This window comes from Erpetoichthys calabaricus, chromosome 10 (genome assembly GCF_900747795.2).
Source record: "Erpetoichthys calabaricus chromosome 10, fErpCal1.3, whole genome shotgun sequence".
In the NCBI taxonomy this organism is placed as follows: domain Eukaryota; kingdom Metazoa; phylum Chordata; class Cladistia; order Polypteriformes; family Polypteridae; genus Erpetoichthys; species Erpetoichthys calabaricus.
Genome location: NC_041403.2, coordinates 140,522,028 through 140,666,206, shown reverse-complemented (window position 1 = coordinate 140,666,206; position 144,179 = coordinate 140,522,028). Strand labels below are relative to the sequence as shown.

General features: G+C 39.3%; 3 protein-coding genes and 1 non-coding gene across 6 annotated transcripts; 3 read left to right on the top strand and 1 right to left on the bottom strand.

Moving 5' to 3' along the window:
* The first annotated feature begins 3,555 nt into the window (after positions 1-3,555).
* rem1 (RAS (RAD and GEM)-like GTP-binding 1) lies at positions 3,556-18,983 on the top strand. The gene is made up of 4 exons (XM_028811982.2): positions 3,556-4,367; positions 11,262-11,344; positions 16,824-17,031; positions 17,353-18,983. Exons 1-4 carry the CDS (start codon positions 4,037-4,039, stop codon positions 17,628-17,630), a joined length of 900 nt encoding a protein of 299 aa, XP_028667815.1. The 5' UTR covers positions 3,556-4,036; the 3' UTR covers positions 17,631-18,983.
* A 26,070-nt stretch (positions 18,984-45,053) lies between these two features.
* rbm39a (RNA binding motif protein 39a) lies at positions 45,054-97,438 on the top strand. 2 transcript variants are annotated; one of them, XM_028811981.2, is made up of 17 exons: positions 45,054-45,348; positions 47,220-47,283; positions 49,613-49,662; positions 65,800-65,997; positions 67,341-67,406; positions 67,498-67,551; positions 67,637-67,754; positions 77,483-77,635; positions 79,197-79,334; positions 80,906-80,971; positions 81,046-81,250; positions 81,416-81,502; positions 89,349-89,381; positions 91,267-91,381; positions 91,576-91,681; positions 91,760-91,838; positions 96,578-97,438. In XM_028811981.2, the coding sequence occupies exons 2-17, from the start codon at positions 47,233-47,235 to the stop codon at positions 96,676-96,678; spliced, it is 1,620 nt and encodes a 539-aa protein (XP_028667814.2). In that variant the 5' UTR covers positions 45,054-45,348; positions 47,220-47,232; the 3' UTR covers positions 96,679-97,438. The 2 variants fall into 2 exon arrangements, with proteins under 2 accessions (XP_028667814.2, XP_051789148.1); XM_051933188.1 differs by having other exon boundaries at positions 45,055-45,348; positions 67,501-67,551.
* A 15,665-nt stretch (positions 97,439-113,103) lies between these two features.
* Positions 113,104-137,078, bottom strand: LOC114659470 (deoxynucleotidyltransferase terminal-interacting protein 1). 2 transcript variants are annotated; one of them, XM_028811979.2, is made up of 13 exons: positions 136,871-137,078; positions 130,531-130,601; positions 123,018-123,114; positions 122,722-122,820; positions 122,526-122,594; positions 122,226-122,282; positions 121,483-121,544; positions 121,305-121,350; positions 121,163-121,221; positions 121,024-121,084; positions 120,654-120,725; positions 117,553-117,608; positions 113,104-117,448 (listed from the first exon to the last, which is right to left on the bottom strand). In XM_028811979.2, exons 1-13 carry the CDS (start codon positions 136,949-136,951, stop codon positions 117,340-117,342), a joined length of 939 nt encoding a protein of 312 aa, XP_028667812.1. In that variant the 5' UTR covers positions 136,952-137,078; the 3' UTR covers positions 113,104-117,339. The 2 variants fall into 2 exon arrangements, with proteins under 2 accessions (XP_028667812.1, XP_028667813.1); XM_028811980.2 differs by lacking the exon at positions 122,226-122,282.
* A 354-nt stretch (positions 137,079-137,432) lies between these two features.
* Positions 137,433-137,505, top strand: trnat-ugu (transfer RNA threonine (anticodon UGU)). The gene has a single exon. It is a non-coding gene; the product is annotated as a tRNA-Thr (tRNA).
* Positions 137,506-144,179: the final 6,674 nt, after the last annotated feature.

Genomic DNA, 144,179 nt, shown 5'->3' with positions numbered 1-144,179 from the left:
TTTATATCACTGTATCTGAGTGGGGAATCACAGCAGCAGCTGATCGGAAAGAGAATTATCGGTACACAGCATGAAGCAGACACTACCTCAGTCACGTAAAAACGCGTCAAAGCCTTTCCTGTACGGACCTCGCATTTCAGGAACAGTTTCATCCCAAGAACTATAAACGCACTCAATTAAGTGTTCCTTGTAGAACTGTTTGTACTTATAAGTACAATTACCCCACTGTAAACTTGCACTACAGTTATATTGCACAACCTGCGCCACTTTATAAAGTGTATATGATGATGATATCATTTTTAAGATGAAATGCAGCAAAATATGTTGCTTATAGTATACAGATAAAACTTTAACTTCATTTAAATGATCAGTATTGTTAATAATTAAACATGTGAGGGCACGGTGCTGCAGCGCTAGCTAGTTCACGGATAGCTCCTGCCTTGCGCTGTATTATTGCTGGTGCTGACGCGACACTGGAAGGATAAACGGATAGAATAATTAAACATGTACTATGAAGATATTTCAATGTTCCTTAAAAGTTTTGAAGAATTGGCGTTCTAAGCTTACAGATGGCTTAATGTCTATTACAGAGCTGATTGTGTGGCAATTGGGTATTTGGAGAAAGAAAAGTAAGGACAGGAATTGGAGGTTAGTACGTTTGAAAGAGACAGTACTTCTGTAATAAATTATTTCATCGAAGGTCACGCATGGCGTAGCAAGCCTCTTGCGTGAGATATGAACAATCACTGCGCCACCGTATTCCCATGTTTAATAACATGCTTTCATTCCTATCATCATGAAAAAGATATCACGTATACATCTCAGTATTTTAATTATTCAGAGAGCTGTAATATCACGAATGTAATGGATTCTGTGTCCTGTCGGAGAAAGAGAAGGAACGGAAGCACATAGTGATTCACACACATAGAGCACATAGAAGATCAAACACAGAACAAAGCATTTAACGTGCTACTTTAGTTACGATGGGATTTGAGAAACTAGTAAAATAAACGATTTTAAGATGAAGTTTATGATGTTCTACTTTAATGACAAAATAAACTACGTGATTAAAGTGGAAATTTCGAGATTAAAGTTGACATTTCCTGCTTTTTTCCCACTGTGTGCCTATTTTTTTCTCTGTACCCTAATAAGCTTTCATATGACACTCAGACGGTCCGCTACGAGTCACCTTTTCACGCCAACTTTGATATGTGACAACTTCTTTTTTATTTCGGGCACTGAGTGCGACTTTGTGAACTTGAGCTTTCGAGTTTCTCCGACACTATGTCACTCAATCAACTTTCTTTTGTTGATTATACTACTATTTAAACCAACAAATAGTACGTTTTTCCTTTGCCTCCTCTTGGTATTCGCTGAAATTCTTATATTTTCCCCCGTGCTTTTCCCATTGTCTTTTCACAGAAGGCTATTTATATCGATTTGCATATTCAAAGAGGCATATTTCTGGGAGGAGTTGGGGCGAGACAGAAGGCGCGTGCACGTGCGTTACTTTTCACGCTGATTGGGATTTATTTAGTGGAAGAACGTGAAAGTTTGCGTACGCACAGATTCTTGCATCTGGATTTTTCTGTGTGTACGCACATTCCCGGTTTTGTGCTTACGCCATGTTATAGTGTGAGTTCTACGCACGGCGTTATACATGAGGCCCCAGGTTACTGTAGGTGATTCAAAATATAACAACATGTCTGATGTGCAACCTAGCTGAGGGAGGCACATCACTCTGCTTTTCAGATCACTACAGTGGCTTCCTGTAATGGCATTTGCATTAAATTCAAATCTTTGATACTTTCCTACAGATTAGTCAACATGTCAGCGCCTGTGTGTATGTAGACAACGGTGAGTTCCTATGCTTCTTCTCAGCTGCTCAGGCCTGCTGGTGAACTGAGTCTGCCGTCAAATCTCAGTTCATGTATAGTTGCTAGCTGATGAAACAAATTACCTACCTTCATTAGAACTCAGTGACATTGCTGGATTAGGCAGTGTATAGGAGAATCAAAGGCTTTAGTCCCTGATCTATTGCACCCTGTCCCTAACCTTTTTTCAGGAGTGTACAAGAATAATATCATAAAGCCTCTAATCTTTTATTCTGCCCATTTTGTTTCCACCCTGATCATAGCGCAAAAGGACATGGAGAAATCCCTCCAGTCTTCAATTTTTTTTTCTGAGAAAAATCAAAGAGGGGATAGGGCCCTGATCTCTCAATACTGTATGTATAAGAAGCATTTGAAGACTGTTGTTTAATGAACTGCTGCCTAATGGATGATGTCTTGTTGAGATTTTTGTAACATGATTGTAACTAGCATGTATTTTGTTCTCAGCCAAAAATGATACCTGAACATATTTACCATCCACAGACTCAAGGATTTATCCCAGCTCTGCAGACCCCTGATAAGACTCCCCCTCACTACCACCCTAAAGATATGTTAAATTAAAGTATACTGATTAAACAAACATCAATGTTTCTTTTCACTTATAGGACATCAACACAAACTTAGAGCTTCAATAGAGGATTGTTGTGTAGTGGTTAAGGCTTTGGACTTCAGACCCTGAGGTTGAAGGTGCGCAACTTATAATGTGCAACCATGAGTAAGGCACTTCACCTGCCTGTGCTCCAACTGGAAAGCAACAGAAGAAATGTTGTATAAGTCACCTTGGATAAAGGCTCCTGCCAAATAATAATAATATACCAGCTGAGCATATAACATAATTCACACTACAATAATATACTTTGGGTTCAGCTTCCAAGACTGGTTTACTTGTCAATGAGGTCCCCTGACCTTTGGGACCTTGCGGGATCGATGTATGAACAGACTTCGAATGTTGCTGCTGGCTTGAAGGTAGAAAGCAGAGGCTCCTCTGAGCAGAATGAGGATGCCCACAGCATGAAAACTACGCAATCAAGTCTTCCAGAATGCGCACGTTATGAAGCTTTAGTTAAACTGGAAAACATCAGTCTATGACCAGCAGGGACCAAGCTGAGTACATACCGTCCCTTTAAAAGGATCAGAAACTTGGCACGTAGTCGTCCATGAAGAGAACTGCTAGTGTCTTCTCGTTTTGCTTATCTTTCAGGGGGTGTGCAGATTTAAATTCAGAAAAGATTCAAACGGTCTATCCATCCTGTTACGCACGAAACTACGAGTTTTCAAGTCGGCTCTAACTTCGCAGAGATGCATTACTGAAATCAGTCCTTTTTGTTTTCCTAGTCAAGACTGGAGGAGTTATGTTTTTTCTGATATTTAAAATTATTTTTGGATAAATCTAATTTAAACGTTGCTCTCCAAATGAGGAATCGGTGCGAATAATGCTTAAAAGTAAGAATTTGGAACCGATCTGAATTAACGCGAAATATGTAACCATATCGTAAATGATCAAAACCATATTAAAAAAAAGTTACAAAACGGACAGATAGGCAGCCATTTTAAACATAACTGAATTAGTTTAAACTAAATCTTACAAAGATCGACTAATATATGCCTATCATAAGCTAGCTGAGACAATTTGCTTTACAAAAAAAAGTACCAATTCAAATCGAGCTGGACCGAAAACAAAAAGCATTTAATGTCCCAATCCGTTTAACAAGTGAGGGTCAAGCTTAAGAGTCGGAGCTCCTGCGAGTCCCCGAAGGGGGGCACCTTTGTGCTGTCAGTGTCCTTTCGGGAGGACAGGGAGACGCGAAGCTGCTCCGCTTGTGACGAGAGATTGCCAGACTCGACGCTGCGGGCAGGAGTGCGAAGATTAAATTTTTAAAAGTGTTTTGGAACTTTGTGAACGGTTGCCATGGCTGCGGGAGCGTATCGTTACAGAGAACTGGCTACCTGATACCCGTCCTGTTCTGCACCTAATACGAGAACTGTCCCCAAGTGGACAGTACTCTCCGCCTGGCGTCTGGGCGAGCTGGAACTGTCAGCAGTACTTTGCTCCGAACAGGGGAGTCTCGGATGGACGATTCCATATACACCGATTCTTTATTTTGTAATATTATCTAACAGCTGAAGTTTACTGGATAGCCGCGATGACTCTCAACACGCAGAGAGACACCAAAGAGACTCTGCGACGGAGGGCTAGCACACCCCTCCCCGTCGGTCACCAGCCTAGCCCTTTGGACAGAGATCTCCCTCCGAACTTCAACCATCCAAACCTTGGACATTCTGCGTCCTACCACCAGGGAGACACGACACCGCAGCCTCGGGGGAGCTGGTCTTCTGACTCGGCCGAGTCCGACACTTCGGAGGCGGACTGCCTTTATCGGGTGGTCCTGCTAGGGGACCCGGGAGTAGGCAAGTCCAGCCTAGCTAACATTTTTGCGGGAATACAAGAAAAAGACTCCAGTGACCATCTCGGAGGTAGGTGGTAATCGTCATAATAGATGGGTTGCATTTAAGCTGACCAAGTGAACATTCGTATATCTCTAGTGAATGAGAAGGCGAGTGAAATAATGGAGACGTTTGTGCTACAAAGAGAAAGTCAGAAGAGGCGATCGTGGAAATCAATCCTTATTTAATATAGTGTCTTCCACAGTGTAGGTCACCACGGGGTTGTTTTAAATGCACAAATAACAGAAGCTAAAGTGCAATGCGCGACTTTTCAAATTCATGACAAATCACAGAAACACGGAGAAAACTTGCTTACAGAAATGAACTTGAAGTAGCGTACGTAGGAGCTGAGTTAGAGCAGGACTGGCTAGAAGTCGACATGAACCTGTTCAGCGTTCAGAAATACAATAAGCACGGGGATATCCCATCTTAAACGCAAGAATGCAAAAGATTTCATTTAATTTTTTCACATGCAGGACTTTAGTTTTCAGCTTTTTAGTAAAGCTGCGATCTCCCAGCTACTCAGCAAACAATCTTTTGCATTCTATTGGAAGCTTTAGCACACAACTATAGGAAGGCATGCAGAATCAGCGAGGGTAAAAATTAAGGACTGATAGTAAAATATTCAGTTTGTTTTTATGTGACAATAAAAACTATTCTGAATGGCCAAATTGGTGCCTGTCCTAAAATATGTAATAGCACATTAAGTACAGCATTTACAAGGGCTTCTATTAAAACTGCCATTAAGATTATAATTCCTGGAGGTGTTTCGCATCATTCATTTTAAGAACCTTCAAAAAAGTTTAAAGATGAGTAGCTCATATTGAAGCAATAATGTCTGTTTAAATCCTTCCTTTCCTTCCGTTTTTCGACCTACATTTGAAAACATGGAATCGAACGCTCATTGCAGGCAAGAGCAGATAGTCAATAACTGAATAAGTGCTGATTGTGCCCTCAAGCCTGTCAACTTGGTTATTTTCTTCTTTCCTTATTGCTCAAGTGGTTATGCTTATGCTATTTGTATATTAGTAAATTCTGTAGGATGTCAAAGTGGGGAATCATTTGGATTGTAAACCCTGGGTGTGCTGGTTCGATTACGTCTACTCCATTTACTTGCATTGTGACACTGGGCATGAACTTGGCATTGCTCACATTGCACCAATATGGATGGAATTTTTGTCTCTTTTTGACCTTTAAGTCACTTTAGTTAACATAAAGTTTAACCACCACTGCTACTCTCTTTAGCTTGATTGTGAACAGATATGCCACCGTAACACAGTGACCTAATTCCAGAATTGCTTAACATGCTGCTATAGTGTATTCTTAAAATGGACACTCGATTAAACCCAAAACATCTCCTGGTAACATCTGACTTTGCTTCACGTCAACAATATCCTGATATTTTGATCCTTGCTGACATGTATTGCCACATTTGGGTTTGGATATCTATCATCTGACAGGAGCTACCTCAGCTACAAAGTAGCCACCATTAAATGGCAGAAAACACAAACAAATACACTTACTCATATGGAGCCAGTTTAGAATTTGCAGTCTTTAGGAAGAAAAATCTGTGAAAATTGTCTGTTGGTAGAGGGTTTTAGGAGGGTGGTGGTACAATACTTTCAAAAGCTGCACTCCTTAAACTCATATGTTTGTTAAACTGAGGTTTTACAAAAATGACTAACCAACTGTTTCCATGGTTCTGCATATGGAACACTGGCCTGTTAAGTGACTTGTTCAGAGTAATAGTTTCAGCCAGTGGGGCTTGAACTGGAATCTGATGGTTTTACGATCCAACACAACAGCAATAAGGCCACATTGTGCTCAAGGGATGAAAAGTATGGATTAAATGTCTACATGGATTACATTTGTTTCTAAAAATGTTACTGGTCCCCTTTCTGTAGGATGCAATAACTCCATGTAACCCTGAAAGAGGGCTCACCCTGGCTGTTTGTGACTTACATAGGAAGTGGGCTAACCTAGACACTGTAATACAATATTTACATCGAGTACTGGGCATTTAGTAATACTCTCCATTAACACTACTTCATTCAGTAATTACGGCCGCCTATTGTTGACATGAGTGCTTGTAGTCGATGGGGTTGGGAGATGTTATAGAGGGGCACAGTCTTCTTTGTCATTTTCATTTTATGGGCGACAAGGCACTTTCATTCCTATCATAAGCAATGCCACTCATCTGTGCTCCTGAAGGCACATCACTCCATGATAGATGGGAGAGCATTTTACTCATTTAAGACGGACACTACCACTCTGCTTACACTAAATCCCATGAATGTAACAGACACAGCTTTTAAAAGATGTCAAACTTCTGTTAGAAACAGGCGCTTTTATTCTGCGGGACAAAGAGATTTCAGGATGCCTACTTCCACTAATAGAATAATCTTTAGCTTTAGAATAAGTAAGATTTAATGTAGTGAGACTGAAAACATGAGTGATGTGGTTAATCACAAAAGGCAAACTTCAAAAAACTGCTAAATGCTTATTTAATTAATGTAAACAAAATATACTCAATCAAATAACAAAATTAGTAGAGTTAATACATTAAGAGAACAAGAGTCTAAGGCAGGAATAATAAAAAACAACAAATTAAATAAAAAACGAAAGGAACTTGGGAAGGAAATACCTTTAAACAGGTCTTAACAAAGTTAAAATGAAATCCAGTCACAAAGTCTTACAAATGGAATTAAAGATAAAAAGCTAAAAATCTTTAAGTTAATTAACTAATTGAATTCAGAGCACTACATATGAACATAAGCCAAAAACTAAAAAGCAAATCTAAACAAACACTAAAGCCAGAAATTAGACAAGGAATACATTTAAAAACTGCAGTGGGTTGGCACCCTGCCCGGGATTGGTTCCCTGCCTTGTGCCCTGTGTTGGCTGGGATTGGCTCCAGCAGACCCCCGTGACCCTGTGTTCGGATTCAGCGGGTTGGAAAATGGATGGATGGATGGATGGATACATTTAAAAATCAAAATGAGCCAAATTAATCTTTAATGCTATTTTAAAAGAGCTGCTCTGAGCACAGACACTAATAAACTATGTACTGCCACAAGAGAGTCAGAAAACCCAAATAAAGCCCTCAGGTTCAACTGCCCCTCACGGCAGGACAAGGGAATGGAGTGAGGTCAGATGTTAGACCCTTGCCATGTAAGGCCATGACATTGGATGTGTGTGGTCTACATCTTTTTGCCTTATTGGAGATGTAACTATTTATTTTCTATTATTATCATTTATTTATTGGCTTACCAACCAACCCACCCATATCTGACCCCGCCATCCTTCACCCGGCTGCAAAGATGACCCTAAAAGCAGCTGACCCACTAGTCTTAATGCATAATGAAGGCCCGTCTATATAAACACATCATGTAACAACTGGTAAGGGACAAGGAAAAAAGGAAATCACAAAATTAAAACATAAACTTCACTTTGTGATCTTTGTTACTTTGGTTTACCTTTCACCTTCATCCATATGCACTGGTATTGAACTACGGGGTGTCATATGGGGTAAATAGTATTTTCCCATTTTGGCTGACCTTTTATATTATTGTCCTAACAAGGAGAGCTTGCAATTTAATGAGAAAACAGAACTGTTATAAACTGTAAAGGATACAAGGTGCTTAATGTATCTGAATCTGTTCTACACCATTGAATCATTATTGAAAACACTGGTCAGTAATGAAACTTCTGGACACAGATTGCTGAATAGACAGATCCAGTATCGGTTATTTGACAGCACAAATAGGTATGTTAACATATAATTTATGCTATGATAATAGTCCTTGTTATTTTGAAAATGACCAGGTCAATGACCTTGGCCAAATATATCCCGAAGCTGCTCATGCTGTGGCTGTAATGGAAAACTAACTGTTTTCATCCTGAGGGAGTAGAAGCCAGAAATGCTGAGATGGAAAAAGTGATGTCTAGGATATGAAGAGCTTTACAGAAGTAAACTAGAGGATGTCAAAGAAACAGACAGGGGTCCTAACGCTAACATCTTCTTGGAAGTACCTTTAAACCTCCTCTATGCTAGTGGGAATACATGAAGGAAGAACTAAGTTAAGACACACTCAAGGACAGACAAGAGGTCTGAGAAACTAGAAAAGAGAAATGAGCAACAAATTTTAGACTTCTAAAATATAGCAATCAAGGTCTATAAACAAAACAAAAAGTGCATACTCTAACCGATATTAATTAGTCCTAACTCTTGTTACAAAATACATAGATTTTCAGTTAGAGAATTCCCAAAATAGCACACCGGGTGTCTTAAATGGCTTGAGTGTGATCCAGCATCAGGCCCACTGACTGGTAATGGGCATTGCAGCAATATAAAAGTTGGTTAATAATAATAATAATAATGTTGGTTGCAATAATAAGGGAAAAAAATCTCAGAAAATGTGATGATGTGGCTGTCACAAAGTAAAATATTTTGTAGCCATAAAACCACAAAATAGGAAAATAAATTGTTTACGGCAAAACAGTTCACACTAGCAGCAAGCAACAAAGCTGTTTAATTGTTATGGACTGGGAAATGAAAGGCTTCCTTTAGGAAAAAAACAAGAGAAATGTCTGTGAGCAGGCTGATGTCAAATACAGAGAAACATTAAAACACCAATCACCCACATTTAGAAACAGAAAACAAAAGTCATTGTGTGAAGTCACAGTCAAGAGTGAATCCCTAGTATAATAGTTTTTTTCCCTCAACACCCTAACACCACAAGTTGGTTTGACTGTAATTGATCTAAAGCGGTGATTCCCAACGTGGGGGGCAATTTGATTTTTTAGGGGGGCAATTCGAGAATTTAGGTACGTTAAACAATTTATAAAATGAAAAACAGAAATTCACTGTTAAAAATGATAGAAAAAAATAAACAAATAATTTTTATTTTTATTTTTTACAGAGACATTTATATATTTATATAAACACAGAAGGGATGGTGAAGAACCCTTTAATTATTTATGATTTTACAACCGGCTTGGGTTCTTCTACTTAGAAATCGTTTTTACCATTAAAATAATATGAATTGTAACAATGATTATAAAATTTTGCAATATAACAAAAATATAAAATGATCAAAATATTACAGAAAAAGCTGTCATTAAAGTTATTTTATATTTATGAATATCACGTCTTTTATTATATGTTTTCAAAACTGTATTTGCTGTATTTCAATATTACTTCATATTATATATTTTTTTAACAATTTGTTAGTGATTTCTTTGTCAGTACTTTAACTATCCTTTCCCTCTTTTGTTTCCATGTTCTTTGGAAGCTTCTTTAGACCAAATTAATGACATTATGGACTTCCTCCAAGTGAGTAGGAGTTCACTTTTTGAATAGGTAACAATAATAAGAATAAGGTATATGTTACAGTGGGGGACATCATGATTTTAGAGAGGCCTAGGTGAGGCATGGCCAAAAAAAGGTTGGGAACCACTGATCTAAAGCTAAGATTCCAGCTCTTTGGTGTGCTTGCAGGACTCACAAAATTCAAAAGATGCTTCAATTTCAAAAACTAGGCCTCTAATCTGTAATAAGGGCTTAGAAACACAAAGTAGATTTGTAGCTACAACCTCAAAAGGGTCCAAACCTATATACTTTAAAAAGGGAGAGAGGAACTCTGAAACTGTTATCCCAAAGAACAAAAACAGGGTTTCTTAATGATAAAGTTCCAATAGATAAAAAGTTTAATGGCTCAATTAAAAAAAAGAATTGAAGTTTGAAATAAATAAATACCTAGAGCAGACAATCCAGAAACCAGAATATTAAAACAAGTCAGGCAATGAACAAGAGGAAAAGTTCATGCGTCAGTAACAGTACTGAAGCATATCAGATCCAACACAGCTGGAGCATTAGGGGGCTCCACCCTCTTTGGCTCAAAATATACAAAATAAGGACAATAAATAAAATAATACATATAAAATGCAAAATAATTAATGGATAAGATAATACTAATTACAGAATTATACAATATAAAAACAACGTAAACAAAAACATCTACTATATAATAAAATGTTAAGGTCTGTGTGTCCAGTCCTCAGAATAATCTTAGTGGTCAGTTTGGCTTTAGTGATGTGACGAAAGAGGAACTGCAAGTGTGAGATGCACGAGGAGCAATAAACGTGTGTGAGGCTTGCTGAGAGCGTCGTCTTTAAAGACAGCATCGACGAGAAAGGGGCCTGACAAATAATAAAATAGTGCTATTATGAGACACATGCTTTACAGAAATGTGCTCAAGAGAGGGAGTGCTGATGAAATGGCATTCACACACACACAAACACACACACACACACGAATACGTAAGAAAGGCGCTGAAGGTACACATAGGGCAAGAGATAGCAAATATTTTTTAACTATTCTACTACCTCTCTCCAACAGATACCATGTCTAGTATTTAAGGACACAAAACACACAAGAATTAATAAAAAAGAATTTACATTAATAAAATTAATAAAAATAAAGAATTTACATAAATGAAGAGTGAAGAAACTAAAAGATCAAAAGATTACAACTACTGCTTACTGCCATTTGAAATGAAGAGGGGGGTCATAATGACATCACATGTAATATGAGTGATCACGTGACTAGCAACAAATGTGAAAATCCATAAAAAATACGTCTGTGCTCGTCAAGAAAACCAAACAAAATGTCATCTCTGGGATTAAATCTGATCTTCAAGATGGTGATGTGATAAAATTAGTAGACATAAAAACTGAAATAGCAATATAAATAGGACTTACAGTATGTGCATAGGTACATAGATTCCTCAGTCTGATGTTGAAGCAGTTATTAGGAATAGGTCGTGTTGACGATGAAGCACTTTTTTGCACCAACTACTGTCTCTCCACCTTCCTCAATTGTTTCTGACTATGAACTAACCCCTTGTCATCTCTTCTTTTCAGAAGACACTTATGAGCGGACACTCACGGTGGATGGAGAAGAGACAACACTGATTGTGATGGATACGTGGGAGGCCGAGAAGCAGGTATCTACGATGGACATGGGCTAGAGCTACTGCCTGACTATTCGGCCTACAGATTCAAGTGTTCCTGTGATCTTTTCAGAAGTCCACTTGCTCAGATAGTGAAAAACAGCGCCATGCTTAAGAATGAAAAAGAGAAAAGCTTTCATGAGAAGGAAACCACAGCCATCGGGAGTTAGCATTGATCTTTTGGAACCGTGCTCTTTTGGGCAGAGAATAGTAGAAGAGGTCCCATGTCATTTTCTGTGATGTTGCCTTTGATCACTGATAATCACACCTCTTTTCACTGTAGAACATCGAAGGCACCATGACTGACTACAATTTTATAATTTTTACCTCTGATCACAGTCAGTTACTTGTAGAAGGGAGTCCAGCACTTATATTCAGTGATTTTACAGATGATTCCTAAGAGCTAGATACTTTTTGGTTGTGTATTGTTAATAGGAACTCCAATCTCACATTTTGTTATTTAGTCATGAATACTGATAGCCCTACTTCCTTGAGTCACATACTTTTAAAGGAGAGGTTACATTCACATTTTGTGATTTAATTAATAACTTCCAATGGAATTTTTGTTCAGAATTTACATCTTATATTTCGTGATTTCAACAGTGATATCTAAAAGCCACATTCTTTTGGCTATGAATTTTTATGCACATCTCACTCTTTTACTTCATGATTTCATTAATGTTGTAACAAATGTGTTGTATAGTACAATGGCAGGAGGGAAATTTAAAAAAACAGGCCTGAGCCAAAAAGAGATTGAGAAAAGGACATGATCTGGGGCCTAGCCAAGGGTCAGAATACTGTGAGGACATATTTAAGTCAAACGTCAAATCCCAATGCACAAAGCAAAGAAATGATGCCAAAAAGGCAACCAGAAGTCCTAATAATATACCATGCCAATCAGCTAAATTCATAGGCTTGCTGTTTCTTTTTTGTTGTTTCTTTAAGGAAACCCCAAGCTAGGATGCTACGTTAAAGATGTTTATAGAGTCAGGACAGTGACATCACAGGTAATAAATCATGTGACAAGCCACAGAGCTTGTTTCTATAAACAAGCACTCCTAATTACCGCTACAAAATGGTGCTACCCAATAATAATGAAATATTCCTTGCAATACATGACTCACAGTCTTTATGGATGTACTGTGAGAGCCACATCTTTTGACTGTACACATTTGATGAGGACTCCGTCCTTGCTTTTATAATTTCATCAGAGACTGCTGAAAAGTACACTAGTTTTGGCTCCACTCCTACCCTTACTGATTGTGAAATATTGAAATGGATCCTGCTGTCATGTTTTATGATTTTGCAATGACTGCTGACAGCAATGCCCTTATCGTCTGTGAACTTTGGATGTTAATCCCGTTCTTGATTTTTTCTGATCTTCCGATCTTGTAGAGAATCACTATACATTGAGTATTGAGTAGTCAGTGGGTTTCGTTAGTTCTTTGACAACTCCAATTAGGCACACCACTTTTGGCTGTTCATTATTTATTTGAACCCCACACTTGTATGTCATGATTTAATCAGTGATTGCAGATAGCCCCACACATTCAGACTGAATTATTGATGGGGGACTCCTTTTTGCATTTCATGATTTCATTTCATAATGAGTAAGTGCAGACTAGCACATCCTGTTATTCATGTCATTCCATGATGGATCCAACCTTCTTATATGAGAAGGCAAGTGCACAAACCATTTCTAATTCCTGACACTTGGGTAAAGTAGATACAGCCCTACTTGTGTACTAAAGAGAAGAGGATGGCAGATGATTTAAGGAATTAGAAGAGGGAGAGAGAATTAGGTAAAAAAAAAAACGGCATTGGTCATAACTAGGAGTCCAAGAATATTTATAAGCAAGGCCCAGGATGTAAAACAAGAAACGTGGTCAAGAGTGAGAGGATCAGTAATTAAACGTTCACATAACCAGAGGCTGGACATAAGACAAAAATTACAATCAGTACCTAAAAAGAAATTCTAATCAGAGATGCTTTGAAGAAATTAAATTAACAGCAGAGTTTTAAGTTGAATCCACTAGCTTAGACAAACCGAAAAGCCTTAGAGGCTAATCTTTATAGCCGTTGACCTATACTGTCACACCATCCATAACCCTTGATGTCACTAATAACCACAAAGCAACTGTAAACACCAAAGTCCCAAAGTGGCAGTGCCTGTAGAAGAAACTGCATAAATAACAAAAAAATAACTAATATAAGTAAAGATGCATTGTGTGTTATTTCTGAAGGAAATAGTAAATTTAAGGAAAAGACCTGGAAATGAGACATACAGCAGTCAAAAATAGGGAAGATAAACCGTACTTTAATTCGAAACAAAAACTAGACACGAGAAATGAAGCTGAAAAATGCAGCTAAAAGGTCGTTGACTAAATACATGCAAACCAAAAGAAAACACAACAAAATCTTTTAAGAATTTATCTGTCAAACTCATTTAAAGATTGACTGCCTTGGATGACATTTTAATTCCTTTCTGTAATTGATGCTGGGGTTGTAACTTCCTAAGCTATGCCCCTCAGTAACCTGAATTGTGTCGTAATTAGCTCTGAGGCTAGGGATCTGCACTGGCAATCGGAAAGGTTGCCGGTTCGAATCCCGTAAATGCCAACAGGGACTCTGCTCTGTTGGGCCGCCAATAGGGACTCTGCTCTGTTGAGCCCTTAACCTGCAATTGCTGAGCGCTTTGAGTAGTGAGAAAAAGCGCTATATAAATGCAAAGAATTATTATTATTATAAAAATACATGAACGGAGCTTCCTAGACTGGTAATAAATGTCATCTAATAAACACCATCAAAATAATTCTAACATTGTGAAAAATAATTCTGATCACAAAACATACATGAGAATTGGATTTCTTACCCTGAAATACCCCAAATTTAAAGTTTAAAGGATTAAAACAGCTCATAACACTTTAGCTTAAGTACTGCAAAAATTCTTCTATTACTAATTTTCTGTTATGTAAAAAGACCTTAACAAAGGTTTCTTTTGGTTTTCATTACACTTATAAACATCAGTAAACAGGTTCTTCATCCCTGTGCAGTATGGCATATTGATATGATAGCAAAATCTTATTAATATGAAGGATTCACAGGTCTTACACTAGATATTGAATATCAAGAGAACTGTGCATCTGTTAAGCCACCTCAGACACTCCAAAGTGATGTTTTGTTAGGAGGTCCAATTGCAGAGTTGAATAAACACTTCACTGATGCTCTGTAAGTGTTATGAAGACTTTGGTAAGATATTGTTACATAATGGTAAACAAGTGATAGATACATTTTTGTAGCACCTGTTACCAAGTAGCTCAAAGACAAGTAAATAAAAATGAAATTCAACACAGACTCATGACATTTTGGAACAAAAAATAAGTGTCACCATTGGATTCCTGGGTCTCTTTATGTATTCTTCCCCTATCACAGATTCTTAACTCTTTTAAGGACATCTCGTATCATCTATATACAGATGATTTACAGCTTTATTTTTCATTTAAGCCTAATCAAATTAATACTTTGGTCACTTTGGTTGATTGTCTGTCTCAGGTTAACGACTGGCTCAATAGTAATTACCTGCAGTTGAATTCAGGAAACACTGAGGTACTAATTGTTGCTCCTCCTGTTCTTCATTCTGAGATCAGTTTAAAATTATCTTCTGTCTTTCCTGTTATTAAGTCGAGTCTATGTAACCTTGGGGTTATTTTTGACCAGTCCCTGACACTTGATGAATATGTAAAGTCAGTCAGCCGTTCGCGTTTCTTTCATTTAAGAAATCTCTCAAAACTAAGAAATGTTGTTTCAAAATCAAAATTGGAGATTCTTGTTCATTCTGTTATTTCCTCACAGCTTGATTACTGTAATGCTCTCTTTACAGTTTTGAGCAAGTCCTCTCTCTCACGCCTTCAGTTAGTTCAAAATGCAGCTGCCAGGCTCCTAACTCACGCTAGCCGGAGTGATCATATCACCCCCATTTTGCACACACTGCACTGGCTCCCAGTGTTTTATAGAATTCATTTTAAAGTTTTGGTACTTCCTTTTAGAGCTTTTCATGGACAAGCTCCCGAGTACCTAACCAGCCTGCTCCAACGCCATACAGCTTGCCGGACTCTAAGATCTGGGCAACATGGCCTTCTCGTTGTCCCACACACTCCGCTAAAACCCGTGGGGATTGTGCCTTTCAGTCTGTGGCACCAAGACTATGGAATAGCCTGCCTTGTGGTCTGTGTGGAGTCAAGTCTGTTGATTCTTTTAAAAAACAACTAAAAACATTTCTTTTTAAACAAGCTTTTAATCAGTTCTGAATAGTTCCAGTTTGTTTATTTATTGTTTTTATTGTTTTTGTTTATGTTTTGTTTTAACTGTTGTATTTGTACTGTATTTGCTGTTCAGCGCTCTGTGACCTTTTGTCTGTGAAGGGCGGTATATAAATAAACTACTACTACTACTACTATATCTGTTACACTGCCATGTTCAGTGGTTCTTTTGAGCCATAAGAGAAGTTGGTGCCAGACCCCTCTCTATATTGCATGGTCAAAGAGGAGCAATGGAACATAGAATGGTGTGATTAGCCTGACTTCCCATCACCAATGAAGAAAGACTGTCAATTTTAATTATCAATAGCTATTGCTTTAGCCTCTCATTAGAAATGGCAAAAGCCAATGAATTAAAAGAAAAGTTAAAAAGCTATTAATAAAGAATGAATGAAAGGCCTGGTAACTAGGCCGGTGATTTTCTTAATGTCTTAGTGTCGCTTCACTCGCCAACCCCTTTCCTTCCCCGCCAGCATTACGTGCCGTTGTGAAGAGTGTGGCTGAATGCACCCCAAGGAGATGCGGCTGCTCCTCCGAAACCCCTCTGAAACGGTGATACATTGAGAAACAAACACAGTTTTTGTTTTACCTCCTCTTTGCTCGATCAGCTGCTGGCTTGCTCCCTTCTCCCCTAGACATCCTCAAACACTATTCGATCTCTTTTCGCTGTTCCGTTATTTCACCAAATAATATTTTCCATTTGTTTGCAGTAATGCAATCTTTACTCTTCTTTTTTTTTGAGACTTTCGAATTTTCCTACTTCCATTATCTCTAACCTGCCCTGCATGTGTATCACGGGACTTGCTTCCAAAGGTTGTAAGTATGACGTGACTTGTCCGTCTTGAAGGACGTGCCTCTGTCTCTCTTCAAAAGATAATGTCTCGTTGCAAGTTTTTTTTTTTATAATTGCGAGATAGTCCAGGGCATTCTCGGTGAAAGACATAGAAGACCTTAACAATCAACATTCATCTAAGCATTCATGATCCAAGGACTCCAAAGATCATGGCAAGCATGTATCTAATCTCTCATAACAGACTCCCAGTTTGAAACTAGGGTCCATTTCTCTGACCTCGTTCTTAGCTCTGATAATTACAGTCTTCTGAGTACCAGGATTTTCTCAGTGCCACCTTATACTATAAGTAAGTCTCTGTTTCCAGGAGGAAGATGAGAACTGGGTACAGGAGTACTGCATGCAGGTGGGGAATGCCTATGCGATCGTGTACTCGATTACAGATCGCTCCAGCTTTGACAGTGCTTCAGAACTGCGCATCCAACTGAGGAGGACACGACAGGCTGAGAACATTCCCATCATACTGGTTGGCAACAAGAGTGACCTAGTGCGCTGTCGGGAAGTGTCCGTGGAGGGTGAGTGCTTCCCATGAGTCCTTCTTCTGTTTTGTCTGTATTCGACATGTACAGTAAACTGTCATTATTAACACTTTTCCATTGTACTGTGCAATGAACAGCTGTCAATGGACAAGCATAACTCAACAGTGTGGCGCAGAAGCTCCTTAGTGTCCATGTGTTGATGGGTATTTTTCTATACTGCCCACTATGTCTGTGACACTTTGTTCAGCCATCATTGACTCCTTTACCCAGCTCTATGTTTGTTTGATGCTATCACAAAGGAGTTATCTTGTCCACTTTTCTTTCCCATGTGCTCACCCTGACCATTGCTCTTTGCAGAGGGCCGTGCCTGTGCCGTAGTGTTTGACTGCAAATTCATTGAGACGTCTGCCTCGCTGCACCACAACGTCCAAGAACTCTTTGAGGGCATAGTCCGACAGATTCGCCTGCGGAGGGACAGTAAAGAGACCAATGAGCGGAGGATGTCCATTTACAAACGCAAGGAGAGCGTCACCAAGAAAGCCCGCAGATTTCTTGACAAAATAGTGGCCAAGAACAACAAAAAAATGGCCTTGAAGGTGCGTTCCAAGTCCTGCCATGACCTTTCTGTGATGTGAAGAATGGGAATGCCCTTTGGGAGTGCAAATTATCTTTGTTTCTATGGCCATGTAATGGACCTTATGGTGCCCTCTACAGGGTGGTTGCATTCTCTTCCAGATGATTCCTTAACTACCCCATCACCACCAACAAGCCTCCTCCATTTGAATTCATCTAGAGACCTTGGAGATAACCCTGCTTATGTCATCATGGAAGGATCAACCATGGCTACCCAGAGATGCACCTCGGAGCCTGAGAAGTCATTCATTTTATAATCTGTGCTGTTAAATCGCCATCATTGATGGCTAAAGCTGGATATTTGGATTCAGCTGTTGTTCTCTGGCTTAGGGGGGCTATTTTTATTTGTCTTACACAGAGGCTATTGTCCTATATGTACTGCAGCTTACTTTGCTGTCACATGGAATGCCACTGGTCTAGGCAGCTGTTCCACTGCTACAAGAGGCAGGTGAAATGCTTTAGATCATTTATGTCACGGGTGGAGGAAAGTCATTCTTTGGGTCTTCTCTCACATTGTAGTATTTTGGCAGGAGGGTCTGATCTGGAAGGCGTGTGCAAAAACTTTTATTTTATGCAATGCCTTCTATAGTAAGCACCATTCCAAGGCGCTTTATAAGTACGACTGTTTACATTTATGCATAATTTTTTTTTTGTTGAAGCAGAGGCAGTATAAGTGAGTCAAATGCTAAGTGTATGGCTGAGACTGAATTGGTAACCTTGTGGTGTACAGTCTTCTGCCTTAGCCAACAAGCCACACTTCCTACCTAGATATAGACGTAGTGGGAGTCAGCTCAGAGTATTCCATTGGCCTCTCTTTCTCCTTCTCTCTTGTTTAGCATTAACAGTAAGATAGCCACTTCAATCCAGCATGGACAATCTCAGGTCAGGGTGGCATTTCATTCATTATTCCTCTTGAGTACTCTGGGATAACTTCAGACAAAATTAAGAAGCCAGACTTGTACTGATCCAGTTAAAACTGGCTTCAGCGTAGTAACACAAACGCCTGTCATGTCGGTCTTGTGCCCCTATGTATGTACTACAACACCTGATGTGCTTGGCACAGCTTAGGCCAGAGACCATACAGTGCCATTGTGCTGTCCACGCCCTGGAGTCTGGATGAATGTAAAATGTTATAGAATTGTTTTCTGATGATTTCTTTAGATTTTGTATCTAATTCATTTTTAAAAAAATACTTGGGCACAAAATGTAAATCTCTGAATAAGTCGCCAGCTTCAGCATTATGCCTTTTTATGTGCTAGTTGGCATTAAACTTGGTTGTGTAACATCAATATTGGCCTCTGGAATTTCAGGATTTAAATAAATAAAAAAAAATAATTCCTTACTTGACTTAGACTTGCCCATCTGTGGCTAAAGTGTTCCAGTTTGCTTTCTGCTAGTAAATATTGCGAAGAAGCTGATGGGCAGTCCTACTCAGTAGCTCAGCTGTCTTATGCCCACTAGACATGGAAAACTAACTGACTTCTGTAATTTATTTTTAAAAATGACAGTCCTCATGAGCGAAAGAAAAGGGCATATTCACTGAGGCGTTGTGCAATTCAGTACTAGGTGAACCACCTGAGCTTCTTCTCAGTTACAGGGTGAACACTATTGCCACATTTATGTGTCAGTATAGGTCCTATATTCCAGATTTGACCTTTTTCTCACTAATTCCGCCCCTCTTCCCAGCTGGCTTTTACTTAGTATCGTGGGGCCAAATGAGAATGTACGTCTGGGAACAACTTGTTAAAACGTTGGTAGTGAAAAGCAGAGAAATCTGCCACTACAGAGGCTATGCACTTAGGGCTTCTTCCCAAAACACCCACCCCACGTTCCTACAGTCTATGTACTTTAAACTGCTGGGGTTTCAATGAGAGAGCAAAGGAAGCTGAACAAAAGTCTCCACAAATGAGATAAAATAAAAGGTTAAAATTGTTATTGATTCAGGATCCCAGTAGCAGAGGGTAACTGAAGCTTAATAATGAATTTGTATAAGACAGACAGACACAGACCACTACAACTACTAGAAGCCACATTTGAGAAGTAAGCATCTTTCTGTCACTTTGACTTTTTTATCATTATATGACATAACAACAGCAAACAAGAGTTTAGATAATCATTGTGGTCTATGGGTGTAGTATGTGTAAAAGTGCTATGGCTATATTCTGGCATGGCATGTTTGCATTTCCAGCTTGACAGTGATGTTAACTTAATTTGGTTATTTGTTTAGATATTTATTCAGAAGGTGGATGTTGTGCAGCCTCATCCATAGTTTTAGTGTTGTTAGGCACATTTACTGATGTGGCTCTTCATTATCAGCTCTCTTAATGTTACACAGACTCATAACAAAGTTCAATTGATGTCAGTTAAACTTTTCTTTAATTTTTCGCTGCTATGGATTGGCAATGAAAAGGAGGGTTCGTCAGCGGCTTCCAGTTTCTGATGTCTAAAAATATATAACTAACAACAACAGGCAGAAAGTTCTATATGACAAATGAGAGTTTTAACAACAGTCCTTTTTCACCTCTTTTTGATGGGGTGTGACATACCATTCACTTCAGATGCATATCTTGAAATTCATACTTTCATAAGTATAGCTGTCAGTTCTTTCAAATTTACATCAACTCCTACACTATCATTATAACTGAACAGCAGAGAGTAGGCACAGCCCCGGTGTCAATATATCATCCACTTTTACCACTAGTCCACTGGTGTCTACAAATGTCAATGCATATTCTGATGTTACAGAAAGGTCCCATTCCCTTGTAATAGGTTATGTTTATTTTTAACACATGAATTGTGCAGGGCAGCATTGTGGTGCAGTGGTAGTGCTGCTGCCTCGCAGTTAGGAGACTCGGGTTCACTTCCCAGGTCCTCCCTGCGTGGAGTTCGCATGTTCTCCCTGGGTGTGTTCTGGTTTCCTACCACAGTCCAAAGACATGCAGGTTAGGTGCATTGGTGATTCTAAAGTGTCCCTAGTGTGTGTCCTGTGGTGGGCTGGTGCCGTGCCTGGGGTTTGTTTCCTGGGATTGGCTCCAGCAGATCCCCGTAACCCTGTAGTTAGGATATAGCATGATGGATGAATTGTGCACTCTGCACCCATGACACACATTTATATGTTTAATTTTGGTTGTTTTAGAAGATTTTTTAGCTGTAATCAAAAGCTTGAAGTTTTCCAGACTAGGATAACAGCAACACCAGTACTCTTTGCAGCTTAGATTCACCACCCCTGTTTTGATGAGTCAGTGAATTGGTTTAGAAATGTCATAATTAGTGAGCTTTCTAATTGCCCATACTGAATTTTGTTCAAAATTAACCACTGGTTGTCTCCAGACACACATATTACACACCTGGCTCAGTGAGATTAGCTTCTACTCATACTACTGAAGTAATTTAGGTTTTCATGTTCAGTCTCAGTGCTCTGCATCCCAAAAGCCAACAAACATCATGTCCCTGTGACAGAGACTGACAGGTGTGTGATGCAACATTATATCATCGTGCTAACAACCAAATTAATGAAACTATTGCCACACTGGATGCTTTAGGCTGCAGGCACACACATACAGTCATTTGTATCCCAGCTTCTGGAGCAATTTCAAAGTCACAGGCATTTTTAAACAAAATTTATCTCCGTCCACACTAGCATTTTCACATCATTTCCGTACCAGAAAGACTGAAAATGCATACTGTATAACCGTCCACTTACACTGTGTATATGTGGGCAAAGACGTCTTTAAACTGGGTGTGCACTGTCCAGTTTTGGTACAATTTTCAGCCTGATTTTCTGAGTCGGGCCCAAATTTAAGCTTCACCAACTGTTGTTTCAAGTGCAGTATGAGAGGGGTTGCAATGCCCGATTGTATCTTACGATCGGGCTGTTGCATGATCAGAAGAATCTCTTCCATGTCAGAAATGTCAGTCAGTTGTCTTGTAGCGTGAACAGTCTCTAATGTCACTATGTATAAAGGGGCAAAACAAAGGACCTGTTTCAAACGATATGTAAAAGTAGGACGCAAGTCTTGTGAAAAGGACTGTTCTTGCCTGGCTATAGTTTGTAATAGTGCTCCAGGGACTCTGAAGTAAGGCCAATCTGCCCAGCCTACCATGCTTCATGAGAAAGCAGATGCTGCTTTGAAACCACTAATGTAATCAATCAGTCGGTTAATTAACATCTTTTCCAAGGATATACAAATTTACCATTGATTACATATTTTTAATCTAATACCATTTAATAACTAAGGTGGGACATGGGTTAATACGGGTGCTCCATAGTTTCAGATCTCTGCCTAGCCATTTTCTATATGGGTTTCCCTACAAATGGTTTCGAGGAGCTAACACTAGCTGTATCAGGTGTAGGACAAGGACTGCCTCTTGGTGGGCCTACCCTTGCAGACACCACAATGGGCCAGTTTACAGTCACCACTCCAAACCCACATGTCTTTGGATTGTTGCAGGAAACCAGATCACTTAGAGGACATCCACTCGAATACAGGGAGGCAATGCAAATTCCACAGTGACCAGGCCTGAAGCTGTAAGACATCAGCATTTCACTGCTAATCCCCAAAATCACCATTTAGATAATTTTCTGTACCCATTCAATGAAATCTCAGGGTCACACAAGCTGAGGCCTATACCAGTAACATCAGAACCAAACCTGAAAGGGGTACCACTCCTTTGCAGAGGACACTCGTGTACATGCCAGCTTTCACACTAAATTAACCTGCATGTCTTTAGATAGATAGATAGATAGATAGATAGATAGATAGATAGATAGATAGATAGATAGATAGATAGATAGATAGATAGATAGATAGATAGATAGATAGATAGATAGATAGATACTTTATTAATCCCAATGGGAAATTCACATTCTTCAGCAGCAGCATACTGATACAATAAATAATATTAAATTAAAGAATGATAATAATACAGGTGAAAAAAACAGACAATAACTATGTATAATGTTAAATATTAACGTTTACCCCCCCTGGTGGAATTAAAGAGTCGCATAGTTTGGGGGAGGAACGATCTCCTCAATCTGTCTGTGGAGCAGGACAGTGACAGCAGTCTGTCGCTGAAGCTGCTCTTCTGTCTGGAGATGACATTATTTAGTGGATGCAGTGGATTCTCCATAATTGATAGGAGCCTGCTGAGCGCCGTTCGCTCTGCCACAGATGTTAAACTGTCCAGCTCCATGCCAACAATAGAGCCTGCCTTCCTCACCAGTTTGTCCAGGCGTGAGGCGTCTTTCCTCTTAATGCTGCCTCCCCAGCACACCACTGCGTAGAAGAGGGCGCTCGCCACAACTGTTTGATAGAACATCTGCAGCATCTTATTGCAGATGTTGAAGGAAGCCAGCCTTCTAAGGAAGTATAACCGGCTTTGTCCTTTCTTGCACAGCGCATCAGTATTGGCAGTCCAGTCTAATTTATCATCCAGCTGCACTCCCAGATATTTATAGGTCTGCACCATCTGCACACAGTCACCTTTGATGATCACTGGGTCTATGAGGGGTCTGGGCCTCCTAAAATCCACCACCAGCTCCTTGGTTTTGCTGGTGTTCAGGTGTAGGTGGTTTGAGTCGGACCATTTAACAAAGTCATTGATTAGGTCCCTATACTCCTCCTCCAGCCCATTCCTGATACAGCCCACGATAGCAGTGTCATCAGCGAACTTTTGCACATGGCAGGACTCCAAGTTGTATTGGAAGTCCGATGTATATAGGCTGAACAGGACCGGAGAAAGTACAGTCCCTTGTGGCACTCCTGTGTTGCTGACCACAATGTCAGACGTGCAGTTCCCAAGACGCACATACTGAGGTCTGTCTTTAAGATAGTCCACGATCCATGCCACTAGGTATGAATCTAATCCCATCTCTGTCAGCTTGTCCCTACGGAGCAGAGGTTGGATTGTGTTGAAGGCGCTAGAGAAGTCTAGAAACATAATTCTTACAGCACCACTGCCTCTGTCCAAGTGAGAGAGGGATCGGTGTAGCATATAGATGATGGCATCTTCCGCTCCCACCTTCTCCTGATATGCAAACTGCAGAGGGTCAAGGGCGTGTTGAACCTGTGGCCTAAGGTGGTGAAGCAGCAGCCTCTCCATGGTCTTCATCACATGTGATGTCAGAGCAACAGGCCGAAAGTCATTCAGCTCACTAGGACGTGATACCTTTGGGACTGGGGTGATACAAGATGTTTTCCAAAGCCTCGGGACTCTCCCCTGTTCCAGGCTCAGGTTGAAGATGCGCTGTAGAGGACCCCCCAGCTCCGATGCACAGACCTTCAGCAGTCGTGGCGATACTCCATCTGGACCCGCTGCTTTGCTGGCACGGAGTCTCCTCAGCTCTCTGCTCACTTGCGCTGTTGTTATTATGGGTGGGGATGTTTTTCCTATGCTGGTATCAGCAGAAGGATGTGTGGAGGGTGCAGTACTCCGAGGTGAGAGTGAGAGTGGGTTAGGGTGGTCAAACCTGTTAAAAAAGTTGTTCATTTGGTTTGCTCTCTTCACGTCTCTCTCAATGGTGGTACCCCGCTTCGAGCTGCAGCCAGTGATGATCTTCATCCCATCCCACACTTCCTTCATGCTGTTATTCTGCAACTTCTGCTCCAGCTTTCTCCTGTACTGCTCCTTCGCCGCCCTGAGTTGGACTCGGAGTTCCTTCTGCACGCGCTTGAGCTCATGCTGATCACCGTCTTTAAAAGCCCTTTTCTTCTGATTCAAAAGGCCCTTGATGTCACTTGTAATCCATGGCTTGTTGTTAGCATAGCAGCGTACAGTTCTTACTGGAACTACAATGTCCATACAGAAGTTGATGTAGTCAGTAGTGCAGTCAACAACTTCCTCAATGTTCTCATTATGAGATCCCTGCAGGATATCCCAGTCTGTAGTTCCAAAAAGTTCTCTCAGAGTATTCTCAGCCTCCGGGGTCCACTTCCTGAATGATCGTGTGGTTACAGGTAGGACTCTAACTTTTGGTTTATAGTGAGGCTGAAGCTGAACCAGGTTATGATCTCCTTTCCCAAGCGCAGGCAGCGGGGTGGCGCTGTATGCGTCTTTAACGTTTGCATAAAGTAAATCAATAGTCTTATTTCCCCGGGTGTTACAGTCCACATACTGGGAGAATGCAGGCAATGTTTTGTCCAGCGTCACATGGTTAAAGTCTCCAGCGATTAGCACAAGCGCCTCAGGGTGCTGCGTTTGTAACTTAGCAACAGCAGAATGGATGATGTCACTCGCTGACTCCACGTCTGCCCGAGGAGGAATGTATACAATAACAACAATGACGTGTCCAAACTCTCTGGGCAAATAGTAGGGACGTAAACTTACGGCCAACAGTTCGATATCCCTGCAGCAAGTGGAGATTTTGACGTTAACATGTCCAGAGTGACACCACCGTGTATTAACATAGAGAGCGAGTCCTCCTCCTTTGTGCTTACCACAGGTACTTGCATCTCTGTCCGCTCTAACTGTGCTAAACCCGGGTAGCTCCACGTTGGCATCTGGGATGGTGTTAGTTAGCCACGTTTCGCAGAAACACAACAAACTGCATTCTCTGTAGGTCCTTACATTTTTCACCAGCGCAGCCAGTTCGTCGATCTTATTTGAGATTGAGTTTACATTCCCCAGAATCACAGAAGGCACCGAAGGCTTGAAACGCCACTTTCTCGCAAGCCGCTTCTTTTTTAGCTTAGTGCCGGCTCTGCTGCCACGATACCGCCTTCTTACCTCGTCGGGTAAATATGGAACCACACCGGCACTGGCATTTGTTCTCAGCGCCCGAAGTTGAGTACTTGAATAGGCGAGTCTCGGCGTGTTAAAATCCATGCCCACGTTGTAAAAGTAAGTGTGTCCAGGGAAGGAATCCACATAAAATAAAGTGGTAGGAGTGATCAATAAATAAAAATAGAAAAATAAAAGTAGAAAAGTACACATACATATACAGTCATACACGGAGCTGCTGAAAAGGCTGCCACTCACGGCGGCGCCGGATGAACGTAAGATGTGTAAGGAAAATCATAACAAAATGAATGGACATAGGAGAGATATAGAGATATAGAGGAGTCAACATCCAGAGAGGTGTTTTGAGCGGTGTTCTCACATGTGTTTTTTAGTTTAATTTTGGAAACATCCTGGGAACTGTTTCCACTGAGTCCCAAAACAGGAAAATCTAGGAATAAGGCAACATCCTTTGGGTCAGCTTACAGCATGTGGTGATCAAGTATCTTCACAGGACCTAAGCATTTTGTCCATCCCACATACCTGAATTTTCTCCCAGATACTGTTGGAGCATGACGACTTTAGTCCAGAGAAAGACCCAAAGGTAGAACCTCATCAAAATGATTGTGATGACTTTTAATTTTCTGTCCTCTCTTGCAAGTTTTCTCATTCAACAAGTATCGAGCATCAACAGTCAACATAGTTATCAAGGATGAAACCTTGCCGAGTCATGGGTTCCTGAATAGATGAGGTTGGTAAACTTCAACACCTGCATCCTGGGCTCTGAGAGAACTAGTGATCCTCCCACCTCCCCCATCCCTTTCACCTAATGGACTGTAGGTCAGTCAGGTGGCTCAGGATGTTCCTAAAATATAACATGGAAATGTGATACTCGGACCAGGCGTGCGTAACTCGGCATGCAATCCAGTGATTTTTACGCCTTTAGCTTGGTCCAGCTGGTTCCTCACTCAGCATTTACTGCTCACACCATGCAGTCACCTTACTCAGCAGTGTGAGCTCACAGTAACACTCCTAAATAGCTCTTCTCTCCTGACTCACTTCAGACGACTCGCCCTTCATTGCAGCCTACTCTCTCAGTTCGCTTAACACACCCAGCTCACCCCCAAACTGAGTTCAGTTGGAAATCCGTGCCTGTCTGCCACACCGCTGCTTCACACAAAGCAGGGAAGCATCAGGCAGAAGGCCAAGCCCCATTAGCAGCGTTGGCGTGCCTCCCGACAGGGTCAGGTCAAGAGTTTCCACTCTCCCTCTCTCTCTCTTTCGCTGCAGCGAGGCAGGATGGACGTCTCAGTGCACTCAATTGATTTGGTTCGGGTAATGGAAAGAATTTGTCACCCCCACCTCTCCCAACACATGAATTCTGACTTCCCAAACATTAACCTTTTCATAGCTGATTGCATTCAAAAATAATTTGAAACCTTTAGTTTTCTGGTGCTGTGTTTAACAGTGATTAAGCAGAGCACCAAAACTTTGAATATCCCCATATCTCATAAGTCACTAGTTTGAGAAATTCATCTGGCCTTTATTTTTGGGAGGGTAAAAGCATCTGGTTCATAGCTTGTGAACCCTTGGAGTTTGGAGTTTTTTCATTCCACCCATATTTGTATGGTTTGTCAACTGTAACTCCAGTTTCAAGCAACACCCTAAATATTTGTGCTGTGTCTACATTTGTCTGGTATGCGTATGTGTGTGAATATGAATGTGCCAGGGTTGGATGCTACCTTACACTTGCTGCTGCTTGAATTAGAATCTGACTTCCCAAAACTCTACAAAAATGGATGGATAGATCTTCTACTGGGAGTGCCGCAGCATCAAACAGAGTTTGAACTGCTGCCTTTCAAAACTAGGGACATAGGTTCAATTCCTGCCCCAATTTATATCTGTGTGGAGTTGAATGATCCAACTGTGTCATCATTGATTTTATTCAGGATTTTCCTCCCACATCTTGAAGAGAATAAATTAGCCTAATGTGAGTGAATGTGGCTGTGTGTATGAGTATGCCTTGCAATAGACTGGCTTTCTGCTCATGACTGATTCCTACCCAGTGTCCCCCAGGCTCCTTTTGCCCTGTAATGGAAATACAGCTTCACAACTGATGGGATTTTTTTTTTATCAAATTTTTTTGTTGATTTCAAAAAGTAAAGAGGATAACAAAGTAAAAACATTTTCATATATAAATTTGAAACTCCCCCCTCTGGCAATACCCTCTAACCCACCCCATCCCGGAGCTACACAAAAGAGAATAGAGTAAAATTGAAATTAATAAAACACACGGGTCACTGAAAAAACCCACAGGCCCACACATCAGGCTGTGCAAGGGAAAACTAAAATGTAGAAATTAGGTTGGATCATGGGCTCACTGTCATCCTTGACTTAATCATGGAGACTGTATCTTTCCACTTATTGATGTTTTAAGCCCATACACCATTGATCCATGCGGCTGACAGTTCCAACAGAACAAGCTGTAAAAATAGGACCTCCAGACAGATAAAGTAAAGTTCCTTTGGAAAGCAATAAGAACTTTGCTATTGTAACTATTAAAATAGTATGCTGTTGATGAAAATAAAGAGAATGAGTAGAGAAATATTAAAGGAGCAGAGTAATAGGAGAGCGAGGAATAGAAACAGATAAAACAGAGGGGAGTGCGAGAGCAATTGATGCCCAAAGAGCTGCAATGGTGGGGACATTGCCAGACCATGTTGAGAAAAGTGCCCAGTTGCATTAAGGGAACACTGGTGACAGATTGGTTCTGGAGCTAAACCTTGGATTATTATCTAGGATAATGATAAACACTATGAATAACTTTATATTGAATGCGTTGGGGGCAGCATGGTGGCACAGTGGTAGCGCTGCTTCCTTGCAGTTAGGAGACCTGGGTTCGCTTCCAGAGTCCTCCCTGCGTGGAGTTTGCATGTTCTCCCCGTGTCTGCGTGGGCTTCCTCCCACAGTCCAAAGACATGCAGGTTCGGTGCATTGGCGATCCTAAATTGTCCCTACTCTGTGCTTGGTGTGTGTAGCTAGCGCCCTGCCCGGGTTTTTTTCCTGCCTTGCACCCTGTGTTGGCTGGGATTGGCTCCAGCAGACCCCCGTGACCCTGTAGTTAGGATATAGTGGGATTGGACAATGACTGACTAACTGAATGTGTTGATGATTGGAATTTTTAATGTTTTTTTAAATTGCATTTTGACACATTGGAGATGACAGGGATAGGTCCATTTCTGAGTGAATGGGATAAGTGTAATTATGGAATCAGAAAGGCAGGAATACAAAGAGGAAATGCATTTAGTGGTGAAATGATGAGAAAAAATAGCCAAATAATAGATGGTTGGGAACAGGGACAGAAAAACATATTCCACATGTCCTGAGAACAGTTTTAATCTGTAAATAGAAAAATCAAAAGGAAATGGAACGTGGTAAGCCCAGTTCCATCAAAGAAATTGCCTTGTATTTTTACAGACAAAAGAAAGGCAGCTTAAATGACTTGCTGAGGGTCCCAAAGTGAGTTGAAAGCAGGGAGTGATTTGGCATTCTTATTATTCAGACTCCAGTTCCTTATCCCCTGTTACATATGGTCTACCGTGAAGACAGGGGGAGAGAGAGAGAGAGTGAGAGAGAGAGAGGACCACTGGCAGTAGCAGGATCTCACTCTCTGCCATGCCGGTAGTGCCCTTACTATTGGCAACCTCTTGTCACATGTGCAGCCCTTCGTAATATCATTAGATAGATACCATACTATGCCATTTTTGAAGTCCACATAATCCTGAGCAGTGTTGTAGAGCCATTAGATATATATGGAAAGATACTGTCTCTAAGAGGGTAAAAGTAAGGGGTTTATTTTTTGACTGTAGGCTTCAAGGTAAGGTAAGTTAGTCTTTTGAGCAAAATGGTTTTCTAGAAGTCTGTCTGTTTAGGTGCTCTGGCAGTTCTTCAATTCTAAAGTCAGCTATGGATGTAATTTCCAATTTATTTAGCTGTACTTACAGGAGGATCTCTGAATTTGGATTCTCTGAGCCCTAATTTTGGAGTGGTTTGTCTTATCTTTCAGGAGTTCTGCACCTCCATGATGTACCTCTAGTTTACTCTCTCAGAATCCTGTGCAGAAATGTTTGCTTGGTGTTGTGACGAGGCATATCTAGAGAAATTTAATGATGGAAAGTTGGCAACAAACAGCCTTCAGTCACTGCTAAATTACAGTGGAAAGAATGAGATCAAACAGAAAAAATGTGCCAACAAAAAGTTCAGGAAATGGGAAGAACAAAAAATGTGTATCTAAACTTCTAGCCTCCTGGAAAGATTTGTAGTTGAGAAGAACTTTGTAAGAATTCACCTTGCAGACAGTAATTATGCTAAATGTCCAGGCCAGTTCAGTACTTCTTTTTACTGTATGCCAGGTTCCCATTTTGCTAAAGTGAGTATTGTGGGGAAGCAATGTAGAAACTGACAGCAGTCAACAGGTTAGCCCTGTGGCTTTGATCTCGGCACAAATCCACTGCTGTTTTACAGAGGAAATTTCTTAAATTAGCCTCTGAGATAATAGCCGTCAGCAGAAGTTCATCCCAAGAATGAGCACATGTTCTCTCTCAATCTCCTGCTAATAATACCAGATTACAAGATACAAATAGCTGTACTGTTAAGTACAGCAGCGGCTTGCACTTCAGGTATTTTTTAGAGCAGATACGACTACTATAATGACACTGTTGGTTCCACAGGGCATAGTGGGTGAGCTCTAGTTACCGGACAGCACATCAGATCAGCAGGCAGTTTCAGTGCTGGGAGGGAAGCTGATCAGCCTAGGAAGGTTCAGTGGTTGTGGAATATGATAACAACAAGCAACACATCAGTAAAAGATACTAAAAAGATTAAACTTCTACCTGCCCACGCACTGTAAAGTTATAAACTTTATCTTGTTATATAGGGAATCTCAGCACATTTAGCTCTGATTATTTTGCCATTCTTCAACACATGAATGGCACAGTGAATACAAAAGTATATAGAGAGATGTTTAATTCTCAAAGCAAAACAGAAAATATCTGACTTAACTCTTTCAGGGCTGATGTCGACTTTTGTCAAAAGGAGGAGTTGACGATGGTAATAAACTGTAAACTGCGACTAAACCAACCGTTACGTTGGACTCTCATTGCTAGAAGGAAAGTTAGATTCATTGGTTTGACCGAGATTCCCTGCGCTCACGTGAGTAGCAAGGTGCACACAACGGCAAAAATAGCACTGAGATCTGGCAAGAGATCAAAGCGAATGCGAAAAGCAAAATGCTCCGTGGATGACGTCTTGTCTATCATTTCTGAACTGGACTATGACTTGTTGGACTCAGATTTTGATACAAGTGATCGAAAATGAATGTTAGGTTCCAGCTTCAGCTGATCGGTTCCCAGCTAGTAGGGTTACTGACAATGTTCGCCAGGGAGGACTGTCACTTAAAAATGTAGAATCCAGGTAGAATCCAGATTGTAATGCACTGCGACCGTGACTGCCTCCGTTGCTGTCCCAGCCATGTGAAGACAGCCTGGCAGCAAGCCTGCCGCTCTTTCTTGGCAAACTGGCAGCCACAGCATGCAGCAACAGACGTTTTATGTTGATTTCTGTGTGAAAGCATCATTTTTTGGAAAAAATATTCAGCCCTCAAAGAGTTAATAAATATCCAACCCTTTCCTCGTCTATTTTGACAGCTTTCACGTGGGCTTTGGTGCTGGATTACATACAGTACCTTCAAGCATTAGGAGCTTATATTTTAAAACAAAGGTGCATCATGGGGCTGCCCATCTCCAGGAGTCTGACTTGCCTTCTGGTCATGTTAAGTATCTGTTTGACTTTTCCTCCCATACCCCAAAGATGTGTGGTAGGTTTGCTGGCAACTTTTAATTGGCTCAGAATGAGTTCTGCATGGTTATGGGTGTAACAAACCTCTGTCACAATTAAGTACAAGTCGAGCAGTAAGAAAGTATACAACATATTATTGCAGTCTCCCAAACATGTATTTTTAGAAAACCCATGTGCTACAGAACAAAAACATTACAACACTTTGGACAGACCCCAATCTAATCTTAATCTTAATCATTTGTGAAAAACATATAACAAAGCATACTTCTAGGAAAGACAACAGGGTGGCAAAGTGGTTTGAACTGCTGATTCATAGCTTCAGTGTCATCAGTTTGAATCCCAGCCCAGACCCTACCTTTGTGGAATATGGAGGTTTTCCCTGGGCCTGTACGAGTTTTCCACTCGCTTCCCCACAGATGCATGTTAGCCTAACCAGTGATTCTAAAGTGGCCTGATGTGGGTGGTTACACAACTTTGCTGAGGTTGGCACCTCAATAAAAAAATGTACACTCATGAGTAAATGTTTGTAAGAAGACAAAAAAGATATGATTTGTTTGATTTTTATTAAATGATTGTATTTCTGTACTGCTGACGCCTAATTTCGCACTTTTTAAAAGGCATGACTTTCTGTTTCCTTGTTATTTTTCAAGAAAAGTCCCATCTTCTATAATGCTAGCATACATTTTTTGAAAGCTTAAAGACGCCCTTATCTAAAAATACTATAAGATGTTCACAAGGTCATAACAGGTGAGCCAGGTCCTCAGTCCATGGGTATCTTGCAGCACGTTTTGCAGCACAGGATTTCTTCCATTTTTTCCTGCTATCCTTACTAGTTTCCCTTGACTCAGTAGAAAGTGAATTCCTTACAGCATCAAATGGACCCACGTGGGAGGTTTACATATATACAATATAAAACTCTTAGCATTGATGTTTCTTATTACCAAATGTTTTACGGTATGGACGGTGTGCAAGATGCAAATAAAAAACATAAAGTAATGATTTCAAAATCCACTTTGACTTGTAGTCCATCACAAACTGTATGAAGACAAGATATTTAAAAGATAAGTTTGGTATTTTTCAAGTCAAAGTTATTTGTTTGTAAACATTGTACATATGCATTTGCCATGCAAAATTGTATTCCAAAGTGCATCATTTTCTATAAATTTTAAAACATATCTTGCCCATATACTGGCATTTTACATTGGCATTAATGGGGCATGGGTAAAGCTGGAAAATAAAAGCCTTAAAACTTTACCAGATACATCCATTTTTCAAGCCAAGACAGTTGTTGAGTACTGATTCATGTCTTGCAATTACACACACATTGTAAAATAGCTTATACATGTCATATTTCAACAAAAAACAGTAATATTATGAGATTCGGTCATTTTAAAATGCAATGACCTTTCAACGCACCGAGCAGTGGCTTCCTCTTGAAAGACCAAATCACAGTAAATTATGCCATAATGTTGGTTTTGTTTTACTCCTATATTTACGTGTGAACTCACACACACAAATAGAAAACGTATCCTTACCTCAAGAAAAACAGCACCAGGAATATACAATAAAATGATTTCCATATCCCTTTTGTAGTCATAAACATGCACCAGAAAATTGGAAAGCATGTTTTCTTTATTGAAACTCAAAGTGGACATTTTGGTAAGTTTTAGGCTTTCATTTTCCAGTGGTGCTTGGTGCCCCATGGCCTCCATTGGAAAGCACCAGTGTGGGCAAGATATCTTTTTAAATTAATAAGAAACGCTGGTCTTTGGAACACAATTTTGTGTGACAAATGCATACATATCATGTTTGCGAAGAAATAACGTTGACTTGAAAAATAACAAACTTATCCTTTAAAATTTAGTCTGGCCAACTTTATTTTTTTTTTGTAATATGCATTCATTCTTGCCAATGAGGGGCTACAACACATTCCAGAATAAATGGCATGGTGCAATTTAGGGCCTGTAATTAGTTTAAAAAAAGAAAATAATGATGTTAGTAGAAATAAGTGATACTCGACAGGTGATTGAAACAATGCTTTGGCATAAAGGCTGCATCCAGGAAAGGCCTAGGCGTTTAAGAGGAAAGATGGGCCAAGGATTACCAATTTTCCAACAAACACATGAGAAAGACATTCAAAAGTTTAAAAAGAATGTTTCTCCAAGACAGATCTGAAGGAATTAGGGTATTTTATCCTCACCAGTGCATCATCTATATCTATATATATAATTCACTAAGGTAAGACAACCATGGAAAGCACGCCGGAAGGGGCGTGGATTCACTAAACCGCCGACAAGTAAGACGCCAATGGCGCACGCAGGAAGGAGCCACGCCCACCAACTCTTAGACCATTGGATACGACGAAAGAATGACAGAGCCACGCCCACCAACTCGGACACGAAGCCAAGGAAAATAAAAAAAACGTCATTTCTGTTTGTCTGTGCCACAGTACACTTGCAGCTCTGAGCCACGTTGACTTTTCATTAGTCAACCTCAGTGGAACCTTGGTTCACACAGAGGCAGCGCCAGAGAGAGACGGAGGCACACACAGGCAGCGCGATAGAGAGAGCCGCGCACACACAGGCAGCGCCAGAGAGACAGAGGGGCGCACACACACACACACACAGAGAGGCAATGCCAGAGAGAGACAGAGGCACACACAGGCAGCGCAAGAGAGAGCCGCGCAATCCTTTAAAACTGAAGTTAAAACACAATGAAGGAAGCAGTCTTTAAAAACCAATAAGCCCTATGCCTCTTTTTCATTAGCGTCTCACCTGCTTCAGGCCCTGCAACAGTCGAGACGCTCTCTCTGCAGCTGAAATTCTTTGTGCCTGACTCCACTACTGTCAGTCGCCTGATTAAAAATGGCCTTTTGAAGGGGAGCTATGGACCCGCTATACCACTGGAACACATTGCCTTCGAGCCTGCTCTCGCTCACTGTAACGTACTGGCTTGCTCTCTCTCTCTCTCCTCACTCGCTCACACACTACACAGGGGAGAAATGCATGAAGCAGAGAGACAGAGGGGGTGGGGGCTCACGTGCTTCTGAGAGACAGAGGGGGAGGGGGCTCGTGTGTTGCTGAGAGAGAGAGATGGGGGGGTGCTGGGGAGGCTTGCGTGCTGCTGAGAGAGAGAGAGAGGGGGGGCTGGGGAGGCTCGCGTGCTGCTGAGAGAGAGAGAGGGGGGGCTGGGGAGGCTCGCGTGCTGCTGAGAGAGAGAGAGGGGGGGGCTGGGGAGGCTCACGTGCTGCTGAGAGAGAGAGCCTGCGCATGCACTGCACATGCCATGCAGCTGAGCAGGGAGCCTGGGTGTTTATGTCAGTGTTATTCAATGTTTTTACTATTACACTGTGCATTCTATGGTGTAATAATTAACTATATTTGTGCTTAAAAATCTTTAAAAAAATATATTTACATACAGTTCGTATGGTCTGGAATGGATTAATTGTATTTACATGCAATCCTATGGGGGAAATTGCTTCGGTTCACGACCAAATCGGTTCACGACCAAATCGGTTTACGAGCAGAGGTTTGGAACGAATTATAGTTGTGAACCAAGGTTCCACTGTATATTGAGTCTAGAAAACATGATCAGCAAGTCTTTGATAGGCTGCAACAAAATGATGAAAGAACGGGCACATTTTTTTCTCACAAGCTGGGTGGGTGTTAGTTAGTTAATTAGTTACTCGAAGGATTTCAAGATTTAATATGCACAAGCGGTAACACTGCAAAAGCAGCCTAAACCAGAAAAGACTGCTGGCAAAAAGTGGCTGACAAATTAAACGCGTGTGCATTGTACTTACTTAAAGCGGCGTTACGGATTTTGCAAATGTTCATTTTTTCCCTCTGCTTAAAAAACATTAAAAAAGCAGCGTGATTATGCGGCGTATACTACGCCGCGGGTTGGTATGCAGCGTATAAAACAGTTTGTCGCGGATAATTTGCCTTTTACTTTAACATGAAGACAATTTCCTGTTAGATTTGCCTTTGCGATGACAATTGATAAGGCACAGGGCCAAACTTTCAAAAAGATGTGCATGTATCTGCCAAAACCAGTTTTCAGTCACGGACAGTTGTATGATGCTCTCTCCAGAGTTCCATCTTTTCATTCACTTACTGGTATGCCTGCAGGAACACGTGCAGCGAGCGAGAGAGAGCGAGCGACACACACACGCATACAGGCGCGGGAGAGAGAGAGCGCTGGACACATAAGAATAATAATACTTCACTACATTGATATACCGGTGTTTTCAGTATTCAAAGCGCTATCCACACAGGGAGAAACCGGGAAGCGAACCCAAAATCTTCCACAGTCTCCTTACTGCAAAACAGCAGCACTACCATTGCGCTACAAGGCAGTTAAAGAATGCACCGGCCTTGATTTTGTTTTCACTTCTGTTTACAGCAATCGGATCGTAGCGTGCATTGTTGCAATGTTACTTTTCTTGGTGGCTTATTACATTACGGATGTTTCACATGTTAATTTTTTTCCCTGTGCTTAAAAGACATTAAAAAAGTGTTTCTCAACTGTGACTCCGGAACAACTCAGTACGCAAGCTATATTAAGCGTCAACAACGAAGACTCGCTACACCTTAATGAACAAGTGCTGAAACTTATCCCTACCGACGAAGTAACTTTCACCAGCGTGGCCTCCATCGTCACAGACGATCCCGCTTTCAGTCATGGACAATTGTATGTTGCTCTCTCCAGAGGTCCATCTTTTCATTCACTCACAGTGGTATCCACAAACCCACCCCATTTGGACAACTGTGTCGTTCAGCAAGTGTTCACCCATCAATACATAATTATGCGGCGTATGTTACGCCGCGGGTTGGCTAGTATAATTAGATGATTCAAGGAATCTGGAGAAATTCGAGTGCGTAAAAGCACAAGCCCCACCTGACTGCCCATGATCTCCAATCCCTCAGATGGCACTGCATCAAGAACCATCATTCAACAAGTGATAAAACCACATGGGCTCAGGAATATTTTGGCAAATGTTTATCAAGTAACACAATACAGTATGTAGTTACAGCCACAATGCCGGTTATAACTTCACTTTGCAAAAAGTAAACCATATGTTAACAGTATCTAGAAGCTCTGTCAGTTTCTCAGGGCTCAGAGGCATCTGAGTGGGACCATCACACAGTGAAAATGTATATAATGGTCAATATTACAGGTCTTTTTAGGAAGAAATGAATGTTGTATCCTCCAGACCAAAGAAGAAAAGGACCATCCAGACTGTTAACAACTACAAGTCCAGAAGCCCGCATCTGTGATGGTATGGGGTTATGTCATTGCTATGTGCAAGGAAAACTTGCACTTCTGTGAGGGTGCAATTAATGCTAAAACGTTCACACAGATTTTGGAGGAACATATGTTTCCTTCAAGAAAACATCTTTCCGATAAACTCCCATGAATATTTCAGAAAGACAATGCAAAACCACATTTTGGGCACATTACAAAGGTATAGCTGCGTAGGAAGAGGGTGCAGGTGCTCTGCTGGCCTGCCTGCAGCTCTGATCAGTCTCTAATTCAGAAAACGTGTCATGTTTTCAAACACAAAATGCAATAATGAAGCCCCTTACTGTAGCATTCCTCAAGGCTTGTTAACAAGAAGAATGAAATAAAATTACACCTGAAACGCTCAATAAATGAATTCAGTATCTTAATGGTGCTTAAGTATTGTGAGAAGGAAAGGCAAAGTGGCAAAATCTCTACTGTCCAAACTTTTTTTTCTGGAATATGTTGAAAGTATCAAAATCAAAATGAGTGTTTATTTTAAAGAAACAATAAAATTCATTAGTTGTAATACCATATAATGGACTCATATTGTTTTCAGGTTGAAGATCATTTAATATCATTTACTGATCACTGCTTTCTGCTCTAATATGCATTTTACATATTATCCCAATTTTTTTTCCAAGTTGGGGTTGTAGTATCAGTGTCTCCTTTCTGACAAACCAAAGTCAAAATCTGTCACAAGGGCTTTAATTTTCTAATTTTCTGATGAAATCACTTTGGCAGTTTGTGTCAATAAACATGTAACATTTCTCATATCTCACTCGTAAAAAAACAGCTCATCCCCTGCCCTGATGCCCTGAGACTAGGAGACGAGATTTATTGACAGTAATACAGCTAAATATGTGGTTAATTTGAGAGACGAGGTATACTATTCAAAAGTGAGACAAAGAGTTACAGGCTAAGCTAGGATTTCATATCGTCTGCAGAGAGTGTTATTGGAGAGGCTGGAAAGCAAAATACCTGAAATATACTGAATTAACTCATCAGATTTCTTGTGCTCACCTATCTAATTGAGCCAGACATTAACATGGCACTAATAAGCCCAAGGAAGAAATCTATAACACTGTACTAGATATCTGTCCATTAGAAGAAAAAGTACACACAGTCACTTACTGTAAAAATGAGCAATATAAATCAACATAAGAACATCTATTTGAACTATAGGAAAAAGCAAAGATCCCAAATGAAACTCAAACAAACAAACAAACAGAAATTAGAGAAACTTGCATCCTATAACTATTACTTTGAGTAAGACTTGGCAATTTATAAACCAAGAATAGAATCTTTGAAAACAATTTCACTTATTTTACAAACCAAATTAAACTATTTCTGAATATATTGCAGCAGAATGGGAAAATGTATTGAATTGCACGGTAAAAGTCGACCTGGTACAGAATTACATCTTATTGGAAGACTGTGCTGGAGTTTTGTTTTGTTTTTTTTTGGTTTTTTTCAAAAGGTTTTAGGAACATAGGGCATAACTAGACAAGTGGTGTGGAAACATGGAGAAGGAGTACATTAGGTAAGCTAAATTGCATTTTCTGTATTAAATATATTAAAGATCTACATTTAAATTCATTCTTGTTCATTGTGGCACCAGAGTTCGGAGAAATGGCTAAACATGCAAGTAAGAATTTCTGTTACTCACACTCATCTTACTAGGTAAATGTACAGCCACGACTTAACCCAAGAAAGGAAACAATAATATGCAGAAAAACACTTGGTCACAAGAAGAAACTGCAAAATACATCTCAGGCTGTCACCAGGCCATGAAGTGAGTTCAGTTTTCACCAGCTATGAGACAGCAGTGCAAACCTGTACTCTGCCAGGACGCTCATAATAACAGCATTGGACTCCTTAATTATCCTGAAATAACCCTAAACAGTTTTACAGTTAGTGAAATGTACAAGCAAGCGTAGATTACACAATATTAGCTACAAATAATCAGGATCATGTGCAACTGTTTCTTTATATTTTTCACTGCATTGTAAGAAAAAACAGCTTTCAAAGAGAAAGAGTAGAATTAAGCAGCAGTACTAAAGTGACAGACCATAAACCTTAGTAAGATATCTTATTCATGCAAGAATCTTTGGATTATTTTCAAACTAAAAATATAACTGTCCTATTATTGAGCATTTCAATTAGACTATGCACCTGGCCTAATTAAATACTTGATTTTAACTTGCAGCAGCAGACACTGAAATGGACACGTCTTGTTTATGTTAGTCCCCAGTTCCCTGAGGAAAATGCAGTATTATGTGATTCTCATATATACAGAGACCAAGTGATAGTTTACTTTGTCTGGGCAGGCTGCCATAAGCACTTCTAGGATAGATGACAAGATGAGAGCATTTACATCATGAACAGAAATTAGAACACAATCTAAAGTCACTGTGAAGTGAGCAAAAGCACAGAGAAAATAAATAAGTATTTATTGATTTACAGATGGCAAAATGACAGTTAACATCAATATAATTGAACAGTACAGCCACAGACCCCAAACCACTAGGCACTGATGATAAATGAATTGACAGCTCCTAGCTTTCAATGACTTAATTCTGTCACAGGCAGTCATAAAAAGACTTGAAGATCTGCAAATGATGCACAGTGAACAAGACCCTCAGACAGCTTTACAAACCTTAATTCTTCCACTGAATGCTTTTGATTAATAAAGATTGTCTCTTCCAAAATCCACAAGACAAAAAGATGGAGGGCTTGTTTACTTCTTCCTTTTATGAGAACTTAAAACACTGTTCTGTTTTCTGATTTTTCTTTTACCACTTAAAAGAGTCAAAGGGAGTTGGAGCTGATCCTAACAGCATCTGGGATCAAGTGAGATGGGCTCATAAACTCACAATGAACTGATTTAGGATCAACAAGATTCCTAATCTGCGCTAATCTTGGATGATTTTGGAAGACTGAAGTACAGTTTAAAAAAGCAAGGAAGTCAAGGAAAGAATTTTCCATGCCCACTCTGACTGACATTTAAACTGGGTCTCAGGAGCTGTGAGGACAAGCAGTTATCTACAGACCCATTTAAATGGATTTTTAAAAAATTTATTCAAGAAAGAATTAAAAAGACCATGTCATCCTGAAAATGAAAGACGGAGACTGTTTTCTGTTTTGCAAGTAAAGGACAAAATAACTTTATACTAAAGGAAAGTGGGTAAAATGATGTACAGTAACATGTAGTCACGGTAACCTGAAAAACAAAACTATCTAGTGTTTAAAAATGTTCACTCCATGAAAAACAAAAACATGTAAAAATAAAAATGAAAACAAGCCAAACAATTACTCCATATGATTAAAATTGGTGTGTATAAATAAAACATATCAGGAATAGAATAATCCTATATGTTATATGGGTTTGAGACGGTGGCACTGACCAGAAAGCAGGAGACGGAGCTGGAGGTGGCAGAGTTAAAGATGATAAGATTTGCATTGGGTGTGATGAGGATGGATAGGATTAGAAATGAGTACATTAGAGGGTCAGCTCAAGTTGGACGGTTGGGAGACAAAGTCAGAGAGGCGAGATTGCGCTGGTTTGGACATGTGCAGAGGAGAGGCGCTGAGTATATTGGGAGAAGGATGTTAAGGATAGAGCTGCTAGGGAAGAGGAAAAGAGGAAGGCCTAAGAGAAGGTTTATGGATATGGTGAGAAAGGACATGCAGATGATGGGTGTAACAGAGCAAGATGTAGAGGACAGGAAGATATGGAAGAAGATGATCCGCTGTGGCAACCCCTAACAGGAGCAGTCGAAAGAAAAAGAAGAAGAAGGAATAGATTAATCCAGTAGGCTAGTGTGCCTCAAACTGAGTAGTCCAATATTGTATATGGATATTGTCCTTTCTGACTATAAAACATAAAAAGAATTAAATTGTGAATTTAAGTACAGTATGTGAAGCCTTATCCAAGTAATAGAATACATTAACATATTTGGTATAGACTTTGTTTCTCCTAGGTTATGATGAATGAATCCTGAGATTTTTCAGGTAAGGAAGACAAAATTTTCAAAGTATAGCACATGCAAGTAAGAATTTCACTATACTCTGTACAGTACCAATAATGACCCTATAAACCTATAATAATTAGAAATAAAAAAATACCAAAAATAAAAAATAAATTACAACAAATATACAAACAATCTCCAAATGACTTAATCCAATTCGAGGTTGTAAGGTTCAGAGTATAATCCAGCAGCACCTGCCCAAGGAGGGAAAATGGCCTAGAATAGGGCAAGCAATCCCTGGGCCCACTCGCACACACACTCACTGAACGTGGGGCCAATTTAGAATTTCCAATAAACCTAAACTGCAACTCTTCTGAGATAGACTGGTATACCCTGAGGGAAACCCATCAAAACATTCAAAGAAATTTTAATTTGTTTTCCGGTTGAATTACACCATGATCCATCCCAAATCCCACATTTTGCACTGTGGTAACAGCTGGTGGTCAGCCACAGACCCTCAATGTCTGGATTAAAAAGCCTCTCAGAACCACTTTCTCTACAGTAAGAGCAATAGAAGAACTGCCAGTGGTCAGCCATAAACCTGCGACATCTGAATTACCAAGCCCCTCAGAAGCAGTTTCACTGCAGTGAGAGCAGTAGGAGAACTTCCATTCTCAGGCACACAAAGACTGGATATAAGCACTGTGCCCACACCTTTAAAGACAACACTGCCACTACAAAACTTGCAGACACCAAGCAGGTGTTCAATCCATGAGCTCATACTCTCAAAACTTATTTAAATTTCAGGTAAAATGTATTAAACACACTTATGTACACATTCAAAAAAGCCAATTTTTAGTCACCATTCAACACCAATGAAACATTTTCAGAAGAGGCAAGAAGCTGCAGCCCACTGAGAAAAACCCATAAACTATTGGGAGAACATACAATCTCCATACACACAGTGACTGGGCTGGGGATTTATATCCTTTTTACTGTAGCTATTGACTTCTTCAGCCACAAGCTGATAACATGACAACAAAATATGCAAAACAAGAATTTTAGCTTGCTTGTTGTTTAAAATTAAAATAATTCATTTTGCACATTACTATTATAAAAGATGAATTTAAAACCTTACCTCTAACAACAAAATATGCAAAACAAGAATTTTAGCTTGCTTATTGTCTAAAATTAACATAATTCATTTTGCACATTACTATTATAAAAGATGAATGTAAAATCTTACCTCTAACTACCTTAACAGTGTACCTGCAAGAAAGAAAGCTTACTGCATTTTCATGAACATGTTTCCCAGTTTTCTTTGTAGAGTTGAATTATACTGAAGCAGCATCCCTCTGGTGGAAATTCTTGGATAATGCATCAGTGAACAGACGCAACCAGCTAGTTTCTTTCAAAATACTATTATAGAACCATTGTTCTCTGTTTGTGATCATAAAAAACACAGACATTTACCACTAAAATCTTGTGCGTAAATTTTTACATCAACATGAAACTGACCTCAATGTTCTAGATTTCTGAATGTCATAATCTGAGTTGCAATATCCATTAACAGGTGTACCAGGAGTTGACTACCATGTAAATTGTGACTGTCAGGTGGCTTGAATACATCATTAAAAAATGATCCAATTTAATGACGTCCATAAAACAAAAATAAAACAATAAACTACACAGGGCTTAAAAAATACCTTGTTTTTAACAGTAAATTCAAATGACCAACCCCCCCCCCCATTGCTTGCATTTAAAATAATCTAAGTGGCTCCTATAAATATTGGAACAGTCCCAGAACCAGAACAAAACTTCAAGATCCAGGAGTACAACAGTGCTGGCAGAACAGAGAGATGAGGAGGTGGGTATTACTACATGTATAGATTACTTCTTGGATCTTGCTGAGAGGAACTTTAATAATTATATCGAAAGATCATTGGTTAAACTGTATTATTTGTAGCAAAACTGTATATAGTGCTATACCTAGTTTTACTTCAAAAGTATACAATGAACTTCTTTCTAAGTAGCATAACATTTTCCGGCCTGCTTAGTACAATTCACTGCATTGCCGGTCCTGGCAAGATCAGGCACAAAGCCAGGGCTTTACCTAGACAGGGCATCAGTCCCCCACAAGGCCCCCACATGCAGACAGGACCAATGCAGAATTGCCAATTAGCCTAACCAGCACATCTTTTGATTGTTAGAGGGAAATCATAATATCTAGAGATACGTCCACACAGCCATTGGGTTCCACAGAGGCAGTAATCAAGTGCAAGATCTAAGTCAAAGTCACTAGATCCTTGAGGCTAATCTCTGTTCCAATGTGTCATCACAGAATAACATTTTATTTTTCAGTTACTTACATGCTTGGTGTTAAATACATTAAAAAGGTTTCACTGCAGGGAAAGACTTGACTGAACTTATTTCTGCCTGAACAGGTTCATACTACATGCTTAAATTAAATTTAAAGGTAAAAGAGTAGTTCTTCAGAGCATTGCCACAGGGGAACATTTTTTTTTTTACTAAAAGGCCCATCCACATGAAGGTTACAAAAAAATCTTTATTTATTTACTGTATATCTGTAAACTGCTTCATACTGAAAATAACTATGATAATTAATCATAATAGATGGTAACAGATTTGTGAAATACGATGGCTCGTGATTTTAAACGTTCTCTTGCTCCATACAATAACACAGGCTAAGTCCATGTTTTCTTAATATGTTAATGTCGTGCTAGGTAGCCTAACATAAAATAAGTGTTCAGTTTCTTTACACATATTAGGACATTTTTCAAAGCACAAAGTGCCAACTTTATATGTAAAGAATCCTTCCCAGAATGAAATGGTGCTTGGTCAAGTAATAGTTCTATGATGAACCATACAACCCAGTAGAGAACCATAAAGTGCCATTAAAAAACATTATTTTAAAAGTGTATACGTCTGAAACAAAACATCAACAATGAAATATTGTTCTATTGCTAACACACGCCACCTCGTGCCATTTCTTACCAGGTGCATGACAGTTACATACTAAGTGCACATGGAAAATTATAGAAAACCCCCTCTAAAATGTGCTTTTCTGTATTTCCCGACAAGGCTAATTTAGCTCTGCCTGATTTAGTACTCCCAACTGTTCCACATTTTACTCAGTTGAAATGTCCCTCTTGCAAGCTTTTGCTAACATAATTCACATGTCTTGCAAAATTGTGCTGAAGCTTTCTTCACATTTGCTCTTCAGGTGTGGCATAGCTTGAAGAGATCAGACCATACACAGAAAATTCCACTCTTGGGCAACCATCTTTAACAAACCTGAAACTTTTTATTGGCAACCAAAAATACAAATATTCACTTTGGACTAGCAGGGCCATTATTTTAAAAAACATACTTCTGTGTTCTAAAAATCCCAATTAACTGTGTACCCAGTTTCTGTGGCTAGTAAAATTGTATTCAGCACCCTGTAAATGCTTTGCCATGAAGCTCTCTCTCGCACTCTTCTGATCCATGATGCCACCTACATTGTGCTCCCTAGGTCAGATTGTTACTAAATATATATATTTCAGTTGCCAACTTGTTTATTGCTTCTGGGTTAGCTGTTTGTCGTGTTTTATCACACCTTTACAATATTTTACTGGACACTGATTATTATAGCACAGTTGTACAAGGAGTGATCAAACTGATTGTTATTGCAGTTATACATGGAGTGATCAAAAAACTGATCTGTAAACTCCCAACAAAATGTAAGAACATTCTTAAATTTGATAAAATAATAAAACATGTTTTGGGATAGCTATTTTATATATAACTTTTTAAATGCTGCATATTGTTCACGAAAAGAACCTTGATGAAAATTATGTTTAGTCTCAGGCCAGGCAGTTTGCAATTCCACCGTTTCTTGACATAGGAAAATGTATTCTATTCAAGCAATTAAACAAAAATGCAATATGGATAGATAGATAGATAGATAGATAGATAGATAGATAGATAGATAGATAGATACTTTATTAATCCCAATGGGAAATTCACATTCTTCAGCAGCAGCATACTGATACAATAAATAATATTAAATTAAAGAATGATAATACAGGTGAAAAAAAAAAAAAAAAAAAAAAAAAAACAGACAATAACTATGTATAATGTTAAATATTAACGTTTACCCCCCCTGGTGGAATTAAAGAGTCGCATAGTTTGGGGGAGTTACTGCGATGGTATTGAGTAGTCTGTGCTGCCATGTCACAGAGAAAGCAGTGTTTTTGGTCGGCTAGCCTCTCTGTAAACAGGTAAAAGTTGCTATCAAACCCTACCTGCTATATATTATTTCATATCCGTATCACTATATATCACGAGTAGCGTTTTACACGATAGATCAAATTAACAAAATATCTGGACAGCTTGTCGGATTTTAGAAATAAGTTGGTTTCTCGGCAATTTTCCTTCTCCTCTCAAACAAGTGAATGGTACTTGCTAGAATTGTCGGGGAACTAGAGCAATTTCCGGAGCGGCGGGTACAGTTTGATCTCGCGTTGTTTGATTTATCCGCCCAGAAATACCCCTGCGTGAGAAGCACGGAGACCCCGTTTATCGTTTGTTTGCGTCCGCCATTTTAGAATCGAGTAGATTCAGGAAAGAGTGTGAGGAGAGTGAGAGAGCGACCAAGTACATGCGAGTTACAGTCAAGTGGAGTTTTTTTCCCCCCCACAATTTATAGAGTAGTTACATGTTCAATTAAAACAGCCTTGCTGTTTACATGAAGAGTTTGTAAGCGGGTTGGATAAAGCTAACCTGAATCTAGAAATTACATAACAGGGGCCCTGTGGATATCCAGTACGCTCGAAACAGGCCGGCTGAAAGAAAGGTCTAGAAAGAACTGCACTTCGAGAGGCTTGTCAAGGTACGTTTATGTTTTTGTTCGAAAAGTAAAATTAGATGAAGGCAATTAAGATATTAGCCTATTAAAATATTAATTTCGTGTTTGTAGCGCCATTGCTGTGTGTTACGTAATCGTAGCAACGAACAACTCTGGTGTTGAATTAATATTTCATAATTGTCGGAAAGAAAATCTCGCATTGTGTTAACACGTTGTAATCCCTCCACTAGAACGTAAACGCAAAGCGTCAAATTGTGTTAATATTTTTCTGTATCCATGAGAAAGCTTATAATTGAAGTTATGGGCGTATTTAAGTATCCGCACGTTTTGTGTTCCTCTAATGTAGGAAGTCTGGAGACCTTCGTCGACTTTAAGCTGCTTAAGGTTTTATATTACTTTGTTGTAAAGCCTTCTACTTATAGTAGGTGAGTTCGAATGTTTCGTGTTATTTTGGTAATTTTTTTTTAGTAAAATAACACAAGGCAATGTTTTATCCTCGTGAATCCAGACTTTATCAATGTGTAGCCTACCTATTGCGTAAAGCCCATCATGGTATGAAGAAAAGGCCTGCTTGAGGCCTATGTTTTTCCAACTTTGTGGGATATTCGTGTTAACGTCTTTATACCATATCCAACAGTTAACGGTCCACGGATAATATAACGATCAATTGATGGTGTCTGTTAACAAAATGTAGAGTTTATACGAGTGTTAGCGAAATGATTGAGAAATTTTACATTTAAACACTTGTGATTCTACGTTTTTATCACACCAACCCCTAATATCGGCCACTTAAAGTAGCAGCTTTGTTTAGTATCGCCTCGAACTGAAATTTGTTTATTTTTAAGGTAAATAAAATACCAAATTCAAATATGCTGTTTTTAACGTATGTATTATGGTGAGGACCAGATAATCCTCAAATAATTTAGTGATGTTGGTTTTCCTTAGTTTTAAATGTATATAGTAGGTGGTTTTTTTTTTTGGTTTTTTTTTTTTTTGACCTGTTGGATAGTCGCGGCTGACTTTACAACTAAGTCACAGAAAGGAAATTTGAATCGCTAGGCATAAGAAAGCAACGGGCATGTGTTTGTAATTATAACAAGTAGTAATTTATTGCCAAGAACTATTTAAAAGCAGCATTTTGATGGCTTATACTACATTTTTCTTTTCAAATTGTAAAATTGTTTCTTGAATTCGTTTCTCAGAAAATTCCTCAATTTCACGACGGGTGAGAAGAATCTGTCAGCACGATTACATCTGTTCTCCATGTGTCATTTATTAGTATGTTTTTGATGAGAAATTTTGTTGACACGTCTTCATTACTGAAAAGTACAAATTGAAATTTATGTTGGTAAATTTACAGGACATTGAAACGCAAATCTGATGGAATCAACTGAACTCCCACAGCATTCATCTAGCTACCTCATTAGTGATGTAATTTTTCATATGCACCGTACCTCCACCTATTTCGTCTTGTGTTTTTTGGGCTGCAGGAGAAAAGTGCGCTGCGTTGCTAAAAAGGGGCTCTGCAGGATGGACACTCAAAATCCTGATTTTTTGACGGGAGACCTGAGTGAAAGGACACGTTTAAAACATGGTTTACCAAGGCCAAGAATGCAGTGATGCCGAACTAAGATTGGGACAGCTACTTCCTGTTTTTCTTTCCTATTTTCCTCCCCCAAACCCCTATAGTCTGTGTTTGCACAAAGTTTTGAATTTCATGTTTAATTTGGTGTTTATTCTGAAGAAACGGTGATTTTATTAAGTAGATTAGGTTCAGGTGATTTGTTGACTTGGAGTTTTCTCAAAAAATACTTTATGGTGTTTCCCTTTATCACCTTTTTGTCCCATATATTGCAATATTATGCTAAATGTGATAACTTGTTTTTTATTTCTAGGGTGGCTGACAAAATGGCAGATGATTTTGATATTGAAGCCATGCTTGAGGCACCCTATAAAAAGGTGTGTAAACAAATTTTTATGTGCCTTAATTTGCCAATGTTCTTGTTTACGAAAAATTAGCTCTTTTGAGCAGAAACTTAAATTTAATACACTACACAAGAAACTACTGCTGTTTTATCAGATAAGTGCAATCCCAGTCCCTCTTGTGTGTCATATAGTTTTGCACATTGATTTTTTTGTTGATTTTTATTTGATGTTGTGATTTGTTGCAGTAGTTTCAATTCAGAATTATGAATAAATGCCCATCTATCTCTCTTTGTAGACTTGCCTAACGATATCTCACCTCTACTCCCATGAATTCACCTTTGATTCCAGTGTGAACTGTCAAACAGTAAGGTAGTAATTGTGCAACGAATCGCTGTACTGTGGTCCCCTAGGTAAAAAAGAACCTCGGCAAAGAACATCCAAGCACCTGTTTGATAGCAACAAGGTGAATGCAATGGATGAGGAAACACTTCCATTTAAGATGAAAGAAGAGACAGTATTCATACTGAAATTATACAGGTTTGATAGGTAGATAGGATAGAATTAACACTCCCTGATAGTATGTGAAGCAATGATTATTACATTGTTGGCTTTGAGAAATGCTGAAAACTATTTATATGGATTTCTTGGCTTGAAAATGTAAAGTATTTCAACCGACTAAATATAATCTTTTGTATTTTTTGGACAGATTATAATGAAACTAATTGCAGTTTATTCGTGTGCATAACTTGAAAAACTGAAACAACGTTTAGAAAAGATTATAATAAATTTCAATGTCTGAGTGTGTGTTAGGTTTTTGTTTTTCTTCATTTGTTTGTAAGAGGGTAATCATAAACTGTGGATACTGTCTCTTTTAACCCTTTCATTTGTATATTCTTAATAAATGTTAAAGATTATACCAGTAAAAGGGTTGGTGAACATTTTCAGTTAAAACTTTGCATGTCTAACACCAGTTAAAAGACCTATAACAAGTCGATTTGTCACAATAGGCTATTCCCAATGTTGAAAGTTTAATATTATACTTCCTAAAAACATCTACCAGCTTATGCTAGTCCAGTACTTTATACTTAGTAATTTTTAATGTTATTTTCTATCATGTTTTTAATTTTGTATGTGAAACAAAACCATTTATATTCAGCCCTATTTACCATTTGGTTTTGTTTGTTTATTCCTTTCTCATGCTTTTCTAATTCAAGCATATTTTTTCAAAAGAAAATAGCTATGTTAATTAGAAGCTAAACTCTCTATTTAAAATTTGCAGTGATTTATAATGTTTTATTTCACAAACATTTAATTTGTCAATACAATCTGTTTACTACAGAGTTTAATTTGTGTCAAGCACATGCTGTTTTGTTTGAGAGGCATGCTTGAAATATTTTCTTGGCATTACGCTGCTTGCCATTCTTTTTGAGGCTGAAAAACCTTAAAGCATACAATTTTCAATTTCTTCACATGAAAATGCATTATTTTCAGTAGGCCAACATAACTTGGCATTTACTAAGTAAGGGTGAATAATTGGAGTTGGTGACTCCTGTCCTACAGAGAGAGTTGTGGTTTAATTAGTAAAACAACCAATGTCACCAATTCATTTAGTTTTAAGGGGCATGAAATGTTTTGTAATGTATGTGCTGAAAATAATACAAGACCATGTAAATAAGGCTGAGTCTAAAAGGTTATTAAAGTGGATGTTATCCATGAAACGGGCTTGAAGTAAGGGAGATGTTAATAGGTTGAACTAGTGGATATTGATAAATTTCTTGGGAGTCGACGTTACTAAGCAGTGTGAATCCCTGTTTGCTTCAGGGCGAGATGTGTGACAGAGGTGGCATCGAGCTCTTACAGTCCTCGAACGAAAATGGGTGAAGATCTCTGGAATGGCAACCATCACAGGAACTCGATTAGTGGCTTGCTGCTAGCTTGGCCACTTTGGTCTTAGGCAAATATAGCCTTGGTACTGAACAGGAGGGGTTGTTCAACCAATACTAAGCATTCAAGCACTTTTCTTGTTTTTTTTTTTTTTTGTTTTTTGTTTTTTTTTGTTTAAAAAAAAAAAAAAAAAAAATTTATAAAATGTTACAATTGACCACTTTACATAAGCTGCTGTTAGCCAAATATATTAAGTAAAGTAAAATATAGTAATGAAATGTAATATTGATTTTATATAAACTTTATACCAGTCTGATTAATCGAGCAGTCTTAATTTTCCATTAAATCCAAAGTAAAATTACTTGTATATGCTTTTAAAGATCATATTGTTTTTTTTGTTCCCATTCCCCCTTTCCTTTTGACGACTTGAAATGTTACCTCTTCGTCCTCATGATGTTCTTCTATCAACCCTGCTTAGGACGAGAACAAGCCAAGCAATGCCAATGGACACGAGGAGCGCAGCAAGAAGTATGTTGATTTTCCTATTAGAAATTTAAACTGTTTAAATAATATCATAAACTGTTTGCGGCAAAGCTGTGCCATTAGATCTTATAGTTGGTGTGTGAAAACGTGTTCAGAGGAGTATTTTACTGTTGAAACAAGGAAATTTGTTATAAACTTGTACGCAATTCACAGATATACATATCCTTTTTAAATTTGACTGTTCTAAAAAGTATACTTCGAATTTTAGTTGTTAACATGGAAAAACAAGAATCCCCCAATTTCAAAATTATTGCCGTCATTTGTTAATGTACAAGAATGTTTAGCTGCAAGGTAACCAGTTGAACTTGCCAATTATTTTATGATAATTATTGATCTCTCTTAAGGATGTATATGTGAGAAAAGTACTCTTGGTGAAAAGCGCCTCTGCTGTAGATTTCAAGCAGTTGAATACTGGTCTCCAAAAATCCTCAAATTGTTGGTTGTGAATATAACTTAAGACACTTGTTTTAATGTTCAGCTGTTACCAAACAGTCATGGTCCAGCTTCTAAGGGTTTTGTAGCCCTCTCCTTGTGTACTTGACATCTTTTGTGTAATTATTCTATCTGTCTCACATTATGAACGGAGAAAATGTAGAAGTTTTTTTTGATGTACAGCATGATTTAGTTGAGGTTGCTGGCTGGCTGGCTCTCCAGTTGTAAGGATTGCCTCATTTGGATTTGTAATGTTTTGTGAGCAAATTGCATCATTCACACAGAATATGTAAGTCTGAACCAGTTCTTAAGTTTTGTTTTTCCTACTGCCAAGTTTTTGACCGTTAACCACAAGTTTAGACAGTCTATTGAGAACTAAAAACACAAAAGAAGGAACACAAAAGGAATATTAAAAAAAAAAAAAATCCAGTTAATTCCAGTTTTGGAGAAAGGAAAGAAAACAGACTTTGCCAAACTAGCAAGAACTTTCATCTAATGATGATGATCTAATCATGATTCCAATGCAGTAGTGTACTGTGAATAATACTTGAAGGGATCAAGGGCTCTGTTATCAGAGGAGATTAATGTATCTGGTTGTCAGATTGGAAGCCTTTAGCAATGAAGAAATAAATTAGTTTTTGTAAAATATGTAAGTTTTGCAATTCTGTTTGACTATTTTGATTAATGTGGGTTTTTTTAAAAATACGTTTGTAACAATGGAAGGATTTTATTCAAAAATGAAAGTGGTAGTATTGCTTGTAGCGTTCTTCTGAATAATCGTAGTACTCATATGCTGTAAAATTACATTTGCCAAAACTGTTCATAGCAACAAGTAGTTTTACTAACTGAAGTCTAGCTTTAACACTTTTAAGGTGCAGTGGGTTGAAATTTTTGTCCCGCAAGTTGCTTTGACACGAGAGTTGATGGTAGAATCATCGCTAAACCCCTGTGTGTCATATTGTGCTTTGACAAAATTGGGATTTCATGAAGCGAACACCACCATAATTGCTTCAATGTTTGCACATTTAACAATTTAAAGAGGGAAATGGTGCATAGTTTGGCACACCAGGGAGGCTGGAGTAAAAAGGTGGTGTTTTGGAGTACGGAAATCATTTAGTTGCTTAGTTACCGTTTTGGTGTGATGCTTATAATGCCGTGACCAGGAATAAGGAATATGTCTGAACTTGCTGTACTTGTTAACTGTTCGTACAGTACCAGCTCTTTCACATAGCACATTATCCACTGTCACAGAAGTCGCTCAGTTTGACATGCCCAGTAGTTCGACAGTCTGATGACAAGTTCAGCATTTGTCACCAGCAAGTCTTAACATGCCCATTGACTAGAAGCAATGTAATGCAACATGGGCTTTCGTTGTTGTTGCGCTCTTCAGAAGTAGTACTCTGCAAAGGGAGTTCTACATGCTGTTTTTTGCTTGATTTCTGTACTATCAGCGTGGGTTTTTCAATTGCAATAAGAAGCTGAAGTGGTATAGAGTGTTTTTATGATGTATCCTCAAATGTGTATCAGCGAGCAATGCTGATTTGCTTTCTTCAAGTTTTCCTGGTTATGTTTGAGTGTGTTAATTTTTGTAGGTTTTAAGATTTTTTTTTTATTAGATATGAAGCAGAAATTGAAGACATGCTTTTAATTTTAAGTAGAGATGTCACAAGCATTTTCTGGGGTATGAAGTCGGCACTAAAATAGCAAAAACTGGTAATTATACTTGATGAAAACATGAGTAAAAACTGCACGTGAAAATGGCTCAACGCTACAGCATAACTTAACACATTTTGAAAATGTCACGTCTGTATATGAAGCTTTCAGTGCGTAGTTGCTGGAATCAATGATTATTTTAAGAAAAGGTGATCAAGAGGCAGGAGATATATAAAAATTCAAACATTATTATTGTTTTTTTTCCTGCAGGTTTTTTTGTTTGTTACAAATAACACCCTTCATTGGGAGAATTACCATGCTGGTCAGATACCAAATTCAAGTCTTGCATTGTAATGTGATATTTATGAATGCCAATATTAGTTTAGTAAAATGATCGCAGGGCAACACTACCTATATTTTAATTTGCTGTTAATGTTTATTTACAAGTAATTTTTGATTGGTTAATAAAATTTAGACTTGAAACTTTTGGACTTCATTACTGGTACTAAAACTGTTCTAAGGCAAGTAACCAGTAAATCCAACCAAACCCCCCCCCCCCCCCCATGTTACTTCTCCCTCCTTCATGTGCCGTGCTATTGTGCTACTCTACATACCACTTCCCTTTCTGATAGCCGTGAAGGGACACTGCCATTTTTGTATGCTGCGATAAACCCACATGTCAATTTAAAAGCAATAATGGTATTATATATAACCAAAGGTGTCCTCTTCCAAATAATTTTAAGTTTCCGTGTTATCTGTTCTTTCATTTTATTTACATATGTTTTTTGCAGACATATATCCTGAGGCGAGCCTTGAATTACAGCTGAGCTAGTCTGATTTTTATCAAATACCCTTCCTACATCGAGCCGCATACATTGAAAGGCTCTTTAGGTGAGGTTTAGAGCATTCTAATAATGTATAGGTGTCTGATTTGTCATTTGTACATGTCATAGCTGTGCATAAACAGCAACAAATATAATGCCTATGCAACATGTTATCTTTTGCATCTTTTACACAATTTATATATTGTTGTTATGCACAAAGCTTCAGTCGTATTCTAAAGAAAGTTTAATACTGTGAATATGGATAATACTGTAAGCAAGTCTCATATGCTCATGAACCCAATGATGGTCTCCTGTGACTCAAAAGTGGCTGAGAAACACTGATTTAGGTGTTTGTGTCTTGTCTAGCTCTGTGCTCAGGGCTACCACCAAATGTATTGTTCCCCAGCCCCATAGCTGAGCACTGGAAGAAGCTGGTATAAAAATGTAAAATCCCAATCTAGTGTACATAATGTAACTTTCCTCTGTGTCTAGTGGTAAAAGGAATTATTCCAAGGACTGGCATGAAAAATAAATTTGAAGTAAAGGTTTGGATGGGTGCGTAGTTACAGTGGGGGAAATAATTATTCGTATCCCCTGGTGAGTTTGTAAGTTTGCTGATTTAACAAAGAAATGGAACAGTCTCTAATTTTTATGGTAGTTTCATTTTAATGGAGAGAGACAGAATATCAACCAGAAAAAATACATTACATAAAAATTATAAATTGATTTGCATGTCATTGAGAGAAATAAGTATTTGATACCCAAGCAAAACATGACTTAGTACTTGTTGGAGAAACCCTTGTTGGCAAGCACAGCGGTAAGACGTTTCTTGTACTATGTCACCAGGTTTACGCACACCTCGGGAGGGGGCCCACTCCTCTTTAAAGAAATTCTCAAAATCCTTTAGGTTTCTTGGCTACTGCTTGGGAACTCAAAGCATCAGCTCCCTCCACAGGTCTTCTATAGGATTTAGGTCAGGAGACTGGCTAGGCCACTCCATGACCTTAATGTGCCTCTTTAGCCACTCCTTTGTTGCCTTGGTGGTATGTTTTGGGTCATTGTCAATGCTGGAAGACCCATCCACGACCCATCTTCAGTGTTCTAGCTGAGGGAAGGAGGTTCTCGTCCAAGATTTTACAGTACATGGCCCCATCCATTGGCCCCACAATGCGGTGAAGTCGTCCTGTACCCTTGGGAGAAAAATGGCCCCAAAGCTTAATGTTTACACCTCTGTGCTAGACTATGGGGATGGTGTTCTTTGGGTCATACTCCATTTTTCTTCCTGCAAACACTTCTCGTGGGTCGAGTGGATATCAAAGAGCTTGCTTTTTTTTTTTTTTTTTTTTGGGGTTTCATCTGACCACAGCACTTTCTCCCAAGCCATCTCTGAATCATTTAGATCAGCGTTGGTCAACCTTTTTGCTCTTGTGGATCCCTTGAAATAATATTCATGTTCTAGTGAACTTCTACATAATTTTGTTATTTAGTAGTTTTTTTTTTATTTATACATTTAAAGATCATAAGGAAAATGTGTAAAATATAAACAAGTAGATACACTTGCTCGTCTATTTGCGATTTTTAAAAGAATAAGATAAAGTAAAATGTCATATAAACAAATGTAAGTGTCAAAGAAATGTTGTTCTTGAAACATATGATTAATAAAAATTTCTTTTCTAGGGTGAAACCTGCGCCACATTTACACGGTCAGAAGTTTCTGTAATATTTTTAAAAAAAAAATAGAAAAATTTGATAAAACATAGACTAATAAAACTAAAGCAAGCCGTGTTTTTAAACTGTATTAGCTGTTCGAACCAAATGTATTCAAACAGAAATTCAGTATACTCAAAACATTTGTTCGAACAATTAAATTTAAAGCCGTGTGTGCATGATGTGACTGCGTCTGACTTGGTCAACATAACCTCAAAGTAACAAGTTAATAACTTTGCAATAATGTTAATAGTTTAATCATTTTCATACATCAACATGAAAATTACTACTGATTACTATAGAATAGCTAGAACAATATAGAAAAAACTGCAAAAAACCATGGTTGGATAATACACTTTTGGGGTTATTTTCAGAGAGTAAAGAATTTATAATTTTAACTTTCATATGTGCTCTAGCTGCATGAAAATCGTGTTTGAACGCCTGCTCGAGCACTTTTAAAACGCATACTTATTGGCTCGAACAGTACTGTATTTAAAAATGCCAGTTTGTAAGTTCAGATACTCAAACTGTTGTTCGAGTGACTTAAAAACACAGCCTAGATAAAAGCAAACACAAATACATTGTAAAACGGGGAGGTAGGGAAAATGTATAAACTTTTCATATTAATGAGTGAATACATACCTGCAGTCTAGAGAACACATAGGATTGATAAGAGACTGACTGAACTTCTCACATTACTTGCTTGCGTTGAGCTTTATTTGCCACTGCTATTCGTTTCCATTTTTTATGGAACCCCTAGTGATGTCTCACGGAACCTCGGTTGAAAAAAAGCTGATTTATGTGTTCACTGGCAAACTTAAGATGGGCCTGTACGGTGTAGTGTGTTACCCATGGTGTTCTTGGTGACTGTACTCCTTACTGCCTTCAGATCTTTAACAAGCTCCTCCTGTGTAGTTTTGGGCTGATTCTTCACCTTTGTCATGATCATCCTCATGCCATGAGGCAAGATCTTGTATGGAGACCGAAGGACAATTGATGGCCATTTTATATTTTTCATTTCCAAATAATCACACCAACAGTTGCCACCCTCTCACCAAGCTTCTTGGTGTTCTTGTAGCCCATTCCAGCCTTATGCAGTTCTACAGTCTTGTCCCTGACATACTTCGACAGCATTTTCGTCTTGCCCATGGTATTGGAGAGGATGGAATGGAAGAAATTGATTCTGTGGACAGGTGTGCTTTATACACATAACGAGTTGAGAGCAGGAATATCTAATTTGATTGATTGTAATCAGCCTATCTGTTGGAGCCAGAATTCTGGTTGTGTTGTAGGGGATCAAATACTTGTTTCATTCCATGACATGCAGATCAATTTAGAACTTTTATGCAATGGTTTTTCTGGATTTTTGGTTGGTGTTCTGTCTCTCTCCATTAAAATGAAACTACCATAAAAATTAGAGACTGAAAGTTTGCTCACTTACAAAGAAATGAACAAATTCAGCAGGGGATCAAATTATAACTTTACATATACAGTGGGGGGAAATACATTGTTGTTGTTTCAGAGTAATAAAGTTGAGTGTATGTGTATATTTAAAAACAAAAAGTTAAATGTATAGTTAAGTGCTATACTTACTTGTTTTGAGAGATTTTGTAGGTGCAAGAGACTCAAGTGTTTCCAAAAAGGGACAATGTTTCCAAACGGAGGAACACCTTATTCCAAATACTTCGCAGTGCTATGGGATGCATTTAAAGTTGGCACAATGGTAGCTGACAGATTGGGGCACAAAAGAAATTTGATTCCAGGATTGGGCATGATAAAATGTCTTGTGTAATATAAGCAAAGTATTGCCAAAAACACTTGGTGCATCAGGGGTTAATAAGGTCACATGTAAAATAGACAAAATTGTCTTTAAAAGAATCTGACCTAATAGGCTTGTTAACTTGAGTTTTTTTAAATGTAAGCTGCTGTACTAAACACATGCACTTACTGTCCACACTCTGAAAAGAATAATTAAAAAGGAGAGGTTAGGAGCATGCACTGATAGTGTGTTGCCACACCCCAACACACGACGAACCATTTTTATAAATTAACTAGTCATTTAGCCCGTTACAATAACGGGTGCTAGAACAGTAGTGCATAAACATTAGTAGGAACAGTCTATATTAAATGGCAAGGGACTTTGACCTCATTCTTTTTGTTGGTCGTATTTTTCTTTCTTTCAGCCTTTCTTTTGTTGATGTTTACTTGCTGAGCTGACCGTTCTTCATGGGCTGCCGCTGTGTATTGTGTGTCTTTAATTTTCTGTGACAGTAATACTGTCTTGTACAGCTCTATTCAATAAGGGCGCGCACAAAAAGGCGAGCTTCAGAAATGCGACCTCAATTGAGCGCGGCGAATAAAGGCATTCGTAGATAATTTAGTTCAAATGGCTCTGGAATATGTGAAGAGCAACAAAGGTGCAGATCTTTATTTACGCACGCCTTTATTCGCCTCGCCCTTTTGAGGCTCGCCTTTTTGTGCGCGCCCTTATTGAAGGATACCGTCTTGTACGTCCGTAATATACCTTTAATTTTCTCTGGCGGTAATACAGGCGTGCGCGTCAGTAATATGCCTTTAATCTCCTCTGACAGTAATACTGGCTTGTATGTGGCTGTAATATGTGTCACTGTACTGTGTACCTTTAATTTCCTCTCGCAGTAATACTGGTTTGTATTTCCTTAAAACGCCTCTAACTTTCTCTGACAGTAATATCGCGCATCGCACCGTAGCCCGCGCATGCGCACTTCACCAGAAGACACCCACACACGGACACCTGGACGCACATAGGGATTTTATTTATATATATATATATATATATAGATAGATAGATACCCGAGTGTAGCCGTGAAATGGGCGATACATTGGCACAACACTAGTTCAAATGGAATGGAACCGTGTGAGGGGTGTGGGTTTTTTTATATGTTTATATTATATATATTCATTCACAGGACAGTTAAAGGGCAAAATAAACTTTCTGATGTCATTAAAAGCAGCTCCTCCTGATTTCAAAGATGTGTGCCACTTCTACTTGAGGTTCAACTGGACAACCTGCATCTGCTGTTCTCTTCGTGCGAGTGACAGCTCCTCAAGTTTCCTTTTTTAGTTTTACTCCACTAGCTATAACAAAAAATTTAAATATTTTTGTCCCTCTAAAGTTTTCCAAGCTGCTTTTTTTTGGAAGTTGCACCTGCACTTTGTTAGGTACCGTAGTATTCCCAGTAAAGTTGTAGTAGTACAGCTAAATTTCCATAAAGCTAGTAAAAGCAGATGCTCAAAAATGTTTTTTTGAAGTTAACCAATTGAATTGTCAGTGATTAAGTAGTTGTGCTTTTGTAAAACATTGTCATTTTGCTGCCAGATTTGTCTTCTCTACATTAACATCAATAGCAACTTGAAGTTTTACTAGGTTATTGCAATATTTTATCAAAAACAATTGGAAAATATTGCCCAAGATGTCTCAAGAAATTTAGGGGGATAAATTCAGTAGTCTTTGTTCAAAAGGGAGAACATAATTTAAATGTTTAATGTAAATCTACAATGTAATTTTGTTGGTTGTGTGAAAGAATGTAGATTTTTATTGTAATCATTCCATATAAATAGATCAATTTTTACAAAAAAAATAGGATTGAAAACAAATCAAGCCCCACCCCTGAGAGAGAGAGCATGGCCAACAGAGTAAAACTTAAAGCTAGTGAAAATAAGTAAATTGAGTTTAATAAGCGGATAAAGATAAATGGGAAGAGAATCTGCTTCCTCAGTGCTTTAAGAGCTTAATCTAAAATGTTATTGATTAGATCCTTAGAATGTAGATTTTGATCCCTATAGATAAAAAATGTCCTTCTTTTATGCCCCACCAAAGCATAGGTTGAACTGTTCAAACTTTTATTGTGTGTGTAGTGATAGTTGCAAAAGGTAAATTTCAGTACTTTAATGTCTGTTTTGACTAGCCTGTTTTATTTATACTTGTTTATTTAATAGTTTAAGGTTTAAATCCCTTATGTTGTGAGTGTTGGAGAATATTAAATAGTGATACTACAACATGGAATTAATATTTGTTTGCAGAATTTGTGAAAATTCGTTGTAATATGAGAAATTGACTAACAGTAACTCTTAAATGGTGGATATAAGTTGTTTTTTGACCAGGTTTACATTTTGTAATACTTAATGGATGATAAACACTTAGAAGACGACACTCAATTTACATTCTCACAATTTTGTGCATCTCTAATCTTGGCATTGTTTTGAAATGGTTTTTCCCCTTGTGTTCGAATTCCATTTTTAAAATCCTAATACCTAGTGTTAGCCATATGTAAGAAAGTTCATGTTTCATAATTCAATTCTGACAAAGCAGTGAAATACCATATACTGTTGGTTACCCTTCAGTGATAATTTAAATGATTGTTATAAATGGCTCAGTGCTCTGCTTAACTAGAAAATGTTGTATACTGCTTACTTAAGAGTTGCTTCTCAGTGTAATTATCAGTGCAAGACTAAGTATTGAATTAATGTAAAAATCACATTAAATAGCAGTCCCACTTTTTTGTTTAAGTAGTGCCTAAATATTGCTTGGAAAATGTAATCTTGAGCTGCCTCATTTATTGTGATATCCAGATTTTTGTGTGTGATATATTGGTAAAAATATTACTTCCAAAACTTTTCAACAAGTTTGTTACTTGTTTTAGTTGGTGTTGCAGTCATATCATCCTAATCAGTTAAAAGTTAATTCCTTTAGTGTAGTTCTTTGATGGCTTAAAATTGATTTGTATTTGCACATGTTTACAAATAAGGCTTATTTTCACTAGACAGCAGTTTAACAGTTTTATTATATGCATATCAGTACATGCTGTACTGTTTTTTTTTTTTCTTTTTCCCCTTGGAGAAATCTGTGGTTCTTTTTTTATCATTTCTAAGACCCCATGGTCTAGCACAGTGGTTCTTGAATTTTCTCAATGCAATTTTGCCATATTTGAGTTGTTAGCCTTTGAGACCCGGAATCTCCTCAGCCATTCTCGGCATGGGCCTCCCTTGAAGGTTCACCACCAACAAAAATGGTAGGGGTGCCCCCATTGGAGAATTGCTGACAAAGGTCATAGTGGAACAATGGCGTTTCCTTAAACTACTTATAGCAAGACACTCTGCAAACTGTACGTGATGCTTTCCCATTGATTACAGTTGTGATCCACAATTCTGTGCAACCCAAAATCAGACAACTTGTGACACAAACTCGCAATCCAATGTTTTAAGAACCTATGATCAAGCATCATAAACCAGTGCAAAGTTGTTAAATATTGATAATGTTTTGTACTTTTATGAAACAACGGTCTGTTAACAGTTTGTGTGTTCTCTAATTTGAGCCAGGATATAGTAATAAGGGCCCGAGATGTAAATGCTTTAAGATGCATTTTGGTCTGTCTTCCAATGTTTTAGATGGGATTTTATTTTCTATAGAAAAAGCCTAAGACACTTGCAAAGTGTGGAAAGTTGAAGCACAGGCAGATCAGTATACAGTACTTGGTTATAGTTTCCTAGTGTGGCGGACATTAAACCAGCAATCATTTGGTTTATAGTTTCAGTTCCATAGAATGTGTGGTCAAGTAAAATGGTGAAATGGCTAATTTATAAAACGATTGACATAAACTACACTGGAACTGTCTTTCTAACACAGTACCTTTTCTAAAATATTTTTGTATGTTATCGATTAGAAGCTCATTTTTATTTATTGCAATTGACAATTTGCTAATATGCTACTACTGTTTCATATTTATAATGCTTGATAAATTGTTCTGAATGTCCAGAAAGTTGGTGGGAATAAATTTTTCTTTAGCCTATGACGTTCACAAAAAACCATTGCTAGCACCTGTAGTATGCAGTTAAAATCTTCATTATTCATTGTGTTACATTGTGTTTATTTTGTTTTGTTTCTGTATAAGGATCTCCCCTGTTACTGCGCTAGATAACTGGTCGCTGTCTCACCCACAGCCCTGTTCTTGTCATAGAATATTATCAAATTTAAGCTATTGGTTATTTTTGTCTATTGCTCATTTAAACACGTTTAATTTTGATGTTATTGTGAATAATCCGGTATTTTTTAGAATGGAAAGTCATTGGAGTATTTTGAATTCTGCAAACTGAAATTTTGACAAGGTTTCTTCTCTTAATATGTATAAAATTACTATATTTCTCAGTTTAACAAAATAGTCAAATGAAAACGTTTGGGAATCCCGCTTAATTCTTTGAAAGCTCAGCCAATGATAAACAAAAATCCAAAGTAGCAGCTTCCTTTTAATATAATGACATGCCTTATGGAAACAGTAGTATTTCAGCAGTGACATTAAGTTTATTGGATTAACAGAAAATATGCAATATGCATCAGAACAAAATTAGACCGGTGCATAAATTTCGGGCACCCCAACAGAGATATGACATCAACACTTAGTTGAGCCTCCTTTTGTAAATCTAACAGCCTCTAGACACTGTCCTCCTATAGCCTTTGATGAGTGTCTGGATGGAGGTATTTTTGACCATTCTTCCATACAAAATCTCTCCAGTTAAATTTGATGGCTGCCAAGCATGGACAGCCTGCTTCAAATCATCCCATAGATTTTTCGATGATATTCAAGTCAGGGGACTGTGACGGCCATTCCAAAACATTGTACTTCATCCTTCTGCATGAATGCCCTTGTAGATTTCAAACTGTGTTTTGGGACGTTGTCTTGTTGGAATATCCAACCCCTGTGTAACTTCAACTTTGTGACTGATGCTTGAACATTATCCTGAAGAATTTGTTGATATTGGGTTGAATTCATCCGACCCTCGACTTTAACAAGGGCCCCAGTCCCTGAACTAGACACACAGCCCCGCAGCATGATGGAACCTCCACCAAATTTGACAGTAGGTAGCAGGTGTTTTTCTTGGAATGTGGTTTTCTTCTACCGCCATGCAAAGCTCTTTTTGTTATGACCAAGTAACTCAATTTGTGTCTCATCAGACCAAATTACTTTGTTCCAAAATTAATCTCTTGTCTAAATGAGCATTTGCCTACAACAAGCGACTCTGTGCATATTGCGCTGAATTGTAGAACGATGTACAGATATGCCATCTGCAGCAAGATATTCTTGCAGGTCTTTGGAGGTGATCTGTGGGTTGTCTGTAACCATTCTCCAATCCTGCGCATATGCCGCTCCTGTATTTTTCTTGGCCTGCCAGACCTGGGTTTAACAGCAACTGTGCCTGTGACCTTCCATTTCCTGATTCCATTCCTTACAGTTGAAACTGACAGTTTAAACCTCTTGGATAGCTTTTTGTAGCCTTCCCCTAAACCATGATACTCCATCCATCCATTTTCCAACCCGCTGAATCCGAACACAGGGTCACGGGGCTCTGCTGGAGCCAATCCCAGCCAACGCAGGGCACAAGGCAGGAAACAATCCTGGGCAGGGTGCCAACCCACCGCAGGACACACACAAACACACCCACACACCAAGCACACACTAGGGCCAATTTAGAATCGCCAATCCACCTAACCTGCATGTCTTTGGACTGTGGGAGGAAACCGGAGCGCCAGGAGGAAACCCACGCAGATACTGAACAATCTTTTTCACATCTTTTGAGTTGCTTTGAGGATTCCATGCTGTCACTCTTCAGAGGAGAGTCCAAGAGAAGCACATCTTGCAATTGACCACCTTAAATACATTTTCTCATGATTGGACACACCTGTCTATGAAGTTTAAGGCTTAACAAGCTAATCCAACCAATTTGGTGTTGCAAGTAATCAGCATTGAGCAGTTACATGTATTCAAATCAGCAAAATTACAAGGAGACCTAAATTTTTGGCACAGCCAGTTTTTCATATTTGATGTAATTTCATACAGCTAAATACTGCTTCACTAAGAAATCTTTGTTTGGAAAACACCCCAGTACTCAGTGGTATGTCTTTCATTTCCTAGGAACATCTGTTATCTTTTTTTGTTGAAAGTAAATTATTATGCGGGCTGAGTGCAGTTCCCAAACTTTTTCATATGACTGTAAGTGTTGGTGTATTGACTTTCACAGTTTTACATATTTGGGTTCAGTGTCACGGTATGTAGCCTATCCTGACTGCAGTAGGCTCAAGTAATTAACTAGCCTTGGCTATCTAGGTGTAATGAGATAAATTACATTTCCTGAGAAAGCAGAAAGCCAGGGTCTAAAAACTGAGGCCAACCTTGCTATTGGATATATAGAAAGAGAATTTGTCGAATTGTTTGAAACAAACTGATGATCGTAGTATACTGTCCTTAATAATGGTGTCTAAAGTTGTAACAAGAAGCAACATATTGCATACGTATCATTTAGATTAGATTACATATTAATCCATGGTGAAATTTAAAATTAAATACAAGTAAAAATATGCATTTATTTTTCTATGTACTGGGAGCTTCGCTCGCCAACCCCCCTGGCCTACGCTACACACCAGCCACTTCACATATCTGCTGTTTATGTATGTGGATTTCACTTTCACTGAACAACAAATCTTTTAAATTTCCCGGATACGCGTCTTCATTGGCATTTCACTGAGTAATTTCCGTTCGTTTGCGCTACTGTGATCTTTTTTTTTTTTTTTTTTTGGGTCTTTCAAATTTTACTACGGTGATCCTCCACCTGCGTTCCAGACTCCTCAGTGATAGGTGAAAATCCGTGATATAGAAAGACCATATAAATATTTTTTTTATAGTTTAAGCCTTAAAATACCCCTCCCACACGCTTTAAACACATGCAAACTTGTTAAAACACATTTTGTAAACACATGATATGTGGATGTTGGGCTAAGGATATGAGTAACATCTCTCTATTATAAAAAATTTTAACGTCACACAAGACAAGGCAGTGAGGCAGAAGGACAGCTGCTGTACAGGCTTTTAAACTGAACAAGCACAAAGTCCACTTCTCCTTAGTTTGTGTAGTGTGCCTCCAGGGGGGTGGGGTGCTCGGTTTAAGCGAAGCGATCAAGACCAGATCATCTCGAACAAGCACTTTGACGACACGCCCTACTTACAATTTAAAACCAGTTCGCTGACATCTAACCTAGCAGTTGTTGGAATGCTTTTGGCAGACAAACTTCAGGTGCTCCCAGCTCTTAAAACAACAACAAGCAGAATACGCAGCTTGCCAGCAGCAGCTGCAGAAACCTAGCAGATGATCCGAGCACTTCTTAGCATGCGTTCAGCCCACACCCCTCCTCCTTCAGAAAGCGCAGAGCGACAAGCAGAACGGGCATCTTGGTAGAAGCAGCACAAAGCCAGTAACTGATCTGTCCACTTCTGCTTAGCGTGCTTTCAGCTCCCTCCCTTCACAAACTGAGTGGCAGAGACGCAAAGTGGCAAAAGGACAGCTGCTGTACAGGCTTTTAAGTGATTGAGGCAAAGCACAACACACAGCTGGCCAGCAGTAGCAAGACAACAGCTGAACCGATTGCATCTCTTTAGCGTGCATTCAGGCCCCCCCTTCACAATACGAGCAGCATTCTAAGTGCCGCAAGAAAGAGATTTAACCACGCCTGGGGCAGGAAATAAAGAAGTATTGTTTTCACAAAAGTTTTAGAGTAAAAATGAAAATAATGCATATGTAACAATTCCCATGAAAATAATCTCTTTAAATTGTTTATCCAGTAAACCAAACCCAGGGGTTGGGCGAGTGAAGCGAGAAGGGGCAGAACCCCCTAGTAATAATAGTACGAGGGCAATCCCAAAAGTAAGGTCTCCAAAGCGGTGGGGACGTAGAGAAACTGTTCGTATGGCTGTTGGCCACACTGTTGTGATTGGTGCTGCTTCTACTCCCAAACAAGCAAATGCGGCTTCGCTGGGATGCTCAATCTTGGCTTGGCAGCCCTTGAAAATGGAGCTCCCATTGAATGCTATCGCCATGTGCGAAGTTTGCGTAGGAGACCATCAATTTCCGACGAGACAGTCGAGAAGGTCGAGGAAAACATGCATAAAGATCGGCGGTGGGAACTTCATCACCCACCCACCCAATAGTCCGGACTTGGCATCCAGTGACTACCACCTGTTCCCTAAGTTGAAAGAACATTTGTCTGGAAGGCGATTCTGCTCCAACGAAGAGGTGAAAGATGAGGTTCAACGCTTCCTGAAGGACATGGCTGTGAGCTGGTATGACATGGGCTTTCTAAAACTACCACAGCGTCTACAAAAATGCATCGACCGAAATGGCGATTAAGTAGAAAAAAAAATAAGTCTTTAACCTTTAAAATGATGTAAACATTATAGAAAATAAAACGGTTTATTTCTAAAAAAAAAATAGGAAACCTTACTTTTGGGATTGCCCTCGTATTAATAAATCCGCATTGTAGCGGGGGTTCACTGTACTTTAATTATCTCTAACCTGCTCTGCCTAGGTATTGCGCCAGTGTCTTTGAATTCTTTACAACGTTCTACTTTGTCATCTACTCTTATTTCCAGCCCCAGGCGTGCTTAAATCTCCTGGCGCAAAGTAGCGGGATGTGAAAGTATCTCTCTGAAAAAGTCACGTCTCGTCCCAGGATTTTTTTTTTTACTATAATGGGGAGAAATGTTGCTGTACCGTCAGTACAGTAGTTAAATTGGCTAAATGTGCTTTTGTGTCCTGTTGCCTAGTACAGTGTCAAGAACTAAAGTTTAATTTGCTCCATATAGGAACTTTACAGTGATGGTGGTTTAGTGAGACATTACTCCCTTCATTTTCCTGGCCAAAACAGCCTGCCAGTAAGCTACAAATCTGCAGCAACAATTTAGCAAGAAACCACTACTACTAAATCAAGAAGCATCTGTTATGGTGTACTCCTCTTCTATTGAAGTGTGCATAGTAGATTTAACCTTATGAATAAAGCCACTGGCATTTGTTGTACCTGTTGAAATGACCATTTGATGTGATCCCAGCAAACAGTTTGTTTTGGGAGTTGGACTTGTCTCCTAGAATATTTTTTACACCACAGTGTGGAGTTTTGCTATATAAACCTTTGTTATATTAAAAAAAAAAAAAAAAAGTGATGACTGACTAACCCCTTTTTTTAAATATAGTTTGGCAGGTTATTAACCTCAACGAGTACTCTTAACAATTGTGCATCGCTTAACTTAGCGTTCTTTTCGCGGTCATCATGCCTGCTTTACATAATATTGAAAAGGTAAATTTGCAAAAGTTTTTCATTTAAAAAAAAAAAAAATTGACATTTTACATTTTGGCCAAAGTGGGCTGGTTTGTTTTATTTTATATATAATATTCAATCACTCCCTCTCCCATGTGCGCCTATGATTTTCAGGTCAGAGGAACTCGTGCACTGTTTGAAATGTTGGAACTACAGAGTCAGGGGTGTGTGTGTGTGGTGGTTTTTTTTTTTTTTTTTTTTTCCCCTTTTATCCTGTATGTGTCAATTTGGGCACTTGTGTGTAGTAAGACCTGTTATCTTTCTGTTAATCCATCAAAAACCAAATGGCATTCATTCATTATTTTAAAAGAAAACATATCTCTCTCTAAGGAAAAAGAGGAGCAGGAGCAAGAGCCGCAGCAGAAGCAGAGACAGGAAGAAGAGTAAAAGCCGAGAACGCAAGAGGAGCCGGGAAAGGAAGCGGAGCCGTAGCCGTGAGAGGAAGCGGAGCCGGAGTAGAGAACGCCGTCGTAGCCGTTCTCGGAGCAGAGAGAGGCTTGGTCGATACAGATCACGAAGGAGTCCATTGTGAGTATTTTGGAGTAAATACTTGGCATGGGTTCAGGTGATGGCTAAGGTGTAGCAGTCATGAAAACGCTAGGATTCACACTGTCTAAAGACAATGGTTTATTGTGAGGACCCCAGGAACACACACTCAGCCTTGACTCGACACACACACACTCACACACAGTTAGTGCCACCATGAATGGATAATAAGCAATGAAGTAAATTAATGAAAAACACACAATATATGCAAAAGCCATTCCAATTTACTAGACAGTGGTAAATTATAACACTAACGATGAACATTAATTGTCCAAAACCGTCTAGTGTAGTGTGGTTGAAACACCCTGTGAATGCATTGCTTTCAGAATGCTGAAGTTTTATCCTACCAGGGTGTGGTGTTTGAAGTGATTGGGAGCACTCCCTCAGATGAAGACGTATTCATTCAGTACAAACTTGCATAGTCAGACAGGCATAGGACAGCACATACATCCAGACAAAAAATGTAATCCTGCATGGTCAAGTCATAATCCATTTGAGTGTATGAGGTATATTAACATAAAGATAGGTGATCATCCCTACTTGGCGTCTTTTAGATTTGTTCTTAAATGTGGGAGATGTAGCAGTGCTACTTAAAAATTTCCTACAAATAGGTCTAGATGAAAGTGGATATTTGTTTTTTTTCATTTTCAAATATACAACATAAATTTGTCATCAAAAGTTAGAATTTGGATATAGGATATTAAAGCCAAGAAAATGGAGCAAGTGTTGTTTTAAACAAGTGTAGTGTTACAACACTATGAAGTCATTTCTGACTGATTTGCTCCTGACAGTATCCTCCAGGTTGTGTTTTTAGTTTAATAAGCTCATTTTGTTGCTCTTTGTATGTGATGGTTTGCATATTCTGTTTAATCCGACATTACTTTGTCTAACATGTTTAATGGCTTACCAGAGAGTAGTATGGAGATGGGCAGATTTCAGAATGCATTTCTTTACATAAGATCTTTTGGTAGTGACAACTTTTAATTGAAGTTAAAGTAAAATATTGCCTTCCATATAATGGACTAGTTAGGCTTCCCAGTAAAAAATGGATTAAGATTTGTGTTGAATGACATTGTAAACTTTGAATCAAAGTGTGATCTGTAAATATTATCATGCTTTAAAAATAATTGTCTGCTATGCATACTACTATAGTTTTAAATTCTTCAGTCCAGTTCAGTCCTTCAAAAATGAATATTTAATCACTTAACTTACGGTAAATACATGCTGTTAATACACAGTGCCTCGTGGAACTTGATCCCATTATTTTTAAAGGGATGATAGGTGCTTTATAGTTCACAAAACTGAGACAAACATTTTTATTGCAGCTCCGGGCCAAAAATTAACGGTGGACCCAGAGGGAAGATTGGCCCACCTCCTGCCATCAAACTAAGGTGGTTATTCAATTTTCTATGTGGTTTTGTGTGGGCTGATATTCAATTTAGCAAATTATTTACAATTTACCTATTTCTGGTGTTATTTCAGCAGAAGGCGCTCCAGAAGCAGAAGTCCATTTAGAAAAGACAAAAGCCCAATAAGGTAAAGAAAGTTCAGTAGTTCTAGTATGTTTAAATCTTTAAGAGTTCTGTTAATCAGTTGTACTGTGTAATTCCCTTCCTTTCAGAGAGTCGATTGACAATTTGACGCCTGAAGAAAGAGATGCTCGTACTGTGTTTTGTATGCAGCTAGCAGCAAGAATTAGGCCAAGGGATCTTGAAGAGTTCTTTTCTGCAGTTGGAAAGGTACTAATTTGCATTTTTAATCTTGATGGTTTTTAAAGCTCTATTAGAGAGGAAGAATAATTCATATTAGTGTTATGGAAATAGTCTCTTCTTATTGCGAGATGGCTTTTTTTTCTTGTAAAGGTTTGGAAACCATTCTGTTTCAGAGGTAGTCCCCAGCCTTCTGGGTTAAGAATATTAGTTGAAGCTAATATATTCTCTGCACTAATTCATAAGATGAAATCATACAGTGTTTACTTGAAGAATTATGTAAACAGCTTAAAAAGCAGAGTGAACATATGCAGTTTTTAATATCTGGAAAAAATTTGAGATTAAAATGCTCAGAGATCTTTATATTGACAACATCTGTGCATCCTATGAACAATTACATTCCAAATTTATTTTTCCAGCTACACATTTCTTTCACTATCTTCAAATTAGGAACTTTGTTAAACAGAACCTGCTCAATTTTTCCTCATCTTGCACCCTCATCCATGCTGGAAAAAATATTGCTCAATGTCAAGGACTTGGACACCATCTCTGCAATATGTAAAATTATTTTACAGTCCCTCCCTTTCAAAGATCCAAGAGGACAATGGGAAAAAGATCTCTTAATCTATCAGAAAGGGAGTGGAAAGTAGCAATGCAGAGACTTCACTCGAGCTCCATATGCGCAAAGAATACAATTATTCAACTCGGTTATATATCGAGCACATCTGTCTCACCTAAAACTGTCCAAAATGTTTCCAGGGCAAGATCCAACCATTAAATGCTGCAATCAAGTCCCAGCCTCACTGGTCACATGTTTTGAGCCTGTGCCAAATTAACATCATTTTGGACCAAAATTTTTAAGTGCCTTTCAGACAGCCTTGGTGTCACAATCCCTCCTAACCCATTAACAGCTGTATTTGGTGTTCTTCCAGATGGGTTTAACTCTTTTAGGGCTAATTTTTTTTTTGTTTCTTTTCTCCCAGGGCTGAATATTTTTCCAAAAACTAACATTTTTTTAAAAAGAACACAAAGCAATTGTTTAACATATCAAATCAACAAAAAATATTTACTTTTGACAAATGTTACTTGCATGTTGTATGAGCCTGCATACTCATATCACATACATTTTACACAGCAAAGTCTGCTGCTCAAAGCAGCCAATTTCAGTCATTGCCACATTGCACACCTTACAATATGTGTTGCTTTGGTGCCTATTTTTCAATTCTGTTGCTGCATTTTCTCACATATATTGTTAGTGTGTACTGTAGAGAGACAAGTCACCCATTTGCCATCGTGCCATGCCACTGCCACCAAGTTTTCTGCCTGCATGAAAACTGTATTGTCACCTCTTTTCATCTTCTGAAACTTTATGAACTTTATGTATGGCATTATAGCCTGGCTCACCCCATGGGATTTGCTTCTGTTTATTACAGAAGTGAATAAAACTTAGCAGCAGCACGTACCTAAGCCACCAGGGGACAAAACACGTTTGGACCAATGCTCCCTGAAGTTATATCACCAGTTCTGTCCCATCTCTATTTGTAATGCCACAGCGTGCTTCATCTCGTCTCTCGTTGTGAGTTTCCACTTTGGAAAACGAGAATGCGATGCAAACGCAGCCCGCGATTCAAAAAAAAATCTCTGCCTACCTGTTTGTCTCGTCTGACAGTAGCTGAAAAGCAGCATCAGGAGAGAGCAGCCTAAAGTACAGCAGCTGGTGATCTGTCGTGTCCAACAGCAAGCCATGCCGTCTTGTAAACTCTGGTAGCCAGATCGGCTCTCAACGGATCAATGTCTGTGTATTTATCCCATGCGAACCTTGCCGTAGATGCATCAGCTGCGCGAAGGCACTCAACTGGCAGCAGATCCGCTGGCGCAGCATCGGCTGGTGTCTGATCAGCTGATGCCTGCTTCTCACTCTCTTGCTCGATCTCCTGATCACTGCCAATAAAATCCGATTCTGAAAAATCAAGAGTCCGACTCCACGATAATGCGCAAAACATCGTCTGCCGAGTGTTTTCTTTTCTGCACTTGCTTCGCTGCCTTTTCACATGTCTGTGCCATCTTGCCATTGTTTACATTTCGCAACTCACGAACACGCAGGGTTTAGTTGCCGAGTCAACGAGTCTAGCATTCCTCCAAGCACAGAGGGAATGCCTGTGACGTGACAGTGAGATTTGTCGCCATTAACAGCTGATTGTCGCCCCCTATCCCTGAATGTCGACTTTTGTCGACATTCGCCTTCAACCCCTCCTGTCGACAAAAGTCGATATCCGCCCTAAAAGAGTTAAAGTGGAGAAGGACAAACTGTGATTGCATTCACTACACTTTTGGCACGCAGACTTGTTTTGCTAAACTGGAAGAATAACACTGTCCTTTTAAGTCAGTGGGAAACCGATGTTTTATACTATTTGAAATTGGAAAAAATCAAATTTTCAGTTAGAGGATCTATACAGAATTTTTTTTAAAACCTGGCAGGATATAATCAATAAAATTTAGAATAAGCTCTTAAAGCACTGAGGAAGCAATTGTCTCCTCATTTCATTTTCTTCTCCATTCATCTCTACTGGCCTATTAAACTCATTAATTTAGGTATGTGTACAAGCCTTAAGTTTTACCCCGTTGGCCATGCTCTCTCTGTCTCTGTCTCTGTCTCTCTCTCTCTCTCTCTCTCTCTCTCTCTCTCTCTCTGTCTCTCTCTGGTGGGGGTCGACTTGTTTTTCAATCCTATGTTTTGTAAAAATTGATAGATTTTGTATGAATGATTGCAATAAAATTATCCATATTACTAAAAGAGAATGGTAAACCGGATATGGACGCAGGGACCTGCCCGTGGACGCAAAAGACATAGTGCGCAAGTGCCACACAAAGCCCCCAACCCCGAGTGAAACGGGAGAGACTACGCACATGCGCAGGCACCACAGAAAACCCCCGCACCAGAGCAAAACGGGAGAGACTACGAACTGTCAGAGTAGGAAACAAAGTAAAACGTCATAAAGAGGTTAAAGAACAAGGACACATACATGGAGAGCAGGTTACAGAACAAAGCCCCCCTCACCAGAGTAAAACGAGAGAGACTACGAACCGTCTGAAGTGCCGCAAGCAGGATAAAGCGAGGTCAGAAATAAAACAGAGTAGGAAACAAAGTAAAACTTTATAAAGGGATTAAACAATGGGGACGAACACATGGAGAGCAGGTTACAGATGATAAAAACTGGAATGCAACAGCTTCAAAAATACCTAGGCACGAAACACATGCACACCGAGATACAGAATATAAAGGCAGAAACGACAGTTAAACCACACCACACACCATGGTAAAAACCGACATAATACGGAAGGCGCAGGCGTCGCCGCCATATTGTGAGTGGCACTAATGCGTGGTGCAGGCACAGGAGGAGACATAGTAAAACAAGGGGAATCAACGCCCCGCCCCAGAGTGAAACGGAACACACTACGGAGTCCACAAAGGTTCATACATCAAACCCGAGATAGTATGGACACGCGTCTGAAACCGCGGAAGCAAAACCGTCTCGGCTCCAAAACCAAACAGCTCAACAACTAACACAGCTTCGACACCAAGCCCGCATGGACAGATCTAATGAACGTTGACGCCTACAACGCGCGTCTCAAACTGCATAGGCAAAGCAGGCACGGATTCAACATGACACAGCTCAAGTGACCAAGATACAAACACGCGCCTGCCTAGATATAATTAATAAACGCAGGCGCCTACAACGTGCGTCTGAAATGCCGCAGACCAGGCAGGCACTGCTCCAAAAAGAAAGAGCTCGACTAAATGAGATACGAAGTGAAACGAGAAACACTACAGAGTCCGCAGTGCTCCACAATGCACCACATGATAGTTCGGAAAGAGCTTCGTAGTAACAGTGGGGAGACCCAGAGTGACACGGGCGAACGCTCCGTATTAGACATACGTCATCCTCACACGTCCAAAATATACAGCATAGGTGAATCACATTACAGTGATGCATTATTAACAGTACGATAAACATCACAGTATCGCAAACAAATGAAAATTAGTACTCGAAAAAGGGAAAATATATTCACCACGCACCAGGTGTCATTGAAACAAAAGCAGAATAAAGCGAGATCAGAAATGAAAGACAGAGTAGAAAGCAAACTAAAACATCATAAACAGGTTAAACGAGGGGGGCAAACACATGGACAGCAGGTTACAGATAATGAAGACCGGAATTCAAAAGCTTCAAAAACAAAAGCTCGACTGACCGAGATACAGACTGAAACGGGAAACACTACGGGGTCCGCAGTAGTCCACAATGCACCGCATAATAGTACGGAAGGAGCTCCGTATTAACAGTGAGGGGCCCCAGAGTGACACGGGCAAACGCTCCATATTAAACGTGCGTCATCCTCACACGTTGCTGCCCAGCGGGCACGGGTTCAAAACGCCGGGGGTAGGCGAGCGAAGCCCCCTTGTATATAACTAGTCATTTAGCCCGTTACAATAACGGGCGCTAGAACAGTAGTGCATAAACATTAGTAGGAACAGTCTATATTAAATGGCAAGGGACTTTGACCTCATTCTTTTTGTTGGTTGTATTTTTCTTTCTTTCATTCAGCCTTTCTTTTGTTGATGTTTACTTGCTGAGCTGACCGTTCTTCGTGGGCTGCCACCGTGTATTGTCTGTCTTTAATTTTCTGTGACAGTAATACTGTCTTGTATGGCTCTATTCAATAAGGGCGCGCACAAAATGGCGAGCTTCAAAAGGGCGACCTCAATTGAGCGTGGCGAATAAAGGCGTTCGTAGATAATTTAGTTCAAATGGCTCTGGAATATGTGAAGAGCAACAAAGGTGCAGATCTTTATTTATGCGCGCCTTTATTCGCTGTGCCCAATTGAGGTCACCCTTTTGAAGCTCGCCTTTTTGTGTGTGCCCTTATTGAAGGATGCCTGTGCGCACACTTATTGAAGGATACCGTCTTGTACGTCCGCTGGCTTGTACGTCCGTAATATACCTTTAATTTTCTCTGGCGGTAATACAGGCATGCGCGTCGGTAATATGCCTTTAATCTCCTCTGACAGTAATACTGGCTTGTATGTGGCTGTAATATGTGTCACTGTACTGTGTACCTTTTAATTTCCTCTCGCAGTAATACTGGTTTATATTTCCGTAAAACGCCTCTAAGTTTCTCTGACAGTAATATCGCGAATCGCACCGTGCCCCGCGCATGCACACTTCACCAGAAGACACCCACACACGGACACCTGGACACACAGGGATTTTATATATATATAAAAACAATGTGAAAAATTTATCCTTTCTACTGGGGCATTCCACTAAAAAGGGGATTGACTTTAGGTCAAACGTTTAAGTTACCAGGAATGAGTAACTGATTTATATGGTTTTGTTCCAGCAGCTGTTAAACATTTTAATAACCACTGCATATATACATTGTGGTCCTTATCTGTATTGACCATAGCCATTGGTTAAGTATTTTTGGATTATTATTTCTATATATATTTAGGGCTACATTGCAGGGTGAACACACACACAGATTCACCTAACCAGTGTGGTATACTTAAGGCTTTGGAATTCAAGCGCTGAGGGTGTGGGTTCAAATCACATGACACACAGTGTGACCATGAGCAAGTCACTTCACCTGCTTGTGCTCCAATTGGAAAAACAAAAGAAATGTTACCATTTCTTGCGGTGGGTTAGATAGATAGACACTTTATTAATCCCAAGGGGAAATTCACATTCTCCAGCAGCAGCATACTGATATGATAATATTAAATTAAAGATTGATAATATTGCAGGTAAAAAATAGACAATAACTTTGTATAATGTTAAATGTTAACGTTTACCAATACTACCCCCCCACTCCCCCCAAAAGGGTGGAATTGAAGAGTCGCATAGTTTGGGGGAGGAACGATCTCCTCAATCTGTCAGTGGAACAGGACAGTGACAGCAATCTGTCGCTGAAGCTGCTCTTCTGTCTTGAGATGATACTATTTAGTGGATGCAGTGGATTCTCCATAATTGATAGGAGTCTGCTGAGCGCCCGTCGCTCTGCCACAGATGTCAAACTGTCCAGGTCCATGCCAACAATAGAGCCTGCCTTCCTCACCAGTTTGTCCAGGCGTGAGGCGTCTTTCTTCTTAATGCTGCCTCCCCAGCACACCACTGCGTAGAAGAGGGCGCTTGCCACAACCGTCTGATAGAACATCTGCAGCATCTTATTGCAGATGTTGAAGGACACCAGCCTTCTAAAGAAGTATAACCGGCTCTGTTCTTTCTTGCACAGAGCATCAGTATTGGCAGTCCAGTCTAATTTATCATCCAGCTGCACTCCCAGATATTTATAGTTCTGCACCATCTGCACACAGTCACCTCTGATGATCACGGGGTCCATGAGGGGTCTGGGCCTCCTAAAATCCGCCACCAGCTCCTTGGCACCCTGCCCAGGATTGGTTCCTGCCTTGTGCCCCGTGTTGGCTGGGATTGGCTCCAGCAGACCCCTGTGACCCTGTGTTCGGATTCAGCGGGTTGGTAAATGGATGGATGGATGGATGTTGCCATTTCTGCCTCTCAAATTGTTGTAAATGAATACAAATGTAAATAAAGGTGTCTACCAAGTAGTACTCTTTGGACTGTGAGAGGAAATGGTTGTAAACCTATACAGAAATGGGAAGATATGCAAACTCTACAAAGGGAATACTCTAGATATGAACCCCAGTCCCAAGGCATGGCAGCAGCACTACCTCTGCACCAATGTGCTCCCCTATATCTATATAGAGAGAGAGAGATTACGTTGGGGAATGCTTGAAAATAAAAGCACCGCAAATGCATTTGAATGTCTGCATTTTGCTTCACCATATCGAACCATTCATCAAACATTGAAGCACACACATCAATCCTGGAGAATCTGCACAACAGCTTTCTGTCACACGTAGATAGTAAACAGAGACTCTGACGTCACATTCCAACTTTTGTCATTCTGTGCCCCCCGACTTTTTGCTGGTACTGCAACTAGCACGCGCGAGGGCTTCAACTAAGGGCTCGTTTATACTTCACGCTCAGAATGCGAACGCGCATGCATCATGGCTGCCATGCGTTCCCCGCATTCATTTGATGCGTCTTATGAGCTGGTCCTCAGAAATTAACACTATGTATGCATTAGTCTGCTTTTGCACAGTTACAAGTGTGCACCCTGCCCCATCCAGCGAGGGCTACTCATAGTAAAGTGCTTTTTTTTTTTTCCATAGAAAGCCTTAACAGGTGCATTAATGACATCTTGCAAATTGGACACGACAAACGAAGATAAACAAAAATGTCCATATAGTAAATATATAGTATAGACCAGGATAGAGAATCACAAGATAGATCTTGAGACTTTAAGAATCAAAATTGAATTGTTCAAATGAAAAATAATCATTAATAGGATTTTTTTTTTTTTTGTATTATAAACCCCATGCCTAATAGTACGATTGCCAAAAAGTCCAACTTCTGTCTTGGCCAGACTACATTCTCCTAGTATTTTTATAGGTGTGTCCAAATATTATGTAGCACACTTCAGTAATGGAGTCTTGTGGGTTGAGCGCGCACACAGGCCATGCAGATGGAGTATATTGCCTATTTGTTTTTTCTAACAATTATACCTGTTACCTCACAATCTTTCTGGAGCTCTTTCCAAGTGCTCTGTGGCTCTTGGTCTACTCCTTTGACTCATCCTTATGACTCCCTGGTCAGAAATCTTATGAGAAGCTCCTGTGCGTGGTTAGTGGAGTGATGTTCCTGTCACTTGTGGATAATGGCCCCCCTGGTACTTACTGGAAGATGCAGAAGTTTGAAATATGTCTATAACCAGTTCCATTGATAGTTTTTAGTAATCGGGTTGCAGAAGTCTAGGGAGAGCTCTTTGCTTTTACCCATCACAAGATTTTTCTTGTGTAACACCTTAGCAGCAAAACACCCTTTTGTAGCCCATTAATATGTACTAACCCAGCTGATCTCAATTTGCACTAATTTGAATTACTTTAAACCTAATTACAGATTTCAGCTGGTTCCTTGCCTTTCCTTGACTTTGGTGTACTGTTCTTTCTTAGGGTGTTCAATACTTTTCCCTGTGTCATTCTACTTTTATTACACATAACATTTTATTTCATGTTGTGAGTTTCTTATATTTGTTGATTTCTTGAGTTAAATACCAGTGTCTGGTGAAAAATTCATGTGAATAACATTGTTGGAAATATTTGCTGAAAAAAAAAAAAAAAATTGACGAGTTTAATACTTTCCCCCACTATATGTAAGCTGTGCAACTCAGATGTTAACAATTTGAGAAATCATTAATTCCAGTGACACCCATTAATGTAATGGCAGTTGCCATCCAAACAAGTAAAGCCTAAGCAGTCTACGCTGGAGATGGCAGTTATGTCCCAGCTTCTGTTTAATTCGCCTTGTGTTCATAAAAGAACCATCTATACCAGTTTATATCTAAAGATGAGAGATCCTACACAGTTGAAAACAATGGAATTCAACAAATGATCAGGTTTTTGAACTGTAGTATGCTATACCAACCAGAAAGCAATCGAGTAAAGTTATTGTACCTAGTTTTTTTAACTTTTTTTGAGGACAAAGTGGTTTTCTTAATTTAATGGCCAAAATGTAACTACTGTAGTAAAACTAAATTCAGCATATTTTAATAAGAGAATAATTGGAATGGCAACTTTGTATGAACTCGCAGGTATGAGTAATTAAAAAAATCATTCAACACAAGCTGACAAATTAATCTTCATTAAAAAAAATTTTGATTTAGCTTTAAAGATGAGAGCTTTATAGTTCAGAGAAATGTTAAACCATTAAGATTTGGACATAGTAAGATTTAATTTGACTGGTCCATTATGTTTTCATTATTTAATCAACTGATGGATATGTCTTGTTCATCTGGCATCTTTTTGATTTTTTCTTAAATGCTGTTTTTTTTTTTTTTTTCACTTAACAAATTTTGTGAATAAATTTGTCACCGCCCTATAAAGTCACACAAATTTGTTACCAGGAAGATTTTTCTCAAAACTACACCACAAAATTTGCAGTCAGGATCCATTTGTGTTGTAAAAGAAATTGCAACCTTGTTTTAACCTCCCTGCAAACACTATTTTAGTGTGTGCCTTATTTTCAGAAGCATTTTCGTAAAGTCTTGATACATATTACTAATACTACTCATTCCTGAAATAGTATTGGAAGGGAGTCTGTTATCTTAATGCTTTCAGATTAACACTCATTTTATGAAAAATCTAAAACAAAAGCAAATATACAAAAAATGCAAACCGTATTGCTACCCATAAAATAGTTTAGAAAGTTGGTTATACAAATTAAATTTACAGTTAACTAGTTGTAACTCAAGTATCTGACATGCTTCATTATTATGAAACAAGTATGTTCAACAGTACAAAAAATGGGTGCCTGGAAACTTTATAAGCCAGTAAGTCAAAAAAGCTGGACCGTAGATTTAACAGACATTTTCAATACAGCTCCCTTTTTTGTCATGGGCAGATGTATTTAATACTTGGTAGAGACTGTCTAGTTCTGTACAGTTTTAAATTTAACAAGTGTTGATAATGTTGCTGAATGATTAAAGGGTATTGAGTGAACATTTTTTCTTTATGTACTTTTTGGGGTAAGTTTTTGAAGTTACAAATATTTGGTTACATGTTTCTCTGACTATTGTTGTTTTTTATGTGGTGTTTGTGTTTTTATTTTATTTTTTTTTAGGTGCGTGATGTTAGAATGATTTCAGACCGGAACTCAAGAAGGTCCAAGGGCATTGCATACATTGAGTTTGTGGAAGCAAGCTCTGTACCCTTGGCAATTGGCCTTACTGGTCAGAGGTTGCTAGGAGTACCAATCATTGTGCAGGCATCACAGGTTAGTTGGGTGTGTTTTTTCTCTGCCTTTCAGAGTTGTTTTAAACATTGAAGACCCTGTTGATTTACATTGAATTTTACATACAGTAATAAAGTATTCATTTATGTTAGTAAAATTTATTGGACCAAAAACCATGAAATTAAAGTAATCATGAAAAGAACTCGAATCTGGTTAGTGCAGATTTCCTAGCTTTTGTGTGGAGTCTTGTTCTTTATTTTGTTTTTAACACAGCCATAATCATTTCAGGATGTATTTTTTTGGAAATCTGCATTTTCTAAAAGTTTCCCTATTTGATTCTGTAAAAACAATTTTTGTAAAATCTCTTCCCATTCTGTGGCTTTAGTAAAATTTACCAGTAACAGGCAGACTAGAAAAGAGTATGGTTTAAGCTTAAACATGTGTTTGTACGTGTGTAGGACCTACCTTCTGTGTCCATTCCACGTTTTTGTGGAATTAATAGCAATTAACCTACTTTTCAATATAGAATAGTAATTGGTTGTCTACTTACAAAGCTTTAACGACATATTGCTTACACTGTTTTTATTTTGTTTTTCTTTTTTTTTTTTTTTTTTTATCCTTTGGGGGAGGGGGGGAGATTGAATGTGTGAACTTGTGCTCAGGAATTAAGTCCCATTGAAAGATCTGTAATACTGATGAAGTAGAATCGTCGCAAAAAGTGAAAAGCACAGCTGGGCTAAAGAGGGGAAAGCTTCAGGCTTCTTATAACAAGATCATGTGAAACAGGCTTGTCATCCATCCATATGTGACATTTTTTCCTTAATGGATCCAGTTTGTTTCTGTGGGCAGGACCGGGACATATGAGGCCAAGAGCAGGCAGACGCAGGGTGGTGTACTGTGGGAGTGGACAGTCTTGGATTTTAAACAAAAAAAAAAAAAAACTGTTTCTTTCAGAGCTCTATTCCTGTGCACCAAAAATAGGCACAAGAAATCACCACTATTGCAGCACTTAACAGTCTGGGACTTGCATTGTGCATGCTCTAAAGTATGACACTGTTTCAGTTTGTGTTGTCTGTCAAAACATGGCTGGAATGAGTTCTGTCAGTTTCTATTGAATTATTATTTTGTGATAATTATCATTTTATCACCTAGGCTGGGGTTATGGGGAAATTCAGGTTTACTGGTAATGGTCTGCCAGCCCTGTTTTAGGCTGTGTTGCTGACACCACACCTGTAATAGATAAGCGGGCTAGCATATTGATCATCCCAGAATTTAACATTTTCACATTCTTCAAGTAGTAGTCTGGTCCTTCACATCCCTAAAGTATGCATTTTGGTTAATTTGGTGATGCTAAATTTGCAATGTCTGTGTGCCCTGCCAAGGACTGGTGCTCATTTCTGCCTGGCACCCAAAACTACCAGAATAGGCCCTGGTCCTTAAACCCTGAAATTATCACTGCAGGTATAGAATTGAAATGGTTTTTGAGAAAAGTTGCAAGTTTATATGGAGAAAATGGGGCTTTTAGAGAGATGATTAAAAGTTTGAATATACAGATTGTCAGTGTATTTTGAAAAAATCAAGTGGTAAATTTTACATTTTTCAGGCTGAGAAAAACCGAGCAGCTGCTATGGCTAATAACCTACAAAAAGGCAATGCCGGACCAATGAGGCTCTATGTCGGCTCTCTGCATTTTAATATTACCGAGGATATGCTTCGTGGAATATTTGAACCTTTTGGAAGGGTGAGAAATTATATTTTGTTTTTTGTTTGACTATTTATTCATTTACATGTACCGCCCCAATTCCAAAAAAAGTTGACACTGTTAAAATGTAAATAATGATAGAATGCAATGATTTGCAAATCTCATAAATCCATATTTTATTCAGAGCGACATTTTTACTATTTCATAAACTATTAGCTCATTTTGAATTTGACAGCGACAATGCCTCAAGTTGTGAAATGGGGTTAAAAGTTAAAAAGTTATGTAAAGGCTGTTAAAGTAAGTGGTACTAAAGAAAAAGCTGGAGGAACATTTTGCAACGGGTCAGTAACATGATTGGGTATAAAAAAAAGCATATTCGAGAGGCATTCTCTCTCAGAAGTAAAGATGGGCAAAGGTTCACCTGTCTGCAAAAAACTACAAATTGTGGAACACTTTCAGAATAATCTTCAACGTAAATATGCAAAGGCTTAGTATCTTGTCATCTACACTACATGATATCAAATGATTCTGAAAATTTGGAGAAATCTGTGTGCAAGGGACAAAGCCAAAAATCAGTGTTGGATGCCTTTGCTCTTTGTGCCTTCAGGTGGAACTGCATTAAAAGCAGGCATGATTCTGTCATGGAAATCACTGCAAAGGTTCAGGAACGCTTCCAGAAATCATTGTATGTGAACACAATGCAGGTTAAAATTCTATCATGCAAAGAAGATGACACATTTGGATGTCATCCAGAAATGCTGCCTTCTTCTCTGGGCCAAAGCTCATTTAAAATAGACTGAGGCAAAGTGGAAAACAGTTCTCTGGTCAGACAAATCCAAAATTTGAAATTCTTTTTGGGAAACCTGGGCGCCACATTCTCCGGACTAAAGAGGAAAGGGACCATCTGGCTTGTGATCAGCACGCACTTCAAAATCCTACATCTCTCCTGGTCTTTAATGCATTAGTGCCTATGGAATTGGCAGTGTACGTATCTGGAAAAGCACCATCAATGCTGAAAGGTGCATATACAGATTTTAGAGCAACATTTGCTCCCATTCAGACATATTTTATTTATAGGGAAGGCCTTGCATATTTCAGCAAGGCAATGCTAAACTGCATACTGCCTTTGTTACAGCTACATAGTTTCATAGTAAGAGTCCCGGTGCTGAACTGTCCTTCCTACAGTCCTTATCTTTCACCAGTTAAAAACATTTTTCGTGTCATGAAATGAAAATAAGACAAAGATGACCCAGGACTACTATTCAGCTAGAATCCCATATCAGACAAGAATGAGACAACATTCCACTCCCAGAAGTCCAGCATCTGGTCTCCTCTGATACCACATGTCTACAGACTGTTGTTAAAAGAGGGCATGCTACACAGTGGTAAACATTGCCCCAACTTTTTTGAGACTTGTTGATACCATCAATTTCAAAATTACCTTATTCTTACAATTGTACATCTTCTCAGTTTAAACATTTGATGTTGTAAAATATGGGTTTATTAGATTTGCAAATCATTTCATTGTTTTTATTTGTTATACATTATAAGTCCCAACTTTATTTTGTTGTAAGAATTTATTTAATATCATACCTTATATTTGATTTCAGATTGAAAGCATTCAGCTTATGATGGACAGTGAAACAGGGAGGTCCAAAGGATATGGTTTTATTACAGTAAGTTTAGTTTCTCATAAATATATTTATGAGTGTTACATAATTTTACAATAGTGTGGTTTTTATATTTCTAGTTCTCTGATGCTGAATGTGCTAAAAAGGCTTTGGAGCAGCTTAATGGATTTGAGTTGGCTGGCAGACCTATGAAAGTTGGACACGTAACAGAACGCACTGATGCCTCCACTGCCAGTTCATTTTTGGATAGTGATGAGCTAGAGAGGACTGGGATTGACCTTGGAACAACCGGTCGTCTCCAGTTAATGGCCAGGCTGGCTGAAGGTAATACTCCACAAAGATTTATATTTTGAATAGTAATACTATGTAAAGGATTTTTTTTTTTCATTTAACCTATTAGCCTTTAGTATCTTATCTTGCTTTAAATTGTACTTGCCTGTTTCTAAGGGGATTCCACTTATTTGAGAGAATTTTTATTTTTGCTGTTAGGTACTGGCTTACAGATTCCTCCAGCAGCCCAGCAAGCTTTACAGATGAGTGGATCCATTCCATTTGGTGCTATGGCAGCTGTAACAGGTAAGGCCTTGATTGTTGCAATTTTGGGTGAACAGGTTAATTCTGAAAATATAATGTTAAATAATACTTTTTTGCCCAGACAAAAATACTGTTAAACATTGATTATTCTTGCTTGCAGTCTTGTGAAGGTCACATTGGCACAAGGATGTGCAGAAAGTGAATATTTAAAAAAAATAAAAAATGTAAGCATTTTTTTCCAGTCTTAGTCCTAGGCAGTCAGTCCCCTGTGGCTGTAGGGTTTGGTTTCAACCAGTTTTACAATCAGTGAGTTATTTACCCCTCTGTTATTGTTCGATGTATGAATGGATAATTTTAGTTTTCATTTGAGAATTGTGTTGTTTTTATTTTATTTTTGCATTGGAAAACTGCACCTAAATTTTGTTGTACAATGTCTCATTGGTACAATGACTAAAGATTTTGATTGATTAGGTAACTTTTGTTTTTAATCCATCAGATAGAAAAGAGTGAGACAGTTGTGTTCATAAGAAATTGCATTGTTTTCCTGCCCCCAACTCGTCTTTTTCCTATTTTATATTCCTTTTGTCTGTGGTTTTGCTATATACCACCCATAGCTGGTTTGCTTTCAGATAAACCATGAGAGCATAAGAAAGTGCACCATTCTTCAAGAGGAAACCAAAAACAAGCAAAAAAAATTTCTTGATGATTGTGTCAGCTTTAAAGGTTGTAACTTTTTTCTTTTGCTTGTTTACTTACTGATACATTTGATCAAGGTAGATTAAAATTACATCATGATATGGTATGCAGAATTGGTAGGGGAGAGAGTAAGCTGAAATTTCTGAAGTATGGCTTTCTTGTAATCCCGGGATTGTGGCTGATTTATAAGGATACTTTTGAATAGTGCTCTTGTTTTTTAAGCGCAGTACACAGAGCTTCAAGACTGTGCAGAGTAATGGGCTGTTGTTTGTTAGATTAAAGTAAGGGCTGTACATCTGCAATAAAATGTCTGTCTTTCACTTAAATGTGTAGGAGTGGTTGAGAAATTGTTAGTGTTTTTTTGTTTATTAAATCTGAAAATGTATCCTTGCATGGGAAGTTTTTTTGTTTAAAAACCACACAAGTATGTTTCAACTGCCCACTTCCAGATAGTAGTCAATTGGTTTTAAGAGGGGGAAAAAAAGTAAAAAATAGTATAGACCTGAACAATGTAATCAGTGTTTTCACTTACCAAATACTTTTCTCAAATTTAGAAAGCTTAATCTGTGAGATGGTATTTCTCTACAGAGTAAAAATTTTCTCCTTGTCCTAAAAATTTTAGTCGCTGCCACATGCTTGTGAAGAAGTCTTTCAGGTATTTTAGTATATTTGTTCGTGTGCTACATGCACTATTTAAAGGGCTGGGGAGTGACATGGGGAACATTCTAGTTATAATAAGAACTGGAAAATTAAACTAAATGGGATGTCATTTAGATTCTCCAGAGGGTAAATCAAGTGTCTGTTTCTCCTTCAAAACCGTTTCCTGCAGGTGATTATACTGCGGCTACTTCGGGTACACATTGGTAAAATTACAAGGCTGTGTATGTGCCATCTGAAAATGCATTGAAAAGAATGCCTGCAGCAGACGTTAACGGAGGCCGGATGGTGGTTGTATGCACTGCCTATATAGCAAGGATATAGTCTCAAAATGCAAAGCTGCAAGCAAAAGATCTGTGTTCTGAAATTCATTCTAGTAGGTACAGAAGGCAATTTTGCATACTTGTTTCTCTGAGCTTATTTGAGCCTTACAGTGTGCTACCACTATTCCTAACCAATTCTTGGTCATTTTCTTGGATTTGAGAAACAAAGGGCTTACAGTGGTGTGAAAAACTATTTGCCCCCTTCCTGATTTCTTATTCTTTTGCATGTTTGTCACACAAAATGTTTCTGATCATCAAACACATTTAACCATTAGTCAAATATAACACAAGTAAACACAAAATGCAGTTTTTAAATGATGGTTTTTATTATTTAGGGAGAAAAAAAATCCAAACCTACATGGCCCTGTGTGAAAAAGTAATTGCCCCCTTGTTAAAAAATAACCTAACTGTGGTGTATCACACCTGAGTTCAATTTCCGTAGCCACCCCCAGACCTGATTACTGCCACACCTGTTTCAATCAAGAAATCACTTAAATAGGAGCTGCCTGACACAGAGAGAGAGACCAAAAGCACCTCAAAAGCTAGACATCATGCCAAGATCCAAAGAAATTCAGGAACAAATGAGAACAGAAGTAATTGAGGTCTATCAGTCTGGTAAAGGTTATAAAGCCATTTCTAAAGCTTTGGGACTGCAGCGAACCACAGTGAGAGCCATTATCCACAAATGGCAAAAACATGGAACAGTGGTGAACCTTCCCAGGAGTGGCCGGCCGACCAAAATTACCCCAAGAGCGCAGAGACGACTCATCCGAGAGGTCACAAAAGGCCCCAGGACAACGTCTAAAGAACTGCAGGCCTCACTTGCCTCAATTAAGGTCAGTGTTCACGACTCCACCATAAGACAGAGACTGGGCAAAAACGGCCTGCATGGCAGATGTCCAAGACGCAAACCACTGTTAAGCAAAAAGAACATTAGGGCTCGTCTCAATTTTGCTAAGAAACATCTCAATGATTGCCAAGACTTTTGGGGAAAATACCTTGTGGACTGATGAGTCAAAAGTTGAACTTTTTGGAAGGCAAATGTCCCGTTACATCTGGCGTAAAAGGAACACAGCATTTCAGAAAAAGAACATCATACCAACAGTAAAATACGGTGGTGGTAGTGTGATGGTCTGGGGTTGTTTTGCTGCTTCAGGACCTGGAAGGCTTGCTGTGATAGATGGAACCATGAATTCTACTGTCTACCAAAAAATCCTGAAGGAGAATGTCCGGCCATCTGTTCGTCAACTCAAGCTGAAGCGATCTTGGGTGCTGCAACAGGACAATGACCCAAAACACACCAGCAAATCCACCTCTGAATGGCTGAAGAAAAACAAAATGAAGACTTTGGAGTGGCCTAGTCAAAGTCCTGACCTGAATCCAATTGAGATGCTGTGGCATGATCTTAAAAAGGCGGTTCATGCTAGAAAACCCTCAAATAAAGCTGAATTACAACAATTTTGCAAAGATGAGTGGGCCAAAATTCCTCCAGAGCGCTGTAAAAGACTCATTGCAAGTTATCGCAAACGCTTGATTGCAGTTATTGCTGCTAAGGGTGGCCCAACCAGTTATTAGGTTCAGGGGGCAATTACTTTTTCACACAGGGCCATGTAGGTTTGGATTTTTTTTTTCCTCCCTAAATAAAAACCACCATTTACAAACTGCATTTTGTGTTTACTTGTGTTATATTTGACTAATGGTTAAATGTGTTTGATGATCAGAAACATTTTGTATGACAAACATGCAAAAGAATAAGAAATCAGGAAGGGGGCAAATAGTTTTTCACACCACTGTATATAGAGTAGGCTAAAACAGGAAAATGTTGAACCAGCAATTAGACTGGAAATTTGTAGAAGTCCACAGATGCGTGTAGTTTTTTTACTTAAATGTAAAAAATTAAACTGGTAACCTGCCTCACTTTTAAATTTCTAGTTAAGCTTTTCCAAAGGGAATGACTTTCAGATAGATATTCACACAAATTATCATTTTAACAATTTTCTGTTGACCTTGAACTATTATAATTCACTTGTAAAGTCTTAAAGGAAACTGCAAAGATGCACTCTTGTACTAGCTTGGTTTTTGTTTTCTCCCTCATTGCATTATTTTCCTGATTTGTGAGAGGAGTTTGTTTCCTTGAACACTGACATACAACCTTGTATCGAAAAAGGATTTTGGGCAATGTGTTTTAAGATACAGTGGATTTAGAAAGTGTTCATACCTCTTTGTGCACACTTCATTGTGCTGTAGGTTTAATGTTAAATGGATACAATTACTGTTTTTCCCCTCTACACATAACCCTTAATGGCAAAATGAAAACCTTTTCAGAAAGGTTTGCAAATTGAACATCCAAAACTGAAAATTCTCATTTATATTAACTATTCAGACCTTCTGCTGTGACCCTTGAAATTGAGATACGGTGCATCCAGTTTGCTTTAAATATCCTTGATTAGAGTCAACCTGTGGCAAATTGAATTGATTGGACATAGTTTAGAAAGGTGCACAATAGTGGTACACAAGATTCACACTGCATGTCAAGACAATGTCCTCAATTGTAAAATGGAAGTAGTTTGGAATCGCCAATAATACACCTAGATTTGGCTGTCTGGCCAAACTGAGTAATCAGGCTAGAAGGGCCTTGGTCAGGGAAGTGACCCAGAAAACCAGTGACTATACTGGCAGAGCATCAGAAGCCCTCTGCTGATCTTGTCAGAAGGGTGACCTCAACATCACTCCATCAATCAGACATTTAAGATAAAGTGGCAAACTCCCACTTAGTGTTGCTAAACTGGATTTAAAAGACGAATGGAGGAGCACTGGTGGGATTCTGTGGTGTGATGAGATATAAATTGAACACTTTCAGCAGAACGCCAGGTACTGTTAGATGAAGACCAAGGTACTTCTGGTCTCCTGCTGTGAGGCATGGTAATGACAGTGTCATGCTGTGGGGTGGTTCCCAGCAGCAGGGACAGGGAGGGAGACTGGTTAGAATTGAAGGAAGGATGAAAGCAGTCATACAGAGACCTGCTTCAGAGTATAGATGTCGTCCTTCTGGGTTGATGGGTTACCTTTTAGCACAAAAGTGACCAAAAGCATATAGCCAAAATGGCAATGGAAGAACTTTGGGACAAGTCTGACTGTCCTGGAGTGGCCCAGACTTAAATCCCATTGAGCATGTGCATAGACTCCTAAAGAGGGCAGTTTCTAGACCAGTCCCCTCAGGTTCTGTCAGTCTGGATAGGAAGCGTAAGAAAAAATGGGATAAACTGCCTATATAGAGGTGTGCAGAGCTTGTTGAGATTTTTTGTTTTTTTAATTTTCAGTCCTTTCTAAAAGCATATAATTTTGTCATTGTTGGTTATTGAGTGTATTCATTGTATGAGATTTTTTTTTTTTTTTTTTTTTTGCCAGTTTAAATTCTTGACAAATTTATCCTTTTCGTAACCTCCCTTTCATCATACCAGTAGTGGTGCAAATACTTCAAGGAATACCACACCCAAAAATTACAATGTATCTGTTGCTTTCCTTTTGTTTTGAGGTGATGGCAGAGAATTTTTTAATCTGTTTTCTTGGAAAATGGAGATGTCTCGTACAATGTGGGCCAGTGAGAGAGGAGTGCTGAAGAACGGCAAACGTTGATTAAAGTGTCCATGAAAAATTGTAAATTTCCTTGTGTCGCATAGTTCACGTGTCAGTTACCAAATGCTAAAGTGTTTTTACAAGGCAAATTGGAGAAGTGCAAGAAAGTTAATAGTCAACAGACAGGATCAAGGTTTTGATTTGATGACCCTCCTCCCCCCTTTTTTTCTTGGCTTGAACACATCTTTCTACTTAAATGCATGTTATGGATGTTTCAGCGTATGTCTTGGTAACTGATATAAAGAATTATGTGATATGAGCATAAACACTTTTTTCCTTTAAAGTTTGCTGTTTAGCTTTCACCTCCACTTCCTTTCATTCAAACCAATTGTATGAGAAATGTTGCCTCCTTTTTCCATATCTTGGCCATCATTATAAACAGTGGGTAAGTTAACAGCATTTCTTTAAGGAAGTGGGCTGGGTTTATGCAAGGAGGATAGGTTAGAAATGAGGACTAATTTGCATGCATGAAAGCCTATTTTTTTAGTTTTTTAAACTATTAACAATATGTCTAATTTAAGCTTTTAAAGAGTGCAGTCAAAATTTAAACCATTAGATTTACAGTTTACCATTATTCTTGGTAAGCCAACATTCTTTCAAATGAAATATTAACTGTTTTTTCCTAATAGTCTCATCAGAGTAGTGTCACCTTACTGCTTTGTAGAGCATCCATAGCCAAGGACTTAACAATTTCACAAACGTGGACACCACCAAACTTAATCATAGAAAATTGCCACATTTAAAATTGAATTGGTGGAGTTGGGGCTAAGATGGATTATATGAGGGATTTGCTGTAGAAATTTTTGCTTAATTTCATTTTACTGTGCCATGATGTAATGCAAGGCTGCAAAAATGCTTTGCAGTTGAAAGGGGGGTGTGTGGGGTGTGTTTTTTAATGATCATCCGGCACAATAGTTTCATTAACATCCTATCCCCTCCACACCCAAGCCAGAATGATACCGTTTTGCTTTTTTGTTTCCAGCAGGTATATCAGTGATAGGACTGCATCTTCCTGTGCAAAAACCACTCTAGCCATGAAGTGCTGAATATTTGCAAGCAGTCCTCCACCAATTGGATACTTCTGGTCTTAGCTGCCGTCTAAGATGTAAACTCGTATTGATTATTTTATTCTATCAAATCACCTGTCAAACTGAAACTTCAGTGAAGGGAATTTTTCATTTAAAAAGCTAATTTAAACTGTAACGCAAAAAACATTTTCATCAGGATTAGTACTTCGGCTCTTCTGAATAGGATTCATTTATAGTCTGTTCTTGAATTTTAGGTTGAGTTGCTCCCTAATGCGGAAATAGTTGTTTCAGTTTCAGATAACCGTTTTTATTTTTTATTTTTTTTTTTGTAAATTGTCTGTCTGTCTTATACTAAATGGTTGCTGCAGTAAAAGTCCTTTTATGTCCTGGTGACGTTTTCATTGTATATTTATGCATGTTATAATAGTTTATTTCCTTTTACTTCTAATTACTTGTGGGCTGTTGATGTATGTTTTTGAAGATGATTGTGATATATTTCAATATTTTATAGTGATTATATTGTATTTTACATAAATGCTCTTTCCTTTATTTAACTGTATGTTTGATAGCACAGCAATTTATATGGATCAATCATTAAGTTGGTTAAATAACTCTTATTTGGAACCTCTTTATTCTGGTGCTGTATATTGATAATTCAGCCGGTAGTTGAATTCAGTTTTTTTTTTTTTTTTTTTAAGTCAGTTAATTGTTTGCATATTTTATAACTAAGTTTATATAAAGCTAAGCAAATAGTTTCTCTCCTACTGTTGAAATTTCCTTGTTTGCACCTTTTAAAACTGGAGCATTTTAGAAATTGTTTAATTTCTTGTGTGTTAATTTATAGAAGTTTGAAGTGACCACTTGCATTTTCATGTTAAAAATGTAAAATAGAAACTTTTAAAAATGGAGTTTAAATAAAGCAGATTACTGACATTTTTCCCCATAATGTAAATGAAAGTTGCTTCTATGTTAACAAGAGCACAAGTGAAGCAGTCCGCTTGTTAAAGGCTGATTTCTGGTTAGGTGTTTTTATATAAAAAAAAATATGCTGTGTAGTTCAATAACAGATTTATCATTAAGCGATGAGCTTCAAATTTGCCTGGTTTCTGTTGCTTTTAAGTGGGATTATTTTAGTATTTAGTAAGGGGGTGTAAATTTGCCAGCCTTTCAAAAAGCTGTTTGTATGAATTGGCCAAACCCAATCTGACCCTTCCCCCTCAATTTTTTGCTGAACATGTGAAGTTGGTGCACTTTGAGATCAGAGGTTTATCCCCAAGTTCAAAGTGCCAAATTGGATAATTTCTATTTTTACTTATGAACCTAGCTTATCACTTTATAGTAGGATTTATGTTAAGATTATGTTTGAAATATCTACTTGGTTATCATTTTTAGTTGTGTAGTCATTGGCTATGTTGGAATTAAGTAGTGATGAAGCACACACCATGTACCTTTTTGTAGATGAGATAAAGGAATGTCTGCATTGGTCTCTGTTCCTTTCTGGGATCGGTTCTGCTACTGTTCTATAACTCCTTTCTCTCCTTTCTTTAGATTTGCAAGCAAGACTGACACAGCCAGTTGAAGGTGAGAATTAATAATATTGTAGCCTATATTTTCTTGAGGAGATGACATTGAATGTTAAAATTTGAAAGCAAAAGTATGAATTACATACCATGGATTTGGAGTTTTGTGCCGACAATGTTTTATGTGACACATTTCATAATGCCATTGCCTTATTAACATTATCAGATACCAGACAATAAGAATTCAAGGTTTCATTTAGCTTGTACATTTTAACCACAATTTTTATTTGGTTCTGACTGCCAATAGGGACACGTACTTTATTATCATGGTGGTGGTGTAGTAATTGCTAGCTTACCAATAAAAGCTTTAAGCTTTTACATTTGATAATCTGAGGTTTTGGGGGTTTGAATTATTCTCCAGACTCAAGTCATGGCTGGCATTTTCCTGTGTATCCTGTTCATGGTCAATGTTAAATCTTCAAACAGCCCAGTTTTTGTTTTCTGGGTGTTTCAAATGCATTGAGCAAGACTTCTTTTTCTGCTTTTTAAAGAATAAGAGGCATCATATTTCTGTAGCTGGTGACTTTTTCAAAGGGATAAAAGGATTTCATAGATGGACAGGCTACAGTATGTAGTAACATATTACTACATCTATTGATGAATGATTCCACATTAGTTGGTGGAGATATGCCAACCAGGTTTTTTTTAAGGCAAATGCCAGTCACTGGTATCGTGTTACTGGATTGGCTGAGTCAGTGTGGGGCTTTATCATCTTCAACCCTTTTAAATTTTTTTTTTCCACTAAGTTCCTTCATATCCAGACGCATAGAAGTCTTGTATCCTATATTAAGTGTTTGGTATTTTATAAATTACAGGTGGTAACTATTCATTCTTTAATTGAAAAAAATTTAATTCTGTAGGCCTGTTGTTCATTGACCATTAAATACTACTATAAAATGACCTTAAAATACATACTTCACCAATTTACAGAAGTATTTATCCATAATACATATGGCATAAAAATGCTTTTCATAATTTATTTTTCTTCTGTAATAGGTTTATCTGAAATAAAGTGTAATTAAAGTAGCTTTAGACATTTCTCTAACCCAAAAAAAAAATGCACAATTGCACCATAATTAATACTGGCAATTAAACACAGCTTAATCCTTAAAGCCACAAATCTGTCAGATGTTTATCAAGATACAAGGTTAACAAGTCTGTTTACTAAGCAGCAATTTCAAGTTTTTGCAGTTAAAACCGTAAACTGCTGTACTTAACACAATTTTGCGGTCCAAATTAACAAACACTCTCTATTTTAATTAACGGACAAAAAGGTCTGAAATTCCTTAAAGTAGCCTTTCTTACTATTAATGGACTTGTCCGATTCCTTTATCTTATTAGCCCACTATAACATGAAGGCTTAAATTACAATTTTCTCTTGCTCTCTGGTGTAAAACAGGCTGTGACTTACAGCTTTTTGTTTACATTACAAGAAGTTTTGCTGTATTGCCTTAAAGGAGTATTTCAACTATTCTACCTTAAGGGTTAGAAAAACGGAGAATGAAAAGAACGGTTTTTGTGTTTGGCCAGTTTACATGTCACCTTGTAGTGAAAATCAACTGGTTTAGATCGGTGGCCGATCAACCAGAGCATCCCTATTAGTTGGCTCTCTTTAGTTCACATGTCTAAATTAGTTTTAAAAGCAATTTAACTATAGTTCTTAAATTTGTGGGATCTGAATACCATGATACAATAGGGTATCATTAATCTACTGTAGCCATCTCTGGAAAGTAAGTTTGAATGCTTAAAGTATTAATGAAATAGAAAGGAATTTCCATTTAACATTCAACACATTTTCTTTAAAGCTTGGTGTCAGTTAGAACCTTAATTCTCTTAAGGTCCTGAAAGAACAGTGGCATATATTACCATTATTATTCTTGTTGCAGCTGCAGTGAATCCTGCCTTGAGTCTTGGCCTGAACTTGAACCCAGCTGTCAACTTGCCAACACAGCCAATTGCAACACAGTGCTTTCAGTTATCTAATATGTTCAACCCCCAAGCGTAAGTATTCAAAAAATTTCAAAAGTTAAAAACATAATTCACTGAACTTTAGCACCGGAGTGTCTCAGAACAAAAATCCTGTATCTTCAAACATACAAGGCTTTTGTCTTGGGACTCCCTCACTAGTGGTATGTTAATGTCAAGATGGACTGCTTTATTTACACTGCATAAATGATAAAACATCTCTTCTTCAGAGAGGATGACCCAGGCTGGGACATTGAGATTCAAGATGATGTTATTGAAGAATGCAATAAACATGGTGGTGTTGTCCATATTTATGTTGACAAAAATTCAACACAGGTAAGGAAACGTTTGCTTACTGAGTAGCTATAGCATATTTGTGTTTATAGCTACCACATTAAACTATTTATCTTCTAGGGCAATGTGTACGTGAAGTGTCCTACGATAGCTGCAGCAATGGCTGCTGTGAATGGACTACATGGAAGATGGTTTGCAGGTAAGCCCTTGGTTTTGCTGCTGTTACTATAGTGTGTGTGAGAGAGATATCAGAGTAGACTTAGACAGAAACCATATCCACCAGTTTATTGTTTATCAGATTTGTCGTGTATGTAAAGAAATTGTGTTGGAACTCCCAATTCATTACTTTTTCTGTCTGGAGGACTTTACATATATGATTTTGCTTTTTAAATTAATTTTGCCAGGAAGCTTCCTACATTTTTCCCTATAATCAAGGTGGATACTGTGTTCACGTTATCCTTTTCAAGAGCTGATTGTTATTAAGCCCATTTTACCAAGTAATCGCACCAAAACAGTGGCCTGTTTTTACTGTAGGAAATGTTCAATTGTGTGCTGCTGTTCCCAATTTTTTAGTTTTGGTAAGGTGCATGTGCTGTCTTCCAATTGTAGGTGCATTGAAGTGATTGACATTAGACTCAAATATTGCATTTTATTTACAAGTGCAAATATTGGAACACTTCCAGTAATCTTTCTGATTAATCATTTTTCATTTAAATGATTCAGTATTGATCTTGTGAATCTCTATCCTGTTCAGTTACTATACAGTGCATCCGGGAAGTATTCACAGCACATCACTTTTTCCACATTTTGTTATGTTACAGCCTTATTCCAAAATGGATTCAATTCTTTTTTTTCCCCCTCAGAATTCTACACACAACACCCCATAATGACAACGTGAAAAAAAGTTTACTTGAGGTTTTTGCAAATTTATTAAAATAAAAAAAAATTGAAAAAGCACATGTACATAAGTATTCACAGCCTTTGTCATGAAGCTCAAAATTGAGCTAAGGTGCATCCTTTCCCCTGATCATCCTTGAGATGTTTCTGCAGCTTAATTGGAGTCCACCTGTGGGAAATCCAGTTGACTGGACATGATTTGGAAAGGCACACACCTGTCTATATAAGGTCCCACAGTTGACAGTTCATGTCAGAGCACAAACCAAGCATGAAGTCAAAGGAATTGTCTGTAGACCTCTGAGACAGGATTGTCTCGAGGCACAAATCTGGGGAAGGTTACAGAAAAATGTCTGCTGCTTTGAAGGTCCCAATGAGCACAGTGGCCTCCATCATCCGTAAGTGGAAGAAGTTCGAAACCACCAGGACTCTTCCTAGAGCTGGCCGGCCATCTAAACTGGGCGATTGGGGGAGAAGGGCCTTAGTCAGGGAGTTGACCAAGAACCCGATGGTCACTCTGTCAGAGCTCCAGAGGTCCTCTGTGGGGAGAGGAGAACCTTCCAGAAGGACAACCATCTCTGCAGCAATCCACCAATCAGGCCTATGTGGTAGAATGACCAGACGGAAGCCACTCCTTAGTAAAAGGCACATGGGCAGCCCGCCTGGAGTTTGCCAAAAGGCACCTGAAGGACTCTCAGACCATATGAGAGAAAATTCTCTGGTCTGATGAGACAAAGATTGAACCCTATGGTGTGAATGCCAGGCATAACGTTTGGCGGAAACCAGGCACCGCTCATCACCAGGCCAATACCATCCCTACAGTGAAACATGGTGGTGGCAGCATCATGCTGTGGGGATGTTTTTCAGCGGCAGGAACTGGGAGACTAGTCAGGATAAAGGGAAAGATGACTGCAGCAATGTACAGAGACATCCTGGATGAAAACCTGCTCCAGAGCGCTCTTGACCTCAGACTGGGGCGACGGTTCATCTTTCAGTAGGACAAAAACCCTAAGCACACGGCCAAGATATGAAATAAGTGGCTTCAGGACAACTCTGTCAATGTCCTTGAGTGGCCCAGCCAGAGCCCAGACTTGAATCCAATTGAACATCTCTGGAGAGATCTTAAAATGGCTGTGCACCGACGCTTCCCATCCAACCTCATGGAGCTTGAGAGGTGCTGCAAAGAGGAATGGGTGAAACTGGGCAAGGATAGGTGTGCCAAGCTTGTGGTATCATATTCAAAAAGACTTGAGGCTGTAATTGCTGCCAAAGGTGCATCGACAAAGTATTGAGCAAAGGCTGTGAATACTTATGTACATGTGATTTCTCAGTTTGTTTTTTTTTTTTTAATAAATTTGCAAAAACCTCAAGTAAACTTTTTTTCACATTGTCATTATGGGGTGTTGTGTGCAGAATTCTGAGGAAAAAAATGAATTTAATCCATTTTGGAATAAGGCTGTAACATAACAATGTGGAAAAAGTGGTGCGCTCTGAATACTTTCCGGATGCACTGTATGTAGATTTTTTGCTTATCTTCATTTTTCACATCCGCTCTGATAGATGTTGCTAATGCACCTTTAAAGGCTTTCTACGGGGGGGGGGGGGGGGAAAGCTGTTTACTATGAGTAGCCATCACTGCGGAATGGGATAGGGAAGGAGCTCAGTGTGGCGGGGTACAGGCATATAACTATGCAAATACAGATAACTGCATAGGCGAGTGTGAAACCCCGTGTATGTGTATGCTCCCCTGAACTCCAGCAGCCCTAAATTATGACAACTGAACATCCAGGACAGCATATTCCGATGGATATGTTGCTGACAAGTTCACTGCATGCCAGTCACACCAGGACCAACCTCGCTGCATATACAGTGCAGAGCTGCTGAGGTGGTTGGCAGGTGGCTGTTCCAAAAACCTTTCTTGCATTTCCAATGCGCTGTGCCATCAAGTGTCTGCTCAATCACAAGTTTGTGTGTCGGCAAGTCCAATAAACATTGCTTCTCTTTAAGCATGTGGCTAACTGTACTGTTGAGGTGAAAAAAGCTTCCAATGAGCCTCACAGCCTGCAACACCAAAATAAGCGTCTGCAGAAAGCAGCCAACGTGAATCCGCTACATAAGCTGTACTGTATAGATCATATTAGTGGCACTATCGGTCACAATGGTTTCTTTTATTTTAAATTGACCTGCCTCTGTCAACAAGCATCCACTGTAGGGGTTCTTGTTTTATTCTGAGGAGGAACAGTGAGAGGATACATTTGAGACTGATTAATGTGATTGCTACACGTAAGCAACTGAAGATCTGTGTAACTTGTAGAATTTTAGAAAGACTCAAGTATTACCATGGTATCCTTAATTTCAATTAAATCAAGATTATTTTAAATGTCCAGTAGGGCAATAAATTTGGCCAACAGTTTAGTTGAAGGGGGTCTACATGGAGATTAATAACATGAATAGGTTAAAGAAACACTATTTGATTATTTTGTAACATCTGCAAATTGATAGTTTTTTTTTTTTTTTTGAGTAGATGCCATTGTATTGTATTAAAAGGATTCCCTCATAATGTCATGTGTGGTGATGCATATGTAATTAGTGTAGTGCCATACTTTATATGTATATGTAATATGTATGTATGTATATAATGTGTGAGCAATGATATTTGGAAGATGTGGAACAAAACTGTTCTTTACTAATCAAGTATTTCTTCATGTCATTCCATGCTTATGCATATGTTATGAAGTCACTATGTAGACATCCTTCAGATGAAGCGTTACTGAAATTTGTCATATTATACAGGGTGAGCCAAAATGAAGTATCACATTTCTCAAAGGTCATTGCGCGAGGTAGAAGCAGCCAAGTAGGTGGTTGTGGGGGTCCTTTGATAGGCGATCCCTTGTAGTGTTCAGTCGGCAATATGCCTTGGTCCCAGTGCGAATCGTGCTTTCGCTGTTGAAGCGTTCATCACTACACAACGTGCCTTCTGAACGCACTTCAGTATTCTTCCTAGTTGTGACATCCCAAAACGGAGAGCAAATCTTCAGTGGGTGGCTAAATTTAGACCGACTGGTACAGTATTGAACATAAAAATCTCCAGGCCATATTCAGACTGTACGAGTGCCTGAAAACATCCAACCTAAGGCATCAATTTTGCAGTCTCCTAGATGCTCAGTTCACAACCATGCATTTCCAATGCGCCTTTGAGGAGGATTTTGCATGAGGGTTTTAATTTCCATCCATGCAAAATGATGGTAGTGCAGGAACTCGCTGAGAGAGACTGGGAAAGCCGTAGAGAGTTGTATGCAAACATTCTGCAAACCATTCATTGAGATGCCATCGTCCTCTGCAGCAATGAGGCACATTTGCATTAGAATGGTTGCATACAAAAGCAAAACTTTTTAACTATTGAGCTGAAACCAACCCTTGTGAACTTCATCAGAATCCTCCGCACAGTGAGCGTGTTAACAGTTTGGGGTTCTGTTGCAGAATTTGGCATTGAAGGCCCTTACTTTTTTGAGGGAGGGAACAATGGTCACTGTTACTCTCGAACGTTACGTTGAAATGCTAGAGAACTTTTTGCGGTCCCAACTGGAAGCAATGGATGTGGTGGATGCCTGGTTTTAAAGGATAGAATAACAGCTTGGAGGGTGCAGATATCCAAGCAAGTTTTACTGGAGATGTTTCCTGGGAAGCTGATCTCCTTGCACGGCGATGTCGGGTGGCTTTCACATTCGCCTGATCTCGCTCCATGTTATTTCTTCTTGTGGGGCTACCTTAAATCGAAGGTATGCACACACCAACCTCAAGGACGCTATTCCCCATGAAATGGCCAAATGAGTCATGTGAGTGTTCAGAAATCTGAGTGCATCGCTAATGATGGCCACCACCTTGAAGACCTCATTTTTAAAACAGTCAAGAAAAATCTATATTGTCAAGTCAAGTTGAAATCTTGATTTTTAAAATGACTGACCTGTTTTTATTATTTTATAGTCAACGAAGCATGCTCTTTCTAAATGTTTTTTTTTTTTGTTCTCCCTTCTTCTCCTGTAGGCAAAATGATCACAGCTGCATATGTTCCCTTGACCACATACCACAATCTGTTCCCTGACTCAGTAATGGCCACTACGCTGTTAATGCCAGCACGCCGATGATGAGGCACTTCACCTTGTGTTCATGGTTGTTGCTGTTCCTTTTGGATTGTAAATAATAGAGCACATTGTGCAGGACTGGATTTTTTTTTGGCAGCGCTCTAATCTGAAGTAGTCTGTTTTTTTTTTGTTTTTTTTCTCCCCTTTTCTCCGTCTTTTTTACACTTCAAAGAGAATAAGGAGAGCTGTGCCCCTATGGAAGTCCACAATGCCTGTTTGCTTATGGAGTTTTATTTTCAAATGTGATTTGTAAGAGTGAAAGGGGCAAAACCTAAACCATTAAACTGATTTCAGTACTGTACAGCGATGACTTTGTAGAAATTGTAAGGAATAAAAGGATTGCCAGTATATTGGACAGCTTGCCTAATGTCACTCTTTCTCTGATCACCATTTTATCATATCTCTTGTAAATTGCTTTTGTTGTACATAAACTGTCTTGTGCTTTTTTGATCTTTCTTTTAAATGACAAACAATGTTGCAGTACTTCACTTTTCAGGAGGAAAGCCAATGAAGTTGTTTGTCAAGCAGCTTTGCATTTGGCTTTAGGTTGAATGCTGTTGGTGAAAGTGCAATATTAGTTGTCTGTCTGCATATTGTGGTGTTCAATGTTTTAAGCTCTATGAGCTCTGGAAGCTATATAACAGCTAATTTGTGTAATTCAGAGACCACCTGGTATTTCTATAAAGTAACCGGTTTTGTAATCAAGATTGATTTTGTAAAGAATCCTTGATTAAAATCCTTTAAAAAAAAAAATTAAAAAAAAGTGCTTTTATTTCATGTGTATTAAACATGATTGAATGCAGAGAAAAGGTGTGTGGATCAATGAATGCTCTGTGTTTGCAGGAAGATAGGTGGGCTCAATTAAATGGTTTAGTTGACAAGTTACGTGACACCTGCTTATATTATATCCTCCTTTTATCTATTCAGGGCAGTGGAGCAAGTCCATATTGAAGATTTCATGTTCATTTCCCACTGCTGGTTATTGCAGGTCATGTTAATTAAATTGGTGGTTGAATGTGTATGTTTAAAGAATTCAACCAGAGTTGACTTGACGTTGCCTGAATGGTTTAATATTACTGACTAAACATGCAAGACGTGGCATATACATACATTGACCAGTCATAAGAGACTCTAGCAGATAAAGTGATTGGTTCACAGAAGTTTAGATTTATAAAGGTCAATATTCCAAAAAACTTATATCTGGACAGATTTTTGAATTTGTGGAACTACTTTAAATGTAATCCAGGATATAATGATGAGCAACAGCCACAGCAAGGGCACCAATTCCTTTGTGACCAGTTTTTGTTTCAGAGATGGTGTCATTCACTGCACTGGTTGGTGGCTTTAGTAGTGACCACTTTGGGTGGCCACTAGGGGAGATGTGTGTGGATCTTTTCTCCTTTGTGTTTGGCCCTGCTGTTTCCCATCCAGGGTGTCGCAACTGAAATGACTGCATGCACTGTGCATAACATCAGTTAAAATACACGGCTGCAACCAGGACTATCTGCTAGTAGGGTGGGGTGTGAGCCCCTATAAGCCTTTTATTAATTTACCCACTGAAGTAAGTAGGACAATGGATCCTCACCCAGTGCCTTAAGCATTTGGTTCAAAGTTGCAACTAAGGCTGGGTTTATACTTCACGTAACATGTGCTACTGCTACGTAAGTAATGTTTATACTTGAGCGCATACTTCCACCAGGTGGCAGTGCAAGATATCACCACGGAGAGTAATTCCGTGTGTTATGAATTACCTGAAGCGTCCATCAAGTTCCAAGTACACTTTGCCACAATATCTCTGAAAAGTATGGATGTTTAATGATTTACATCCGTAATGATTACAACCATCAGTCCAGGGATGTGCCTGTTGCAGCATGTATTGGGCACAAGGCAGAAACAATCCCTGGATGGGGCATCGGCTCATTGCAAGGTGGATACAGGCACACACACGTACAGTAGCAGCATTTTAGCATCACTAAATCCCCAAACCTGGGGGGTATTTTCCGTACGTCACTTAAATCATCCGAGATCAGGTGCCTCATCTTGGATGAGTTAATGCCGGGGAAACTCATCCGGGATAAGTCGGTTTTTCAAACGCAGCCGTGTAGTAGATTAGTCTCGCAGGATCTAATCGTCAGAGATGAATGCCCGCGCTGATTGAAAAGCCCAAATATATATTGAGTGTAGAAAACATGATCAGCAAGTCTTTGATAGGCTGCAACAAAATGACGAAAGAACGGGCACATTTTTTTCCACACAAGCGGAGCAGGAACTTTTTTTTCGAAGGATATGAAGAATTTCAAGATTTAATATGCACAAGGGGTAACGCTGCAAAAGCATCCCAAAATGGAAGACGGCTGGCAAAAAGTGGCCAGCAAATTAAATGCTAAGTAGTGTGCATTGTACTTACTGAATGCAGTGTTTCATTTCCTATGTGTCAGATTAATTATTATTTGTCATAATTCCAGATCAAACGTGCGCACAAGGAGAACATGGGAAAAGGTTAAAGTGAAGTACAAGAATATACTTCAAACTGGTAAATATTGGTATATAACTATTTAAAGAATTGTTGACATAATCATATATAATATACAAAACATTAATTTTAAAGCTAATAAGAAGGCAGACCAGCAAAAAGCAGCTGGAGGTCTACATGGTCCAGACCTAACCCCTGCAGAAGAGTTGGCTCTCCAGCAAAATGCCCATCGCCCCATTTCTGAGGGCATTCCAGGGGCAAGCTCCTCCCCAGAACCAGTGGCAGGATGCTGTGGTCACTTCATTTCAGGTAAAGGATGGTCATTGCATATATTTGTCCTCCATGTGAGCCATAGGTATGTTCCATATAGCCCTCTTTTTTGTTGGGTCAGTTGCAGGGAATGTCATATCCCTAGAACTTGTGTCTGACCAACAAGATATTGACGAAGGTCAAATATTTGATGAAGACACTGTCTAATTATTCATCAGGAGGAGAGGTGCATTTTCCAAATAATGTTTGATCAAACTCCACTCTGATCAGTCCCATTGTGCCACCACCATCTACCCAAAGCACCATGATGTTCCAACAATGATGGATGGATTAAAAGCCAGAAGTCTGTATAACCATCAGCATCAAGTGACTCCGTGCGAACAATAACTACAAAGAGGACTATTTCATTTATGTTAGGTAGAATGCCCAAAGGGGACTGGGCGGTCTCATGGCCTGGAACCCCTACAGATTTTATTTTTTTCTCCAGCCTTCTGGAGTTTTTTTTTGTTTTTTCTGTCCACCCTGGCCATCGGACCTTACTCCTTTTTATGTTAACTAAGGTTGTCTTATTTTAATTTCTTATTTGTCTTTTATTCTTCTTTTCTTCATTATGTAAAGCACTTTGAGCTACTTTTTGTATGAAAATGTGCTATATAAATAAATGTTGTTGTTGTTGTTGTTGATGTGCCCCAATCACATTTGGAAATCCTGGTAATGAGAATGTTAGGCTGATTGTGAGATTCTTCATGGAACTGTGGGTGTTTTTGCCTGTGTGTTGCCTACCTGCAATGGCATGAAACGCCTTTTATTGTCTGCACACGCAGGTGTCCAGGAAACACTATGAAAACCTGAAGGAAATATTTCATAGCCAAACAGACTATGTATTGCCTGGCAAACTGCACTTTGTTAGATTTTCCGCATCGCCTACAGTATATAAAAAAGTGCCACTTGTAAAAAAAAAAAAAAAAACTCAAAGCAATGCCTACTGTCTGTGTGGTTGTGAGAGCCCGACTTCACCGAGTTTGACTTCGAATATAAGGTGCTAATAAATCTTTGAGGTACGATATTCCCCCTCGGCTAAAGCGGTATCTTTCGAAAAGAATTTCCTCCGGGAGCAATAAAGGATCTTGCCGATCGAGCAAACCCCTCTCTATATGAAATTCTCTTATAATTTGCGCACCAATATCAATTGGTCGCACATTCATGAACGGTGAAGCCATGACTAAATGAATTCCACGCACGGACACTGATTAAGTGTGTGTGTGAGCTAATCCTTGTTTACATCGAACAAACCTGCTCCGAGCAGAGGATTTGGATGTGCTGCTATGAAAACACATCCAGCAAGAGTTTCGAAAAAACTGACAGATCCAGGATCAGGCCAAATCGTCAACAATTACATCCGGCTAAACGACAAATCCACGTACGAAAAATACTCCCCTGCATGTCTTTGGAGGGCGGCACGGTGGCGCAGTGGGTAGTGCTGCTGCCTCGCAGTTGGGGGATCTGGGGACCTGGGTTCGCTTCCTGGGTCCGCCCTGCGTGGAGTTTGCATGTTCTCCCCGTGTCTGCGTGGGTTTCCTCCCACAGTCCAAAGACATGCTGGTTAGGTGGATTGGCGATTCTAAATTGGCCCTAGTGTGTGCTTGGTGTGTTTGTGTGTGTGTGTCCTGCGGTGGGTTGGCACCCTGCCTGGGATTGGTTCCTGCCTTGTGCCCTGTGTTGGCTGGGATTGGCTCCAGCAGACCCCCGTGACCCTGTGTTTGGATTCAGCGGGTTGGAAAATGGATGAATGGATGGATGTCTTTGGAATGAAACCATAGCAAACTGTGGAAACCCACCAGGAAAATGTGTAAACTCCAGGAAGGGAACACATGTCACGTGACTCCTACCACTCCGTCACCATGCTGCCCCCACACATGTAATTGTTAACAGTAATTTAAATTGTTCATTATTTAAAATCTGTAAAATGTAATATATTCATATAATCAATGCATTTCATCATGAAAATTATATATTATTAAAAATATATTATGAAGACTACATCTAAGGGTTGTAAATGTGCAGAGAGCTGGAATGTCATTAAATTTAATGTGTGGCGATAGCTGCTTGCCACTGCTGTCAGATCAGGAGGAAGCCCCAGAAGTAGGTAGCGATTAACACCTGGGTCTGTTTTAAGATGTTTACGATGGTCTACTTTAATGAACAAATACCGTATATACTCGAATATAAGCAGAGTTTTTCAGCACCCAAAATGTGCTGAAAAACGTCACCCGTGGCTTGTATTCGAGTCAGGTCCTGCTGCCGCCGCCAACCCGCACGTGTTCAGTCTTTCCCTGTGCAGCGAGAGAGACACCATATTGTTTTTGTTGACCCTCTTCTCCACTTACAGAGCTAGTTTACTGTTTTTCTTTGAAATTAATACTCAAAAACATTTAACCTACTGATGCCTCAATTAATGTACGGTAATTTTATTGGTATTTATTTTGATTATTGAAACTTACCGGTAGCTGCTGCATTTCCCACCCTAAGCTTATACTCAAGTCAATAAGTTATTCCAGTTTTTGTAGGTAAAATTAGGTACCTCGGCTTATACTCGAGTATATACGGTACACTGAGATTAAAGCCAATGTTTCCACTTTAATCACAAATAGGCCTTTTCACTGTGTCCCTACTTTTTTTTTTTTTTTTTTCTGCCCTGTGGCTCGAATACGGAATATGCGACGCTTGAATAGAAAATCGCCACAAATGCATTTGTATGTATGTCGGCATTTTGTTTCATCACATCGAACCATTCATCAAACCACTGCAAAGCAGCTTCTTCCACATGTTGATAGTTACCAGACCCTTGACGTTGTGTTCCAATATGAACACCCAATTTTTTTGCTAGTACTGCAACTCATTTGCACATTGCGCTAATTTCTGAGGACGCGTCCAGTGAATTGAATGGCAGCCTTGATGCATACGCGTTCTGAGTGTGACGTATAAACTGGCCCTAATGAGGCACTCCAGTGTTGCATCAGCATTTTCGGGGAGGGTTTAGTCTTTAAAGACATGGCAGTAAAGTACCAGTTTGGCTAACCATGTCTGCATCTATCTAGGGTGGCAGGCATTCTGCTTCTTCAACACTGTGTCTACTGGCGGCATGACGTTTGAGCAATGCCTGGATTTTCCATTTACGAGGACCAGCTATGTAACAGTCAAGTGAGATTTTAAATTCTAATACTGTAACAGGATTTAAAGCAAAGCTATCATGCCCATAGGATGTTGCAGTGGTGCATGTACCAGCCACTGTTGGTGTTGGCTTCTCCTTTGTGTCTGGTGCCACAAAACCCGTTCTGTTTTAATCATTTACTGGAAATGGCAGCTTCAGAAGAAAATCAGTATTTTTTCTGTGTGTGTACAATGGTCTTGATGGTGGTCTCTGGAGAAACTGCAGACTTGAAACTGAATTGAGCAGAAGGTCGTTTCAAAGTGGTGGGCACAAGGCTGAAAAGAGAAAATTACACAGCAAGACTGAAGTTCTCCTACTTGTTCCACCCACTGACGTCGAAAGGCCAGGGCTAGGCTACCCACTTTTTCTCTTTATTTTAACCTGCTATATCAGATGAAAGAGATAGATAGACAGATACTTTATTAATCCCAATGGGAAATTCACAAATTCATTCAAATTTGAATGGGATTAGGTGGTACATTTTTTCCATGGCAAGAAGCCCCTAAATACCTGCCTTTGAGAAGTCACAGAGGTCCTGTCTTAAGCTGGTGTCCCATAACACAACTACTAGTCAAACGTCTGATTACATCTACAAATTGTATGGAGTGCGACTCTCGACTGTCCAGCGCAATTCTACCTTTCCAGAATATTGGGAGCTCACAGCCTGCCGGTCACATATGTGCTCCAGGCCAGAGCCTGTGACAGCTCGCCAAGGTCAAGTGGATGAAGTTGCTGGAAAAGTGTAAAGTGATGGGGCCTTTAAAGGATATCCATCCATCCATTTTCCAACCCGCTGAATCCGACTACAGGGTCACGGGGGGTCTGCTGGAGCCAATCCCAGCCAACACAGGGGGCAAGGCAGGGCGCCAACCCACCACAGGACATGCACACACTAGGGACAATTTAGGATCGCCAATACACCTAACCTGCATGTCTTTGGACTGTGGGAGGAAACCCACGCAGACACGGGGAGAACTGCGAGGCAGCAGCACTACCACTGCGCCACCATGCCGCTCCCTTTAAAGGATACATGAAGTATGTTTTCTAAAGTAAAGCATTGTTTCTCTCTCTCTATTATATAAAAAAAAAAATCTTGGGTTGAGACGTGATTTTCTCTGAGACACTTTTAACGTCCCGCAAGACAAGGAGGACAGCTGCTGTACAGGCTTTTAAATGTTCGAAGCGCAGCGCGACATGCAGATCACGCAGAACAGCAGCAAGCCAACAGCTGATTGAGCAAAGAGGAGGTAAAAAAAAATGTATCTGCTTCCCATTGTATCACCGCTTAGAGGGGTTTTCGGAGGAGCGACCGCATCTCCTTAGCATGTGTTCAGCCCCCCATCTTCACAACGCGAGAGGCAGAGACATGAAGTGGCTGGCGCGTAGCGTGCCCCGGGGAAGGGGGTGGGTGAGCAAAGCAACAGTAAATTAAAAAACAATAAATATTGGTTACATTCTTGTGTTTTAAAATGAGAGTCATGGGGCTGCGGTACAAACGTGAAGAAAAAAGCCTTGAAACTTTACGGAATACTGTCTGTCTCTTTTTCAAGCCAAGAGTGTTCAGTATCCATCTGTGTCTTGAGATTGCACTCATATTGCAAAAGAGTCTGTCCATGTCATTTTAGGTAGGAAAAAAAAAATCAGCCATTCTACCAAGTTATAACACTTGTCTTTGTACTCAAAGCATTTTACAAAGCGAGTGGGAAGCCACCTCAACCACCAGCAATGTGTACTGGCTGATGCAGTGGCGCCCGTTCTTGCATCACTACACACATTTTAACGATGAGATGGAGAAGGGGGTAACAAAGATCGCCAGTAAGAGACAGGGGATTGACCCAGTTGTGGTGGTCAGTTTCGTTAGATCAGTAAACACCGTACTGCTTTTAAAAGATATCCAGGTATCTGACTTCCCCCAAATCCCCAACCCTACCCACATTATGGCCCCCTTGAATGAAGATCAAGGAGACCTGGGTTCGCTTCCTGGGTCCTCCCTGGGGGTGTGGAGTTTGCATGTTCTCCCCGTGTTTGCGTGGGTTTCCTCCCACAGTCCAAAGACATGCAGGTTAAGTGCATTGGCGATCCTAAATTATCTCTGGTGTGTGCTTGGTGTGAGGGTGCGTGTGCCCTGCGGTGGTCTGGCGCCCTGCCCAGGGTTTGTTTCCTGCCTTGCGCTGGCTGGGATTGGCTCCAGCAGACCCCCGTGACCCTGTAGTTAGGATATAGCAGGTTGGATAATGGATGGATGGATAAATGAAGATCACAGACAAGCCTGAACAAATGTAGACAGTCGAGTTACTTCAGTCGTGCTCTGCAGGACCATGGACTTAAATAAATATCTGCTATGAAGGCACAGTGGAAATGAATTACTTGTACTCACTCACTCACAAACATCACCACCTTGCCTTCCTGTTATTACCGCGTCCTCAGCTAAAGCGACTCAGCATGCACTATAAATCCAGTCTGTTCTATCGTAGTGTATGTACAGTAATAATCTGACCTTTTCATTTCCCCAGTATAGTTTTTATTGAGTTTCCACAGATCATGCCACAGTGTGTAATGCTGAGTTTTGAGTCGCATTGTGAACTTAGATTTTTGATAAGCCATATTCATCTGCTTGTCGACACTAAGGCTTTGATTCTGTGTAATCTGTTCAGATTTATTGCCGTGTATACAAAGTAAAATGAAACTCTTGTCTGGCAGGCAAAATGCTGCCTCCTGGTGGGAGTCTCGCTCTGTAGGCTGTGGAAAATGTAGCAGCACAGAATGTCAGAAGTGAAAGCAGACCCTGGCACCCCTCAGATATCGCAGTTCATGCTTTCAGTCACATAGAGCCATGTGGAGAACCATCGCATCAGTATTCACGTAGAGGAAAGAGAAGATGGCAGAGAACAAAAGGAGCAAGCTGTGGGCAAAGAGCACAATGCTGGAAGATGGAATGCTCAAAACAGACCCCACCATGCATGAAGATGCAGCATGATTGTGCCAAGGCTGTTGCTGGAACAATCAATGCAAAGTGGACCTTGAGGTGACATTTGGGGAACAAAAGAATCCTATGATTTGAAAATAAACCACTGTGCCTGTATGTCAGCATGGCATATAATAAAAAATGATCGAAGTAGACGGGGTGCAAGAAAAAAAAATGTGATTCAAGTACGCTTGACCTGCACAAATGATTTGCATTTTCCAAAGTCAGCCTCTGATAAGCTCGTTGGTGTCGTTTTTTCCTGTGACATTTGGGAAACCCAAAGAACTTCATCTAGTGGCACTGACAAAATGCATTTTACCAGAAAAAGGCCTCTGTGATTGTGTGATGGCCAGGAACCCACTTCATCTCCTGATGGCCTTCAGTGATTCTTTGCACTGCCAACTCTTCAAAGAAATGTAAACTGAAGCAAATCGTTTGTGCCGTGCTCAGACTTCTGCTGTGGTTGGTTCACTTGGCTGTGTTGGCTTTAACTAATCAAATGTGAAGATTGGAGATTATGTCACAAGCCAACATTTTGATTCTGAGCATACCTTGAACTATTTACTGTAGTTTACTACAGTGGTAGCGCTGCTGCCTCACAGTAAGGAGACCTGGGTTCACTTCCCAGGTCCTCCCTGCGTGGAGTTTGAATGTTCTCCCCGTGTCTGTGTGGATTTCCTCCCACAGTCCAAAGACATGCAGGTTAGGTGTACTGGCGATCCTAAATTGTCCCTGGTGTGTGCTTGGTGCCCTGCCCAGGGTTTGTTTCCTGCCTTGCGCCCCGTACTGGCTGGGATTGGCTCCAGCAGACCCCGTGACCCTGACCTGTGTTAGGATATAGCAGGTTGGAAAATGACTAGCTGATTGACAATAGTTTGAACAACAGTGCCACCTGGTGGCTCAGAGAGAGTGAAACACCAGAACAGACTGAAGCCAGCCTAGCAGACAAATACGGTACAGTTTATTAATCCCTGAGGAAAACTGGAGGTCAGAACACAGGGTCAGAGGCCCAACAGAGTAGGATCCCTTCTGGCAGTAATGGAATTTGAACTGGTAAACCTTCCAGATTGGACCAGACCTTAAAATTACTTTATCTGTGCAACTCCAGGTGCTGCTTCAAGTTGCATATAATGTTGGTTTTACAAATCTGTAGTTGTCAGGAAATGCCAAGGAATCTGTGGTGTACTTGAAAGGAATACTCCACCCAAAAATGTTATTTTGTAAAATGTTTGTAGTGGTGGCTAAGAAAAAGTACAATGGAGCTTTAGTTGTGCTGGGATACAAAGGTGAAAAAAAACTTACCAAATACATCCACTGTGACACAGCAAAGGTTTCCATCTATGAACACTTGCCTTCCATCTTCATGAGACATCCTTATGATAACGAAAGGCAATGAGAACGAATCATTTAGGACGTAACCGTAGTCCTATTTTCTCAAGGTATGGATGCTTTTCTTCTTTGTTTGTCTGTCGTTGTGGGTGGAGTTATGACAACACAAGACCAAGCCCCACCCATCCCTTTGCATTCTGTGTTGTTAGATTACCTGTAGATGCACACCAAGTGGCAGCGCTGTGAAAAGCGCACACGACAGTTTCATTGAACTTTTTACAAATAATGATACATGTGAACTGTACAATTACACTGTGTTATATTTTTCAATAAAAGACTTACATTTCGCAAAAAGCCAAGTCACCATTTGTGTGCCATGTCTTGCACATGTAGGAGAATAATAACATGTTGGCTACATCAACTTCTGTATGGACATTGTAGTTCCAGTAAGAACTGTACGCTGCTATGCTAACAACAAGCCATGGATTACAAGTGACATCAAGGGCCTTTTGAACCAGAAGAAAAGGGCTTTTAAAGGTGGTGATCAGCATGAGCTGAAGCGCGTGCAGAAGGAACTCCAAGTCCAGCTCAGGGTGGCGAAGGAGCAGTACAGGAGAAAGCTGGAGCAGAAGTTGCAGAATAACAGCATGAAGGAAGTGTGGGATGGGATGAATATCATCACTGGCTGCAGCTCGAAATGGGGTGCCACCATCCAGAGAGAGACGTGGAGAGAGCAAACCAGATGAACAACTTCTTTAACAGGTTTGACCACCCTAACCCACTTTCACCTCGGAGTACTGCACCCTCCACCCATCCTTCTGCTGACACCAGCATAGGAGAGAGTTTACCCCAACCCACAATTACAGCAGCCCAGGTAAGCAGAGAGCTGAGGAGACTCTGTGCCAGCAGAGCAGCGGGTCCAGATGGAGTATCACCACGACTGCTGAAGGTCTGTGTGCTGGAGCTGGGGAGTCCTCTACAGCGCATCTTCAACCTGAGCTTGGAACAGGGTAGAGTCCTGAGGCTTTGGAAAACATCTTGTATCACCCCCGTCCCAAAGGTATCACATCCTAGTGAGCTGAATGACTTCTGGCCTTTCGCTCTGACGTCACATGTGATGAAGACCATGGAGCGGCTGCTGCTTCACCACCTAAGGCCACAGGTCCGCCACGCCCTCGACCCTCTGCAGTTCGCATACCAGGAGAAAGTAGGAGTGGAGGATGCCATCATCTACATGCTACACCGATCCCTCTCCCACTTGGACAGAGGCAGTGGTGCTGTAAGAATTATGTTTCTGGACTTCTCTAGCGCCTTCAACACCACGGATTGTGGACTATCTTACAGACAGACCTCAGTATGTGCGTCTCGGGAACTGCAGGTGTGACATTGTGGTCAGCAACACAGGAGCGCCACAGGGGACTGTACTTTCTCCAGTCCTGTTCAGCCTATATACATCGGACATCCAATATAACTCAGAGTCCTGCCATGTGCAAATGTTCGCTGATGACACTGCTATCGTGGGCTGCATCAGGAGTGGGCAGGAGGAGGAGTATAGGGACCTAATCAAGGACTTTGTTAAATGGTGCGACTCAAACCACCTACAACTGAACACCAGCAAAACCAAAGAGCTGGTGGTGGATTTTAGGAGGCCCAGACCCCTCATGGACCCCGTGATCATCAAAGGTGACTGTGTGTAGAGGGTACAGACCTTTAAATATCTGGGAGTGCAGCTGGATGATAAATTAGACTGGACTGCCAATACTGATGCTCTGTGTAAGAAAGAACAGAGCTGGTTATACTTCCTTAGAAGACTGGCGTCCTTCAACATCTGCAATAAGATGCTGCAGAAGTTCTATCAGACAGTTGTGGCGAGCGCCGTCTTCTACGCGGTGGTGTGTTGGGGAGGCAGCATAAAGAAGAGGGACGCCTCACGCCTGGACAAACTGGTGAGAAAGGCAGGCTCTATTGTAGGCATGGAGCTGGACAGTTTGACATCTGTGGCAGAGCGACGGGCGCTGAGCAGGATTCTGTCAATCACGGAGAATCCACTGCATCCACTGAACAGGATCATCTCCAGACAGAGGAGCAGCTTCAGCGACAGACTGCTGTCACTGTCCTGCTCCACTGACAGACTGAGGAGATCGTTCCTCCCCCACACTATGCGACTCTTCAATTCCACCCGGGGGGGTAAACGTTAACATTTAACATTATACAAAGTTATTGTCTTTTATACCTGCATTTTTATCACTCTTTAATTTAAGATTGTTTTTTTATCAGTATGCTGCTTCTGGAGTATCTACCTATCTATCAAAAAGATCTCATCAAATACAAAGGCAGCGTGTGCGATTTAGCAGATAAAAGCATCACAAACGAATCAATCATCGGCTTTCTTAAAGTGAGGATATGGTAAGAAAAGAAGTGAGTGAAATGTTTCTGAGTGAGAGTCTCTGATACCCATCAGTCTGTGTGCACATAGGAAGAGCATGCAGACGCCATGTAGGACCTGGTGCTGTGAGGCAGGAATGACAGCCCACTCTGCCCACTGACCTTCACCCTGATTTGAGTGGATTCCCAATCCCCCGCCCCCCCCCCACACACACACAATTTGCCGCTGGGCTTAGTATATTTTTTCCAAAAAACTCAGTTTTCTGTAAAGCGCACAAAGCAATGTTTTCACACATAAATCAACATAAAATATTTATCTGTGACAAATGTCACTCTGTTTTCTGCTCCATGAGCCCCTTAATTCACATACTTATTACACAGATGTTTGTTTCATCAGTAATAAGCTGAAAGGCACTTTTGAGTGGCTGGTAATCCATAGTATTGAAAGTTTTAAAAAACTAGGGGGCTTCGCCTCCTTCTTGCTTCACTCGCCAACCCCAACCTGCGTCTCTGCCGCTCGAGTTGTAAAGGGGGGACAGGGGGTAGAGGGGAATGCTGAACGCACGCTAAGGAGATGTGGTCGGATCAGCTGCTGGCTTGCTGCGTGGTCTGCATGTCGATCATTTAAAAGCCTGTGCAGCAGCTGTCCTTTTGTCTCACTGTCTTGTCTCGCTGGATGTTAAAGTGTCTCTGAGAAAATCACGTCTCCTCTCCTCCTTCCAAGATTTTTTTTTTATAATAATAACTAAGGGGCTCAAACCCGGGTTTGGTTATCTAGATATACAATTTAAAGCGATTCTTATTTTCATTTGATTCATTTTTTATTTCTTCATATTTTCCAGTAATAAAGCTCTAGTGAATGAGTTATCCCCTGGGGCTACTTGTGCCGTGCTGCATGATCTGCATGTTGTGCTGCGTGTCGATCATTTAAAAGCCTGTACAGCAGCTGTCCTTTTATCTCACTTCTTTGTCTGGTGGGACTTCAAAGTGTCCTTCGAGAAGATCACGTCTCGTCTCCTTTGTCTCTCTCCCAAGATTTTTTTTATAATAGAGAGATGTTGCTACAACCTGGCCCTAAAAACGTCGATAAAATTCAGACCACTGAGAGGGTACTTAACTTAACTTTAAGCTTAACTTAAAGGATAAGTTCATCCTCACCACATTCATCAAGAAGGGTTTTCCTGACAGGACACGTCATGTATTGAATGCTGGATGATTCTTTAGTACAAAACTATTAAAATTATTTACCATACGATTTCTAAATTATATATATAATTTTGTGGTACTGTAAGTAAGTAGCACAGCTCTTCCAGCAGTGCACCAGCCAGGTCCATTGATGGAGCTCCATTCTCCGTGCTGGTCACACAAATCTGATAGAACTCATCGAGCGACTCATCACATTATACACCGCTAATTTTCCACGTTAAAAAAATCCAGGAATTGGCACTAATGTAAAAAAACGTAAAAATCTGATGTGTCCTGCATATTACTTTATATACCCAGAAAGCTGTGCAGTGACATAATGCAGACAGACCCCTGTATTCAGTGAAATCAAAATGAAGAAACTTGACTTGTATTCTCTGCACCAAACATATTGCGTAGTTTGGGTACAATAAGTAATATTTTTTATTTGGGGCTGCTGTTCGATTGAAAGATTTAATCGCGATTAATCAAACTGTTAAAAAATGACTTAAAATCAACTGCATATTACAGTAATCGCAATTGATCGTATTTCTTTCGAGAATATTGGTGTTTTTCTATAAAGCAGAAATAACACTTTCTAATAAAAAAGAGTGTTAATAATCGCTTGCCTAAGTATATTAAATTATTTCAATCGGTTAGTATAACCATTAAAAAACGCCCAGCAACCACTAAACACTCAGGGTTGATAATATTTGTGAAAATAAATAGGAAATGTTTGAACTGAAATACTGCAAGACAACTTACCAAAAGAACTAACAATTATACAATTAAATATTGAAAAACAGAAACATCAAATCCCGGCTCAGCATTTGTGCACAATCGGCACTATGAGATCGCAGGTTGTGCGTCACTGCATCATCCACTCGAGTCCTTCATTAAACTGAAAATGTGTGCAGCTTATTATGTGATAGGGTTATTTATTTAGATGTTTCAGTTTGCTCAAATAAGTCTATCTTACCCTTCAGTCCAAATGAAAGGGAATATTTGCATGATCAATTAGCACTGGTTATTGCCTGGTTTTATTGGTTAAAGTGGCCAAATGCAAGCTACAGTGGAATTAATTCAATAACAACAACATACCACGAGTGCTTTTCAAGACGTCTGAGTATAAGTAAGAAATCGTACGAGTCCACTCCGCTTCATCCGCGCTCTAACTGCGCGGACATGCGCAGCACATTCTCACAAGTTCTGCACCACGTGACTTTTTTACGTCAATATGTGACGCAGCGTCTCAGGTCCTTGGATAGCGTCCATGTCTTATTTTTGTTATACCTTGGGATTGCGTAAGAAGAATGAATGACAGACTTTTTAACTTGTTACTCGCACACGTTAATGGCGATTGATTAGCGCTCCGCTTTGATTAATGTAAATAACCGTTTATTTGTAATGCTAAGTAAATACATGCCATTTCATTTATAGTGAGTAACCGGCTTTTGAGTTTCCCAGTCCACTGCCTTTCACCCTGACAGACACATGAACGCCCACTCATTTTAGAGATGGCTAAAACGAGTAAATCCGATTAATATTCGACACTTTTAAAAGTATGTCCCTGTAACAAAAACTTCATAGAGCGGTAAAATGTATACACATTAAACAGAGTGTCTCGAATGTGTTTCATTTTGTTTGCGTTTGTCTCATCTGTACTGTCTCGTTGCCTTTTTTTCTTTTTCAATGTAAACGAAGAATCAGGCAACGGCCGACCACTGAACTTGGACTTTTGAGACCACCCAGTGCAGAAAGCGATATTTAAAGCGGAGGCGCCGTCGTTTGTTGAAGTACGAGGGAACCGGGTGGAGGTGCACGTTTGGACTTTTAAACCACAGGAAAAGAATGGAAGGACCACCGAAGTTGGATGTAGGAGCGTCACGGAGTCCCTTTTTTTTAACGTGGCTGCTCCGCGGTGACATTGGATTACTTTGATTTCATTTAAAAGTTAAGCTTCGAAATGGATGGATCATTCAATAGGTTTGTTGTGATCTTTGAGAAAGTGGCTCTTTAAACCCGGGACAGTGTGCCGTGTCACCTGTGGGTTGATGGCCTGTAAATCTGAATGTTTCTATGTTCTGTTAATTTAATACACCTTGTACACGATTACAGAGCCGTGCAGGATTTCGGGTGTGGAGTCCGTAAAAGGTACCACAGTTTCACAATTTATGGAGCGCTTGGGTGTCAGGATAGCGTTACAACCGCACCCCAACATATGCATGTAACGGAAAGAGCAGAATGATGCCAAAGATGCTACAATTATACCGTCAAGAGCTGGAAATTCAATCTAACATTTGCAGTTTTTATTAAGACAGGCTGTGAGGGACATTTTTATCTAACATGACTTAAAACTGGGGATTTAAAAAGATTAAGAAAAAAACAAAATGTGCTTACATTTGTAGAGTCGACACTACTTGTGAAGCCAGGCTGTGAACGAAGCCGACCTCTTGTGCTGTAAAGCGTTGAGGAACAGTATGGACACTAACTTTCTTGATGTTAACACTGCAAGTTTTTTTTTTTTGTTTGTTTTAAACTTGGACTTTTGTTTCGCAAATTTTAAACACAAAGAATACGTGTTAGTGTTTGGGGGGGGGCGCGGGGTTGGGGTTCTGCAGTCACAAGTGCAAACGTTAGAAGAATCTGGACGAGAACAGGCCATTCAGCCCAACAAAGCTCGCCAGTCCCTGCCAATGAATTCTTTTAAATAAAATATCGGGTTGAGTTTTTAAAGTTCCCAAAGTTTTACAAGGATAAGAGAACAAGAAATGGGGTGGAGGATATATGTATGTGTCACCGTAACAAAGGATCTGGGCATGGGAATAAAAAGAGAATATGTTAAAATATGAAATTACACCCTGTTGGCTAACCTGTCCATGAATATAAAGAGCAGAGGATGTTAGAATGTTCGAGAACAGGGCATTCAACCTAACAAAGCTCACAAGTCCTATTCACTAAATTCTTCCAAAATAACATTGAGTTTTGAAAGTCCCTAAAGTCTTACCGTCACACTATTTGGTCGCGTATTCCAAGTGTCTGTGGTTCTCTGGGTGAAGAAAAACTTCCTAATGCAAGTGTGAAATTTACTCTTAGTTTTCGATTGTTTTGCCGCATTCTTGCTGAACTCATCTTAAAATAACAGTCTCGATCCACTGTACGAATTCCCTTTATAATTTTACACACTTCAATCCTGTCACCTCTTAATTCCCTTTTGCTTGAACTGTAAAGCCTCAGCTCTTTTAATCTTTTTTCTCATAATTCATCCCCTGCAGCCCTGACATCAGCCCAGTCACTCTCCTCTGGACTAGCGTATGCAGTGTATGGGTTAGAGGAGTTGGCCGACATTTGTTTTTGTCAGCCATTTCAGAAAGGTAGTGAAATGCACACTATTGGAATCACGTCTATGAAAATAGTCACCATTTTATTGTAATGATTCTTACTATTAGCTGTGAAATGTGTACAACTTGTATCCAATATTTTACAAGGCTTTAACTTTAGTATTATTCAAAAGAATGATAATGTTAAAATAAGCCAAAATTTAAAGACACTGACAACAAAAAAAAAAAACAAACTGCAACAGATAACAGTCCAACGGGCAGAGTCCACTCCGCCACACTCGGTTTGTTAAGCTGTCACGCTGCGCCTACGGGCATGTGGTACTGTCTCCTACTTTGACCTGTCAGGAGATGTTTTATTCCCAGGGTCACCCAGGACCACTTCACCTGTAGTACTACTTAGCCCCTCACGGTCCCAACAGGTGATATACAGTCATATGAAAAAGTTTGGGAACCCCTCTCAGCCTGCATAATAATTTTCTCTCCTTTCAACAAAAAAGATAACAGTGGTATGTCTTTCATTTCCTAGGAACATCTGAGTACTGGGGTGTTTTCCAAACAAAGATTTTTAGTGAAGCAGTATATAGTTGTATGAAATTAAATCAAATGTGAAAAACTGGCTGTGCAAAAATGTGGATCCCCTTGTAATTTTGCTGATTTGAATGCCTGTCACTATGTAACAATGCTGATTACTTACAACACCAAATTGGTTGGATGAGCTCGTTAAGCCTTGAACTTCATAGACAGGTGTGTCCAATCATGAGATATAAAGGTATTTAAGGTGGTCAATTTGCAAGTTCTGCTTCCCTTTGACTCTCCTCTGAAGAGCAGCATGGGATCCTCAAAGCAACTCTCAAAAGATCTGAAAACAAAGATTGTTCAGTCTCATGGTTTAGGGGAAGGCTACAAAAAGCTATCTCAGAGGTTTAAACTGTCAGTTTCAACTGTAAGGAATGGAATCAGGAAATGGAAGGCCACAGGCACAGTTGCTGTTAAACCCAGCAGGTCTGGCAGGCCAAGAAAAATTCAGGAGCAGCATATCTGCAGGATTGTAAGAATGGTTACAGACAACCCACAGATCACCTCCAAAGACCTGCAAGAACATCTTGCTGCAGATGGTGTATCTGTATATCGTTCTACAATTCAGTGCAATTTGCACAAAGAACATCTGTATGGCAGGGCGATGAGAAAGAAGCCCTTTCTGCACTCACGCCACAAACAGAGTCACTTGTATGCAAATGGTCATTTAGACAAGCCAGATTCATTGTGGAACAAAGTGCTTTGGACTGATGAGATAAAAATGGAGTTATTTGAGTCAGAACAAAAAGAGCGTTGCATTGCGGAAGAACAACACCGCATTCCAAGAAAACCACCTGCTACCTACTGTCAAATTTGGTGGAGGTTCCATCATGCTGTGGGGCTGTGTGGCTAGTTCAGGGACTGGGGCCCTTGTTAAAGTCGAGGGTTGGATGAATTCAACCAAATATTAACAAATTCTTCAGGATAATGTTCAAGCATCAGTCACAAAATTTAAGTTACACAGGGGTTGGATATTCCAACAAGACAATGACCCAAAACACAGTTCAAAATCTACAAGGGCATTCATGCAGAAGGATGAAGTACAATGTTCTGGAATGGCCGTCACAGTCCTCTGACTTGAATATCATCCAAAATCTATGGGATGATTTGAAGCAGGCTGTCCATGCTCGGCAGCCATCAAATTTAACTGAACTGGAGAGATTTTGTATGAAGAATGGTCAAAAATACCTCCATCCAGAATCCAATCACTCATCAAAGGCTACAGGAGGCGTCTAGAGACTGTTAGATTTACAAAAGGAGGCTCAACTAAGTATTGATGTCATATCTCTGTTGGGGTGCCCACATTTATGCACCTGTCTAATTTTGTTATGATGCATATTGCATATTTTCTGTTAATCCAATAAACTTAATGTCACTGCTGAAATACTACTGTTTCCATAAGGCATGTCAGATATTAAAAGGAAGTTGCTACATTGAAAGCTCAGCCAATGAGAAACAAAAATCCCAAGAATTAAGAGGGGTTCACAAACTTTTTCATATGACTGTATAAAACAAAATTTAACTGGAGGTTGTATAATTATGCAAAACATAAACAACTATTCTCAAAACATAACCATGGTCTAAAAACAAACAGTGTGTAAGTGACTTCAATATCTTGACTAAAGACGTGTGTGCGCTGGCCATCAGTTGTAAACACTAATAAAGCAATGTACTGGACTTCCTACTGTGGCCAAATCCACAAAGAACTGATGCCCAGTGTTCCACTCTGACCTCTTTTCATGCACTATTTTGTTGTTACTGAACAATATGGCTTTCTGTACAATGGCATATAGCCAGCTCAATTTCTCATCCGCCTCCCGCAAGCTGGACCCAAGGACAGTGCAGAACTGCAACTCCCAGTCCAGCAAAGAAGCAGGATTACTTTGATTTGGGCCCAGCATCCAGCCCAACCAAATGACATTATCTACCCATACTGTACTCCAGCAACAGACACCTTAAAAGGACCACACTGTGTGGACAAGCAGAAGCATTAAGAACAGAATTCTCCCACACCACCACATTCACTGTAATTTAAAATATAATAGAACTACACTTTGTTAATGAAATGCTACACTGACACTATTACATCTATCCTAGGAAACCACCCCACTCTCAATGTGGAGTCGGCAATCGGACGACGGGTAGAAACCTAAGCAGGCTTAAGGACATAATGCACCGCAGCAGGGGAAATTAATCAGAGTAGAACTGTTTAAATAAATTATAAAGAAAACACGCAATTAATAAATTACAGCTTTTAAAATTTAAAGAAAAAATAAGCGTCATTATGAGGAATAAGAGTATTTCCACACTAGAAGTGGGCAGTCCCAGTCATGTGTTTAAAATAGTCTTTTTTCCAGTGCTCTACATTTTAATGTATGAAAAGCCCAGTAATTAAAACACCAGCATGTACATTTGTTTGGGCTTATTTCTTGCTTTTAGTGAATGCCAAACCCACTAACAGTCTCCACCAAAATTGAGAGGGCCATGAAGAAATGATACAAAGTAAAAAACAGGGTTGGAAGGAAGTATTGGCTTCACAATAAACACACAGCCAAACAAACAACTGCCTGCTGACTGAGTAAAACAAAGTGCCCATTGCTGTGCTCCAGTCCTGAAAGTCCTCTCCCTGAACCACCAGCTGATAACTCTGCCGTCATAGCAGTGACTGAGCTGTTGTCGTGGCTGAAAGAGGACTTACAATACATGTCTCACTTTCACATACAGAACAAAATGTTCCCAAAAAAAAAAAGAAATAGGAAAAAGTTAAAAAAAAAAAAAAATTCACACAAATAACCGCACACGCTCTGCAGAATTGAGTCCCACATGTTCTGAAGGTAAGAGAAGCTTGGCACACTCAGCCATCCCCACCGCAGGTCCAAAGAATCAAAAAATGACACCAAAAAAAAAACTGATTTTGATCATAGCATGACATCTAGTCCTTCTCTGTTCTCATGGAGTCCATTGTCTTCTGCATTTTCTCAATCATCCATAGTGGCACTCTGAAAGGCTTTAGCTCATCAAGCTTCAGCTCTGGGCAGTCTCTGAAGTTAAACAAAATAAACACGAGTGATGTGTTGTTCTTCACATTCTGTCACAAGAGAGCTCATATCTTGGTAAATTCATCCTGTAGTTTGTCAGCGCTTACCTGTAGTCATCACTTTGGGCCAGGTCTTGAACGTCCTCCTCAATGAGAAGATAAGCCTGAAAACAGAGTAAGAGAAAATGAATTTGGAGGCAGATGCAACATCTCCTCTACAATCAACCCTTCAACCTGGGGGACTTACAGTCTCAAGTCACTGCCTTCCATCCTCGGATGTATGCGGACAAAGACTTAAAGGATAAGTTCAGTATTTTCAAGTCAGAGGTATTTCTTTACATTCATGGTGTATATTAATTTGCCACGTAAAATGGTGTTCTAAAGTGAAGCATTTCTCTTTATTATATAAAAAAAATCCTGCGAAGCAACAAGACTTTTTGGAAGATTTTTTCAAATCCCACGACTTGAGACTCTGGCCATGAGATTTTTTCAAGTCACTCCCTCCTCTCAACCACACACACAGCAATCTCACCTCTCATTTGTGCGAATGCTTTTGTCGGACAGTTTCTGCTCTCTCAGCTCTTATAAATTTTAACGTTTTCCTAACTTTAAGTTGCCAATTAAAGAAGACGTGTTATGTCCAAATCTTATTGAAGAATTTATCACGAGGGGTTATCAACAGACAAAATGAGCACACGTGCAATCCTACCACAATGAAGTCAAACGAATTAACGCCAAAAATCGGTTACACGGCAGATTGGTTAAATGTGTATCAATAGACTACACTGAAACAGTTGGTGGTGATGGTGTGGAAGACGAAAACAGCAGCTTACAATATCCTGAAGAATATCTACAACCGTTAACACCGTCCAGTCTTCCACCAGCTGAATTACTGTAGAAAGAAGGATGTATCCAGGAAAGGTAATGTAGTACATCTTCAGGGGATAACATTACACAACAAAGGAGATCTTGATATGCCATTTGTATTAAAACGTTAACAGTTTCCTGTTAGAATAGCTTTAGCAAAGACAATTAACAAATCTCAGAGCCAAACATTCGAAAAAGTCGTTTTACTTAATAGAGAGAAAGAAACGAAACTCAATCACGGGCAGCTATATGTTGCATTGTCACAATGAATGTCCGAAAACAGAATCAAAATTCAATGCGATATCGAAGAAAAGTTAAATCAAAAAATAATTTTAACTGAAGATTTACAGTAAAAGTGTAAGTTTACAAAGTATTTGCATGTAAATTTCAAAGCCAAACAGAATGAAATCGTATTACACAACAAATAACTCTAACGCAACATGAAACATAATTTACTTTCAAATTATTACATTTTACTCTTTTTTAAATATGGTTAATTACTCGATGTAATGTAAAATAGTTATTATGCATATATAACAATTCCCATGAAAATAAAAATCTGTTTAAACTGTACAACCACATCCCCATACCCGAGCGACAAAACCACAAAGAGGCTAGCGTGTAGCGTAGGCAGGGGGGTTGGCGAGCGAAGTGAGCAGGGGGCAAAGCTCCCTACTTTTTATAAATTTTAAAAATGTCCGTTCTTGCAGTTTACAACTGGGCTTAAAGGTGAAGGACTCCACAGGTGATAGAAAAGCCTTAAAATGTCCACATTCAATTTAAGAAAACATGCCTTCCACATTTATGAGACATCCTTGTGTAAAGGAAAGCAAATTAGAAAACTAGTTTTATCATAGCTTCTTAGAAGTAAGCTGCCTATCGCCAACACAGGGGTCTCAGTGACAGATGACCAGTGAAATCCACAGAATGGGCCACTGACAAGTGATGACACTTTTGAATTTGCTGTCAGTTCCAGAAGGGAGAGGTAACTGATGGCTGAAGTGACCAATGAAATCCACAGATCCCAACTCCAGTCATGAGAGGAACTGGCACATGTGCATGAATCAACGCTCTTCTCTACACTAATATTATGGCATCACATTTTTATATATTTAATAAATACTAGGGGGCTCTGCCCCCTGTTCGCTTCGCCCACCCCCGGGATTGGTTTACCGGATAAACAATTTAAAGAGATTGTTATTTTCATGGGAATTGTTACATACAGTATGCATTATTTTCACTTTGTGGAGATGTGGATGGATCAACTGCTGGCTTTCTGCTGCTGCTGGTGAGTTGCGTGTTCTGCTTGTCGCGCTTTGCATCGATCATTTAAAAGCCTGTACAGCAGCTGTCCTTTTGCCACTTCGCGTCTCTGCCACTCGCATTGTGAGGGCAAGGGGGGCTGAACGTACGCTAAGGAGATGTGTTCGGATCATCTGCTGGCTTGCTGCAGGCTTGCTGCATGTTCTGCTTGTTGCTTGTCATGGTTTTATGAGTTGGGAGCACATGAAGTGTGTCTGCTAAAAGCATTCCAACAACTGCTAGGTTAGATGCCTGTGAACTTGTTTTAAATTGTTTGTAAGTAGGGCGTGACATGCAAAAGTCACCGCCTCACGGGTTTTGCTTCCTAAGGATGTTATGTCTAGTCTTGTGTATCGTCAAAGTGTCTCTCCGAGATGATCATGTCTCGTTCGCTTCGCTCAACCCCCCATGGAGACGCGCTACACTCCTGCCACTTCGCGTCTCTCCCGCTCGTGTTGTGAAGGGGAGGGAGCCAAACGCACACTAAGGAGATGCGGACGGATCAGCTGCTGGCTTTGTTCTCCTGCTGCTGAGGTGCGTGTTCTGTTTGTCGTGCTGCGCGTCGATCATTTAAAAGCCTGTACAGAAACCATCCTTCTGTCTCACATGATGTTAAAGTGTCTCTCGCGGGACGTCAAATTGTCTTCCAAGAAGATCACATCTCGTCTCCCTGGTCTCCCTGCCAAAATTTTTTTTTATAATAGAGAGATACAAGCAACTGCAGGCTCACATGTACATTATGCACAAAGACTAGTAAGGCTAGTGTGGTGAATGTCAAAATTAAAATTGTAAAAACTAGCTGACTGGTGTCCTTTAAGCCCCATTGTACGCTGCAACAACAGACAAGATATTTTTAAAATTTATTCTAGTCTCCTGTATTTTTCACTTGATCATATATTTTATGTGGCAAATATATACAATGACTGTGGAAAAGGAAAAAAAAAACAAAAAAACTTTGACTTGATAAAATACCAGATTCTCTTTTAATGCCGAGTATTCTTGCCACTAATTCTGTTTAACAGAAAATGAGGCCTACTTACCATCTTGCCCCCTGTAGCCCTCATGTGTTGCCTTTCTGCCAGCCAGTGCTTATCTTGAGGGTCTGCTGCATACTGCAATTAAAAAACTAAAACTGTCAAACGGAACAAAAATTCCCCTGGTTCACTTTGCAAAACTGTATTTAATGAAAGTGAAACTGACTAACAGGGACAAAGAGGTAGACAGTCAGCCATGTTTGTTTGACATTCATCATCATTTGTTGCTGTCTTAGCCAATCACACTTAAAATAAAATTGGATGCAATCACTTCCTAAAGCTGCCACAAAATGCTTTCCACTAACCACAAAGTCACTTCAGAACAACAGTGAAAGCTGAAAAAAGCAAAGGCCAAAAAGGTTAAGAAGACGCTTACCTTAAATAGATCTGCATGTTTGATATAAATCCTGCCTCTTGTACCACCCATTCCAAGAGCCCTAAAACAAACAAGTGACAGAAGTCTTAGATGACTACACATGCAATCATCGTTATACCCTGCTGATTGTTGTCCTTACTTATTTGCACGGGAGCCAAGCACAAAGGTGGTGTTCTCACTTAACCTGGTTGGATCCCACTTTTAAAAAAGAAAAAACAAACAGTTTACTTAAGAGGTTCTATGATTCTGCCGAGTACGTAGACCAAGAAACAAGGCCCTACCTTCGGTCCATCCCTCTTCAGAGGCTCAACTACCTTTGGCTTTGACCTACAGATTAAAACAGAAACACATAAGCAATAACGTGATAGTCTGAACTCAGAATGAGGCAGAGACAGACTGGTTACATAGTCCCATTCTACATAAGATAATTATATAGCCAGCTGAAATAGAATAACTCACAAGAATCCCACAGGCGCAACACGATCAAAACTGATGACTGGTCCAGGTGGACGACCTTTCCTCTAAAAGAAAATCATAGCTTTATTTAATAAGTGCTTTTCTGCCTTACTCCACACTGTCCGTGCAACGTGCCGCAGAGAGCTTAAACAACTCGGCACATCCACATAAAAATGACAAGGGTGAGCTTTCCTGAAGGCTTTTACTGGACATACCTCCTAAAATTAAATATATACAAAAGAAAAACATACAGGTATAGAACCAAAGACAATAAATAATGATTTACAAAGCAATACATAGCAGACAGTATACATTAAACAATAAAGCTTTAAAAGACACTTGCAAGGCGAGTGAATTCCACGGTCAGATCAAGACAAAGACATACCTTAAAGACACGCTTTGGACGTGATCGAAACAAGAGATAAAGGGGTGCCTACGTGAGACACATGGGGTGTATTGTATTGAAATGTTTATTATGGGGCCTACATGTTTTACGTGAGTTTCATAGACATTTATAACACCTCTGTGAGTGTGGGACGTGACTGACAGGTGTGTTAATAAATGACAAGACAAAGGGGGAGCACAGCTCGACAAATAACAGTAACAGCATGTGGGGCAGAACAAGTGCCATGCAGTTTAATTAAAATGCATGCAACTAGATTGCACAAGAATGGGCCACACAGCTCATCCTGTTTAAAGTGTTTTGTGGACCTTTCGCCCTGGTGTTACAAATCTCCCAATATTACCTTTTTTTGAATGGGACTTCCTCTCTGACTGGATTCCTCATCAATCTGTTTGCTACGCTGTATATTAGAAAGAAAAGAATACGCTAGAGTCTAAAAATAAAGTAAAATGTCCTCAAATATTTAAAAAGAACAGGTTAAAATGGTAGAAAAATCAGTGTCTAGAGTTTGATCGAAATTTTGAGAGGCTTTGAATGGCTGGAAACTTGAATCAGCTTTGTGCTGAAGGTACCCTTTAATTAAATAATAAAAAAAAAAAAATTAAAATGACTGCTATAAAGAAATTTGAACTGGATTCCTTACCTTCATCACCAGGCCATCAATGGGAGGCTTCACACTGGGTTTGTCACTGTCTGGATAAAGCTGTTTTGCCTGAGAGAAAAAAATCCTTATATTAAATGAGCTCTGAAAAATCTCAGTCAACCCTGAGATGTTATTTCTTTAGTGTATGGTGACCCTAAGAAATTCCGAGAATTGAGTACATCAAATAGCTACTCACGTGTTCCAGGCAGCTCCTACAAGTGTCCCGTATCAGTTGGTCAGCCTGCACCTCATCACCCACATTCTCCTTCACATTGCTGGCTGCTTTCTGAAAAAACTGTGACAACGTGACAAATGTCAACTGTTAGGGCACCGTTCTTTTCAGAATTATGACAATAGTCGTGACTTAAGTACACCTGCAGTTAGTTGTACTAAATATTTCTGAATGCACACAGATGTTAGTAAGCATGTTTTTGCCACATCACATCACAGCAGCAGGCAATGAAGTGGCCATTGATCTTTAGCTATTCTCACCTTCATGTATTTGCTAATGACAGCCTGAATGTCTTCATTAATGCTGGGCTGCAGTACTGACCTAAGTAAATCCATGGAGATGGAAGGGTCTGTGAAACTGAACACACAGGAAAAGAAATCTTTATTCAAATGAAAATATAATTGCACACTTGAATATATATATATATAAGATATAGGTAAGTGCATTGAAAATAAAAAATCAAAGCAGCGTTTCTGCTCGTCAAGGTCACTGACCAATCTCTTTACTGAAACTGATGAACCATGAAATACTGGCCAACAAAACAGATTGAAAAATCCTCTCCTGCTTGTAAACTGTGAATGTATAAATATACCGCAAACATTCCTTAAATGAGCAGGCCAGTGAGAAGGACAAATTACAATTTATAAAAACTTCTTATTAAAACTATAACTAGACCATTTTATATGTAGTGAGTGCAGACTGTTACCACTACTGCCTGTACTACAACCTAAAGATATTATAAGTGAATTTTATATTTATTTTTTATGTTTAATAAAGCATTCTTGACATTTAGATGGACCACAACAACTTTTATTATACATTAAAAACAATATAATGCCACTTTGAAATTTACTTACGTGCTTACAACTAGAGGTGGGCGGTATGACAAAAATTCTATATCACGGTATTTTTCTAAATTATCCCGGTTTCACTGTATTCTACGGTATTTTTTTCCTCATGAATGAGTGGATGTTAACCACATTTTCCACTGCAATTACTGCAGTAGACTGGCTAAGAATAACCTATTAGACTGTTATGAGAATTGTATATCGTACAAAAAGACATTTTAATGTGCACACAAGTATTAATCCAGGTTTGCATAGCCCCATAAAGCGATACTTTTCAAGGGGGTGGCACTAAAGAGAAGGAAGCACATTGCATGACAGATGCAGTCAAATATAGAACCTTTAATTGAACAAATTTTGCAAAAGCTTAAACTATGATTTTGACACCATATTTTTAACCATCCAAAGAGGCATTTAGACTTAGTAAAATATCCAGAGGTGTTTGTCAAAAGTTGGATTGCACTGAACATGTCTTAGAAAAGGAATAAATAGTAAATATTTTTTGTAAACCAACTACACTTTCTGTTAATGTTAACAATCTCTGTCCACTGACACGTTAAAGTGACTTTTTAAACAATTTTACCATCATTAAACTGCATAATATTTAAACTAATAAATAATAACAATAAAATACATAATAGTATTACTGATAGCTGCACCATTACTTCAAAGCTTCAAGCCCAGGTGCATTACACAGTATTCACCAAATTACAATAAAATAAAACAAGTGCAACTTGGTGATGACATCTTTACCAACTGTACCATCATTTAGGCAAACTGCATTAATATGGACCTTGCTTCAAGCTAAGCTATATGCATAAATAATAAAAACTGCAACTTGCATTTATAATGCTGTTTGTGGTATAGCCCTATGGAAGCACATTAGGGCCACTGTGAAGAAAAAAACAAACTATATGTCGAGAATAAATTCGACATGTTGACTATGTCAAGATTAAAGTCGACATTTCCACTTTATTCTCATAGTTTATTTTATAATTAAAGTAGAATGTTGTAAACTAAACTTCATCCTAAAATCAATGTCTAATTTACTAGATTTTCTCAAACCCCGTCACAAGTTAATGCAGCACATCAAATACTTTGTGTTAAGTGTTTCCCAACCCAGTCGTTAATCACTACGCTTCTTAAACTGACTTCCTCCGCACTAAGAGCAGGCGCCTGCAGCAATCACCGCACAGAATCCATTCACTTCATGATATTCCTGCTCTCTACCTAAACCCCAGTTCCTATCTTTCCTTTTTCTTTCTCCACATTACCAATCACCACACGATAAACGTCTTTGTGAGATTAAAACTAGTTATTAACTTAGCCAACGGAGTGTTCAGAACTTTAAAAATATCTTCGTTATACATGTTTAATTATGCCATCCATTCAGAGTTGCGCCCATCTCTGAACGAGTCGTCAGCACAGGATGAATACAAGCAAAACATACACTAGCAAGTACAAAAACAAGTACAACTTAGCTTGCAGTATTATCCAGTAGTATAGAAACAGTATTTACACATCTGATCTTTTAAAACTAAAGTATCTCCAGGCGACGGACGTGACTCCTTTTTTTCGGCAAAAGTTCTTCTGTTCATCATGTTCAACTTTTAGTTCAGTTTCAGAATGCTCTCTGTCCATTTTCACCGTGCGGCATACCTATGCTACCACCCACTATTTGGTAGTGTAGCAGTGAAAAAGGTCCCCACTTGAACAGTTTCCCGCTGCGCCATGTTCCGAACGTCGTTTAGGCAATTTAAACAGGTGTTGCGGTATAAGAAAAATCCATATCATAAAAAAAATAAAAAACGGTTTTCGGTATGAACCGGTATACCGCCCAGCACTACTTACAACTTACTATTTTTAAAAAGTCACTGGCTCAACCTTCTGCTATAAAAATTTGTAGTCTCTTGATGTAAAGCCACGAATATGCACTTAACCATATCACCCACCTTCATTAGGTTAAATTTACTTGTCAATATGCGATCACACTGGGAAATCATTGTACACAAATCAGTGTGAAGGCAAAAAAGCTTTCCCAAAAACTGTGGAAAAGAGCTGTTGACAGACAGAGGTCAGGTGGGAATTAAAAACTATTTAATAGGCATTGAAAATTCTAGTTGTCAGGAAAGTGAGGATACAGAATATTAAAAGAGTAAGCTGTCTCCCAGCATAGCATTCAAGCAAAACTAACTGGTGGAGAAAGAAGCCATATTTGAAAAAGGTCATATGCATTCCTGTCTAGAAACTGCAAAAAAAAAAAAAAAAAAAAAAGGCATAGGAGCTTCCATAAGAATAGAACTTTGTGGTCCAATTAGCCAAAAACGGAGTTTTGGCTCTATGGCCTAAAGCATCTCCCATATTGGAAGTGTAGCATTATATTTCAGGATTGGCATGAGCTGGTAACAGAAAGTACAATGGGTGGAGCAATCTACCATACCCAAATGAACAGCAAACTGAAAGGTTTTGCTGTCTACTGCTTTACATTTGTATGAAAGAAACAATTTGTCATTTTCAATCTATTCTCAGAATCATGCTGGAAAGCTTCTTTTATATGGACTTCCTTATGGAATTATTTTTTTTCTTTGAATGCACATAACCAGACATAAACCAACCTATACTGTATACAAATAAACATGTTATATAGTAGTAGCAAACACACACATATACAGTTCATACACACATTTTATATATATCTATATATCTATATCTATATATACATATATATATATATATATTAGTACTGTGCAAAAGTTTTAGGCAGGTGTGAAGAAATGCTGTAAACAAAGAATGCTTTCAAAAATGAAAGTGTTAATCATTTCTTTTCACCAATCAACAAAATGCAGTGAATGAACAAAAGAGAAATCTAAATCAAATCAATATTTGGTGTGACCACCCTTTGCCTTCAAAACAGCATCAATTCCTCTAGGTACACTTGCACACAGTTTTTGAAGGAACTCAACTGGTAGGTTGTTCCAAACATCTTGGAGAACTAACCACAGATCTTCTGTGGATGTAGGCTTCCTCACATCCTTCTGTCTCTTCATGTAATCCCAGACACACTCGATGATGTTGAGATCAGGGCTCTGTGGGGGCCATACCATCACTTCCAGGACTTCTTGTTCTTCTTTATGCTGAAGATAGTTCTAAATGACTTTAGCTGTATGTTTGGGGTCATTGTCCTGCTGCAGAATAAATTTGGGGCCAATCATACGCCTCCCTGATGGTATTGCATGATGGATAAGTATCTGCCTGTATTTCTCAGCATTGAGAACACCATTAATCCTGACCAAATCTCCAACTCCATTTGCAGAAATGCAGCCCCAAACGTTCAAGGAACCTCCACCATGCTTCACTGATGCCTGCAGACACTCATTATTGTACCGCTCTCCAGCCCTTCGTCGAACAAACTGCCTTCTGCTACAGCCAAATATTTCAAATTTTGACTCATCAGTCCAGAGCACCTGCTGCCATTTTTCTGCACCCAAGTTCCTACGTTTTCGTGCATACTTGAGTCGCTTGGCCTTGTTTCTACATCGGAGGTATGGCTTTTTGGCTGCAACTCTTCCATGAAGACCACTTCTGGCCAGACTTCTCCGGACAGTAGATGGGTGTACCTGGGTCCCACTGGTTTCTGCCAGTTCTGAGCTGATGGCACTGCTGGACATCTTCCGATTTTGAAGGGTAATAAGCTTGATGTGTCTTTCATCTGCTGCAATAAGTTTCCTTGGCCGACCACTGCATCTATGATCCTCAACGTTGCCCGTTTCTTTGTGCTTCTTCAAAAGAGCTTGAACAGCTCATCTTGAAACCCCAGTCTGCTTTGAAATCTTTGTCTGGGAGAGACCTTGCTGATGCAGTATAACTACTTTGTGTCTTGTTGCTGTGCTCAATCTTGCCATGACATGAAACTGTCTTCCACAACCTCACCTTGGTAGCAGAGTTTGGCTGTTCCTCACCCAGTTTTAAGCCTCCTACACAGTTGTTTCTGTTTCAGTTAATGACTGTGTTTCAACCTATGTGTGACACTGATGATCATTAGCACCTGTTTGGTATAATTGGTTGATCATACTACTATAGTAGTATACATACTGACTATAATCCTACAAAATCTCTGACTTTGTGCAAGTGTACCTATGAGAATTGATTCTGGTTTGAAGGCAAAAAGTAGTAACACCAAAAATTGATTTGATTTAGATTTTTCTTTTGTTCGCTCACTTTGCATTTTGTAAATTGATAACAATAAACAATCATTATATCTCTGAAAGCATTCTTTGTTTACAGCATTTTTTCACACCTGCCTAAAACTTTTGCACAGTACTATATACAGTATTATATATATATATATATATATATATATACACATAGACATATGAAAAAGTTTGGGAACCCCTCTCAGCCTGCATAATAATTGAGTCTACTTTCAACAAAAAAGATGTCTTTTATTTCCTAGGAACATCTGAGTACTGGGGTATTTTCCGAACAAAGATTTTTAGTCAAGCAGTATTTAGTTGTATGAAATTAAATCAAATGTGAAAAACTGGCTGTACAAAAATGTGGGTCCCCTTGTAATTTTGTTGATTTGAATGCATGTAGCTGCTTACTGCATTACTGATTACTTGCAACACCAAAATGGTTGGATTAGCTTGTTAAGCCTTGAAATTAATAGAAAATCATGAGAAAAGGTATTTAAGGTGCTCAGTTGCAAGATGTGCTTCCCTTTGACTCTCCTCTGAAGAGTGAGTGACAGCATGGGATCCACAAAGCAACTCTCAAAAGATCTGAAAACAAAGATTCTTCAGTCTCATGCTTTAGGGGAAGGCTACAAAAAGTGATCTCAGAGGTTTAAACTGTATGGAATGGAATCAGGAAATTGAAGGCCACAGGCACAGTTGCTGTTAAACCCAGCAGGTCTGGCAGGCCAAGAAAAATTCAGGAGTGGCATATGCACAGGATTGTGAGAATGGTTACAGACAACCCACAGATCATCTCCAAAGACCTGCAAGAACATCTTGCTGCAGATGGTGTATCTGTACATCATTCTACAATTCAGTGCATTTTGCACAAAGAACATCTGTATGGCTGGGTGATGAGAAAGAAGCCCTTTCTGCACTCATGCCACTAACAGAGTCACTTGTTGTATGCCAGTGCTCATTTAGACAAGCCAGATTCATTTTGGAACAAATTGCTTTGGGCTGATGAGACAAAAATTGAGTTATTTGGTCATAACAAAAAGCGCTTTGCATGGCGGAAGAAGAACACCGCATTCCAAGAAAAACACCTGCTACCTGCTGTCAAATTTGGTGGAGGTTCCATCATGCTGGGGGGCTGTGTGGCTAGTTCAGGGACTGGGGTCCTTGTTAAAGTCGAGGGTTGGATGAATTCAACCCAATATCAACAAATTCTTCAGGATAATGTTCAAGCATCAGTCACAAACTTGAAATTAAGCGGGGGTTGGATGTTCCAACAAGACAATGACCCAAAACACAGTTCGAAATCTACAAAGGCATTCATGCAGAGGAGAAGTACAATGTTCTGGAATGGCCGTCACAATCCTCTGACTTGAATATCATCGAAAATCTATGGGATGATTTGAAGCAGGCTGTCTGTACTCAGCAGACATCAAATTTAACTGAACTGGAGAGATTTTGTATGGAAGAATGGTCAAAAATACCTCCATCCAGAATCCAGACACTCATCAAAGGCTACAGGAGGCGTCTAGAGGCTGTTATATTTGCAAAAAGGAGGCTCAACTAAGTACTGATGTAATATCTCTGTTGGGGTGCCCAAATTTATGCACCTGTCTAATTTTGTTATGATGCATATTGCATATTTTCTGTTAATCCAATAAACTTAATGTCACTGCTGAAATACTACTGTTTCCATACGGCATGTCATATATTAAAAGGAAGTTGCTACTTTGAAAGCTCAGCCAATGATAAACAAAAATCCAAAGAATTAAGAGGGGTTCCCAAACTTTTTCATATGACTATATATATAAATGCAGAATGTTTAGTGGGGTTTGGTGGTGCCTGTGTTGTGTTTGCTCCCTGTGTCAGTGTGGGCTTTCCTGCCACATCCTAAAGTTGCATGTCAGGATCATTGACAACTCTAAACGGCTTCTGTATCAGTTTGTGTGCACTGTGTACCTCTGCAATGGACTGCTATGCCAATCAGGGATGTTTCTTTCCTTGCGTTTAATGCTGTCATAGGAGAACATCAGGTAGGCTGCAAAACCTGAACTGGCACTGCATCATAAAGCAGGACAATACTCTCATACCAGTAAGTTCAAAGAAAATATATTTAATACTGCAGAATAATCAAGACACTGTCTGGGCTTGAATTCAATATACATGTTCTAGAAGTATTGAAAAGATCCATTCATGTTCAAAAACCAAATTAAAGCAGTTTATCAAGGAGAAATGGATCAAAGCTCTTCAATAGTGAGACAATATAGGGAGAGTTTAGTTGGTGTTAGCTTATCTAAATAAACTGTAACCAGTTTCCAAATACAAAGCCTTAACCAGTAAGCCACACTGCCTGTCTTTTATCCGTATATACTTTTAAGTTAACCATTCCAGATTTAAAAAGTTATTAAAATTCTCTTAAGTAGAAAATGTGACAAAAACCCAATGAGTAACACTTTGTTTGTTCTGTTTAAGTACAGTAAACTGTCTACCAGTGTGTCACAAGAGTGCTCTTTCTTATTTCCTAGAAGCACTAAGAGATGTGAATCAGAGGTGTGATAGAGCAATAAATATAACAATGAAAACATAAACAGCAGTAGGACACAAGTAAAACCATGATTAAGAACAGCCATTAAGTAACAGATTTACTTTTTTTTTTTTTTTGCCTTGATGACCTCAAGTATTAACCTTATGTACTACGTACGTAACTGCATTTATGAAAGTTACAAATCTGATCTTACCTTACTGCCATTTGAGATCGCCTTCCCCTTCGATGAACCTGTCTGTGCTTGATCATGATGTTCCATGGGTTCTATAAAAAGAAACAAAAAACAGGAAAATGAAAAAGTGTCAACAGAAGGCTTCATGGACTCCCCAGTGCCAGGTGCTTCCCAAGTTTATATATTGGCTATGCCAAAATTTCAATAAAACTTGTAGGAGCCATCATCTTAGCATACCAACTACAGATGATTCGCTCACTGAAAACATTAACCAGACTTCCCGAACTTCAAGTTTTACCGGCCTCTCCCATGATCCTCAAATTCAATGTTATCAAATTCCAGAATGAGAACGTCACATTGTAACATCATTTTCCATTTATCATGGACTACTTTAGACTCCTCCTCAGCCCTTCTTATTGCCTGCCTTTTGCTGCGCTACACTAACTACAGTAATCCCTCGCTATATCGTGCTTCGCCTTTCGCGGCTTCACTCCATCGCAGATTTTATATGTAAGCATATTTAAATATATATCGCGGATTTTTTGCTGGTTCGCGGATTTCTGCGGACAATGGATCTTTTAATTTCTTGTACATACTTCCTCAGTTGGTTTGCCCAGTTGATTTCATACAAGGGACGCTATTGGCAGATGGCTGAGAAGCTACCCAACTTACTTTTCTCCCTCTCTTGCGCCGAGTTTCTCTGATCCTGACGTAGGGGGATTGAGCAGGGGGGCTGTTCGCAAACCTAGACTATACGGACGCTCGTCTAAAAATGCTGAAAGATTATCTTCACGTTGCTACCTTCTGTGCAAGCTGCTTCCTGAAGCGACATGCTGCACGGTGCTTCGCATACTTAAAAGCTCAAAGGGCACGTATTGATTTTTCACTGTTTGTTTTTATCTGTCTCTCTCTCTCTCTCTCTCTCTCTCTCTGCTCCTGACAGAGGGGGTGTGAGCTGCCGCCTTCAACAGCTTTGTGCCGCGGTGCTTCGCATACTTAAAAGCCAAACAGCCCTATTGATTTGTTTGCTTTTGTCTCTCTCTCTCTCTCTCTGACATGCTCTGCTCCTGACTCGCACTCCTTTGAAGAGGAAGATATGTTTGCATTCTTTTAATTGTGAGACGGAACTGTCATCTCTGTCTTGTCATGGAGCACAGTTTAAACTTTTGAAAAAGAGACAAATGTTTGTTTGCAGTGTTTGAATAACGTTCCTGTCTCTCTACAACCTCCTGTGTTTCTGCGCAAATCTGTGACCCAAGCATGACAATATAAAAATAACCATATAAACATATGGTTTCTACTTCGCGGATTTTCTTATTTCGCGGGTGGCTCTGGAACGCAACCCTCGCGATGGAGGAGGGATTACTGTACACCAGTGCTCCGCAACCGGTGTGCCACGGCACACTGGTGTGCCTTGAGCAGATACAGGTGTGACGCGGTCAAATTAGACAGTTTTCTAACTAAATAATATTTCAACAGTCCTCCTTAGAAACACAATAACGAGAATACGTGCAATGAAATATTCGCGTAAATAGCCTTTTAAAGGTTTCATAATGTTATGTGTCATTTCTCTGAAATAATAAATCCCATCGCCTGGTGCCTGACACCTACGACGTAGGCCTTACGTAGTCGCCAGACAACTCCGTAGTATTCTTTGATAGGCAGATCGCTCCATGCCCTCACCTAGATTCAATTCAAGCCGACGTATTAGTCGTGCTACGTCGCATTCACTCGTCTTGCGACAGTAGTTATCGTTCATTACTATTAGTTGTGTTGCTGAATTGTGTATGATTAACGTTCTTCGTGTGATTCATATTTAGTTTTATACCCCTTTAAATATGGATAAATTTTTACATGGAAAAGATTCGTCTTCACTTACAGATGATGAAGAACCCAGCACAAGTGTTGCAAAAAAAAAAAACAAAGAAGATTGTAAAAAGGAAGTACAACGAAGACTACATTCGATATGGATTCTCGTGGTGTGGTGACGAAACGGCTCCAAAGCCACAATGCATCATTTGCGGTGATCAGCTATCAAACGAGGCAATGGCACCCAGTAAACTAAATCGCCATCTAAATTCAAACCATCCCAGTTACGCCAAAAAAGACAAACAACTCTTGTGTTAATTAAAAAATGATAAGCGGTCATGCTTAAAAGATCTTGACCAAGAACTTCGGGTTGCGCTGTCAAATATTGAGCCGAATATAAAACTTTTGTGTTCATTGAAACAGGCGCAGGTATCACATTAATCAGTCATTATGTTATAATAATTATTAAGATTGCATAAAAGTAAATATATGTATACTTAAAATATATGTATACTTAAAATAAATGTATACTTAATAAAAAATGAAAATTTATTGTAAAATTTGTGTATTAAATTAATATCTATATATCAGTGGCTTAGCTGGAGATCATGTTGACCCGGGGCGGTGAAAAATTTGACGCCCCAAAGCTGAAAGAAATTTTTTTTTGCGCCTCTTCAAGGAACAAAAAAAAAAAAGGGAACTACCGTAGTTTGGACGCCCCTAAATAGCTGGCGCTCGAAGCGGACCGCCACACCTCCCCGCCCTAGCTACGCCACTGCTATATATTTTGGCTTTTGATGTGCCGCGGAATTCTAGGAAGAAATTTGGTGTGTCGTAGGTGAGAAAAGGTTGCGGAGCACTGCTGTACACCACAGTCCCGTAATGAGAGATGCAGGGGAAATAAAAAGGAGTGTGGATGTTGGCATCTGCTGTACCATTGTGTACCTTTGCATCAGCCACCACACCTAGCAACCTGTGTTCTGGCGCTTTGACCTATTTTTAGATTCTACTTCACACAATTTATGTATTATCATTATAGTCTTCAGGTGAAAGTTCTGCTAAAAAATATTTCATACTTTTATCTAAACGATTGTCACTTTGAGGTTGTGTCTTGCTCCTCCTGATCAACCACCCACCGGGTGTGCACAGCTAGCTTCACCTTATAGGATGACGTGCCACACTGCTGTCCCATAACTCAGACAAGCAGGTGTCTGAAGGCAGTGCCATTTGTATGCTAACATATTTACAGTTTTACCTTTATCCTCATCACTTTCATGGTGAGAGCATTTAAAATTAGCACTAAGCTGTGTTTTTTTTTTTTTTGCTTCATTTTACTGTTTAACCCTTTACTTACTTTATAGGTCCTCAAAGGCAAATTTAGGTATTACACAAGCTCAAAGATATTAAAACAACAAAACCCCTTCCTCAAAGATCCACAAACCACACAAAATTCTTTCCAAAGTCAAATTATACTTCTGATATGGTTCAAGAAAAAGAAAAAGCAGTTACAGTCAGAGAGAAGATATGCAGAGCATTATTTATAATGGCCATTAGTTTTTTTCTTCATCCTTTCCTACGCTACCAACCTCCAGTGGCTCCAATGTGCATCCAATAATTGTGCCTGTTGATTCTGCAAGCCTCTGTTAAAATGCCTTTAACCCACCCACCAGGACTCCACAGCATTGAACAGAAGAAATTTCACATATGAGAGGAGACCATTCAGTCCCATCAAGACCATCTGTTTAGCTAATAGCTTAGCTGTTCCAATATATCATCCAGATTTTTCTTGAAGGTTGTCAAGGTTTTTGCTTCAAGTCCATGTCTCAGCAGTTTGTTTAAGAGTCTCACGACTCTTTGCGTAATGAAGTGCTTCCTGGCTTCAGTTTTAAATGCACTTCCCCTAAATTTCTACTGATGTCCTCGATTTACAAGATTCATCCTTCAGTTGAAAGAATGTGGCTGGGTCTACTTTATCATTGCCTTTGAGGATTTTAAATACCTGGATTAGGTCCCCATGCAGTCTCCTCTGCTCAGCTTCAACTTTATTGTCATATGTACTCACTACCATGAAAATCTTATTCTCTGGGTCCTCCAGCAATAAACAAAAACACATCAGGTGCAAAAAAAGCAAAAAAAAAAATCCAACAGAAATAAGACCGCACATGCAAATAAAGAAATGATTCAGTGTAAGCTCTGCAGGTATATGTTCTCAAGAAGATCTTCCATCCTCCAGATACAAGCTAGCTTGAGGGTAAGGGAAGTGGATGGGTTTTATTTACAAGCCTGATGGCATAAGGACTACACAAGTGTAATTCTCTGCGTCTGTCAGAGTAGGACGTGTCCTTAAGTCCTGGGGTGCACTTGGTTTCTCTCCTCTGTGCAGCTTCAAGTGCTGCTATGTACATCACATGGGCCATCATCTGATTATAAAACATGCAAAGAATGTCAAGTCAAGCTTATTATTATGTGTAAATAGTACAACGGGATTGTTACTTGCATGTCTCCTTAGAACACTTTACAATAATAAAAAACTGTGTTAGGATATAGTGGATTGGAAAATGACATGACTAAATTAAAAAGGTATATGCTCTTTGATATACATATAAAAAATACAAACACACACAACTATGTGAAAGTCTTAGGCATGTGCGCAAAAATGCTACAACCTAGAAAGTGAAGTAAGGGTGTGACCACCCTTTGCCTTCCCTTAGGTCCACTTGCATGCAGCTTCTGAAGATATTCACATGGTCAGCTGTTCCAAGCCTCTTGGAGAACTTGCCACAATTCTGCTAGAGACTCTGGCCATCTTCCTTGCCAGGTTTAATAATCTTGTATTTCATTTTATTCACTTGTTGCTTTGAATCATATCCCTGTCTACTTTGCAAAATGCTCTGTAATGGTGTGCTTTGGGAACCATCAGCATTCCTCCCACGACTTTCCTCGGTATTCTCGTGTGTCTGAAAATCTCTTGCCTGGTGCTTCCTCTCTGTCAATGCAATTTATTTTTGTATAGCCCAAAATCACACAAGAGGTGCCGCAATGGGCTTTAATAGGTCCTGCCTTTTGACAGCCCCCCCCCCCCCAGCCTTGACTCTCTAAGAAGACAAGGAGAACCCCCCCCCAAAAAAAGCCCTTATAGGGAAAAAGAAAAAAATTGATGGAAAAGGCAATTCAGAGAGAGACCAAAATTTCCAGGTAGCTTGGGTGGGCAGTAGACATCAAAAAAGGGGGTAATTACAATACACAGAACAGAACACAAATAATTTTCAATAAAATAGAATAGTGCAATAGAAATATTACAAGTACCGAGCAGAATCACCTTCCTGTAAAACTATGTCATTTCAAGGTGCCTTGGATGCCTCCTGTCTGCTTTTTGACCAGCAACAATGGGTAGACGGCCCCCCATTACCCAGTGTGAAATCATAATTCACATTTCTGTGACTGCGACTCAGGTTATGCCTTCTTAGTACTTAGCAACCCAACATTGCTCAGTAAGTTATTCACTTTGTTGTCACTGAAAAACAACACATTAAACTATGTTTTGTACAAACAAACAAAAAAGTCGTAATCAAGAATTGAACTTCACACCACCTAACGTATTGTGTCATCATCCCTACCAAAAAGCCACCAAAGCCAAACTGAGCGATCAGATTGTCAGAGAGACTACACACACACATAAAGTAGCGTGTTATTATATAGGAGAAGCTAGATTGTTGGATAAATAAACAGACAAAGGACACGGTACATTCCATCTATTTCATAGCACAACCTTCTGTATCAAATGTGAAAATGATCTGCAATGCTATAAAGTAAAACCTAATTCTTTACAGGATTAACGTCAACTGATTTTATTTTGAAAAAACGGTAATTTAAGCAAGGATTACTCCAAATGATTTGGCATCTTTAATTAAAAAATATGGAAACTAATTGTATTGCTTTTAATAAAAAAAATCACTGTTTCCACCATTGTATTAATCTCATACATTAAAAGCTCTGCAAGCCACGGACCTTGAGCTTCTGATTACATCGCGTTCGTTCCGATGTTACCTAAAAGGGAGATTTTGTGACGAAACTGCTCTGTAATTTATTGCAAGTTTCATACCGCCGTGAGCATCAACACAAAGCTGTATCTCGCCATGAAAACCGCACACATCCTCTGTCAATCGATGTTTATTTTATATAGCGCTGTGAAGACTATGCATGAGAAACCATCAATAAAATACAGCACAATCAAACATCCCCAGTTAATTTAGAAACAACACCAGAACAAATGTTAACAAGAATATTTTTGGGGTAACCAAAACCACTTAAACAGAAACGATGAACCAGTACAGGAAAAGGAACCGAATATGCAAGGAGTATATGAGAAACATAAACTGCCCCTGCAGCTGCCGTTTCTGTTCCCTGATACCAGCCATAGTCGTGCTACTTCCGGAACTACGGCTTTCTGATGCGCCTATTATCCTCACTTTGTGCAGTCCTCGCGGCGCCCTCGACTGTCACCCCACCTCCCGGCTTATTGTCGAGGCCTTAAAAACACGTTGGCTCTTACCAAAGATAACTGGTGCTGGTGCTGCTCTGCAGGATCCTCCTGTAGCCAGTTACCTCTTTCATCACTTCTGTGAGCTCCCATTATTGCTGTCCGCTAAATAGCCAAGCTCCCTAGCAGTGCCTCAACAGCCAATACTCCACTGTTACGGAAGTTGTCGAATGGGATTCGCACAAAACCACCTTAGGACCGCTCACAGCAACACTGTGCACGCATGCGTACAATGCTTCCCGGGAGCATCTTTTGAGGGAGGGGTTATAGACAAGCGTCGCCATTTCTCATCGGAGCTCGTACTTTTAAAATGTATATGAACGTCCAATAAATGGCACGTCTAAAACCTCTTTTTGTTCAGTGGTGTAACACCTGCGCACGTTAGACGTTGCTCATAAAGCAGATTTTTCTACATAATAGAGAAAATGAAATATAGTATATGCATAATGATTTTTAGTATGAATCGTTGTTATTGTAATATATCTATGATTTTACACATAAATTTTAATGATTTAGTGTTCCTGCCATATGCTTTATATTTTTATATGATAATAAAAACTAATATTGTAACACGGGCTCCATAGCTCAGGGGTTAGAGCACTGGTCTTGTAAACCAGGGGTCGCGAGTTCAAATCTCGCTGGGGCCTCACCAAAATTTTCAAAACTTCTTTTTAACATGTTCAAGTAATTATCTTAATTACCACACTTGAAATACAACTACGTGCTTAATGTATAAAAAAAGACCCTGGAAAACATCGGAAATCATCGGTCGCCTACTTGAAGCCGTAATTAAAAGGTTCAATTTTGTTTAAACGCCTTATTCGATTAAACAATTAAAAAACGTTTGCAAAACACATGGAACTTATAACGTGAAATAAAAAAAGTTACCACCATATACATAACATACTCAAAATCTTTCCGAAATACATAAAACCAAATTTGCTTGGCCCTGGGCTCCCCCGAGCAGCCATGAGTCGAGGTAATTCTTGGTAGCGAAAACCAATCAGATCGCTTTCTGCTACCAAAATTCTACCAAGAATTGAAAGCTCGGGCCAATCGCAGCCCGTATCGGCTACCAAGAATTGGCCAATGACGGCTCGGTCGGCTACCAAGAATTGGCGAATCACGGCTTGTGTTGGCTACCAAAACTCGGAAAGGGCGGGCCAGCCTCTTGTCAGTTAATGTCTTCTGCAAAAGCTTGTTCGAGTACGCACACAGACGCTTTGCGATTTGCGTTTCATTTTAAACTTTCTAAAAATGTTACTCACGAGTGTCGGTTTGTACAGATATATTTACATTCACGTACATATTTTTGAATGATTTTTTTAAACATTCTTGGTGCAGTTTATTACATTTATTAAATATGTGTGCAAAACGTGTAAAGACAGATATAATAATGTATAAATATAATAAACATTGAATTGTATAATCATAGTTTCATTTTTTATACTTAACACTAATTTCACAAATCGTTCATATCAATGCTAATACAGAATAATAATAATTATAGTTATACTCTATATTAACATTGATGTTAAAAATATGCTTATAAAATAGACCTACACCTTTAAAACTCGATTCTAATCGTGCTGTAGAACAGCATATTATATATATATATATATATATATATATATATATATATATATATATATATATATATATATATATATATATATATATATATATAATTAACTAAATGGTGTGCGTACTGTTTACTATAAGTATATAAACATTTCCCTTTGCAATATTTCCAAATATTTATTTTACCTACTTCAAATTAATTAAATGTCAGCATCAACTAGAATATATTACTTCCCAAATTTTATAAATACATACAAACACAAGGCTGTGCACTATTATTTATTCATTCTTATTGTAATTTCATTTTTATTATACCCCTCTTGATTATCCGTGCATCAGACCATGATAAAGGTTTTATATAAGTAAGTGAAATGCATTATTATTTGTTATAATTATGATTATATGATTCAATATAATGGGCAGGCAGTTGTGATGTGATTTTAACTATGCGTGTTTGTGTATGTGTTCCTTGACAAGTCAATCATTCATTAAACAGTTTTTTTAATCAAAAAAGAAAAATAAATAACTGCATCTGTAATACAGGATTCAAACCATCGTTCGTTGAAGAGAAAGTTTTTTTTAAAAAAATATTTTAGAAATAATTCTTCCATTCAGTATGTGCCATGAGCGGGGTTCGAACCCATATCCTTGAGATAATTTCCGGTAGATCGTCTCTCAAGAATCGCCGCCGCTATACAGGTCCTCCGAGCAGCTGGGAGTCGTGGTAATTCTTGGTAGCGAGAACCAATCAGATAATTTTCCGCTACAAGTTCCTGACAAGAATTGATACTTCTGGCCAATCACAGTCCGCATCTCTACCTACATTTACTGACCAATCCCACAATCCTCCGTCCTTCCGTCAATTTCACGCGTACTATTGCTCTTTAGGTATTTCCTGATTCTTATTTCTGTTTTAAATTATAAAGTGATATACTGTATTTAAACCTACTAGTTTCATGACGATTGTTCGTTGATGTCTTTAAGCGTACTTCTTTTATTAATTTGTTGTATAATATGCAATTGTTATATATTTACACACACGTTTATTATATCGCAACTGTATATATACAAATATTGAATCAAAATAGTTTAGTGAAATAATTAGATGATTATATATTATTAATATATAATTCATAGATATTTTATTTCATATTTTACTGTTATCGTTATTTTCTAAAATATCGGTGCCTCCTTTGTACCAAAGTATTAGATAGATAGATAGATAGATAGATAGATAGATAGATAGATACTTTATTAATCCCAGGGGGAAATTCACATTTTCAGTATTCAACTGAACCTTATTATGCCAATTTGTTCATATAAAATTGTTAGGAAATTATACATTTTTATTTAAACGTTTAAGCTATTATATGATAATAGTAGCAGATGTATGCTATGTAGATACGGTTTATCTTGAATTTGGTTGTTTAGGGAAATGCAATTGCAATCTTTTGTAAATTTTCGAAATATGCTGTATATATAGCCGTTATATGATTATAAACATGCCAGGTTCAAGTTTACTATCGTATACGTTTACTACAAAGAATGATTTCATTTGTGCTGCTTGTCTTCTCAGAGCTGTTGATAACAATAATAAATATATACGGTATGTACGTATATTTATTGACACATGCACACAAACATGATTTACTGTTCAGTATCCATATGACCTGTGAACAGAAGCTGTCCCTGAAACAGTGGGCTCGTACTATTTACAAAAATACATTAAATTATTTTTATGGCAAGCATGTAAATATTTAATTTAAAACGTTTACAAATAATGTTTATTTTTCCCTAATTCAAGCAAATTACTTTCATTGAACATTAATGTCAATTTAAATGTTTTATTCGCCAAATGTTTTCACTTAAATACAAACACTAGGTTATTTACTATTATTTATTCGTTACTACTGTGCTTTTACTCTTCTGAATACCTGTTCAGTGCTCTGAACTTATAAAAGGTCCTATGTAAGTAAAATGCTTATTATTTATTATAATCCTCATTAACTAGAACGGGAAGTTGTGAAAGCAAACCATTACAAACCTACAGTTTACAATTATACAAACAAAGTAGCTGTATTATACAGTACATATTTAAACCCTGATTTCATTAATCTACAAATCTATATTTGTACATTAAAATGTCAATATTATTAATACATATTTTACCTCTTACATTAATGTATAAATATATCCATCCATCCATCCATTTTCCAACCCGCTGAATCCGAACACAGGGTCACGGGCGTCTGCTGGAGCCAATCCCAGCCAACACAGGGCACAAGGCAGGAACCAATCCTGGGCAGGGTGCCAACCCACCACAGTATAAATATATCGTTCGTTACAATTAATATTTTAAATACATTTTCTTAAGTAGATACTGTTTCAGAGCTGGATTCAAACCCTGGTCCGTTGAGGCAGTCTGGCGATTTTAATTTTATTTTTTAATATGCAGCATCCTTTAGTAACTGTAGAGTGTTTTTACTTATCTAAGCGGTGTTCTCAAAAAAGCAGCAGTCTGGTCCGTGAGACGCTTTGTTATAAACTGCTTACCACCAACTAGCGGAGATGCGTCTATGTCCGCCATATTGGAGCGGGCAAGACCGGTTTGTAAACTCATACGCATCGATAGAGACATGCTGAGCTCTCACGTTAAAGTCAGTTGTAACTTTATTACTTTATTACGGAATTTGTTTTGTTGTGTTAGACATTTCAGCATAGGCATAGCCAATTTTCCATCTTACATGATGTCTTATTTTTAAAACTCGTTTTTTTTAATGTTGGGGTTTCTTCAATGAAACGTGCAGGGAATTCTGTGACGCCTCTTCAGCATACAAAACAGATCTAATACATATGACACATTATTATATTTTAATAGAAAGCTAGCAGCAGGTCACAAAATAAACAAATACGCAAATTAAAATAAACAGCGTTCGAAATAATATGCGGGGTCTCCATGTGGAAATAATCTTAATTCAACCACAACAACGTTCAGTAAAGTACAATGAAAATTCTGTTTTGCAGATGTTCGGTGCTTTTCTAACAACTTTCTAACCTTTAATTGTTTAATTTATCCATTCATTCCGTACTCTACCGCAATCTTTGTATTATTAAGCTCGAGTATCCAAGGGTCGGACTCGACTGAATGGATAGTAATAATATTCTTTACGAATACTGGCTCTTCTCTGACTAGGTATGTCATATGCTTTGGTGACTGTTGGTTTAATACGGATATCAGGAGAACCTGGGCGCATAATGAATGACAAGCAAACTCTTCTGTATTATCAACGAGAATGAGAAAGAGAGTTACAGCAAAACCAGATTAAGACCAACAGCCCTCAGGGTGTCACACTTATATATTTATTTGAGGGGGACTTAAGTCATTGGTCAGTCGAGATCGAAGGGCAGCCATATAAGGTACGAGTAGTCGCGTAAGGGCCGTGCTGTGTTAAGTGCCGCTGAAACTGAAAAATGCCGGAGCTACTGAGAAAGGACCGGGGGTTAGACATTTCACGAATGTAGCCGCAACGCATCTAAGTTTAGGTAGGAGTGAAATTTCTAGGGCATAGCATAAAGAGCATTCGGTGACAGCAGAAGAAGTGATTCTGACCTTCCAGTCTGGAGTTAAATTGGGGGGATTATTTTAACAGGGGTAATAACAACATCCTAAAATCCTGTGGCAACTACAATCCAATAATACTGCCGAACGCTTAATGCAGTAACACGCAAAATACAAACAAATGCGATGTTACAATCGCTATAGGCTCTCCAAGTATCACATATTTACCTGAAGAAAGTTAAAAGAATACCTTTTGGTTTGGTTGACCACGCGAAGTTAGGATGAATTTGGCACATGCATATGGCAGAGCGCACACCCAGGTCACCCTGATGTTAGATCCTCGCCTGAGTTGCAGGGCGACAATTATCCTACAGATAAGATTCTACTAACGTTTACCTTTCTCCGTCATTACTTTCCACATACTTGCCGTACGTTCATCAGACTCTCGAAATGAATAACGACAGCGTCACACGACTCGATCTGCTCTAACTTAATAACGTACTTTTCTCCTGTGCTCCGTCCCTTTAAATTGTGTAGCGGTGCGTCGTTAATTGTGAGATGGCGAGATGTTATTTGCCGGCGCGCCTCCGTTAACGGGCAATCAGAGGAGAAACGCGATACACAAACTAGATTATCTGAGGATTACTTAAATCAGCCATTGATCTTGTTTCGCTGTTCACCGCATCGAGGATCGCCTCCTCTTAGTGTCCACTACGTTAGGGTTTCCCAGACGTCCCTTGTATACGGGACATGTCCCAAATTCGATCATTTTGTCCCCTGTCCCGTACTGACCTTTCAGGGACACCCAAATGCCCCGTATTTAGTTCATTTTCAAATATCGTAATAAAAATATATTTTTACTACCTCCTTGCAGTACTTAGTTGTAAGTTTATAAGTAATTTCTTTTCTCAGATTCTCTTGATGACAATAGCCCTAATGTAACGGGGAAACGAGTGTTTGCTGCCTGTCTGTAACTCGTTCAGCTGCTCTGATTGGCTGAGCACAGCGACACTCTTAGCGTTTTGCTCTCCAGCCGCGCTGCTCTGCAGTTCTGGATCAGCGTTACAACACACAGCGACTGTCAACAAAGGGGGTTGGCACTACTCGCCACGGCCCACTTTTTTTCTGACTGCCTCTATTAAATAATAATAATATTTCTCTGTTGTCTGTATTAACTAAATATTTTAAAATGATTTCACTTCTACAGATTTTTTTTAGCTTGTATTAAATCTTTTTCAAATGATTTTACTTTTGTTTTCCTCATAACCCATTAAAATCCTTGCTTTATGTTTTTAACTTACAGTAGTCTACTTTTATACAATATATTGGTCTGGGTGTGTAGGGGGCATGTATACATTTATAAATATAGTAATATAGAGAGAGATTTTAAGAGTGTCCCTTATTTCTAATTTTCTAATCTGGCAACCCTACACTACGTAGACTGGTCTTGATCCGTAACTAGTACAGTACTATCTCGGGTACACTGCTAGGTTATTTCGCACCGTAGGCCAAGCTTATTAGTGTGCCAGCTGACTGTTCGGTAGCTAACCCGTGCAGCTGGGTTCCAACCCCACCACCCACCTGTGTCCGAGGTGAATACCTAATTTGTCTGACTCTGACTGCAACTGACCCATCAGAAAATGGATGGCTGGAATGATAACATAGACCACAGATCAATGAAAAAAGGGTCTCTCTGTAGCTTTAACCCCTGTACACAATTTGAGATAATGAATAATCAAACTCAATATGTAATCAGTCACATCTTTTAAAGTTGGAAGCTGGATTGCCCCATACTACCAGCAAGGACAATCACAGCTGTCCTGAAAAGTGGGCAACTCTGTTTGGGGCAGCAGACCAAGAAGCCAAGTTACAGTTGCAAATGCTCTTTGGTAGGCAGAAATTAACCCCTTTGGACCATCTCAGTAATCAACAACTAACAAAGAAAATTGCTGGCTGCTCTTGGGTGAAATAATAGTCCACCTTGGTCTGGTGAAAGATGAATTTGAAACACCCCAGAAATTTACCCCCAGTCCCACTGTGCAACTGTTAGTGGTCCTGCACATGGCATCAGCAAGGCTGCTGTGTCCAAATCTGTGCATGCAGGGACCACATTACTGTTATACGATGCACTCAACAAAATGGCGGTGTGGGCTCAAATCCTGCTACAGACACTGTGTGACC

Bases quoted from the DNA above. Each gene is read 5' to 3' on its own strand.
- rem1 (XM_028811982.2), top strand. From the start codon at position 4,037: ATGACTCTCAACACGCAGAGAGACACCAAAGAGACTCTGCGACGGAGG. The intron at 11,345-16,823 runs GTATCTACGATG...CTCTGTTTCCAG, and splicing joins CGTGGGAGGCCGAGAAGCAG to GAGGAAGATGAGAACTGGGT. The intron at 17,032-17,352 runs GTGAGTGCTTCC...TGCTCTTTGCAG, and splicing joins TCGGGAAGTGTCCGTGGAGG to AGGGCCGTGCCTGTGCCGTA.
- rbm39a (XM_028811981.2), top strand. From the start codon at position 47,233: ATGGCAGATGATTTTGATATTGAAGCCATGCTTGAGGCACCCTATAAA. The intron at 67,755-77,482 runs GTACTAATTTGC...ATTTTTTTTTAG, and splicing joins TCTTTTCTGCAGTTGGAAAG to GTGCGTGATGTTAGAATGAT. The intron at 80,972-81,045 runs GTAAGTTTAGTT...TTATATTTCTAG, and splicing joins AAGGATATGGTTTTATTACA to TTCTCTGATGCTGAATGTGC.
- LOC114659470 (XM_028811979.2), bottom strand. From the start codon at position 136,951: ATGGGAGCTCACAGAAGTGATGAAAGAGGTAACTGGCTACAGGAGGAT. The intron at 122,595-122,721 runs GTGAGTAGCTAT...TTTTTCTCTCAG, and splicing joins GTAGGAGCTGCCTGGAACAC to GCAAAACAGCTTTATCCAGA. The intron at 117,609-120,653 runs GTAAGTAGGCCT...CTCTGTTTTCAG, and splicing joins GGGCTACAGGGGGCAAGATG to GCTTATCTTCTCATTGAGGA.